Source organism: Prionailurus viverrinus, chromosome D1, assembly GCF_022837055.1.
Source record: "Prionailurus viverrinus isolate Anna chromosome D1, UM_Priviv_1.0, whole genome shotgun sequence".
Taxonomy (NCBI): Eukaryota; Metazoa; Chordata; class Mammalia; order Carnivora; family Felidae; genus Prionailurus; species Prionailurus viverrinus.
This window is the reverse complement of record NC_062570.1, coordinates 89,216,941-89,332,939: the sequence shown is the minus strand read 5'-3', so window position 1 is coordinate 89,332,939 and position 115,999 is coordinate 89,216,941. Positions and strand designations below refer to the sequence as shown.

The window sequence follows — 115,999 nt, the reverse complement described above, 5'->3', positions numbered from 1 at the left end:
CAAAATGGTGTGTGTACTTAAGCATAAACAACGTAAGAGGTGCCCTCAAGCACAAGAACCTTTCAACCTATCAGTCATAGATTGGTTACACGAATGACCCCTATCATTGGCCTGCTGGTAACCACGCTTTTTGCAGTGTGACTTTGCAACGCCTCCCCGTAAGGGGGGAAGATCTATTTCCCATCCTTTAAGTGTGGGCGGCTCTTGTGATCTGTTTGGGCAATAGTATATGGCGGAATGATGGCCAGTTCTGGGCCTAGGCCTCAAGAAGACTTGCGGGCCGCTACCATCACTTGGATCCCTGCTGAGCCTGGATGAGGCAACTGGGGCCATGTGAGGAAGAGCCTCGTCCCATCTTCCCAGCCATCCCAGATGAGGCCGTCAAAGATGCCAGCTGACCTGTTTGTTAACGCCAGACACGTGTGTGAGTACAATCGTGCTCGCCTGAGCTCTTCCCGGGTCGGCAAGAAGCACCCAGTCAAGGAACAGACTCAGGAGAAACGACGAATGTTTGCTATTTTAAGTTCCTGCATTTTGGAGTGGTTTTTAACGCCCCGGTCGCTAACCGCTATAACCAAAAATGTGATCTTCTTAATTACATACAGGTCCATGAAGCCTCTGTTGTTTCATTCATTGTCAGTACTTCGCTTTGAACAGACTGTTCCCTTCCATTGGGATCTCCCTTTTTCATCATTTTGGGAACAAATTCCCTTCGCTTTGCTTTCTGAATCTCATGCCTTCCTCTTTCTCGGTAAGTCCCTTGTTTTGATGGAGTCCATCCTGTGGGAGTTGCCTGAAAATGGGTGAACGGGTTTTGGAGACATGCATATTTGAAACGCCCCTTTCACTTAATTTGTGGTTTATCTAAATTACAGTTCTAGCTGGGGAATATTTCTCTCAGAATTTTGAGGGCACTGTTTCCAGTCTTCTACGGGGCTGTTGAGAAGCCTGATTCTATTCTGCTTCTTAATCCTCTGTATTCTCAATTTCCCCTCTCTAGAAGCTTGCAGAATAATCCCTTTGTCCCAACTGTGATGAATTTTTAAGATGATGTGCTTTAGTGTGGGTCCGTTTTCATCCATTGTGCCGAGCACTTACTTGGTCCTTTGAATCTAGATATTCATGTTTTTCAACTCTGGGAAACCTTGATTTATTCTTGAATGAATTTCTCCTCTTTGGGGCACCTGGGTGGCTCAGTCGGTGCATCCGACTCTTGGTTTTGGCTCAGAGTTTGTGGGTTCGAGCCCCGCATCAGGCTCTGTGCTGCCGGTGCAGAGCCGGCTTGGGATTCTCTTGCTCCCTCTCTCTCTGCCCCTCCCTCGCTTGTGCTCGCTCTCTCTCTCTCAAAATAAATAAATAAAACTTTAAAAAAAAACCCAATTCTTCCTCTTCATTTTCTGTTTTCTCTTTCTACAACTCCTATTATTTGTATATTAGATTTCCTAGAATGGTTCTCTATTTTTATCTTTTCTCCTGTTTCCTTTGCTTTGCCTTTCTCTGTTTTCTGGGATATTTTTTTCAACGTTATTTTCCAAACCTTCTCTTGAGGTTAGTTCTTAATTTGTACTTTTGAGTTTAAATTTAAAGAGCTCCTTTTTTGTAGGCATTCCCTCAGTGTTTCTTTTTACCCTAGCATTGTGTTCTCGAGACACTCTCTACTCTTACCTTAAGGAGGTTATTAATGACGTTTCTTAAAGTTTTCTTCTCTGTGAATTCTCTCTGCTTCTGATGTGCAAGAAGCCATAGGAAGCTAAAAGCCCTATGTGCCTGGCGTGGCTTCAGATGTGCTCTTCAGTGTAGCTTGCTTTGCTGAGCCATTTCCTTGTGGGAACGCTCATGTTGGCATCTGTAGAGTTTTCTCTCAGGCTTATCGGATTCCCCAGGAAGACTGAACTTCTGTCTGATGGATACATGATTGGCTGCTGGCATTCTGGAAGCCAAGCTGGGAGAAAAGGCTGGGGGGGTCTCAACATTCTTTCTATGTGTTTTCGCATCTCAGTGTGGTATTCTAATGTCAACTGGATATGCCTTGTTTCCCCTCAGAGACTCTGCTCTCTTCAGAGAATAGCCTTCCGGTCATCGGTTGGGATTGGGAAAAAATCGTCACTCAGGCCCTTCGAGTGAAGAGGGAGATCTGGGGTCCTAACTGCATTCTTGAATAGACTTTAAACCCATCCTCCTAATTTTAGCCCCATCTTCTCTAGCACATTCCAGAGGTAGCTAATGCTGCCAATTTCTGAGACTTTGTCCGGGGAGAGGAGTTCTGCTTCACAAATCTCGTCTCTTAACTTCCCCACTGCTGGCTTAGGATTCGCCTTCTCCAATTTGCGCAGTTACTGATGACCTATCACTTTCCAGCTTCAAACTGTTTTTCCCTATGGTCTCTTCTTCCATTCTCTTTGATCCCACTGGCTTACTTTGGGATATCTCGTCATTGTCTTTTCAGAGGCCTGCATGAGAGAATGGAGGTGAGTGTGTTCACTAGTCTATCTGGAAATCCAGGAGTAGATCTCAGCTTTTTAAAGAACACTTCACGATATCTTTCGTGTGAGCTATGCGAACCACACACTTACTATAGAAAATTAAACTTTCTCCAAAAGAAGCCCCTCACGTGCTAGAAGTCCACGTGACCGATTTTTATTTTTAGAAACCATCAGATGAGTGTACAGCTTCAGGCACTTCACAACTTTCAACCTCGTGGTTCTCAATTACCCAGACAGCCAGATATCATACCTTTGCCCCCCCCAGATGTCCATTCCCTTTAAATCAGAGACTCCTGAGTCTATTTCCTTTAGCCTTTTAATAGTAGCCTTTTAGTATTTTCCAATAAGTGCTTTCAACTGGACAATATACATATCATGCTTTCCTCGTTACCACTTGTCCATCAATAAATATACAAAAATCAGAGGAAGGATGTGCTGTGAAAAGTCAAAGTAACAATGGTCACTGTACATGCATGAACAATGAGCTAGCCTTTAAAAATGCAACACAAATGGTTTATAAAAGGGCATACCCATTACATGAAGTCATTCTTATTCTTAAGTATACTCGACATTTCTAGAAAAGTCAGAGACTCCTTTCTCCCACTCCTCTGCGGTACCAGCATTGACTAAACATTGGCTATGGAATCAATTCGTGGCATCATGGTCTCAGTGTAAAACTTTGAGAGAGTCTGCTGGAGGAATCCATTCTGCCAGGCTAGGATGTGCAAAATGTGGATGTGAAGGTGTCTTTTGCCCCATTTTATTTTTCACCCAGTGTTAAGAGCAGCTCCCAGGAGACACAACAGATTTACAATTATAGGCAAAATTGCATCTTAAGCTCTCAGCTTAATGGGAGAGATTATCTCTTATTCCACGAACTTCTGGCAATATTGCAGGGGTACTGCAGCCAAGGGACGCAAGCTCTAGACCTATCTATCCAGTTCCTATCTTGAAAACACAGAAGTATATCCAATAAGAAATACAACAATAATAAAAGGAAAAGTCATATTTGATTCTAAAATGAAATAGAAAACAATGACTTAGCCTATTTGTTGGCAATGTCTGGAAAAGGGAAATCATCCCTAGCTGTGAGCCTTTTCACACTATCCATGGCCCCAAAGAGAATCTGGGGACAGGCAAGAGCCTGCTATAGCTCTCCTGAACCGGATCCTGGAGTGGCTAAAGAGCTGGCATGAACCTGTCAGAAGCCTCTGCTCTTGGAAAGCAGGGAGCACTTGGACACTAGTGGCTGTGACAACAGAGTGGCTGTATGTCTATTTCCTTCCTTCCAACTTGAAAATAAAAAGAAAAACAGACAGCTGGATATGGAACTGACCAATTATGTTCACATAGAAGAAGGGACTTTTCAAAGATCATGATTGGGAAGAGGTTATGGGGGTGGATAAGGGAGAACAGAAATTGGAAATGTGCACAAAGTGGGCATCTCTTTTAAAATTAGATACTTCATAATCACTCCATGTAGAAGTCCAGCCCTGACTTATGTGGGAGCTATTTTCTTCTCCTTCCTCTCCCTCTTCCTCCTCCTTCCTCCTCCTCTTCTTCCTCTTCTTTTCTTTTCTTCTTCTTCTTCTTCTTTTCTTTCTCTCTCTCTCTCCCTTTCTGTCTTAGAAACATTGCCAGTTAAACATCAGTTTAGGCAACAGATGACTTTCTACGGAAGCATAAGGTAAGAGGTCCCATTTTATAGGAGTTCTTTATAGATTCAATTGCTTCTATTACAAGTCACGTTTGGAAGTTCCAGGACGAATGGGACCTTCTGAACTTATGAATAAAGACCACCAAGCGAGGGATAAAGCCATTATTCTCTTATTTGGTCAGACACCTGCCTATCTAGTGCTAAGATTCCAATGGTAGGAAGACCTGTAACCTTCTGAGCAACTTCCCAGGCACTTGACTTACCCTGAGTAGCAACTGCATCAGGGGAAGACAACTGGCTTGTTAGAGTATCAACAAATACAGCCATAAAAATACTCAAACAGGATCTACACAGCTCTCTCCCCTCTTCCCCAACCTGTGCCAATCAGCTGGCTACTCTGTTGGACTCTCTTTCATAGCCATTGACTTCTCTTTTAACTACAAGAGATCAAAAGGTACTTCCATATTGGTTTTGGACATCACTTGGGTGTCTATGAAATGGGGTGCCACGAATGGTAGGTCATGCACCATAAGGTCACTTTTCACAGCCTTTTCAGGGCAGAAAAACAATGGCCATTGACACATAAAGGCAGCGGAAGCTTCTCCTTTCCTAATTCTAATGCTAGGACAGGAGAAAGTCTTTGAAGCCTCAGAAATAAAATAGCGCTCTCTTCCTTGATGTTCGTTGAGATTGGGTTGAGTGAACCTGAATGGGGGCTTAGTGGCTCTGAGATGAAGACTTTCAAGGAGGACCTTCTCGCAACTTCCTGATGAGTTTTTGGGAACCAGATCTTGCTGGTTAAAAAAACCGAAGGATCACAGCACAAAGGGTTATGGTGGAGGAAGTACAGATGTTTATTATGAACAGCTTAAACCCTTTATGCCTCTGACAAAGTAACCAAAAAAAAAAAAAAAGAATCATACTGATCAAAGGACCTCCAGGGTTTAATATTTCAAAAACACAGATAAATAGCTTCCTACAGATAAATAGCTTCACCTTTTGGGTATTTCCCCAGAAGCATCTGAAAAATTTCCAGGTCTGTAGAAGGGGATGTGTAACCAGTACATTCTGACCCCCTACCCTGCTGGAAAGAAATTCTCAGGGAACGGGCTGCAGGAGAGGGGATAAGGGCCCATCCAAATTTCCTCCCAGGGACAAATCCCTCTTAGTCCTGTGGGATGTCCCTGGCAGGTGGCTGTTGCCTAGGTGGGGGAGTGGAGGGAAGGCTGGGGATCAGAAAGATGTATTGGCGGCTTTTGTTAGAAGCCATGCATAGCATATCCTAGGGGATGGAGGCTTCTAGGTGGGAACTGGAACAGTTAAATTTTTGTGGCTTATTAATTTGGCCCTCATTTCAGAAAGCAATGCTGTTTTTATAAATTGGACCTGACTTAAAAAAAAAACACAAAAACAAAAAGGAGTAGAAAATTTTATACTAAAAAAAATATCCCCCAATGAAACAATCAGTAGCACATTGCATCTGTGAAGTGTCCCAGCTCCTCGAATTGGTTGTGTCTCCAACGGCCATTTCTTTCCCAGGTGACCACGGTGTAGGCGCTACACCCCAATCTTCATGTCCACATTCTGCAGGTTCCGCGTCTCATCGGCTGTCATATACTGATCGCAGGTCACTGAGGACTCCTTGTTCACCAAGTGCACCATCTCCTGAGACTTGCTGGCCTCTCCGTTGAGTCCACTTGCCTTTCTCTCCTCCACCGCTCCATTACCGTTGTTGATTACCAGCTTTTTCTTCTGCCCACACCTAGTAATTTAAAAAATCACGTGAGAAGGTGCTATGACACACACCACCATCGTTGTTGTCACCACTATCACCATCACGACAATTTTCGACGGTCACAGTAGGTTTCGTCTTACTGACTCTTAACCGTCCCGTGCTTCTCAAAGCGAGTCCCCAAACCAGCAGCAAAAGCGTCCCCTGGGAGCTTGTTAGAAATGCAAATGCTCATCCCGACCCCGGATGCACTGAATCAGAGAACTCCAGGAGTGGGTTTAACATCTGTGGTTTAATAAGCCCGCCAGGGGGTCTGATGCACCCCTGAGTTTGGGAATCCGCGGTCACAGCATTGTTCCCCTTTTGCATTGTTCCCCTATTGCAAGTGAAGAGCTCCTTAGGCTCAGAAAACGCACTGACTTGCCCCAGTTATTCGGCCATAGAAGAATCGCGATTCTGGCCCTTCTGTGACTCCTCTAAGTTCTAATTCTCCTTCCCCCTCCTACGCGATGGCAACATTTGCCTTTTTTTAGGCACTTCAGCAACTTCTGCAGACTTCGATGCACCACAAACATGATGACTACACATCATTCTGATTTGGGTATTCAACCAAGTCCATTACTTCCTCTCCCCGGCGACACTGCTTACCAGGGTTCTTACTGCACGGACTGAGAAAAATGCAACATTTTTCTACAAGGGGAAGGCCGTATTGATTTTCACTGGTTAACACTGGGTAACTTCCCATAACCCTGGACACAGGTTTAACTATATAAGGCAAGCTGTTCACCGTTGCTGTCAGGGTTCTCAGTAACATTACTTAAGATTCGAATGCAAGGAGGTCTTCTATGGAAGAGCATGACCTTGATCGTGTCCCCGGGTCGTGGCGTTGTAGCATTGCCTCCCCCGCCCAGCCTGATGCAATACTTCCTCTTTCCTGTAACAGGATCCCTGCTGCACATCTAGAAGTCAGATTGCTTGACAGAAGCCAAGTTGCAGAGCCTCACAACTACAAGTGGGGCCGGCAAGAGGCGAAATGGGCTAGCATTTATCCGACACCTCCTGAATGACAGGCGGTTTACATGTAATTTCATGAAATCCTCACCACAATCCCGCAATGCAGCTGTTATTCTAGTCACACAGCAGTGGAAACTGAGGTCCAGGGACGTTTAATAACTAGCCTGAGGTCCCATAGCTAGTCAGACAGAGTCAATATTCAAATCTACGCCTTTATGACCAGAAGCCTGGGCTCTGCCCAGCTCTATTCATGCTGCCAACCATCTGGAGATTTGGAAACAGTATGAAGTCGGAATTGTTCACTTTGCCGCTGGATGTTTGGAGTTGTAGAGACAAAGCGTCTATTATTCATGACCATGGGCCATTCCCTCTAGAACTGCCAAGGCCATAAACTTTAATCTCTTATTTGGGGAAATAGAAATTATACCTCCTCAACAGGAGGTAGATCCTGTCTCCTCTGGCATGATGCGTGCTTGATGAGGGGCGGAGGGAGGGTTGCTTGGACTTTGGAGCAAATCTGTGGGGCTGCGCCTTGTGCGGTCCACATAGACAAGGGTAGGGACTTGGTTTTGAGACCTTATTGCTGTGTGACCTGGGACAGCTCATTTAACCTCTCCGAGCCTCAGTTTTCTTAACAGTAACATCGGGCTATTAAGAGTACCAATCTCATAGGATTGTGGAAAGCCCTTGAGACAAAGCCCAGCACTGACACACGAGTCCATTATTGCTATTATTTGTTGCTCTTACTAAATGGGGTGACAAAGCCAAGGCCTTGGATGAGCACTTAGGACAGAATCTGGAACACAGGAAATTTTCGAGAAGCACTGGCCTTCGCTGTTCATATAACCAGAGCCACATGAATTTGGGTCTTGCTTGTTTCTTCTGGCTGCCTCCACCTGGTCACTATATTTACTATGAAGACGGCCCAGAAGGCTGCAGGTGGAACTCTGCTTGCATTATTTTAAATTCTCAAATGGTACCTCAGGTGTTCTTTGGAGGGACGGTGTCTCATTAAACCAAATCCCATTTGCTGACCTAATGGGTGATTTCGAAGTTGAATGAAATATTGTAGGAAAGTGATTAATAATTGCAAAAAAATGGTGCACAGGCAGGAGTTTGGGATTCATAGTATGTAGTCTAAACAAAGCTGATTTTATCTATTTATTTTTTATGTTTATTTGTGTGTGTGTGTGTGTGTGTGTGTGTGTATGAGAGAGAGAGAGAGAGAGAGCGAGAACTGGGGAGGGGCAGAGCAGGGGACATAGACTCCAAAGCAGGCTTTCTACTGGCAGCACAGAGCCTGACGTGGGACTCAAACTCATAAACTGTGAGATCATGACTTGAGCTGAAGTCGGATGCTCAACCGACTGAGCCACCCAGGCGCCACTAAACAAAGCTGATTTTAAAAGTGGGTAACACTGGACCTGGAGGGCGCAGAAATATTGTGCTTGGGTCTGTCCTGCCCCCCATTTCCCTTTGGATTTATGTGTCTCTGTTATCTGGGTTCTTCCAGGAGGACAGGATGCTTCTCATAAATAACTAGTCCAATACCCGGGGCTCTAGGCATCAATAAGTCCTTTTTTTAAAACTTACTACATCACCAGTTTGTCACAAGAGGGTAGAACTCAGAAGCGGCCAATGAGAGAGGTGCACAGGACGAGGTATGGGGAAAGGGCGGGAGAGTCTATGCCTCTCTGAGAGCACCACGCTCTCAAAATCTTCACGGTTCACCAACTCAGAAGCATTAATAAGTACTTTAAAAAGACAAGCTCTAATTTTTTCATTCTTCTTCGTTATTTCAGAAAGAACACTAGAGCTGAGGAGACTTCAGAGGTCACCCGGCCCAACTTCTTCATTATGTAAAACCAGAGATGGAGTCCAAGAAGTCAAGGGTACCGTCCGAGGCTACACGGCTAGTTACGGCAGGAAACAGAGTATCTGCAACTTAGATTTTCTGACTCCAAAGGTCAGAGATCTCTACAGAATCGCATCCCTCTTCATCTTCTTTCTCCTTAAATCTCAGGCATCGATCCGCTGAGCAAACAGTGACCACGAGATACGGAAGGAGCCATACTGGGGCCTTACCAGGAGAGGGTGGGGTGGGAAACCAGGTAGCACACATTTAGGGCATGGAGGAATGTATCCTGAAAGATTACAGGGGAGTAGCTTCACACCTGCTCTTAGGTCTCTTCCACCTGAGAAACCTTAAAGATATTTAGAGATTTGTTTTGCATTGTGTTAGAGCTGTGCCATTCGGTATGGTGGCCACTAGCCACACGTGGCTATTGAAATGCAAAACCAATTAAAAGTAAACAAAGTTAAAAATTCATCTCTTCAGTCAAACTAGCCACACGTCAAGGGCTTAGGAGCCACAAGTGGTTGGTGGTCGTGAGTTAGGGCAGATGTAGAACATTCCCATCACTACTGAAGTTCTAGTGCACAGCTTTGTTACAGAGGACAGGATGAGATTGGATGGACACACACTGCAATGAGCTTGCCCGTAGCTTGAGAGAAGGAAGGCGTTTCTAAACCATGGAGCTTTCTAGAGGGGACCTACTAAGCAGAGGGCAGATGGCTGTTTACAGAAAAGATGATTATTCCCCTGACGCAGACAGCTGGTGAAGGCCTTTTCTGCACAGTCAGTAGACAAACATCCTTGAATCATTTCTGTTTTGTGAGACCTTGTCTCATAAGGTCCTCTCATTTTTTTTTTTTCTCCTCTTCATATACGTCAAATCAATTCTTCAGGGGAAAGACACCTAACTTCTGTTGGGCCCCATCCGCTATCTACCAGCCCAACTGACTCCTAACACAACCGTTTGCTCTTAAGGAAATGGAATGAAGTAGGATTTCCATTGGAAAGCTGAAATTCAAGGAGTCTGGTTACATGAGCAACAGCAAGGAAAGAGGACGTGGAGGTGGGAAAAGCTTGAAATAACAGGACCCCGAAATCGGCATCTTTAGCAGGCGTGACTCACAGATCGCTTCGTCGTGGAGGCCCGCGGTCAACCCTGGCAGGCCAACGTCACGAACTGCTTTTCCGCTTCCATCTTTTAACCAAGATTCATACACCAGTGTCTGGCACACAGTATGTTCTCAATCAGCTGACTCAGATCCAATAAGTCAACACTGCCGCTAAACCTTAAGGTTCTCTGGGACGAGACGGCACCCTTTCCACTTTTAGTCTTTTCTTCCTCGCCAGCACGGAGTCAGAGGAGCTACTCGCAAGATGTCTGCTAAATACATGGAAGCCTGTCACAGGTCTTTACTTTCCACCAAACTTTCTTTGATGAAAATAGGATTCTGGATCTCTCTCAAATGTAACGTTCAAAGCAGAAAGGCCCCAGCCTTTTAAGAGGATTAGGAATGGGCTTGCGGCTTTAGAAACGCAGTGCACATTAAGGGGCCCGTGCAGCCGTGAACCACCCTCTTAGCTGCGTGGCAAATCTGGTTTAGATTATCTAATCAGGACATAGTAATTTACGGCGCCCAAGCAGCTACTTTCCCGGTGAGATACTCGCTGTGCCGGATCCCGAGTGTCCCTGTTTGCCTGTTGCTAGGGTGACTACTGGTCTTGGGACAAGGGGGAGGGCAGCCGTGAGGCCCCTTTTTGCAGCTGACATGATGGGGAGTGACGTATGAGCTAAACAGCCCCTCTGTACGGGCTCCAGCTGCTCTCAGAGACAGCTGAGATGTTTCTCTGAAGAATTTCCCACATGGACGGCATCTGGGGCCAGCGTTTCTATGGCGACATGCGCAAAGCTGTATATGTGTATATGTGAGCAGGAGGGGTACAGTCTAGGCCCTGGAACAAAAGGACTCATTTTCAACAATGGGAAATTCATCTTTAATTGAGCAAAAGTAATCTAAGAGAAAACAAGAAGGCTGAGGGAGAGTATAAAGACTCTTTGTAAGGGCTCCCTCAAGTCACATTATTCAAATTCAGCAAACAAAATCTCTTTCCATTTAGTCAGGAGAGGCTTCTAGGAGGTCTTTCGGATTTCTTTTCCTAGTGTTTGTTCCTTATACAATTGGCTATCATGAGTAATTTTTTTATTATTCTCTCAAAGGTACAGAGAGCAACAGTTATCGACTTTAATACAGCACTTTTATGAACTCGTACCAGGGTAAAGTGACATTATTTGATTTCCTCAGAGAGAGATACTGCATGGGCTGCACATGGCAATAGAATTAGCTGTTTGTTGCCTTACAAAAGCCAACAAGAAACATTCTAGCATTTTCTCCAGATCTTCTCCCCAAGCTAGGGGCATTTTCTGGCCTGTTAGATGATCTAGTGACACAATAAAGGTAGCCCTACTTGGAAATAAGATTCTTATACCGTATAAGAAGCAATCTCAAGGGACATTTACAGAAGGTTTAATGTTCCTCTACATATGCTCAGGGGAAAATAATGCATCTTTAGGGCATTTTGAGCAGGAAATTTAGACTTATAGAATACTATGTACCCTGTCAAAATTCATGTCCTCTGTTGCCAGAATGACTATTTTCATTCATTTCACTTTAGGTGGTGTTACCTCTTGAGCCTGGTCACAGCTAAATCAGGTATATGTATTATTTAAATAACTTCCAGCGTGATAGGCCTTGGTTGAGGCAGGGAGACAGAGGGACCTTTGAGGCTATACAAACGGCCCAGATGCTGTTTGACAGTCTTTATTCAGACTTTTTTAAGGAAAATTCTTCACCATTTCATAGACTGTTGGGGAGCTCTTCCTAAGCAATAACCCAAATCCTTTCAACTATAGTTCCCAGAAAAGAGAAAACGGTATCGTTACAAACAACAACGAACGAAGACAACAAGAAACCCATAGAAATCCGATGCCTATTTTAGGTAAGGGTTCTAGAAGGTTCTGTGGGCTTCAGACAGAGTAAAGAAGATGACCAATTCCTAGATCTTTATACAGCAATTTCTGCAATATGGATGCATTTACTAAATATTGTTTAATTAATCAATGAATGAGTACATACTCCTATGCCTTCCCAGTGAGATATTTTATAACTTTCATCAGATGGAATCTCCAAGGGTTCAACCCTGAAAAATTAAGAACCTCAAAAGATTCCACACTGTTTAAAAGTGATGTTCCAAATAATCACAGTGTCTGTTTTATCTAAAGAATGTGCAAAAGCAGGGCTTCTTGAACTGCACCCAAATCCCTGAAATCTTGTCAAGACACAGATTCTGACACAAGACATCTGGGTGGGGCCCCAGATTCTGCATTTCTAGCAAGATCCCAGAGTGTCGAGGCCACTGGTTCCAGGGGCTACACTCTGAATAGCAAGCACGCAAAGCCCACATTTAAGTGACATCCTTTCAAAGCAAAGGCCCCAAGGTGCATCCCCTTACCTTCTTCGACTATTGACGGCAATGCAGACGGCAAGAATCAAAGCCAAGGCCAGGAGGGAGGCCAAGATGATGAGCCATTCTGGTGAGAGTGAACCAAAAGACACCTGTGAGCTTGGGAAAGACACTTTATAAAAACAAAAATGCACTTTATAAATTGACCTGGTCCAAACAAGAACTACACTCAGCACCACAGGTTGAGTCTGGCCAAACGGCCTCGCCAACTGGCAGATAATACTAGAACAATTCTGCTATAGGCGTCTGCCCAACAGGCCTCTTGTTTTAAACTCTTATCACCAGTCAGAATTTTCAAGTTCCTCCAGAAGAGGCGTGTCTCCAGAAAATCAGAGAATCACCTGCAGAAACTTGTAAAAGCTTTTGGTGCAATATTATTAAGCAGACTAAAGGACATTTATGTTTCCCTTAAAAGGAACATTCTTCTCCTATATAAGAACATCCACCTTACGTTTTATGAAGAAACACAAAAAGGGACCGTGTACTTAGTGGATAGATAAAGGGCACTCCTGCAGAGGTCTGAACTTATGCACATTCAACAGGGCGGGGTGGTGGTCATTAGGCAAAACTCATCCTTCCAAATGTGCATACTTTCGAGCCAACAGTTACACTTCCGGGAATTTACAGCGCCTCAGAATTAGTTACGAAGATGTTCACTGCTGTGTTATTTATATTAGTGAAAGTTGAAAATGACCTAAAATAATAGTAAGGGATCAGTTACATAAATTAGGGTATACTCACTATAGTATGGGCTCTGGTAACAGGAGAAGGATATTTAATGACGTTGGAAACGTAACGGGCAACCAGTTGGGAGTGGTGACTTACTACACAGCATGCATGATGTAATTACATGTTTGTATGGAAATTACATTTTTAAATGATGGGAGGGACGTATATGAAAATGGTAACCATATTTCTGGGTGGTGAGGTAGATAAGAAATGATTTAGATTTTTGTCCTTTGGTGTGAATTTTCTAAAATGTCTCCAGTAATCATGTATTACTTGTGGACCACTAACGTGTTATATACAGGTCTTAAAATCAAGCTTTAATGGGATAAAAACATGACTTGACAACTTGAATCAGTTCCCTTGCCAACTGGGTTGTGTGTCTGTGCAATGAGCTAGAGCTCAAGAACCAAGAAGAGTGCGAAGTCATAGGTCATCCATTTGTCTTTGAGAGTCTTGGTTTTCCTCCCATGTCCAGGGCAGGACTGCCTCTGCCAGACCTCCACCTGGTTAGGTGACTTTGGGGAGGGAGGTGGCGTCAGGAGGTGGGGAGGCCAACAGGAGATACCATTTCTGTTCTTTTCTCTGGTCTTTCCTCTGAGATGCCTCACATTTACCCTCGCTAGAGCAGGGAAGAAAGAATATTGCAAATTGCACGTCCGCCACCCCCACATCTCCAGCAGCCCGCCACGTCTCTCCATTTGCTCCTCTCCCAGCTCAGAGAGAGGGCTCTGGCAAGCCGAGGCAGGGGGATGAAGTGATTCCTACATTCTCCCCTTCCCCTGAGGGAGGCTCAGCTTGGAGGCCTCTGAAGAGGGGAAGGTTAAAAAGAGAATTTACAACCCTAGGAAAACCGTTCCTTCTTTGTAATCCCCCCATCCCCACTCCACCAAATGCTCGGTTTTGAGCCCAAGTCAATCAGATCGAGAATTTGCCTCAAGTGCCTTAAATCTTGATGGTCAGGAGAGCCAGGGGTCCCAGCCTCCTCACCCCGCAATGTGACTCATTTAGACACTTTTCTTCTGTCTGGATCAGTAAAGGCTGTCCCTCGAGAAAAAGCAGTTTGGGGATCGGAAGAATGTTTTTACTCCACTCCACACACATGGCCTTTACATCTCCTCACCGTCTGCAGTGTGAGAGGAAAGTCGCACGCTTCACCCCAAACCCAGAAATTAAGGGGAAACTGGGCGGGGATAGGAAGGACCTGGATACGGCATAAAGTCCATAGAGTCAGTCATTTGGGAAGGAAGCATTAGTAACTAACGTGTCACTTCTTTGGGATAGGCCAGGAACAGGTCTGAATGTTAGCTCATTCAATCTACGGGTCCCAGAGAAAAGAGAGTTTCATTCTTTCCTACCAAGTGCTCTCGTTCACCCTTTAGCTTGCAAAGAATATGCTTTTTTTTTTTTTTTTTTTTTTTTTTTTTTTAGAGAGAGAGAGTGCACATGTGAGTGAGGGAAGGTCAGAGGGAGAGAGAGAAGAGAGAACCTTAGGCTTATGCTGAGCGTGGTGGAGCCCTCGGGGCTCGATCCTACCACCCTGGGATCATGACCTAGCAGAAATCTAGAGTTGGACGCTCGGCTGACTGCGCCACCCAGGTGCCCCAAGAATGTGTTTTAGTCCCTCCCCCCCCCTTTTTTTTTTTGGCTTCACAGATTGAAACTTACCTGGAATTTGAGGTTTCCGCTTAGGACCGGAGGTCGTGTTCGGCCCACCTTCTTGACTTCCACTTGTGTGTCCTGAGAGGAAGAAACAACACCTCTCAACCCACGTTTGGAATGCGTGACCACGAGCTCCTTACAGAGCAGTACACAGGGCCGACCTCTCTACGATCTGCTCACTGCGCAGCTATTTATAGATTCAAGCCATAGACATTTATAAAGTGTTACACGAAAGACATCTCCCCAGAAAAGTTGGTTTGGTTAAGGCTGAGGTCTGGAAGTGTTATTTTCATCAAGAACAGGAGAATTCTCACCAGTGGTGCGGCACAGTGTTTCAGAGCTTGGGCTCCAGGGCAGGGCAGTCCTGGGTTCGAGTCCTGCCTCCACCTCTTGCCAGCAACGTCTGCTGAGCCAAGCTACCCTCTCCAAGTCTCAGTTTTCTCATTCGGAGAATGGGGATGAGAATAAAATCCACTTCACCGTCATTTACAGAGGTTTCAAGAAGGATGCAAAGATGGGAATTGTGTGAAGCAGCTCCGTTCTGATTCAGGACCTTGCTACTCAAAGTGGGGTCCCTGGACCAGCTGCCGAGGTGTCCCATGTGGGAGCTTGCTAGGAATACAGAATCGCAGGCCTCACCCCTACTGAACTCGAATCTTCATCTTAACAAGATCCCTAGAGGATTCATATGCTCCAGAAACTCCGAAGCATATCTAACAATTGCAGTGAGTGTCTTCCTGGACACAAACATAAATATTAAAAAATAAGGGTTTAGGGGATAATGACCCTTTCTGTCTAGAAAAAATTCACCCTAGTAGAGTCCCCGCTATTATGGTATTGGAACATGCCTTTTCAGAAGAATGAATATTTTCTACCACTACAAAACACGACAAGGAAACAAACAAAACAGCTCAAACTGGAAGGGAGTGTCGCAAGACAAAGCATCCACAAGTCCGAACGGGAGGCTCATCAAAATGAGAGAGTCATCATGTTTTAAAGGAAACTTCTAAGACATCTGTGAAGAGACTCACTTGAGTTAATGCTTTGTTTTTTGTTTTTTGGTTTTTTTTTTTTTTTTGCTTGTGTTTTTTATGCCTCCTCCACTGCTTCAGAACAAAATTTGCAAACATCCCACGAAAATGAACTATTTCCCCCTACCAACGGGGAACCCACTGCAAAATTCTAAAAGTCCACCGAGGGAAGACAAAAAAGTAATCAGGGCAGTCTGTTTGGCTAAGCAACGCATGAACATGGCCAGGCTTGAAGTACATGAAGATTTCCAAGGACAGTCAAACTTTAGACTGTGCAGAGTGGACAGTGAAATCTCGATGTTGGTGGTTATTTTAGCGCAGCCCACTCCTGTTTATACAATCTCCTGTTTTTGTTAACCTTGAAATGGAACAAAACAAATTCTGACTAGACTTCTGGCCATTCAGCATACCTCATGTCACTTTGAGAGTGGCCTCTTACTTTACGAACTTGAGAAGGAGTCCAAGGTGCTTTCTCTGGCCGCCTCCCAGAGTCCTTGGTCACTGGCAGGTTTTCACCTGTGCAGGTGACTGGATGTGGGCCATGCACCCTGGAGATCTTTGGGCTTGAAAACCATCTAAGTGGTGCAGACGCTCTCACTGGTCTTTCTCGGACTCACAGCAGCCTTCGCTATTTGAAAAGGAGGCCACTAATGGATCTTAATCTCTTGATTTCGGTTTTCAAAAAAAGCGCTCCCAGCAAGGAAAGATCGGGGTGTGTGTGCAACAAGATGAAACCTCCTACTTGAACAATAGACGACGGCGCAGGAATCAAACAAAAGAGACCGCCCCCGCCCACCTGATTCTCACTTCAAGCAAAAGCCAAAGCAGATGGACGAGATGCAGCAGGCCTCACCTTGCACCCTAGAGGTCTGCAAACCCAGCCGGGGTAGGGCTAGCTAGGAAAGCCAGTTCTGCAAAGAGGGACACTTGACACTGTAATTTGGAGATGAGAGCTAACCTGAGACGTGTGCACAGAGATCATTCAACTGGCCTCAACTGTGAGAAGAACAGTCCAGGACAGAGCTTCTCAAACTTCAGTGCACACCCCGTATGGGGGGAGGTCTGGTTAAAATGCAGACCTTGACGCAGCAGGCCTGGGATGGCTGGGATTCTGCATTTCCAGCCAGCTCCTAGGTTGATGTCCCAGTGGCTGGTCCAAGGACCACACTTGGAGTAACTGGGGCCTCTTAATTTTAGAGAGCATGTGTTTTAATAATAACTCCCTATCATTTCCAAGATTTTGTCACTTTCCTGATACCTCACGTTCTTCACGAGAACTCTGGGAGGTAACTGAGGCAGGTATCCTGGTCCCCTTTTTACTAAGAAGGAAACTTAAAGGAAACGTAAAAAGGCTAATTTGCTAAATGCCCCAACCACGGAACCTAGAGACCTTGGGACTTCTGTCTTTATTTTAGACACATTTCTAATGAACCCCTATATCCTGTGCTCTTACATAAAAGCTTATTACCAAGGCACCATGTAAATACCCGCCTTCATATCTGCTTTAAGTGTGTGAACCTTTAGGCCTGGAGGCAACCGTGGCCCCGACTTAGGCGTGAAGGACAGACCGTGGTTCATATGGATTTACCTGGTTTTCATGGATCACCTGGACTGACGATACCAGGGACACACAACCTCTGAGTGGCCCCACCATTTTCGGTCACAGGTAAACCTGCCTCATGTCAGACTTCTGTTGCCTGGAGTAATATTTCCATGGGTGGGATCTGAGTCACGGCAAATGTGTATCCACTTAATCATACACGCCTGGCCGTAATTATGGTCATTATGGAGTGCTTTCTCCAGAATGGGCTTATAGAGGCATTATGAGACCCCCAGGGCTTGAAAGCTGGCTCCACTGCTCAACTCACCAGTCATGTCAACCCAGCCATGGTACTTGCCCTCTCTGGGTCTTAGTGTCCTTGTCTGTAACACGGGATGATAACAGTACTTACATAAGTCACAGGGTTTGTAGGATGATGAAATATGGTAATATTAGATGAACCACACGAAACTGTGGCTCTTTGGCTGTTGACCTAAAAAAAGGGCAGTTTCCTATGGTCCAACCTAGCACATGTGAAGTGTTTAGAACAACACTTTAGAACAATGTCCCTAGCACACAGTACGTTCTCAGTAAGTGCTAGGGACCCTGTTCTGGGGATTACGCTAACTGCTTTACACATCCTTAAGGTTTCCGATGCAGCAGGTCTGAGGTAGAGCCTGAGCATCTGTCTTTCTAGTAAGTTCCCTGGTGATGCTGATGCCGCAGGGATGGGGACTGCACTTTGAGAACTACGGCGCCGGAGGAGAGTCTTCTGTGTGGAAGGATCAGGAAGAATACAAGTAGGGTCTCAATTTAACATTGCACTACACCAGATTAATAAGAGCGTGGGTTTTGGAGGAAGAACGGTCTGGGCTTGATCCCAGCTTCTCCATATACTGAGGACGCTGCTTAAGGGATTTGAGACTCAATTTCATAACGATTAAAATTGGGATAACCACAATTGTCGCAGGGCATTGTTTTCACGACTAAATGATGAAACCTGTGGAAAGCATTAAGCGTAACCCTCCGCACAGGGTACTGTAGCTAACACCATAATATTTTCATCAGCAGTGTGACTTAATAAGCACTCTCTGTGATAGTGATGCATAAGGAAGTCTGAGAACCGCTCTTCTTGAGACACTGACTCATACTTTATTAAGTAGGCTCAAATGATGATAACAGTAAATTACTCAAGCAGCTCAAACTCACCAGCTGATTCTGATCCATGAGTCGTATGGGACCTCCCACTGGGGTGAACTGGCGAGTCTTGGTCTTCTGTAAGGAGCAATTAGAAAAGGGTCTTTACTGGGTGTTCCCGTTACAGGGAATCTGTTCCAGTAACAGGGGATACGTTCCAGGAACCAGGGAATCTGCCCTTCCTCACTTTTGCGTTGTCGGACAGCCCCTCACCAAGTTCAGGCTTTTAAGAGTCACCAAAAAGCAATGGCAAAGGAGCCTTGAACGGCTTCATTGGTACTAATTACTGTTCATCGCTTGACCCCCTGGTGAGGAGGCTAGAGCTTTGATCAACAGTAAAGAAACTGGGACAGCACAGACCATCCAGGATGACCACGGGAAGTGCGGTTTTGATAGAAATCTAATAACCATAATACTCTAACAAAAATATTATGATGTCTTCTCAGGTCTGAGGTTGGAACTTGATACTGTGTTTTTGAAATGAAGATGATACGCTTTGAATTACACAAACGTGATCACTGGGTGTGGATGTACTCTCTGGCTCAGAACATGAGCCATTTAAAGAGCTTTCTCTGAGGCAGGAAATAGACAATGGTTTTGGTGAGTAAAGGATCTTGGTGTTGAATTATGTAAAGATTCAGAGGGAAAGCTCAACTGCTTATTTAGAGAAAAAAGTCAGAAGACAAATGAAAAAGGAATAAGGAGATAGCTAACCTGTGAAAAATATGGACCTGGTTATTAGAGTATGTTTCAAAAAAACGCAATATTTTTCAAAAATGAAATCTGTAGTTTTCAACACCAAGAGTTAATATAATTCTATCCCCTCAATCATCCATCAGCAAAAGGTTTTAGATTGAAACAAGATTTTGAGTTGCAACAATCTGGATCCACAGGTCAAATCTTGGATTCGGCATATGGGAACCCCTGCTCTTCTCCCTCTTCCCCACACATTTCCAACACTACACTGGAATCTTAAAAAAAAAAAAAAAAAAAAAAAAAAAAAAAAAGCAAAGCAACAACAAAGCAAAAAGAAGACAAACAGCAATAACAAAAGGGACAATGGTTTCATAAAGTGGCTGTAGTCACCCATTATGAAGATTAAGGTAATCTGATCATCACCATGTCTTTGATTTGAGAAGGCAGAAATAGGCGACCTGTAATCTCTTGTATAATTGTACGGAGAAATCAGATTGCTTTGTTTCTTGGTTAGAATACCTGAAAATAGCATTCGCTGAAACGCCAATACGAGCAGCCCCAATGCCACCGCCATCATCATCTCCGCCATCACCACCGCCACCACTACCACAAGTGCAAATGTTTTAGTTCTTAATATTAAGCATAAAGACTGAGAAAAATGTATGGGAAGAAATAAGCTGTATCTGAGTGGTTTGGAAGAAAACCAAGGATGACAGATCACTTACTAATCATTTAATCCATGGAGAACCATGAAAACTCTGTTTGACCACGGAATACAGAAGGACTCAGCGTATGTGAATATCCATTTTGCAGAAAGAGTTTTATTTACTCACAAATAGGCTATTTAGCCCTTCTATGATACCATTGCTGTTAAAACTGCCATGTTAAATTTAAATGCATTCAATTGCCCAACAGGCCTTGTTTTGCCGGGAGAAACCAGGCAGCGCTCTAAGATTCATTTCTCTGGAAGAAAACCGACAGTGCTACTTGGATTATTTTCATAACTGAGGGCAGAACCATGGTGAAAAAAAGAACCAAAGGGTGTAAGGAGCTTTGTCATACCAGTATCCCCAAAGTCAGTATTTTTAAAAACTGTTGTGTTTTTTGTTTTTCCAGAACCTCTATGGTGAGCAGCCCAGAGGAAAGAATCCAAGCAGGTGGTATTCTGAGTCTTCTGTCCCCATATCAGTCAGAGCCTCACAGATACCATCTGTTTCCTATATTGGGTTCTCATAAGATTTATTCTTTTTGAGGGGAAGGAGAGAAAGATCTTGCTATAAATAAATAAATTTATATATTTATTTGTGTGTGTATATGTATATATATATATACATATATATATATGTTTTTTTCAATCACACATATTTAGTATAATTCAATGGTTGAGTGGGAAGGGCACAAGGAGGAACAATTCCAATTCTCGTCTGTTAACCAGAGGTGGTATTTCTAGTTCTCTTTTCTTCAGTGTAAGTTTCTTAATGCAAATGGGGGAACAAAGCGAGGGAGAAGCAGGGGAGACTGTTATTTGAGAAAAGAAGTTTCACGCTCCTTTCGGGTCTGGTCCAACTTAATTGAATAAGTCATCTTTAGTCCTCTCTTTGCCATTACAACAAGAGAAATCGTGCCTATTCATAATTAGTAGATTAACTCATAAAGTTTGAGGTGTGAATCATAAGTAGGTTTGGCTACAAGCCCGTCACCGAAAGCAAAATTTGCCAATCCATCACCAGTAAAGATAATAATTTCAGAGCAAAGACATTAGCATATGGACATTATTCACATGTTGGGTAAACCCTTACTAAACAGGTAGCATATCTTAGTTGAATCAAATGAAATTGCTAATAGTTAACGACTTGGACCTACAACAACATTGATTTTGTGTGGTTCAAATTAGTATATCACGAGATTAGGAGCAAAGAAAGAAATTCTACCATAACAACCAAGTCACAAAAATAAATGGAGGTTACTCTGACAAATAAAAGCATTATTTATCTAACCTAAATCTGACTTTATTTGCATTAGAATCATGACCTGTAATAAAAGCCATTCCCATGTCACAAATCAGCCTAATCACAGCCTACACAGAAAATGTCCCCCGCAGTATTCAAGCACGCGTTGTTTCTCTCTGTAGAAAAATCAAACCAGATAACAAATGGCCAAGTTACCTGAAAAGAAACGATCAACATTAGAGTCGGAATCTCCAGCAATATTAACTTCAGTAACTTCAGGGACCCCCGTCTTAGCAGGGGTCACTGGGATGAGGGTCCTGGGTTCCTTTGTGGCTGGGGACCGAGAAGTATAACTTTCCACTGAAGTAGCTGAGTCTTCAGGAAGATGTCCACTTCTTCTTCCACCTCTGCCATCAGTCCTATCTGTGTGGAGGTGGAATCAATGGTAAACCCACATTTGTGAGGCCGCTACTCAGTGGATGCCTGTCTTCAGAATGGTCAGATGCTACAAAAGCTTTCCATTCGTTATTCACGAGTACGGAGCAAAAGACCGTGTACTTCCTTATACTATCGAAGGGAAGCAATATTTTGCAATTGGCACCACCTGGACATCGATGGAAGAGATTTCGGTGATCCCCGTACCCAGAAGGGGCATGTGTTGCAACACCTGCCCGGATGATCGAAGTTAGGTTTATGCCACTACAACTAACTGTGGCCTTCAAGTCAGTTCAGGGACTAGATCATCTTGAGCTCTTACTCAATTAGACCCACCACGGGGGAAGTGGAAAAAACACATCACTGAACTGAAAAGCAAAATCATGCTGCCCGCAAATGGAGTAGCAAATGCAAGGTTTCAAAGACCCGACGCTTTGATTATTCTTTCCTTTGCCACAAGGGCACTGCTCCTCAGTCGCCAGCACCATGGATTTATGTCCAGATGATGAACGGCAAAATAATGTTATCAATGAAAGGGAAATAGAAAGTGATAGCATTCAGACCTTTACACCGATTGCAAACCATATATGAGCAATATGTTATTTTAAGACCACGCCGCTAATTCCACAGCTTAAGAAGCCTGACCTTTAAGACTAAGAAAGAAATACGGTTTGCACTCAATGTACAGACAGTAGCTTCTAAGAGGTCTACAAAGCAGAAAAGTCAAAGAGCCATCACCAGCCACACCTTCTGATCAGAAGTGACAGCATAGCAGCAGTCAACTGATGTGCCTCCACCAAAGACACTGCAAAGACATCCATAATTTATCGATTTTTATCAAGAGCTGGAGCCAACTGGGCTTTACCATCCTTACTGCTAGATGTTGGAGTAGAAGTCACTGGATGGTCTTTATCTTCTTCCCAGTCTCCATGTGATGTAGAGAAGCTCTGAGTATTACTCTGCTCTGTTTCAAGGAGGGATGAAACCAGCATTAATTTGGAGCCGTGAAACACAACCTCTGTTATCTGCTGACAGGAGGGGTCTAACTATCGCAGTGTCCGATGGGTAGGTGCATAGGAATACTGTAGTTTGTGCACGCCACTCTCTTCTGATTGATAGGAATGTGTAACGGAATTCTGTTTTGTCCCTTAACTGGCTCCTAAGAACTTCTTTTTCAGTGTCATCAACAAAGGCAAAGTGACAAGGTGAAGCCTGAACCAAGACTTTGTCCACCCTGGAACAGCCTGGCCCAAGTCACTCGGGAAAACCAGAGAACATAGAGACAGGGGAAAAGGAATGGTTGAATTCCAGTGCTCTTATAAATGATCAAGAGTACCTAGCTGCGGGTCAAGAAGCACAACTGTAGGGCGATAAATACGACAGCAGCAGGTAGTCTACCTCTAATGACAAAAAAATGAAGAAGTTCTAGAATCTAGAATAACCTGCTCGAGTAACTCGGATCAAATTTACACAAAGAAATACTTCAGTACCTTCTCAAGAATATTAAATTAAAGTTACCATTTTTCATCTATTATTAGGTTTTTGATCTCGCCCGTGAATGAGGATTCTCATCACTGCACTAAAATGCCAGGAAACGCTTGCCTGGGCAAACACAGGACCTTCACTGACATATATCAATTTGAGGTTGAACCATTGCCCATATCTGAAATCACTTGGGACTGTTTTGAGTTGATTTCTTTTGGGTCCTTGTAGGAAAGGTACTGACCTCTGAGTTACAGGTGCAGGCATTCCATAAACCACATCCATAAGCCACGTCCACCACCAAGCACACATCACAACCAGGAGAAAGACATTCACCCAAATCCCAATCCCAGTATCGGAATACAAGACATCAGAGCCATAAAGTGGAAATACAAGACCCTCCGTTGGAGGGGCCCACTCTTAGGCTTATCTCCATCTCCTCTGATACGTAACACTGTGCTACATACGTTCTTGGTGATCAGCACATGCTTGCTGATGTTTTCCTTTGCCTAAAAGGACTCTGTCCATTATGTGTAGCAAGCAGTGAAATGAGTTTCTTAATTCTGGATTTCTTTCATATTCTGTGAAGAAATTGCGAGTGATTTCAGGCTGATCTCTAAGATAGCCTTGTCCGTATAGTGGAAATTCAGTCTCCTGAGGAGTTTAGCATTGCTTCTACCAGATGTTTACCAGTAGGAAGAGGTCCTGGCAAACATTCCTCTTCTGTTCCCAGGCCCTGTCACCTCTGTTAATTGTCAACAACATGCCTTGCCCCTCTTTTGTGGGCTGTGGTGATTTCCCTACTCTCTCTGATTAGCCAGGCCCAAATGATCTTTTCACAGCTATGGAAGCAACCCTACCCCTCTCCTGCCTTGCCTGGAGGAAAGATGGGAACCAAAGGACATGGTTGAAACATAGAGAAACCACCGTGGTCTTGGGTGTCACTGGCATAACTATTTAGAGAAAGAAAATCAACTTGAGCGGAATCCCCCAACCTTTTAATTTTCCTTAAGATAAGGCCGTTGAGTAGGGAAATCACCAAGAATGAAGGAAAAATCAGATTTAAAGAACCCGCCAGGAAAATATCGGCAATGGAGACCCTTTTATCCTCTGGGCTGAGCCAAGCCACATAGCACTAACTGCATCATTGTATCACCAAGCTCTGTATCCAGGCCAGTGTGGGCCAGAGCTGAAGCAGGATCACAGGCCAATAAAGGGGCTGTTATGTCCTTACGAGTCGTCACGGAAAGAGGTCCTGTCCTGTCCAACTCTTCCACCGAATGTGTATTTGGATCTGCAGAAGGTTGAAGTGTTGTACTATGGCTGGAGTCCATATCTGAGGGAATTAAATCGGTGTTATTGCCTGATTTACTAACCCACCTCCTGAGGGTGGTTTAGGGTCTACAGACAAACCATTTTTATATTCAAACCTGGACAAGAAGGAAAAAACGTTCATACTGATTGATGCCTGCAGAACTGGGACAAACGATTGCTTCTTCAAAAGAGAATCGTAAGAAGCAGGTGGCTTTCACTTAAAGACTGAGTGTATGAAAGGTACAATTTTTGTTTGCTTTTGCTGGGTCTGGCAGGGCTCTAAATGAGAACACGATGTGCCTCCCAAGCCTCGCAAAAAGGCAGAAACATAACCCACATGTGACTGGTCCCGTTCCCTACACATTGTCTTCCTTATAGATCCACGTGATCTGGATTGTAGAGAAAAGACAAAACGCACTGGTTCGGACACCATTTTATCACATCTCCCTCACTTGGGTCAAAAGCTTGTTGTTGTTGGGGCGCCTGGGTGGCGCAGTCGGTTAAGCGTCTGACTTCAGCCAGGTCGCGATCTCGCGGTCTGTGAGTTCGAGCCCCGCGTCGGGCTCTGGGCTGATGGCTCGGAGCCTGGAGCCTGTTTCAGATTCTGTGTCTCCCTCTCTCTGCCCCTCTCCCGTTCATGCTCTGTCTCTCTCTGTCCCAAAAATACATAAACGTTGAAAAAAAAAATTAAAAAAAAAAAAAAAAAAAAAAGCTTGTTGTTGTTGTTTTGTTTTTTTCTTACAGCCCTCTTCCCTCTTTTGGTCCTCTTTTGCGCCACAAAGTGAATGGGCATATAACACATAAAATTATCATCCAATACTACCTCCATGAAGGCCACAGGAGGTATTCAGGGGCAAGACAAAAGAAGCACATGTCAGTGAATCATTCTCCCCGTAAACACAAGTATGAGGTGTCCTTGGCACTTAACATGTACAACGTTGAGTGGTACAGAAATGTCACTGACATATTGATATATCCCGTTTCTAGTAACCATCACAAATCAAAGTGCTGCTGAAATGGTAAGTCCTAAGTGAAAGAGTCACCAATCGACCCACAAGCACCATCACTGTTGCTGGCTCTCCGGCTCAAAGTACCCCCGCACTGCTGCATCTGGAGAGATTTGACCACGTTCAGATGACTCCAGTGGGAAACACTGGAATACTGGGCCTTCACATTCACCCTGCGGCCTTTACTACAAGAAAAGAGAATCAAGATCTTTGTAGGACAAGACGTGGCTAACTGTACTATCCCAGGTCTCCAAAAAGAGGAAAGCCAAGCTAACCCAAATTGAAATCCCAAATGGATATTTTCCCAGAAAGAGTCCTGTCTGTTGAAAGTCTCTAGACACACTTGTTCATCGTCTTCCCCTTCTGTAAGTAGCATCGTTCAAGATGTATCGCACCGTTCTATGGTTGAAGCCAATTGTATTGCCCTTTGCATGTCTAACTCAATGGACTTTCTTTCTATTCATCAGTGGATAATTGATTCTGAAGCTGCTTTACTGGCTTGGTTCCCACCGTGGATAGACCAGAGCCTCCAGCTGCCACGTGCATAAATACGTGTGCTGGGTTTGCATGTAGCCTTGACCCACTCAACCCAACGGCCACAACCTAGCCATTCAAACTCATCTTCCTTTATGACAAATGGACCCAGTAACTCTGAGAAACTCATTCCTTGGTTTTCCTTTCTTTATGTTTCTCCTTACATGAGTATCCTTCCTAAAAAACAAAACAAAACAAAACAAAACAAAACAAAACAAAACAAAACAACTTTCCCTGACTTCCTTTCTATGCCTATCCATGTTTTTCCGTCTTTGAAAAACTAAGTCTAATCTACCTTTCTCTGACACTCTCTAGAGAGTCCTCTGGATTTTTTTGTTTATTGTTGGCAACATTCATTTGGCATATATTTGCTTATTGTCTAGTATTGTTAGATATATTTTGGTGATAAATGTTTTCCTTCCCTAGCTAAGTTTTAAGTTCTTTAAGAGCACGGACCCAGGCATCACTGGGTATCTATATTGCATTGCACATCAGCAGAAATGTAATACAATTATAGCTTAAGGGATATCTGATTATTAATATTTGGGTACAGTATAGGATGTTTTAAAGAAATGAAGCCACGGAGACTGTGGAATTCATTTTAGAGATAATTTGGTTCAACTCAATATCAAGAGACATCATCGTCATGTTCTTAGTCCCCATTTCAATAGTTTGTGTTATGTATGCCTTTGGCAGTTTGGATCCAGATAATATATTCCATGCTATGACCAAAAATTCACATTCCTTTATTGAGTCTTCCTGTCTATCTCTCTTTTCAGAATGTTACATCCCTGGGATCAAGATATCTTACTGAATAACTTTTAAAAAATTGAGTAGCTCAACTCATGGTTACGGTAAGGAACATGGAATCTTCAGCTTAGTAATGACTGAGAAAAAAGGGATACCACCTGCAGCCAAGTCCTGCAGATTCTCTCAGGAAAGCTGTCATCTGTTCTGATAAAGAAAGAATTATTTTTGAATACAAAAATTGGGGGCGCCTGGGTGGCTCAGTCGGTTGAGCGTCCGACTTCAGCTCAGGTCGCAATCTCACGGTTCGTGAGTTCGAGCCCCACGTCAGGCTCCGGGCTGATGGCTCGGAGCCTGGAGCCTGCTTCCGATTCTGTGTCTCCCTCTCTCTCTGCCCCTCCCCCATTCATGCTCTGTCTCTCTCTGTCTCAAAAATAAACAAACAATAAAAAAAATAAATAAGTGAATACAAAAATTGGTCAAATAAAATCATAGTCTTCCATTCTTGCAGAACTGCAATTCGTATCTTTTTTACTCTCTCTCTCTCTCTCTCTCATTTCTGTTTTTAACCACTTATAGGTAAATAAAAAATGGTGTTTAAGAAAATAAGGATCCCATCCTGTCTAAAAGTTGCCTACTTGTTAAATTTGTAAACATTTATTGAGAGCCAAGAGTGGTCTAAAGCCTAAGTCACTGGGTACCGTATTTCTCTCTAAATGTGGCAAGAATGAATAAGAAAGTTTTCTGAACTTTTTAGCTACTTTTTTGAAACGAGTACTCACCAATTTTTGACCTCTAAGATTTCTCTACCAAAGACAAGTTACACCTTTGGGTCTACAAGGAAAATAGTCACTGAATTCAATCACTTCACTCTTTTTAGAACACTGCACTTAAAAGGAAATGGAAAACAAATGTTGAGACTGCTCCTTCTTCAGAGAAAATAACCTCCACTCTCACCCTCTTAGGATCTTTGACCCCCTCTGTCTGAATTCTTCAGTCTCAGCCCAGGAATTCCCATTCAGATGAACGTGCATATCACTCCCACATAGAAACCTAACTTTTGAAGCAACTTCAAGTTCCTTAGGAAGTAGACTGTTTTAAAATCAAGGGCACATTTCTAGTTAAATAGCCATTTGGTGGCTTTCAAAAACATAATATATATATATAAAAGCTCAGAGGCTATTACCCATCCATCTTTCTGTTTGATGACCTCGTCCCATTGGATGTGAGATTGGGTCGAAGAAGTAAGTCCAGGAGCTGTCCTCTTGACTCTGCGTTGTCATTCTTTGGTCTGGATGGCTGTCATGGGCCGGGGCTGTTGTGACCATGTAGTTCAAGCAATTGTCAAAGTGTTAGTTGACATTGGGCCAGGGATGCACTGATAATTTTAAAAAGACTTTAGTCTCTAGACAAGACAATGAACTCATCTTCCTGGTATAGAGGGCAAAGAAGTTGTGTAAGCACAGAATGTTTTGGCAGGTATGGGTTTGTTCATGTTCATGTACTCAGCAGTCAGCAGGTGAACTAGACGGCGCAAAATCATTAATGACTCCTGCAGGGAATACAGGATGACTTACAGACGTCAAGCAAAGACGAAGAAGTAGTTCTTGAACCACATGCCCTGTTGCCCCCATCCCCTAAAGGAGGAAGTCTAAGCACATGATGTCATTCCAAGACAACCGCATCCTGGTGAAATGCACATTAGGCTGGTAGGGATTTAGAGAAGGAATCAGGTAACAGCCACCCACAAGATAAACATGAAAGTAAATGCCATTCATCTCAAAAGCATGAATGGAACCCGTTAGAAGCGTTACCTTCTAACAATGGGATCCACAGCACAAGCGACACATAAGAATTCAGCACATGCCACTGCTTCATTCTGAGCCAGCGGAGATATATGGGTAGCGAAGAGTACAACAGTGGCCCCTCAGCAACAACCACATGCCATAGCCAGTCACTGAATCCACAGCTCAGCCAGGTATGCACTCAGAGGCTTTCACACACTGGCATTCCATGTTTCTGCCACACCAAGAATCGTGCATAGGAGCCTGCGGAGTCAAGTTATCTGGCATCACTTAGAGATGACGACACGACTCGAGCCCGATCTCCACGATCCCACAATTCTGGACTAGAGAAGGTGCGTTTTTGGTAAAGCTCAGAAAAAAGCACTGCAAATTCAAAGAGAAAGCTCCAGATAGACATGACAAAAGCGCCAAATGACATCAGACAGGTATTTTCCTCAAACCATCTGGCTCCATTTCTTCCAACACTGGGGTTCGGACCAAGGGCTTTCTGATATGCCCAGTGTTTCAAAAAGCCACGTTGTAGATTCCTTTACAAAACAAAAGGGAGCATTTGATAAGATCAGAGTCTCTGCTCCAATCTCACTCAGGGATGCCCCAAACTGGATCTGAAAGTGATATAAAAAAGGGCATATTCTCTATGTCTCCTTTGTACGCTATATCCACTCCTTCGGTGATTTGTTATGAGCATCTAAGGATTGGCTCTGTGTTGACCACATCATAACTTATGAAAGAATCTTAACATCTTGTGACAATTCCTTCAATGTCTTTCTGTTCCGTGTCCTCAGCGCTCAGCATTTAACCCACAAGGAAACTTCCACCCAAGTTTGCTTACTAAACAACCCATTACCAGCTGTCCCTGTTGTTGAATGAGAGTCTTCTTTTGGATGATTGGGGATATGCCCCATGCCATCCGCTCTCAACCCACTGCTCTTTCCGGGTAGCTGTTTCTTCCATTGTACGACTAGGGATTTCCTGGGCTGTGAGAAGATGTCAGTTGTGAGCCTTTATTGTTCAGTTTCCTTACCAACACACAGCTTTCTACTTTCAGGCCACATACACATGGGAGAAAAGATAGAAAAGGGAAGCAGCAAGGAGTGAGAGAGCTCGTATTCTGAAAGGGGTATTGAATCAATGAGCACTGGGTGTTGTATGGAAGCCAATTTGACAATAAATTATATTAAAAAAAAAGAAATCAACGGTGCAATCCTTCCATTTTTCAGATAGGAAAACTAAGACCCAAAGTAGTCTTGCTCAAAATCCTGTAGCCAGATTTGCACCAGGTCAGGACTAGACCACAGTCCACGAATTCCCAGTATGATTCTTAATTTACTGTTGTCCACAGCCTCACATATCCTTGGAGAGAACCGTGTGTTCAAAGAATTAACCTCTTTGCTGCAGTGATTTTGGAGGGAGGAATATATTATATACCAGCTGATGACAAGATCAGCCTAGGGGGAGGACTTCTCAAATGGTGGTCACATAACTCACGATCACATGCCCTGGAAATGCACCAGGAGCGGATTTGCCAGCACAAAAGATGTTGACAATGACCGGGTGCTGCTGCACCGGCACGTTACGACGTTATGTCTACGTGGCATCTAAGATTGGCCAAAATTGCTTTTTACCAAAAGTAAGTCAATGAAAGAAAACTATTCTAGCCAGTGTTTGGCATTATATAAACAATGTGTGACAGGGTAAAAATGCCAACCTCTCAGTGTTGTAATTGTTCAGTTTTAAAAAGAATAAAATGAATGGAATAAAACGTATCAGGGTGCCAAAGCCACTGTCATTTTCATGTATAGCAACGAATAGCAAATGTTTCATTCCTCAAGAAAATGAGAGTCTATAAACTGGCCAAGCCAAAGTATATTTGGCAACCGGCAAGCCTGGTTGTATTTCATAATTTTAGAAAATGATATGTATGATTTGATAATAAGAAAAACCTTTAAAAAACTAAAACTTGTGTCCTTATTTTACCTTTGTGTTGGCCAAAACATTCCTGGGGTTAACTCGTTATCCAGAGGGAGGAAAAAAGACGCCCCAAGTCTTCGGTTTTACCTCCCACTGACTAAATCACTGCCTCCTGACAAATAATGAAGTTAGGAAAACCATGGAGCGTAATTACAAAAAATGGGAACATCAACCCAAACACAAACCGCCCATTCAAAATGTTTTAGAAAAGAAAGAAAAAGCAAAATGTACGCCTGTGTGCACACATACGGGCACGCACGCACGCGTGCGCGCGCGCGCACACACACACACACGCACACACACACTACTCTAGCACTGTCTTTATAAACATAATGATCCTTTAAATACCCAGTAATCCCTGCTGTTTTCAACATACGGATTAGCAGAGCATAGGATTTCCATCATAAAATACAAAGGTTGACTCTCTTCTAGAAGTTGTAATGTTCTTCGATAAAGCCCCGAGGTCACCAACCAGAATCTCTTTGTGTTTTGCAAGTACTGATAAGAGAATTGCTAGCATGGTTACTGCTTTCCCTTTCCCTCTGTTAGGTTCTGTTCCATCTGGTTTTTCAACTACGCGCCAGTCATGACGTCCCCTCTTCCCTTGGCCCCCCATCACCACCTTTCGACAATGGTCTCATTAATTCCAAACCTCTTAAGTAGCTTTCTGCTTTTTAAGTACAAACTGCCTTCAATTCTAAGATATACTCTGCTCTTCCAAAAGGGGATTGGAATGGAATCCCATTCTGAAGAGACGTCTGCTTCTCATTTCCTTCTTCTATCAGAAGACTCTTGTTAACTCGGCTCGTAATCCTCACACGAAAATAAAATCCGCTGGGAAAAGTAATGAGAGGCAGGCCTGTTGGGCATATTCAGTACAATGGCCAGGACTTAAAACCTATGTCCTAGTGGGTGTCTGAAATGTTTCTTGTGTTGTCTGGAGACATCCCTCAAACTATAGCTTTGCCCTTTGGGTTCTAAGCGGCTGTTTCTTACATTTTTGTGTTCGGAGTATCCAAGGCTAAGAGAATGACACTTGAACCGCAGTTTTCAAGATGCTACAAGCTGTTATCCTGAATTAAAGCTTCTTTTGTTCCAAACATGATAGGCATGGCTCCAAGACAAGAGACAAAAGAAGAGGATATACTTCTTACTTTTTTTTTGTCTTATCCTCCCAGACCAGTAGTGGTACTTGAGATTGTTTTGGAAAACCTGAGATGTTTGCACATAAATAGAAGTAACAGCGCCAAAGCTTACCCCCAAGATACTCTGGGCTTAAAAACAGAAAAAGAGCAGTCACAGACATTCAAATACAGTCTGTATGAGCTACTGACCTTCCCTTCAAGGGTACAAGGGATGCCTTTCTACAGTGGAGTGAGGAACAAAATGTAAAAAAAAAAAAAAGAAAGAAAGAAACCAGATTCATCAAAGATCTTCACAGATGATAAGGATTCCAAAGACCGCTGCACTTGTCAAGCTTTCTTTACAGACCCCTCTGCTCAGCACGGAAAGATACACTGTTCATCACACATTTCCATAAACACACACAAATCACCAAACGGAACCTTTAGGAATCTCTAACACACACACACACACACACACACACACACACACACACACACACACACACACAAAACCTATCTCAGGTACATTACGCACATTTCAAAACCATTTTTAACTTTTTCAACATTTTGGCCTTTCGGGCAACCTGACAAGTCAGCATTTTTCTTCCAGTTTCTAAAACTTGTGTATAGATTTGACGGCTTTTCATGCGCTGTGGCTAAAAGAAATTACTGCACGGAAACAGAAGATGTGGCTAATGTCTAACAAAAGAGTCTTCCCTATTCTGCGAAATGACTTCGCAAACTCATCTAAATCAGGACTGCTGACCACCATCCTCCTTACTTGGGCTCGTAGAATGCTGGGTCTCCTCTTCATCATGACGCTCATGGTGAATGATAGGAGAGTGTGGTTCACGGGTCCAGCTTTCTCCATTAGCAATGGTGCTGCTTCTGTCCACATCTGCCGTGACGATGGTTACATACACTGTGACTTTTTATCAAGCAACCTTTGATGTTCTGTTCTTCCATTAAAATGCATGCTATCTAATAGCGCCTGCCTCAACAGTATCTCTGAGCATCTCTGCTCAATACCGTCGAGCAGCTCCACCAATCTCTCCCAAGAGAAAATCGATGGGCATGAAATTTCTTAATGATTACCTGTTATTCTACTCTAACCACTTTGTCAAGGGCAGCGTCATAAACCATTTTAATGGGTTCATTTGTATAATAAAGCATCTCGAGCCCAGATGGTATGATTGGTTAAGTGGCTCCTAGGTTGAACTGAGTATCCTCGCCAAAGTTAAGAATTTGTGATGAGATATTAACTACATTTCCCACTGTGTCCTGATGATTGACCTTTGCAGCATCACGGACTTTGAGGGGGAAAAAAAGTCCTTAATTAAGTATGCATAACCCATTACCAGTCATCCTCGCAGTTGTCTGAAGTAACACTCCTGGATTCGATTCGCCTGGGCTCCATTGGGTCCGATCCTGGTTCTGTTTTGGGTGGTTAAAAAGCCGTGGTGTGGTTGAAACTGTGATAATGATGATTGAAGCAATTAGGAAAATGTTATTTCTCGAGCCTCCACCACTTGTTCTGTACACGTCTCCCTTCTTTAGTCTATGCAGTGAATCATCTATAGCAGGTCGCATAGATGGTTGAGTGGAAACGGAGGGAAAGCAGACAGTCACTTCAGCTTGATTCAGCCACCCTGTTAAGCAGCTCAGTGTCCTCTGCATTCTGTCATAGAATACGCTCGGGTCAGAACATGAGATTTTCCGGAGAAAGCAGCCAAAGAAGCTGCAGCAGAAGAAAGAACAGTTTTGCAAACACCAGCCCTCCACCGAGGAGACCCAAAAACGTCAGAGCTTTGCCCATCCATGCAGTCCATAACAGCCCTGTGCACTTGAAAGCCCAAGGAATTGGTATCACTGGCAAGTGCATTACATGTAGAGCCTCAGGCTGAAGAGGGAGATGCCTGAAAATTATACCACGATGATCACTTTATTTCATTAGTAGTTCTGGTGGGGAAAGGAACACCGTAAGCAGCCACGGATTTCCCACAGACGATTCTAAGAAAGAACATCTCCCTGTAGCAAGCATAGGATTTAGCTACCCATTTCTGAATAGTTACAAACACCTACGGTATTCTCATCACAGGCAAAGCATTTCATGAGCAAGCCATTCCCAGCCAATGAAGGAAAAACGAGATTTGCACATTCAGTACAAAAGCACCGTAGGTAACCAACCACCATCACAGCAGCTCCCCGGAAAAAGAAAAAAAAAAGGCAAACTTCCACCAGCAGCCTCATACTGTCACCCAAGACGACAGAGCTGGGACAGGGGACGGCACCTGACAGAAGGATCATGACAAAATCGGGATCGCTTGCTTTTGTGAAAATACGACTTGCAAATCCACCCTAACTCCTTCAAACTTAATTTCGATACTCCACTGATACAAAATTCTTTTCAGAACTGTAATGCTATCAGCCCTTACTTCGCAAGTTAAGCACGTCAGGTTTCGGATCATTATCCACATTCCCAAGAAGCATGAAACAAGCGGCAGCTGACACACCCCTACAGTAGAAAGAAGGCCGCCTGCAGAATTGTATGCACAGGTGCCAAGTAGAAAGGAGAACTGAAATTGGAAAATACGCCACAGAGATGAAAAATACCCAGGCAAGTTTTCCCCGGGAGCTTGGTCACACAGTTTATTTTTCTGGTTGATCGGTTTGGGTTACCACCCAAGAAAGCTGAGTTTCTGAAGTATCAAGTCCATATCTTTACTGATGGCCCCACCTGGAAGATGGGCCCACTTCCTGAACCCAGAATACAGTGTAATAGTAAGTAAAGTTCTTGTGGTCTTGGTTATTTGCTTTTCTTTCTGAAGTCATTAAAAAGAGTTGCCTTGTTTTATAGACCAAGCTCTGCAGAGGTGTCCGGGCTAAAGAATACACCACTTACAAGCATCTCGTTCTCTTGAGTATTCTCTATTTCTCTTGAGTATTTGTGGCTTTCAATGCCATACATATACTCAGATGCCTCAGGGCCCAAGCCATTGTTTGGGTCCCTCCCTTCCTGGGTGCTATCCACTTGGGGATAGTACTCTCAGGTTTCAATAGGACAGACAGAACTTCAGTGACCTGGGAGAGTTCATGGCAAAGGTACACCTTCTCTAAGGACAGGTTCAGAATTCTCATCTCTGTTCAGCAATATCTTAGATCATTACAGATATGTCGAGGAAACCCCGTCACCTGGTGGAATATTAGACTGATCGTTGCCCGTTTTTTTCTAAGGATGCTTTTCAGCTCAATTGCCACCTCTGGTCTCAAAAAGTTTTACAACTGTCACAAATGTGGATACTATTATGCAGCGGTTTCACTACTGAAACACAATGGTTTTTAACAGTTGGGCGCCGCTTTGTTAAAGCTCAGCTGACACTTGTCCTTCCCTTCAATGTCTTTCTCTCCTATTGGTGCCCTATTCATTTGTTAAAACCAGATGTGCTCCCTTGATTTCAACCAAGTTTTGATTACCATTCTTGAATGCCGGTTACCAACGTTTAAGCCTTTCTAGGGCCGTCTAAGTCTTCCACTTAGAATTGAATCAATTCTAACTCTAAATAGATAAACCAAAACCGAAAGAACCCAAGGCATTAGGAATTTTAGAAAAGCTATTTGCCCCGTTGCTCTTCCAAATATGTTTGGGCTTCCATTAGAAGAAATCATTTTTCTTCCTTCATAATCTTATCAAGGTATAACTAAAGTGTGATCAGTCACGGGTTTATGCTCATTTTCCACATTAACTATTTTCCAAGATGGACCCTCTTGGGCACCACTCAGGTTAGTCAGTAAGCCTCGCATAAATGGTTCTACCGTAATTGATTATCCTTACTGGTACTGGAGATAAAATCTTCATCATCATCAATGCCTGATCCAGAATAACTGGGGTGTTTGTCTCTTTCATCTTCGTTTTCTTCAGTTGGTTCCCAGCCTGCTGAGATGATATTTGAATCCGTACCTGTTGTGGTGACTTATGTTAGTGGCTGGACTGGATGCCAAACAACCCATTTGACAGAGGAAGAAAATCAGGCACAGAATGTATAATGGAATTCCCAACATTGTAAGAGCAGAGTGAGACATCTAACGTGTGTATCCCCAAATTCTTGCATCCTGGTCTCTGAAGCTAATGCATAGGTTTAAAAACAACCAGCTATGACCTTTACAACTGAATGATCTCTTTAAGGAAGTTATAAGAACACATATGGACATAATCCCACCAAAGACACAAAAGAAAAAAAGGCCAGTAAACACTCCCCCCTCCCTGCTTTCAGATTGTTAACTTATTAATCAAGCATGTGCCATCAAAACTAGGGTGTCAAGAATAGAATGGAAAGGTTTCACACATGCCTCTTTCTTTTTTCCAGCCACCTGCAGAAGAATTTTGGAATCTAAACACTTGTCAATCATTTTTACAATCCCATAGTTGTATTCACGATTTGTTAATTCATTTTTGACCTTGTAGAGTATCACATCACCCTAGCTCTGAATGCAAAGGAAAGCTGAACTACCATTCCCAACAACACTGCAGCATACATAAAAAAAAGAAAAAAAAAAGTGAATCAATTAACAGAGAAATCATGCCTGGCAATTATTATAGTCAACCAAAAGGGTTGACTAAAATGGACTGGAGCCAAGATTTTGAGAAATTCTCATGTTTTCCCTTTGGGATGCATCACAGGAAAGAAGATGGAAACCAAACCCTCTGCCTCCTCTTACTGGTTGCTGTAGAAGATGTCTCGTTACTGAAAAAGGGCTTCGTATATTTTGAATGAGATTCATGCTATCTTTTGGAGCGAACATTTGTGTTTTCTTACAATCAGTGTCTACCCCAAGAATAGTTCCACTGATGGATATTTTCTATATTTTTCTAGTTCTAGCTACACTATTTTATTTTCCCATGGAAAGTCAAGAAGTTTTAATGACTTTTGTCATTTTAGAATATCTTTCAGGGCCAACATTCAGTTCTGTCATCAAGAGAGACCTGATCCCCTTTCTCCGTGCTCTTATTAGCCTCCTCCGGGGCTGTATTAATTCTATAGAGTAGAAAGAAGAAATCTGCTTATGAATGCTATAAAATCAAACACGGATCTCAGAGCTCATGATCCTTCAAAAGTCATCCAAAACATTTGTGAAGCCAGAATGGACTTTAGACTTAGTATCCCTGAGGTCAATGAACTATCAAGAGGTAGTTACGAAATGAGATCTGTCTCAGAGAAAGAGATCTGTCTTTCAAGAACTGTCAAGAGACCTTATGAAATGAGATAATAACAACTCATTACCAGCCATTATCGTTGTTGTGTGAAGATGATTCTCGGACTCTGATGGCTGAAACCACCATGAAAGCCAATCCTGGGCTTCTCGCCTCTTGGTTGCTGTTTTGGAAGTTGTGCCACTAGAACTCATCAAAGCTGTTGTAACCATAATTGAATTGATGGTTGAAAGGTTAATTATCAGTTCCTAAGAAGTAGCCCTGAATACGCTTTTATTCTTTCACTACTCAAGAGAGTCATCTATACGTAATATACATGGCGGCAAGAAACAGAAAAAGCACACAGGAGTTCCACTTATTTTAGAGGCCCATACTGCAGGTCATAGAATGTCAGAAATGGAAAGACCTTAAATATCATCCGGTTAATGATCTTCATCTTAAAGAGGAAAAAACTGTGCTGGACAGACCTTGCCTTGTGTGGTGTCAGAAAGGCCAAATGAGAGGTCTCAAAAAGAGTGTGACAGCGGTCTCTGAATTTTGAAAAACTATAACGTCACAGAGGGGTTAAATTTTTGTCTGTGGTCCCAAAAGGCCAAACGAGGACCTGTGGCAAGAACTGCAGGGGACGACTTTTCTTCCGAATGTTGGATTTAAAAAGGTTACAATCTGAACTATCCAACGATGAACTTCTTCATAAAGTATTGTGTTCCCCACGGTCAGAAAGATCGCTTAGCAGGAAAATTGTGCAGATCAAATGATTAGAAGCGTTGATTGAGTGAAACTGTTGAAGATCCTCTCCAAATCTGAGAGTCTATGATTCCGAAACCAAGCTCTCCAGAGTCTGAGCCCATCATCTTCCACACACTCTATCTTGGCCAACCAATATCATTCTCCATGAACTTAGGGTATGATATTTCTACCAGCAATCCTAGACACGTAACCCCAGCAATCCCCAATGCACAGAAGGATACCACATGAAGACGAAAATGCAAAAAGATGCCTTTCCATCTTTTTCCATTTAGTGCCCAGATCGGCTAGCGATTTTGCCCATGGCCACTTTTTACACCACCATCGTATTTTGCGAAGCAGAATGTGACATTTTGAGTCCATTTGTGAAAGGAACCTTCACAAGAGGATCGATCAGGAAAGACAGGCACAAACAAAGTGAACCAATGATCTCACTAACAAAATCAGAAATAGGAGTCCTGGTTTGAAACTTCCCAAGACTGCTATTTCTGCCACCATAATGTCCACCGGAAGAATATTTCATATTCTTCAGATAAAAAGCTGAAAAACGGCTCAGGCAGAGAGGCTGAAACCATCATTAAATCCCCAAATACAAAAGCAAGGTGATTAGATATCTTTTTTTTTTTTCAGCTATTAAGAAAGCCCAGAAATGGCCCAAGATGAAGAACTGACAAGGAAGACCTTTTCCTTCACAATGTTTGTTCTATGAAGATAAACATTGGCAACATTTAAGAACAGCATACGCTTTATTCTGCACACACCCCCCCCCCAGCATTACCTTAACCACTATGACACGTAATCACAACATAACATCAACACTATTTTCCTTACAGAAGTATTTGTCAAGATAAAAAAAATACGGTTTACTCTATGTGCTATAAGCCAAGCAAGGGTAGAGGACAATTTTTATTGCCTTCCTTCTGCAGAAAGAATGCCCAGTGATTTTGAAATACGGTCATATCATCCATCAGCAAAAGTTAATAAAGGAAGATATGCTCGTAATCTCCCATTGTTATAGACTTGGAATCTCTTCCCACACAAGCTCTCAATTCAGAATACTTTGCAAGGATTTAGACTTAGTCAAACGTCCAGGGAACTGGTTAGAGGCCTAGATTCCGACAGAAAGCAACAGGTTACTTCCTCCACTTTACAGCTGAGGGTTTAGATGTGCACCCCAGTGCACAGGGGTGACAGTTTGCACCCATAAATCAGCATTTCCCTCTGTTATCACTGACTGTGATGATTAGATCGGCAGAAGGTAGGAGTGTGCACTCTGTAATAGACTTCTTTTCAAGAGGATACATTCTGAATGAATCTCCTAACTGAAGCTTCTGAAGGAAAAATACTTCTGATTCGATGTGCATGTGGCCAAAAGGAAAACAAATAGAACATATAAGAGTGTCCACTTGTATCCCCAGATTCACAGGCCCTCTGATCTGTACCAGATCCTGTTCTCCCTAAGGAGGAGATGGAACATCGGTGGGAAATTTCTCCAGGATAATGGGTGTCCTTCTCCTCGACCTGGAAAAACTTGGCATTGAGGGCAATGGAGAAACAGAAGACATAACAGTTTACCTGTTGTTGCAGCTGTTGTGTGATCCTGAGTCTTAGGCTGTGAGTTACCCAACCAGGACCACATCCAATTAGTTTGCTCCTGAACTGCTGCGTGGCTGTTTGAGTGCACAGTTGAAGTAACTGGATCAATTATGAAAATACCATTTAGTGAGATCTTTCCACAAAACCTTTACTCCCAGTTCTACATACATAGAAAGTCGATATCTATTACAGAACGGAGATTACCAAAGAAAGATTAAGGCCTGCTTTTATCTCTCCAGTCTTCTAACGCCTCTTAGAATCTTAGAGCAACATCAGAAATACAAGTTCTTTTTAAAAAAAATTTTTTTTAACGTTTATTTAGTTTTGAGAGAGAGAGAGAGAGAGAGACAAGTGCAAGCAGGGGAGGGGCAGAGAGAGAGAGGGAGACACAGAATCCGAAGCAGGCTCCAGGCTCCGAGCTGTCAGCACAGAGCCCGATGCGGGGCTCGGACCCACGAACCGTGAGATCATGAGCTGAGCCGAAGTCGGACGCTTAACCGACTGAGCCACCCAGGAGCCCCCAGAAATGCAAATTCTGCACGGGTATCAATTCAGTGGTGCTCATTTCTCAAATGGAACCCTCTGAACACAGGCTCAGAGCAAAACCAAGTAGGAACTTAATAACCGGTGAAGGAAAAGAGATGTTATTTTACTTGATGGGGCGACCCAGCCATGAACTGAAGATCTTCGATGCAGCATTTCATAAAGCTGCTTTCGTTCATTTATTTTTGGAGTGTCTTTAGAGATGCTCGTTTGTAATCTCTTGGGTCTATCACTCTATGCGGGTAGCTTCTGATGACAACTGCCATTTCAAAGTTCCGCCCACACTCATTAATTTCAAGTCAAGCTTTATGCTTGAGCAGGAGGAGCTTTGCAAAGGGTGTGTGTTCAAAATGTTGAAATCAGATGAAGCTTTGTTGAGTGTCCATTTATCACTTCCTGTCACTTTTAGTTCTAATTCAGAATGTGTTTCCAGAAAAGAAACAAGACTGCCCAAGTTAGAGAAATTCTGGACTCTATTCAAATTAGAGAAAGGACGATCAGTAATATTGTGCAATTTGAAATCTCCCAGTTGACTCTCAAGTGGGGCTTGAGTCTGGGATGTTTCCCTGCAGGGGCACCTGGGTGGCTCAGTTGGTTGAGCATCTCTTAATTTCGGCTCAGGTCATGATCTCATGGTTTGAGTTGGAGCCCTATGTCGGGCTCTGTGCGGACAGCTCAGAGCCTGGAGCCTGCTTCAGATGCTGTCTCCCTCTCTCTGCCCCTCCCCAGCTCACACTCTGTCTCTCTTTCAGGAATAAATACACATAAAAAAAAGAGAATGTTTCCCTGTAGAAGAACAGCAAAGATCATCAGGATAAACAGCTAAACCACTCGAGATCTTTAAAAGCCATTTCAAGTTATATACCCTTTTGAAAATCTGGTATAAGTTATGACTCCTGTCCTCAAGAAAAAGTGATCCAACAGATACACATTCTCAAAATTTTGTGTAATATTTCAGGTAGCTCTTGGACACCTTATGACCCATCACTGAACCGATGGGAAGTCCATTAATTCCAGGTAAAAAACTTTGACTCTGTATTCAGAAAACGTCAACAACCTGTGCAATATGCTCTGTGCTGCAAAAGACACGTTGGCACAGAGTAGACAGAGTAGGAGCCAATTTCACCAGATAAACCTGAGCATCCCCCTGAAAAATTCTCAGGCACCTCATTCTGCCCTCAGAAACCTTTTTAAATATGGAGATCTTCTGCCACGTTCACCATATAGAAGACCAAGAAGAGACCAACGGGAAGCAAACACACAAGAGCAAGATAGAAATAGGAATACTTCTAATTTCCTGAAAGGAGTCAGAAGCATCAGAGTTTCCAATTTTCCCAACCCAAATAGGCCATGCCAGACCAAAAAAAAAATATTTTTTTTTACATATATATGTACGTATGTATTTCTTTGCCACCCAGAAGACAAGGAAATCGAGTGTTCCAAGGTAAGAGGCTGCTTCCTGAGTTGGTTTAGGTTTCTGGATTCCAGAGAATGCCAGACCGCCAATAGAAAAGAGGCTGACAACATGCCTCCAGGAAGGCTCTTCCAAAAATCACATTTGTAATCAAAAGCCTGATGGAAATCAAAACCTCTCCAGATGGTCGTTCTGGTTGGCTTTCCCTACAGCCACCCACTAAGGACCCTTAAGGAAGGAATGAGCCAGCCAAGCTAAAGACGTGCTTCTCTGTCCTCAGCCCAACCTCCTCTGGACATCTGTCCTCCTGTACCCATTACAGAGGACTTGCTGTCACTCCCTCCCGCCAAGCTCTACCTTTTTGGTCCAACAGTCATGAAGCTTTGGGAATCTCCTCACTGGCCTCAGATAATGGGGTCTATCCAGGAACTTACCACTGGTAACTTTTTCTAACATGGACTGCTTTCAAGTTTTTACCTGATTGTTTTCTTGGATACCCTTCTTTGCACAGATGGATTTATCTGGAGCTTCCACTGGCCTTTTTGGATGCTGTAGCACTTCAGTGACTCTAACCTGAGAGTCATTCTGTTGGATAAATGAATCTTTCTCTTACTGAACTACTAAGAAAAACTTAGCTAAGTGCTCTGAAAAGAGGGAAGAACACTTCTTTTCTCAACCCAAATCCTATGTTTTCGTTAAGTCTCAAAGCATTCCTTCTCCTTGATTTCTGAACAGTAGCTGGGCTCCAAGAAAGTCAGTCCAGCTCTGGGTTCCGAGTAACTGGAGCAGCATTTGGCACAGAGAAGACCTCAAATATTGCTTAATACTTAGCAAATATTGGTTACTAGCTTACTAATCCTTATCTCTCTTCAGTATCACTTTCTTTTTTTTTTTTTATTTATTTTTTGGGGGACAGAGAGAGAGCATGAACGGGGGAGGGGCAGAGAGAGAGGGAGACACAGAATCAGAAACAGGCTCCAGGCTCCGAGCCGTCAGCCCAGAGCCTGACGTGGGGCTCGAACTCACGGACCGCGAGATCGTGACCTGGCTGAAGTCGGACGCTTAACCGACTGCGCCACCCAGGAGCCCCCCTTCAGTATCACTTTCTAATGGTATTCACCACTGGATCCCAAGCATTCGCACAGACTTGGTACATAGTAGGTCCTCAAAATATGTTTTCTGACTAACTAACCTGAGCAGGAAATGTGCAATCCTTTAAACAGTCTGCGGGCCGCCTGGGTGGCTCGGTCGATTGAGCATCCGACTTCCGCTCAGGTCGTGATCTCCCGGTTTGTGGGTTTGAGCTCTGCATCAGGCTCCACACTGTCAGTGTAGAGCCTGCTTGGGGTCCTCTCTCTCCTTCTCTCTGCCCCTCCCCTGGTTGTGCGCTCCCTCTCTCTCTCTCTCTCAAAAATAAATAAACGGTAAAAAAATAAAAATTTAAAGATGTGCTGTGACTGTCCATAAAATGACCCCGTTGCCTTTCCAAAGCACACGTGAAATACTCACTATTTTGCATAGGCTAATAATGGCTTGAGTGTGAATTTCACCTAGTTCCTAAAAGATATATTTTGTCATGATTTTCTTCTTCGGTGGGAAATAGTACCTTAGAGTAGACTTGATTTGCCTCTTGCTGAGACCACTAATTGTTATGTTCGCCGACGTCTGACAAAATCGCGTGCCGGGATGATAGGCACCTTCAGCGGGGTTACTTTACCAAGGCAGGGCGCTCAAGAAGTAGCAAGCAGCCAATAGCACTGCCTGCTTGGTTTGCCGAAGCCCCTCCCAAGAAGGGTCATCCATGGGATGACAGACAATGAGGAGACACAATCCTCAGAGAGCCAGTAATCTGGGAAAGCACGGGCAGGTTGAAAACGTCCGCTTCCTGAAAGGCTGCAAAGGATCTGCAAAGAACAAGCCGACCTCACGCCTATTTGTTCCGCACCCTCAGCCAGCTGCTCACAGGAATTTAAAACACTGTTGAGCAAGTAACCTTACATGAAGTCACCGTGCTCTGAAGGTGGCCCTGGCTTCTGGGGGGCCGAGGCACCGAAAAGGGCCCTATCTTGAGCATTGGCAAAGCAGTGAACTTCTGGCACACTCTTTGGAGACCGGAGTTCCAGCCCTCCAGAGCCATAGACAGGAAGAAAGAAAAAGCCACACCATACTGGGAAAGCTGCCCAAGAGGCAGAGACCCTGTTTCAGTTTGAGTAATCCTCCACAGAAGGAACTCAGCCAATCTGAAAACCTGTTTTAAAACAAACCATAGGGAAAAGGCAAAGAAGGAGATGAGAGGGCGATGCAAACACTTTCCAGTGAAAGTGGGCACAAAGGGCAAAAAAAAAACAAAAACAAAAAAACCCTCAACGAGATCGAACACAATGTTTACATATTTCCACTCTCGCAGTCCTAACGTGGTGAATTACCCACATATCCAAGCAAGTATTAACAGCCTTCCCCTACAGGCTGGGATATACAACTTTTAAGCAGATTTAATTTGATCAGATAACTCCTTCAGATATGCTTCCTTAAACCCAAAACAAAGGGACTGTTTAGTAAATCGCGGGTGATGAAGGTGACTGACTCTCACGCCATCAATAAAACAGCATAAATCAAGTTAAAACACAAAAATGTAAGGTTCAGTTGAGAAAAGCGGATGGACTGGTATGCGTGCATTACGATCCCAGCTGTATGAAAACAATCTTATCCAAAGGTGGATAGGAACAAGAAAGAAACACGTAAAAGTAAAAACAGCTTCCGTGTCATGCTTGAGTTGTCACCACGTCCCTGAGACAAGAGAACAAGAAAAACTCTTCTAAAAAGACTTCCAAAACGGCACTACTTCTCCCCAGGTAAGCAAAACAGAGAAGCAGATGGACAAAAATTATAGGCGGTAGCAGCCGATGCATACAGGGCACTGACAACCGTAATCGCCCACCTCCCCACATGAGGTCACCAACTTCTAGAGACAGGAGACAATCGACACACAAGCGAGTGCCCGTCACTCAGGAAGACCAGAGACGTTTCTGCAAACAAATCGCCATCGGAAAGCACAGTGATTCATTCTCCTTACTGGTGATGGGGGGATTCTCTGGGTTGTCGGACGCCCCGGGACTGTCTTGGTCCTGGGTCGGGTAGGCAGTTGGAAGGTGGGTGTGGAAAATGCTGTAGCCTCCCGAAGTGCTTCTTTCACTGGACGATCCACTGCTCACGTCGTCGTCAGTGGGGTTGCTGGGGTAGATGTCTTCAGGGTTAGTTCTGTATTCACCCGTCTGGGTATAGCGGGTGCCATCACGGTTAACAATGGCTGGGAGAAAGAGAAGGCACTCTCAGAACTTGACAGCCGACATTTTCTGAGTTTAAGCAAGACTGTGGATTATCATGTAAGACAGTGACTTCAAAGCTATTTTTCTTTGTGATGAAGCAAAACAATACTTAACTACCTAGCTAGATGGGTGGGGGGAGTAGGTGATGCACTAAGAAAGTGCACCCTCCCGTGCCCACCCCCGCCTCTTAGAAATGGGGCGGGAGAAAGAGGGTGTGTTTGGACGTGTCCATGTTTGAATCCCAGCTTTGTGTGCCTCTCGACAAAGCTGGTACCGGGCTTCATTTCACTTCTGTCATTTGTAAAATGGGAAAAGTACTACTTTCTGTTATGAGCACTATAAGATGCACTGTATGTAAAGTGCTTAGCATAGTATCCAAAATTTAGCTGGTCTCAAAAAAAAAATGATAATTTCCCCACTGGTCCCTATTCTCCCTTCTCAAGGACATGTAAAATTTGTTGCTATTGATTCCAACTGTTTCTAGAAAGGATTGGAAGCAGGAGCAAAGAGGTTAGTAGTCCCAACAGGGAATATATATTTGCAAATCCATGAAGAATCAATGCCCCCTTCTTTCTAAGGGGCGAATGTTGTCAGTCTTCATGAGCCCCTACTCTGGTTAAGACATCAGCATGCCTCCGGGCGCCCGGTTAAGCGTCCGACTTCAGCCAGGTCACGATCTCGCGGTCCGTGAGTTCGAGCCCCGCGTCAGGCTCTGGGCTGATGGCTCAGAGCCTGGAGCCTGTTTCCGATTCTGTGTCTCCCTCTCTCTCTGCCCCTCCCCCGTTCATGCTCTGTCTCTCTCTGTCCCAAAAATAAATAAAAAAACGTTGAAAAAAAAATTAAAAAAAAAAAAAGACATCAGCATGCCTCAACAGTGACAGAGCCCTTGCCCGTCCTCTGTGACATTCAAACTTGAATTTGAGAAGCACAGAGGCATATAAAGCTCAAAATCTTTGATTTCAACAAGGCAATGCCTAGAATAGACAGGAGGAGAAAATGCAAGAATGATTTCCTTCATTGTTCCCCTGAAAAAGACTGGCTGCCTTTGTCAAGTCTGGCCCACTCACCGCACAAGTGTGCATTTAGCTGAAATTATTTTCTGCTATATTGCACTGGACTAAATATTCCTTTTGCCCACCTATCTGGCTTGCCCAAGTGGAACTATCAGTAAAACATACATTAAAAAATATTCCAAAGTCTCGAACAGCCCGATAATCTCTGCAAATGACGATTTGATCAGAAAATATGACGCAACTCGGATAGGTCTGGACTTTGAAAGGCATTGGTGAGCACCAAGGAAGTGGGACGTTTATTGAACGTGACTATGGGCCAAGCACACATTAGACATATTACCTTTCTTCACTTTCTTTTCAAATCTCACCTGTTGTTCCATTATCCAGATGAGAAGACTGAGGCTCAGAGACAGTAAGTCCTTCCTTTAAGATCACCCAGGTGGTAAGGAACTAGACCGAGCCTGACTGAGACAGCACATCTCACCGTGAGGGCCTCCCTTTCCTTCCCTGAGGCACAGGTCAGGGACAATTTTTTATATAACAGTGCGGGGCTGGATGGGCATGGCCAGGAAGAATTCTCAGCCCTCTGCCACTGCCACCACTGTTCCCTTGTACACTGAGGGGTCTGGTCCTTAGGAGGCAGAAACCAGGCCTCCTCAACATTATGACACTTCCCCAAAAAATGAGGTTCAGAGGCCAGAAGGTCAGGGTTAATAAGTTGACCGCTCTGAAAATTTTGGTTGAGATTTTCTGTTCTCATACAGTGCCAGACGCCTACTTCTTGGGGGTAACCAAGATGAGTTTAGGTGGGTGTGGTATAAATAATGTTGAAACCCCTACCAGGAAATCTATGCCCTTTATAATTATCTTTCATACTACCATTAAACAAAATTTAGGGGGCTGGAATGCCTCTCCCCCTAAGACTTACTAATCCTCTTCTATGAGAAAGAACACAGCTCAGACTCAGAACCTTCAGCAGCTAGAATTTAAGAACGCGACCTAATTTGTCCCACATTTTAAGTATATGTTTAAGGATACCTTCTACTTACGACCAAGAATTGGGTTTTCCATTTTCAGGCATTTTTTTTAAACGAACATAGTTTAAGTAGAAAAGAATGGGCCAATTAAACGCAAAATATCAAGGGAATGATCGTTCTGTGTACACAGAGGCGTCAAAAAGAAAGTGGTTTTCGAATGACTGCAGTTTGAGGAACAATGTGTTGGGGTCAACCAAGTTGTAGTTTCAAGCCACTGCAGGAGAAGGGGAAGGGCCAGTGAATCACAGCCAGTGTCCCTGGCCGAGGGAAACAGCTATTCTGCTCAAATGTGAAACACAGAAAATGCATCTGATCCCTTTCCCAAGAATGGAGAAACTCAATGAAGGTTCGAAGAGATACGTACTTATGGTAATTGGTCCTTCAAAGGCATTGGGCAGGTGTGTGACCGATGTACAATCTTCTCCAGGCGGAGCTGTGGGGTAGCAAAGAAAAAAGGCATGAGAACAGTAAAAACTATGCGCAGAACTGATTTCTGTTGGTTAGTATGGGGTTTTATCAAACATTTTCTGAAATAATTTTCTTTTTTTTTATTATTGAAATATAGATGACATACAATGTTACATTAGTTTTAGGTGTACAACATAGTGATTCAAGAAGTCTACATATTACTCAGCGCTCACCATGACATCTGTCACCTTTCAACGTTACTACAATGTTAGTTGTATTCCCTATACCATACCCTATATCATACTTCCCATCACCATGACTTACTTATTTTAGAACTGGAAGTTTGTACCTCTTAATTCCCCTTCCCCTGTTTCACCCATCCCCACCCATCCCCCACCCTTCTCCCCTCTGGCAACCATCAGTTTGTTCTCTGTATTTACGAGTCCGTTTCTGTTTGCGTGTTCGTTTGGTTTTTAGATTTCGCATATAAGTCAACTAAATAATTTTCTTTTTCTGAAACTTGATTAAGTTTCCTAGGAACTTCCCTGACCTTTGTGATGCATTTTCCATTTTTATTTACCTTCATACATTTTGGGAAGCTTACTTGTTCCTCTTTCCACCCTAACGGATTCATTCATTAAACAAACACATACGTATGTTCTCCATCAAGTGTTGCGGAAGGCTGGGGATATTATGGTAGATAAGATAGACATGTCCTTCTGGAATGAGGCATCGATTAGAAATTACTTCTTAAGTGTGTTATTATAGAAGTAATGTCGGGGGGGGGGTTGCTGGGGTGGCTCAGTTGGGTAAGCATTGATCTCAGCTCAGGTCATGATCTCACAGTTTGTGAGATGGAGTCCCGTGTCGGGCTCCGCACTGACGCACGGAGCCTGCTTAGGATCCTCTCTCTCCCTCCGTCTCTGCCCCTCCCGCACATGCACTTTCTCTCAAAATAAATAAGCATATAAATGAATAAAAGTAATATGGGAACAGTGTAAAAACATTTTTTAATAAAGAAGTGTGAACTATAATAAAATCATATGCGATCCCAATACTCTGCAGAAATGATGGAAACACAGGACAGACCAATATAATCAAATGTTTATCAACGTGACCAGCATGAGAATATATACATTAAAATAAGCACCAAGAATTTACCTGATAGAATCTACTCCTGAAATCATTGTTGCACTATATGCTAATTTGGATGTAAATTTAAAAAAATAAGTCAAAAAAAAGTTTTAAAACAAAAAAAAATATTCCAAAACAAACAAATCTTTAGTGGCTTCTTGATGCACAGATGTGTTGATTAACTTAGCTGGATCCTTAAGTGCCTACTCTGTCTAGACTTCTTCTCAACATATAGCTAATGAGGTAGGTTGTCCACCATTGGTCTAGGTGCCCAGACTATTTCCTGAGACCAGTGTGCTGCCATATCCCACCCGGGCACCCTGGCTTCTTTTTCTTTGTCCTCCATCTTATCTTCTACTTTCCCCTCTTCTTCAGGAATAAAGATTTCTGAATGTACCTTGGATACTCCTAACCACCTAGAGACATTACTAAGTAGCTCTCTGAGAACACTGTGTAAAGCCCACTGAAAATGCCCTGAAAATTCCACCCTGCATACCTAAGCCCTAAAAAAACAAGATCGAAGAATGCCTTAACCAGCTGTTCCATTTATGCCCGAATGCTCTATTTGGTAACTAGACTTTGTATTGAGCTCTAAAAACTCAGAGAACTTTGAACTGGCTGTGCTATTGTAGGAAGTTTGGATCCATTTGTGAATTATAGCTTTTATACTGTGTATGTGTATGTGTGTGTGTGTGTGTGTGTGTGTGTGTGTGTATGTGTGTGCGCACATGCACCTGTGCCCAAAATGGCAGCTTATTTGTTAGGTTGGTTTGTCCCTAGAGTTGTTTCTTAGAAAAGACAAAGAAAGAAAGGGATGGGTGGATGGATGGATGAATGGATGGATGGATGGATGGATGGAGGTAGGAAGACTGCTATCACTAGGAAGGCTGTTATAAATATTTTAAGTGTTCTGCCATAAATTAATGGGTACTCATAACATTGGACAGAAACATAAGTTGAACAAAACAAGGTTTGGTTGCTTCCCAACCCCCAGAAGCATCTTTTCCTACAGGTAAAGGGGATGCCTTTGTATGTTCAACTGGAAAAAAAACAAAACAGGTTTTAGGAAAAGCCATTCTTGTAAAGGCTAAGTAAAAAGATTTCTCAGAAGAGAGTCTCAGAGAAAGTCACCTCCTCAGTAAGGCTGTTCCTCACTGTCCAATGTCAGCCAGCCCTTTACCAATCCCCTACATACACCACCATCACACATTTGCTTGCAGCTCTTCTGGGTTCTTCTCTCTCAGATTATCTTGTTCATTTTACCTGATGGTTGTTCAGGGCACATCTCCCAACCCCTAATCCCTGCTCCATAGAAATATGTAAGTTCTACATGATGTGTAGTGACCTTAGCTATCTTGGGCAGAACATTTATGTGTGATCGGTCAGAAAGGCACTTAATAAATATTTGTTGAATGAACGAAAGAGGAAATACCAAGGTAATTTCTCACAGGCCCATTCTTCCAGGAAACACACCTGAGATGTTAACTCTCCAAATGGACTGCCATTATAAACAGGTCAAGAAATGTTTAGATCAACCCTGAATGGCAATGCCGTAAGAAATATTTTTTAAAAAGTTTTAGGGGCGCCTGGGTGGCGCAGTCGGTTAAGCGTCCGACTTCAGCCAGGTCACGATCTCGCGGTCCGTGAGTTCGAGCCCCGCGTCGGGCTCTGGGCTGATGGCTCAGAGCCTGGAGCCTGTTTCCCATTCTGTGTCTCCCTCTCTCTCTGCCCCTCCCCCGTTCATGCTCTGTCTCTCTCTGTCCCAAAAATAAAAAATAAAAAAAATAAAAATAAATAATAAAAAAAAAAGTTTTAGAAATATCAGTTCATTTATTCATTTTAAACATTACTCATGTGACGGGTTTTTTAAAAAGAGCAAAAAGATGAACACGTTCCTGTCTCTGCTTTTGAGGAATTCACAAGGTCATGGGGGACAATAACAATACTTCTTTAGATTTTTACAGCTTTCAAATAATCTTCCCAAGGATTTCCTCATCTGAAAATCAGGACAGATAGCCAACCTGGGAGATCTTGAAGAGTATCTGCCCTGTCTGTTGTGGTAACGCCACCAGAAACTGGCCGGACCTGTGAGATGTTTCTTTTTTTTAATTTTCAAAAATTTATTTATTTATTTTATTAGAGAGAGAGAGGGAGGGAGGGAGGGACGGAAGCCAGGAGGGAAGGAGGGAGGGAGGTAGCACTCAAGTGGGGGAGGGGGCAGAAAGAGAGAGAGAGAGAGAGAGAGAGAGAGAGAGAGAAGCTTAAACAGGCTCCACGCTCAGCATGGAGCCTGATACGAGGCTCGATCCCATGACTCTGGGATCATGACCACAGCCGAAAGCAAGAGTCAGGCAGTCCACTGACGGAGCCACCCAGGTGCCCCACAGATGCTTCTGGTACTGTCACTTGCTCAAATCCAGAAACAGCCTTGGATTATGACCTCTTAATGACAGGGATGGAACGACGTTCCCCAAATTCAAACACAACAGCACTGCCCTGGGAAGGAACTTCTAGGAGTTGGGTTGTAATAGACCGGGGCACGATGTAAAAAAAACACCAAGACAGTTTTGTAAATCATTAGAGCATTTGTTCAAACGGAGCCTCTTCATGCTCCAGTTCACCTTAACTTTTATAAAGAATATCAAATCTGCCGAGCACACTAGGATGAATGGTGACCCAAATGTGCAATTAATACCTTCACGCTCCCCTGTCAGACAGCAGAGCGTCACTGACAGTTTTTTATTCTGTTTAATGAGCACTGCACTGCTGGGAGAATCAGGCCTGGTGAGCCTTTCCTGAACCCAAGGGGTCGTTAGAAAGACTCTGGGGTGGGCTTCCTGGTGGGCTGCCTCTCTAAACTTTGCCTCCACTGCAGCAAAACAGCCAAGAGAAATGTTAATTATTCCATCCGGCCAATGACTCAGTGCCAGGTAGAAAGACATCCTCCTCAATGCCTGATAGACTCTAGATATCCAGTAAGTACTTGTTGAATGGATGAAAGAGCGAAGAGACAGAGGAATGTAGAATCTTCTCCTAAATCCCTCCTTCAAAAAAGAATGGGGTGTTTTACTGGAGGCAAACTTAAAAAATGGACCAACTCAAGTCAGTTCTCTGGGCTGTTAACACAAAAGTCACCATGCTTGTGCTGGGCCTTCCTGAGAGAGAAGGCAATAAAAATAAAAATCATGCAGCCTTCCCAGGGTCTGCCTTATTTTCATTTGTAACCCACAGGCCACCTTTTACAAAACTGCTGCTGAAACGGTAAGTACACGGAAGCGATCTGCTAAGATTGAGCTGGATTTGGTCCCTGTAGACCAAAAGGGTCTTGTGGGGGATCACATCATTGGGTCTTGACTAGCTGCTGGCAACTCTCCAGCTAAGCTGGATTCAAGGATCTTTCCAATGAGATCCCTGCATAGAACAGAAGGTTATCAAGACCCATAGTCCCCTTAGCCCCTCTTTCATCTGACTCTAAACCAAGACATTTAGACTTTCTCCTGAGATAAACAATCTTCTCCAGCTTCTTTCTTTTGTTTTGTTTTGTTTCATCGCTTCAACAAAATAACCTCCCAAGACAAGAAATATGGCCACTGGTTCTTTCTCACTCGACTTGCCCAGCAGAGTACTGGGTACATATAGTGGATCGATAAATACTCTTTTTCAAATTTAAAGGAAAACTGGGCCACCTGGGTAGCTCATTCGGTGAAGTGTCCCACTCTTGATTTCAGCTCAGGTCATGATCTCGAGGTTTGTGGGATCGAGCCCCACATCGGGCTCTGTGCTGACAGCTTGGAGCTTGCTTGAGATTGTCTGTCTCCCTCTCTCTCTGCCCCTCCCCAACTCGTGCCCTCTCTCTCTCTCAAAATAAATAAACATTTAAAAACAAAACAACAACCAAAAACTTAAAGAAAAACGTATAAAAGCAGCCTATCTACATTAAGTAAATTTGGGTAAGAGAAGAGGAAACCTTCCCCTTAACCTTGACTACTTTGCTACAACCATTTTCGTATGCACACACTCCCTGAACTTCTCCAACTTTTCAGCTGGACTACCGCCTCGCCCGCAAAGAAGAGGAAAGTTGATTAGTACTGTTCACTCCCTTCTCTGAGGATAGGCCCATCCTTACAGGCAAAAATAAGGGCAGGGAGAGAAGTCTCCGTAGTAACTTGTCTAGATGGCTGCAATTCCAGGCAATAAAACAGTGTGAGCTTCTAGCCTTTTGAGTTCAGGTTCTTTCCAGCAAGCGATACTAACTCGTCAAACAGGTGAGACAATGTGGATACGCAACAACACAATCTATGGCATACACTCACTTGACAAGATTCGGTGGGAGAAGAAACAGGCAGGACCCAGAGACTCTGGCGTATGCAGTCCCATGGCAGCCCTGTCCCATGTGACCAACCCCTTCGTCTAAAACACAACGTCTTCCCAAAGCCCTCTGGCAATAAAATAAGCTAGCTAGGCCACATGTGGCTTTGTGTCTATTTCTCCTTTATTTGCACGTGGGTTTTCTCACCATCGTGTCATCAGACGGACGGTGTGGGTTTGAGTGTGGGAACGGGGTATGGGCCACGTACTGTTTAGCCTCATTTGGACTCTCCTCTTTTTGGTTGAACTTCATTCGCACCCTTCGCTCATATACCAGGGAAGAGCAAACACTCTGCGGTCTTCTCCTCTGTGTTTTGAGTGTCCCTCCCACAGGCTTAGGGACCTGCATGTATTTGACATAATTTTACTGGCTTCACACATCCCGTTTCAACTATTCAACCCTGAAACTTTCTCTTTCTCCTAAAGTCTAGACTTCTCCTTCGACTTCCCACTCGGATCCCGACTGGTCATGCCACAGTGGGTGGCCGGAGAGTGAAAGCTACTGACGTAATCTCACAATTATTTCGATGCTTCCACTTGTACTTAAAAATCCATGCAGATTTGATATTCTACTGCCATATATGACATCTGTGTTTGTCTCATGCAAACAACGTCTTCAGTCATCGTATAATAATCTGTATTTGTCTCCGACAGATACTGTCTTTAACCACTGTCCAGCTAATTTAACCCAGCCCTCCTTCCCATCTTTAAGGAGAACCGATATGCCAGGAAGACGTGTTTATCGGGTTTATCTTGTGGTTCCATCTTCCTTTCACACAATCTAAAACCTTCCTAAGGGACAGAAGGCCCAGTCTGAGAAGTAAGTCATCGATCAATGTTTGATTGTCGGCATTCAAAATTTGACATTTACGTTTTTGACCCTTCTCAAAAGATGCTGAAAATACACGATGCATGGGATTTTTGAATTTTGCTGGAGCCTGAATTAGACTTATGAGCATGTTTCTAGGCCAGTGGTTGGAAGGAGGTCCCTTAGACAGGGAGAGGGGCCTGGCCAGCAGCCCAGCGTGCACGTCGTAGCTTGGCGCTCTTATTCTCCAGTTGTCAGGCTCTCAATTGTTGGGAAAGGAAACTCAAGAAGGTCAAAGGCTTACAGTATATCCTCCCAGCTTTCTCTAAGCCCCAACATATAATAAATACCTCTGAGCTAAGCCATTTGGCTCATACACCAACGCTCTCATTAGATTCATGTCACTTCTTTATTCAAAACCCCGCAATGACTTTCCATCACGTGAACCTAGTAAAATCCACATTCTTTATCATGGCCTATAGGGCCCTGTGTGATCTGGCCCCTGTCTACCCCCCTGACTTCATTCCTTGGCATTCTCGCTTCTGCTAGCGGGGCTTTATCCACCCTGGCCACCTTGGCGTCCTCAGAATAAGCCACCATGCTCCCCGACACCTGGCTTTGCACTGGCTGTCCCCACTGCCCCTGGCTTTCCTCCCTGACTCCAGCTGGGGCTCCCCCAAAAGCACCTCCTCACAGGCACCTTCCCTGGCCACCTTCTCAGACCAAAGCTCCCCTAGCACTCTGAAGCTTCCCGCTCTGCTTTCCTTTTTAGAGCACTCGCCACTCTCTCCCATCACTTAAGGTATTTACTATCTCTCTGTTTCCTGTTGGCCTCCCTGCCTAGAAAGTCAGCACCCTGGAGATAGGCATCTTGTCTCTGCTGTGGAGATACTCAGTGAGCATCTGTTATGTGAGGGGAAGCCACATGAACCACCCCCCCCTCCACTTCAGCCAAGACTGAGTTACTGTCAGCTACACTGCCGAAGGCCCGCATGCCCGAAGCAACCCCAAGCTCAGAGACATCCACTCGGAACCAACCTGAAGCATTAAAGCAGTACGTGTCATACTGGGAGGTGTTGGATGTGAGGATGTACACCCCGGTGTTGTTTGCGGCACAGATGGAGTTGGGGTGAATACGGGGGATCACCACGTGGCCTTCTATGAACCCGTACCTGCAAGAGACAAGCAAGAGGTCATCCACCTGCAAGGCGGCGACGGGGGTTTCAGAACACGCCATCACGTGACATCTCACACGCTGCACTGCCTCGTTCAATTCACCCCTGGGGACGGCAGACGTTTCAACAACTGAGTTGTACGAAATCCAAAAGCAACAGCAGAGGGAGAATGGAGGGGATCGACACCGCTGATTTTATTTAGAGCTCTATACAGAGCTTTAAAAAAGAAAGAGGCAGGAAGGAAAAACCTGTTTTCAGATAAAATCTGTGGGCAGCAGCAGCAAGTCCGTTCGAACAGGCGGTGGGAAGCCTGAGTCGCCAAAGAGGGAAGAACGATCACTTTATATGATGTGAGTTCCACTCCGGCTCTCCATCACCTTCCCATTTTCCAGGAAACACATCAAATCACCAGCCCCCAAAGGATGGGACGAGGTGGCTCTTCGCATCAGCCCGCAAATGTCAAAACTGCCTATTTCCCCCACCCCCACCCCTTCCTTCCCCGCCTCACCTTTTCCTGTGATTCCCTTGCTCCAGACTCCATTACTGCAAACACAAAGCCCTGTTTATATGCTAGGAACACAGTACATTTCGCCTCACGAGCATCCCAGGCATAATTTCATTGCCAGTGGAAGTAAATTGACTGTCATTAAAATGGGAGTAATAGTGATTAAGTAAGTAGATAGCGGTGCCTCATTTAGCTCGGGAATTTTCCAGAGGCAGCACAGTCAGAGAAGTGCATAAGGCCCCTCTGCCCCTACCAGGATGTTTCCAGGAGCAGGGGAGCAGGTCAGAGCTGGAGGCCCCTTTGGATACAATAGACAGCACCCGGGCCTCTTGGATCCGCATCGCAGAAGCTGAATACTCACTACAAAATCTGTCCGGAAGGGAAAATGCCTCAAAATGAGATGTGGGCTGAGAAGAGGGTGGCGGCGGGGCGGGGGAGGTAGGACAAAGAGGGTGAAGTTAAATCCAGCAAGTTTCTGAAACTGCAATGCTGGCTAAAACGCGCAGCGTAGATCCTTTTAATCTTTCCTGCCAGAGGCAACAGCACATAGCGCATAGCCCTGCAAGACCCACGGAAATGGCCATGAATTTGAAATGTCTAAGCACATAGAGCTCATTAGGTCTATGTTGCAACTGTAGCGCATGACTAATTCCCCATCTGAAAGGACAGACTGGTTTCTCCAAAGACTCCTGAGCTTGGTGGGCAGAGGGAGAGCAATTAAATGTTAACAAGTTTCCATATATCTGGGAAAGGCTACTAATCAGGGCGGGGCACACAGAAGAGAGCGGCTGCTAAGGTTTTATGGGAGCCTATGAGACTTGCCACCTGTCCTGTGGCAGATATCTGATTCATACCTACCGGAGCGAAATTATGGAAATGTGTTTTGCAACATTTAATACCTGCTCCGGGTGGAAGGATAGGTTTCTTAGGCCCCTTTGGTTTTTCTTTTTCTTTCTTTTTTATTTTTTTTTAAATTTTTTTTTCAACGTTTATTTATTTTTGGGACAGAGAGAGACAGAATATGAACGGGGGAGGGGCAGAGAGAGAGGGAGACACAGAATCAGAAACAGGCTCCAGGCTCTGAGCCATCAGCCCAGAGCCTGACGCGGGGCTCGAACTCCCGGACCTCGAGATCGTGACCTGGCTGAAGTCGGACGCTTAACCGACTGCGCCACCCAGGCGCCCCTCTTTTTTATTTTTAATTAAAAATTTTTGGGGGGTGTTTATTTATTTTTGAGAGAGAGAGAGAGACAGAGCGCGCACAGGGGAGGGGCAGAAAGAGAGGCAGACAGAGGATCCCAAGCAGGTTCTGTTCTGACAGTGCAGAGCCCCATGCGGGGCTCGAACTCACCAACTGTGAGATCATGACCTGAGCCGAGGTCGGATGCTTCACTGACAGAGCCACCCAGGCATCCCTGTTTCTTTCTTCCTTTCTTTCTTTTTCTTTCTTTCTTTCTTTCTTTCTTTCTTTCTTTCTTTCTTTCTTTTTCTTTCTTTCTTTCCTCTCTCTTTCCTTCCTCCCTCCTTTCTTTCTTTCTTTCTTTCTTTCTTTTCTTTCTTCCTTTTCTTTCTTTCTTTTTCTTTCTTTCTTTCCTCTCTTTCCTTCCTCCCTCCCTCCCTTCTTTCTCTTTCTTTCTTTCTTTCTTGTTTTAATTTACAATATTCTTTCTTGTTTTAATTTAATTAACAATATCCTTGGTGAGCCTACTCCCCACCCCACCCCCATCACATTCAGGAGATCTGTGTAATACTGACATTCTAGAATCTGCATTCCCCTTGTAAGTTATTCCTGAGGTGTTGCCACATCATTCCAACTGCCACTTTTATGCATCCCACCGTACATGAGCTGGGATGTTAAAATTTAAATGTGTGTATACTGCCCCAGCAGGTTGCTGTTCACAGGGAGGAAAGAAATGCTCAGCAAATCCATGCACCTTGCTTCGTCCCCCTTGCAGTCCGCCCTTGGGGAGGGTCATCAAATTCTGGCCCTGGGCTCAGGCGAAGAAGCAGGACTGGGATCTGGACTCCTCCCCACGCACACAATGTGGCCCCGGGGCCACTTCTTGAGCCTCGGCACTCCTCCGAGCCTCAGTGGCTTCATCCAGACACTGGAGTAATAGGATCGACCCAGGGTGCAGTCTGAGCATGGAGGGGACGTGGGCGAGTGGGGAGCAGGGCGCCCAACCCCTAAGTGCGCAACAGTTCGCCAGTGGGAGTGGGAAGAACCTCCCTCTTTTCAGCAGATGGGAACAGTTCTGTGTTTCCTAAGTATGTCTTGCCTGTGTTTCACAATCAAAATTCAGCTTCGTAAGTCTACTTTTTTAGGCTACTGGCCTAGCCAGGGCTGTATTTAAACAATTAGCCTGGGGGAACAGAATAAATGGATCTGCTAATTGGCCTTCCTTCATTGCAGCCTACAGCTGGGGTTTGGGAGTCAGCGAACCTTCTTCCTTCCTCCGCTTTCCCATTCTCCCAGACCTCGCTCAGAGCACGCGCAGATGTCTGCGCACATCTGCCCTTTCTGTCAGAGCAGCACTGCTCCGTAGCACTGTCTGCGATAATGGACATGTTCTATCATCTGCGTTGCCCAATAGAGCAGGTGCCAGTCATCCGTCCTAGCTGAGCACTTGAATGTCGACAGAGCCGCCGAAGCACCAGGGTTCAATGTTACTGAATTGCAGTGAGCCCGCCACACGTGGTGAGTGGCTACCTTATCGGTGCAGTTTTGGAGTCAAGACTTTCCTTTTCCTTTTCAACAGGAGAGTCTGGGCTCCCACTCCTAATGTGGGCGTTACCCTGTAGCCAAGGATGCGGACAGGCGTGCTTAACTCACATCTCATGGCTTGGATACAGACGTCTGCAGCTTGACTTTTACTTATTTATTTTTAATTTTTTTAAACATTTATTTATTTTTGAGACAGAGAGAGACAGAGCATGAACAGGGGAGGGGCAGAGAGAGAGGGAGACACAGAATCCGAAACAGGCTCCAGGCTCTGAGCGGTCAGCACAGAGCCCGACGCGGGGCTCGAACTCACGGACTGTGAGATCATGACCTGAGCCAAAGTCGGACGCTTAACCGACCAAGCCACCCAGGTGCCCCTGCAGCTTGACTTTTAAAAAGCAGCCTGTGTTTGTACGTGTGTGTATAATGAGAAAGAGGAAGCGTGTTACCTAATGACATACATTGCAAAAACAGGGGGAAGCTGCCGGCTGGGTGGAGACTTCAGAGCGGTTGTTCAGATTACCCAGAACTCTTCTAGTGAAAACAAACCAGACCAAACCACTTCACCGTGGTTGTCACCGCTGCTAGCTTTCAATGTGTACCACTCGCCACAGGGCCATTGGAAACTCAGAAGCAGAAGGCCACTGCCTGCTGTGACTGTCCTGCAGCAGAAGGGTCCATGGTGCGCGGTGATGTCCCGCACAAGGTCTCTCCGGAGGCCTTCTGGGTCCCTCTGACCACTTCCCAACCACGTGTAATAATCTATCTTAATAATCATCATGCTCTTTCGTTTACAGTCTCAAAGCAGAGCAACACAGAAGAGAAACAAACAAATGGGAGACGGAGAGACACAGAGAGAGAAAGAGAGAAGAGAAAGAGACAGAGAGAGGGAGTTGTTTGGAAAAAACTCTGCTTTGAGCCACGTCTGCAGAGCCAGGACTCCACCAGGCACGTATTTATTTTAAACACTGTTATTTGGTTTACGTTTTCTTGTGGTTCCGACAATGATATTGCACGCTTCTTCAAAGCCGGGAGAGCGCTGTGGAAGCACTTTAGGCAAGAGGATTCCAACCCTTGACCCTTAATGGCCTCCTCCGGGCAACCCCACTATGATTCACAAAGGTGTCTTTAGCCGGCTTTCAATTCCAGTTGTCCTACAGGTTCCAGGTTGAGTTGCCCAAATTAATGGGTGGGGCCGACCCTTCAGACAACCATCCATCAGCCGTCAGGGAGGAGCCTCTGGGTTCTAAGCCCCGCCCCCTCTCGCCTCTCACCTGCAGGTCTCAAACCCGATGCTCAGGGCTGCCTCCATCTCGGTCATGGTGGGCAGGGTGCTGTTGAAAGCCTTGCAGAGGTCAGCAGCCTCCGTCTTCGAGATGCTGTAGCGACCGTTTTTCTCCACGTGGAACACACCCGCGTATCGGCAGGTTATATTCAAATCTGTGGATGAAACAGAAATGTTAGATACTTCTGCATACATTACTGCGAAGGCTAAGAAGTTTGTTTTAGGGTAGATTCGTTAAAAGACTCATTTAAGGGGCTCCTGGGTGGCTCAGTCGGTTAAGCATCCGACTCTTGGTTTTGGCTCAGGTCACGATCTCATGGTTTGTGGCTTTGAACCCCACGTCGGGCTCTGCGCTGAAGGTGTGGAGCCTGCTTGGGGTTCTCTCTCTCTCTCTCTCTCTCTCTCTCTCTCTCTCAAAATAAATAAACTTTTAAAAAAGACTCACTTAAAAAACCTCTACTGGCCAGAGTCTTCCACATTCACATGGCCTTCCGAAGCCCCACACATTCAGCTCAACGCTGAGATCGGACCCAGTAAAGCAGGGTCACTCTACTTTCTCTCCATCAATTGCTTTACAACCAAGTTTTTAAAAAGCACAGGATTTATTTCTGATTATGAAAGTCATATAACTTGTAGAAACCCGACAAAATTCAGGGAAGTAAGGAAGGAAAAGCAAGGCCACCAACTATCGCCAACACTTTAAATATTTTGCTGTATCTTCTTTCAGTTTTCTGAGTGTGTGTGTGTGTGTGTGTGTGTGTGTGTATCTGTGCACTCATGCGGGCGTGTCTACTTATGTACTTACATAGTAAAAATGGTACTAAATATACAGTTTTTGGTTTGATGGTCTTTTTTTCCACTTAATCTCATACTATGAGCATTTCCCCCCCAATCGTGTGGTATTTATTGTTCCCATAACTTAACAACCTCGATGGCTTCTGGTTGTACCCAGAATAAATGCCCTTATGGCTGATAAGACCTACACGAGCTGGCTCCTGTCTCCCTCTCTAACCTTTTGTAGCTCACTCTGCTCCAGCCATAAGGCTTGCCTTCAGTTCCTTTGGAACTGAGCCCTTTGCCACCTTAGAATACTTTTATCTGCCACCCCCTCTGTCTGGAATGTTCTGTCCTTAGATCATGGCATTTTTGGTTTGGCTTCACGTCCCCCCCTCACTTCCCTCGACACTGTCATCCAGCCCACGGTGTCTCCCTCACTCACCCTGCTTTTGTGCCTCCACAGCAACTTGTTTATTTATTTTTGCATTTAATTATTATCCATCCACCCTTCCTGTGATGGAGGCTCCAAAAAAAGCAAGGCCTTTTCCCTGTTTATAGTGTTTCTCTAAGTCTCACAACGGTGTGCCAGAGAGTAGATGTTCAACCAATATTTACTGAATGAATAAATGACTCATTAAAATTTCCTAAGAAACACACTTTCAACATGTTGACAGAGCCAAGATCAGTTGCTGGCTCCCAAGAGTCAGTGGCATTCAAAATAGAGGCCCAATGGCTACCAGCTGCTTAAAGAATTATTTAACCCAAGAGCTTCTGTGCATTTTGCAGACGTGAACCTAAAATCTCAAGAAGGAGTTGAAAAATTATCTGATTCTACCCGATCCTGTGTAACTATCTCAGAAGGCTTCTATCCCCTTAGGAGAAAACTCATTATTTTTCTAGGACTGTTATTATCCCCGGTCTGCACTTCAGTAAACTCCAACGCGGAAAGGTTAAGTCATTGTAGCTGTCCTGGTGAAGCGTACTTCCTTGAGCCTCGAGGGCTGTCCTTTCCTGAGGAAGCTTACCTTCCTCTGGGCCTACTGCATGGTGGCCCGCGTGCCAGGCCAGGCACCACATCGCTAGTCAGGGGCCAGGTGTGGCTTCAGACAACACTGACTTTAACTCAGATGCCATCTCTCACTTGGCCTCCTCCAGAGGTGGTCAGAAGATTCTGCGCGTTCATTCATGAGAAAGTTGAGGCTCAGAGACGTAAGTGGCCCCAGGAAGCAGGCATTTCTGTCTGGAGCCTGTAGCTGACTTCCTGAATCTCAGTTGCTTTGGTCTGCAGTTCTGAGCCAGTAGCCCGGGGTCGGGGTGTGGGGGTGGGGGGGAGGCCTGTTCCTGCAGAGTCCCCCCGCGCCCCCAGAACCTTTGGGGTTCCGTGTTACATTATCTTCCACAGACCCTGAGAGGTGAATTGTATGCATGTCTGTAGTGTTCATAGGCTAGGAAACCGAAGCTCAGGAAATGGAAACACCTTCCCTAAGTCGCCCAGCTATTACACGGTAGGGCTGGAGTCCCAGCTCAGGTCTGTGTCACCCAAACCCACCCTCCAAACTGCTTCGCTGTGTGCCCTGGGATTCCTTCGTGTCACTAGAGCGAATCTGCGCTCTAAGGGGGAGAGGCACGCCTAAACGATGACTACGTAAGGACTAAGATAGGATCAGTGTTACTGAGCTGGATGGACAGGAAGCGCTTTCTCCTTTCTGAGCAGGAAGCAGGTGCTAACCACCGGCGAACAGTGTCTGGAACCATAACATTTCTGTATGAGCTTTCCTGAGCCTGAAAATACTAAAAGAAGAAACAAGAAATGGAGCTTTGAAAAGACATCCGCCGATATCAATTGCTTCTCTCTCTCTCTTTCTCTCTCTCTCTCCCCGTATCATTAGCACGTAGGTGCTGCTTAATAGCATCAGAACTAAGTGGACTGGAGAAATGTGTTTTTGCGTGATTAATTCCTTCCTGGGTCGACTGGTGTCCTTCTGGAGCCACTCACACAATACTTGGCTGATGAGGCAAGACAGAGGAGGGAAATGCACAAGGCCCTTTTGAAATATTGTTTGTTCCCACTGACATTTTCAGCTTTGGGCTTTGTCAGCCAACGTTCACACCGGGGAAGCTGGGGTGACAGCCCTTCCGGCAGCCTACAAAAGTAAAACACAGCCTCCTAACCAACTCCTTGGAGGTGAGGCTCCTGGGGGAGGCTTCAGCAGACGGCAGGAGGGGCGACTGCCTGGCAGCACTTGGCCAGGTGGCCCGTGTCACTCCCGGGTTAAAAATAAACCACCAAGGACGGTGGTTTGGAGCTGAATGGCAGTTTCTGTTGTATTAAAATTAATTCTAGTTTGCCACCTGGCATCCAGAACATGCAAATGCAAAAGGAACTGAGACTTTTGAATAAAATGCCTTGAGTTCCGCATGCGGCTGCCGACCCGACCTTCCAGACAACACACGCATGCGCTGTGTGTGTCCGCACGGCGGAGCGCAGGGGGTGCAGGTGGTTTTGTGCGTCTGTCCTTCCAGCCAAGACGGGAAGAAACAGGTAAATTCAGCCTTCAGTGTTCCTCGACTGGGAGGCGTCCACGGGCCTGCCACACAGCAGGGATCAGCAAAGGGCTGCCGAGAGAAGAAATTCTGTGCAGACTGGAAGTTCCACGGCTTCCATTTACCTTAATCTAACAGACAAGGTCCAGCTGCTAATCCTGATGGATTTTAGCCACCTAGGGATTGCAGAGACGGTGCCCGAAACTTCACTTCAAGCCAACTATCCCCGTGAGGGCTTATAGCTCTTCCCCTCTGGGTCCCTCTTGCCTTAAAGGGACTAAGCTGTCAGGGCTGTGTATCCTTTAATGATTGATGAAGACTTTCCAACAGGCTTCCTTAACACTTATGCAAACCCAAATTATGACTCCAAAGGATACTGATAATACCGACAGCAAGGACAGTAGCAAACATGCATTGTGCACTTAGACATATGCCAGACGCTCCTCTAAACACTTTACGAGCATGAACTCATTTTGTCCTTAAAACAGCCCCACAAGGGGCGCCTGGGTGGCTCCGTCGGTCGAGCGTCCGACTTCTGCTCAGGTCACGATCTCGTGGCTTGTGGGTTCAAGCCCCCGCGTCGGGCTCTGTGCTGACCGCTTGCTCGGAGCCTGGAGCCCGCTTCTGATTCTGTTGTCTCCCTCTCCCTCTGCCCCTCCCCTGCTCACGCTCTGTCTCTCAATAATAAATGAATGTTAAAAAAGATTAAAAAAACAAACAAAAAAACCCCAACCCTACGAGGTAGGTGATATTATTATCCCCACTTTCCAGATACAGAAGCTGAGGTACAGAGAAGGGAGGAAACATGGCCAGGTTCACAGAGCTAGTGATGATGCAGCTGGGATTCAAATCCAACTAGTCTGGTACCGCGCACCTATGGACTTAATCACCAGGCTACTACTCCCTACCCTGATTTAGGTAACTTGTTATGACCTCCCAACTATGACTCCCAGTGCAGAGCTGAGAATATTTCCAAGGTTTAAGTGAAGTTAAGAGCAAGGCTGAGGTGTGAGTAGCACAGGTCACCCGATGGGGCTCCAGCATCGGCGGCAGTGGCATTTAACCCACACCAGAAACACGAACCCCTGCAGAGAAGCAGCCCTTCCCAGATGTGTGTGCATCTCTCCCAAAAAACAGAGACTTCTGTGATTAGGGATCTGTTGTGACTCAAAAGGCTAACGCTGAGTGGCCAATTTTATCTCTCAAACGTTTCCAACTGAAAATAAGTCAAGAATGTTTTCCGTTGAGGCCTCTGGTCTCCAATAAATTTCCTGTGTCATGTAATAAGTAAACTGTCCCAAGTCCCTCCCTCTGAGAGACCCAACGGGCAACGGTTACTGTTCAAGGCCACTTCCAGATTCAGGGAGGAGTCTCTCTGGAGGGAGAAATGCCACCCGGGCCGTCAGAACCCTTGTTACTATAGGAGGGTCAGAGAGGTCATGGAGTCACGGAGAGGGATCTCGTTGCCACAGGGGAAGAGGTAGGAGTGCCCTTCTTGTCTAACATACTCCCTGGCACCAGACTCATATGCGGGTTGGTAGTTCAGCTTATTGAGGACCCTCCCATAGCTGGGTTCAAATCCTGACATGGTCACTGATTCCAGGTTATAAGGCTAGGTAGTTCCTTCTCCTCTCTGACACTCAGTCTTCTCCTCAATGGGTTGAAGATCCCAACCCTTCAGGGTTTGATACGGTGTTTGGACTTCATTAGAATCAACGGTATGGCATGCCTATTAAGGGCTTGTCTACTTCAGCCAATTTAATTCTCGCAAAAATGCTACGAAGGAGGCACTATTGCTAACCCCGTTTTAGAGACAAGGAAACTGAGGCACAAATAGGTTCAATAACTTGTCTCGGTCATCCAGGTGAGAAAGGCAGGGATCCGACCTCTGTGCTATACTGCCAATGAGGCAGGGTTCTGGGATACATCCATTCTTGGCATAAATCCTAGCTGACCCCTAACACCATTAATCTTACCTATATTTTCCACTAAGCCACAGATCAAGGAAAATAGGTCTGTCTAGTAAAATCGGCCCAACGCATGTCAAAACCTTGCCAAATGAAACGGCAAGGCTGGAGACGAATAGCTTCTTGGTTTGCCCCAGTCTCTCCCCAAGTGGTAGAAACATCACCCTGTCTGCTGAGTCGAGCATTGTGTAATGTTTCCCTAGCTTGCTGTCCTCCACACATCCACTTCCTGAGGGGCGAGTGGGAATTGGGGTGGTCACACAGCTGACCAGCGATAGAGCTGAGTGACAAGAGGTTTTCCATCCAGATCCACCAGCTGGTCTTTGGGGGCGGGGGGGAGTGTCTATAAACCTGCGAAATCGTGTGCAAGCCTATGTGTGTACATGTATCTGTGTGTGCAAGTATGTGCGTGCGTGTGCGCATGTGTGCGTGTGTGTGTGTGTGTGTGTGTATGGAGGGTTTTGGGTGGGACAGCATCCCTAGGTTCCATTAGTTTCTCAGAGAAGTCTATATGACATCAACAGGTAAAGAATAACAAGAAACTATTATCTTCAGGGTCTCTTCAGTAATGAGCGATTCCAAGATGCTAGAATTTTGGAACTTCTTTATGACAGTAGGGACTGTATCTCTCCCTCATCACTGTGTCCCCAATACCCAGCACAACACTGCACAGAGTAGGCACATGTTGAACAAATGAATGAATGAATGAATGAATGAGTGGATACTCTGTCCTACCCTCAACACCACTCAGGACAAGGAGACTTGTGAGGTGCAAAAACGAATAGCTCTCAAGTCCATCCCCCACATGACATCTCGAGACTCACCAGCTGGGCCCTGTTGAGAATTCCCTGTTGGACACTTAAAATGTCTTTAACCCGAAGCATCTGCTTCTGAGAACCTTTGCTGTTTTCCCCAGAAGCAAATGTTTCAAGAGACCAACTTTCAGTTTTGGAGCTGGCTTTGTCTAAGTTTTGTCGACAATGGGCATCCTTGTCATAGGGCCAGTTCTGAGGTCAGGTCTCCCAAGAGAGGGTGACGGCCCTTCTGTGTCCCAGGTGAAGGCAACACACAGTCATCCTGTGCCCAGAGACGCTTGGTTCTACAAACCAAAGGCAGAATAGGATTTATTTTCTACTGATTTGGTCCCAGAGTTGGCTATGTGTCTGGGGAAGTTGCTTTTTCTTGAAGTCGGGAATAGGGCCAGTTGCTGGGACCCGATGCCTTGTGCAGTTCCCACGGCCATGCAGAGAACTGCCAGCAGCGGGCCGGCGTGCGAGGTTTTCAGCATTTACACCTCAGAATTCATGTAATTCTCGCCACAATCCTATGTGGTTGGCACCATCATTATCCCCATTTTAGGCAGGAGGTAACTGATTCATAGAGAAGACGCGAGTAACCGGAGCTCATAAGCAGGGGCTTGGTTTCAGACTGGGCGGTCCAGTTGATTACACTGAGGTGTGACTGGCACCCTGTGCAGGGGCCAGATGCTCTGACTACGGGAAGCCACCTGTCTTCTGTGTGGTTTTTAAAGTGCGGAGAGGTGAGCCCTAAAAGAGAGCTCTGGAAAGAGGAATTTGAGCTTATGGAATATTATTATAAGATCAGAGGTCCCTTGATTCAGGGCCCTTGGCTCAAGAACCTGGTTAAGCTTCCGGGGAAGCCCTCCCTAATGGAATGCCCACGCTCTCCCTGGGGAGAAGATTCAGAGGTCTCCATGTTCACTGGATTTCCCCAACAGTGGGCCGGTCACCTCTTTCTGATTCTACCCGTGCTTGCCCCATGAAACCCCTGGGAGCTGAGAATCCAACCCAAGCCATAGCCTCAGGCTTCCCTTGCCTTTTACAGCCTCTGGTCCACCAGGCAGGGCAAATGAAGAGAGGATCTTGGGACTCAGGGTTGGCCCAGGGCTGGGACACCAGACCACAGGCTGTCCTGGTAACATTTTGAGGATGTCTTCTGCCCAGCCCAGAAATCTCAACTGACCAAACGAAAATGCCAGGCCAATCAAGCAGGAGCATGGCCCTGCAGGCCGATGGCGGCCACTTCCACGGAGCTCCTGGGAGTAAGTGGCATGCAAGCCTCCAGGCAGTGGCAGCTGCATTTTCAGAGTGTTTATCGTGAAAGAGCCAGGATTCTGTTTCTGTCCTCTGACTGGCTGAGCTCGTGTCTAAAAAAAAAGATGACACAACTCACAAACCCAACTGAACTGACTCGGATAGAAGCAGGGCTAGAAAAGGCCAATTTTTTTGGAAAGCATTATGGCTCATTGGATCATCTATGTTTAAAGCCAGGTGGGGCAACAGACAGCTTCTCACCAAATTCTCTTGAGACACAAGAGCGAACAAAATCCAGAATGGCTGAGCAGGGTCTCCCAGCCAGCTTTGAGAAAAGCGGGCCCCCGGGGTCCATAGCTGCTAGATTCCTGACTCCTAGTCCAGTGCTCTTACTCCTGAATTGGTTTTATAAGAGGCCTGAGCAAGCTGTTCCCAATGAAGCCACAACCCACTGTCTTAATGGGACACGAAGAAACCATTCTGTTCTTCATTTCTTTGACGGTTTGATGTCTTCAAAGCCCACGAGTTTCCATCCAGGACTCTCCTAGCTGTGAGAGCCCCTGCTGCCACTCAGGCCCGCCAGGCCAGAAAGCTGGCAGGCTTCCTGTTGCCCCCACGTCACTCTCCCCCATCCCCTGACGCCCATGTGATGGGCGCCTGGTGAAAGGATCTATTGTTCAGGATCCATTTCTGAATGAGGCCAAAATCACACTCAGTGGCCGAATCGCCTTTGGCCGCCCAGGGCAGACCATGAGTCTTGGGTGACTCAGTCTCTCCCGGAATTGCCCCGGAGGTGGGTGAGGGTTTAATGAGCAGAGAAAATAGTCATACACCATCATACCCAGAGAATCGCCTCCAGAATGTGTCCTGGGTTGCTTTCAACTGAGCTGTGCACCTCTTGGCACTCAGAAAGGAAACGCACCCCAACTTCCTGGCGCCTGGCTGTACCCCCTGACCTTTCAGCCTCTTGTCCATGGAACATCGAGCCCATCATGGCAGCCAACACTGAACCGACGGGGGCCCATTACATCCGCTCTGTCCGAGGAGAGTCCAAAAGGATCTCTCAGCCACCACCCTGACTGACCCAATGGAGCTCTTGGGTTGTTGCCCCAGACTGAAGAAAGACCCCACCCCTGCCTCCTCGTGGGGTGATGGGAACAGGGGAAGCGGGGGGGTGGGGGTGGGGGGTGGAGGAAGCCTATTTAGGTTCCCACCCAACCCTGGATCCAACAGAGTCTTTCCAGCAAAGGACAATGTGTGCCCCAGGACCATCATCTCACTATACATCTCTGGAAGGTCAAGTGGTTTTTGGTGAGCGAGTCTCCGGGAAGAGAGAAAGAAAGAAACCACAGTGTGTACACCTGCGCGTTGCCATGGCGATCAGGAAACACTCAGGTCTGGCCTTGAAACCTGTGTTTTCTTCTTTTTTGATCGTATCAGTTTAGCAGATTTGACTAGCACAAACCCAGGATGTGGTAAATGAAATGAAAAAGCATCTCAGGGGCCCACATGGGGCTTTTCCTGTTGCCAGTAGGAAAAAAAGGGGGGTCCCGCTTTGGTAACTAGATCGGTTTTTCCTGGTGCAGTGACAATTCCGGCGACATCACCTCATTCTTGTACAGCTTTTGCTCAGGTCTGTCGCCTGTACTTTGAAGAACGGGCTGACCTTATTTAGTCCGAGGGAAGTACTCCAACGAACGCCGAGACAGACTGAGGCTGTCGCTCACAGGTGGCAGCTGCAGTTCAGGGTGGTTAGTCGGTCACTGACATGCTGGAGGGGCCGCCATCTGGGAGAAGGAACTGGTTCTAGCCTCAGTCCTGTTAATTATAAGCCACGTGACCTTGAGCAATTCACTCTAGCCCCCAGCTTCACACCTCACCTTCTTACCTCCCAGGACGAAATAAACAGTTAGGGAATACTTGGTGCTTGTGGGAGGAGAGGGGGAGGAGTGATACGCACACCTGGGAGAGTATTCAACTCTCAGATAGCTTCTCAAAAATCCGATATTAATTAAGACCACATTTGGGCTGCAAGCCCGGCCGAGCACACAGATCAAAGCGCAAGCAAGCCTCCGTAATCTGGCCACGTGGGTGGTTTCCTTCTCCCGTTACGAAGCATTTCCACATCCCAAAGCAGCCCTGCAAGGCCCAGCGGGTAGATACCGTGGACCCATTTTGCAGATGAAGAAACCAAGGAGCAAGAGATCCAGAGACTCAAAGTTCTACAGAGTTTGAATAAAACCCAGACTTCAGCTCAGGTTTCCAAGGTCTCCTCGTCCCCCCCCCCCCCCCCCCCCGTTATCTATGGAGCTGTCCTTTGCATCTTGGGTTGTCATCGAGCAAAGGGGAAAGGTGAGTGCTCGGGGAGTAGGGTGACGGTTTTCAGACCACCCCCTACCACGCTGTTTGAGGCAGAATCACAATATTTAGGACGGGTGACGGCAGAGGTGTCCCAGTGGGAGCTGAAGAGAGGAGGGGCAGACCCTAGGCCCTCGTTCTTGCCCAGCCCCCACCCCACCCCACCAATGGCCCTGTCTCCCCACACCGTGCTTTCTAGGAGGCTCAGTGGAACACTCTGGAAACCAGCGCAGTACAGGCCAGTCATGGCAATGATAACCACTTAGCAGGGCCTGCAACGTGCCAGGGGCTCCAAAGCATTTGGAGCCTTAAGACGGTTAGTCGCTCCTCGTGATAGCTATGGAAACAGAGTCGGGGCGTTAAGTACTTAGCACAGGGCTCACAGCTCACAGGCTGCAGCCCAAGCGAAATGCAAATGTGTAAAAATGCTTTACAAGGGATACAGGCTTAGCGTGATTATTTTTGTATTTCCTCCCTCCGTCTCAAGAACAAAATTACCTTGCAATTTAAAATTCTCCATGAAGACTGTGCCTAGTGCTCCCCTATGGTGAGGAGGCAACAAAGTCTGAATTTCTAATCCTATTCTAGAGGGGCAGGGCTGGGTAACAGGGCACTTGGCAAAATGTATAGAGTCAGACGCTGAGGTGAGACGGTTGTCCTTCAAGATGGAAGCATCCAGATGGAGGGGAACAAGGCCGCCGCTAGGCCCACGGGGTCCAACATTACCACACAAGGCCAGTGTACCTCCAACTTTGATTTTACTTCCTCTGGCCTATCTCTTTTAGCATCTTCTCCAGTGATAAAGGAAAGTCTCTGGAGTTTATAGAGCTGCTACTCTGAGTCAGACACTAGTCCAGGGGCCGTAAGAGATTGCACACACGTGATCCCCCGGAGCACCTTTGAGAGGTCAAGTTATCACCCCCAGTTTGCAGATGAAATAGTGAGGTTCAGAGCACAAATGACCCAACATCCCACCGTGGAAGTGGCAGGGCAGGAGTCAAGCCCGGGGAGTGACACCTGGTCTCCGACGTGAGTCAGTCAAGGCCGTTCGCCAGAGCCACACCTCTCTTCTTGGGGCACAAAGATTGCCACACCAGGGGCTTGAAATGCAAGTGCACTTTGGGGTGTGACTGGGACACTCAAGATCCTACAGCTCCCACTGCGGAGCCTCTGGCTGGCCGACCCGGTAATAGTAACACTAATTTAGCACCTACCATGTGCTGGGGTCTGTGCTAGAAGCTTCACACTGATCGTCCCATTTAACCCCCGCAATAAATATACGCGACGCATGCTATTATTAGCCTCAAACCATATTGCAGATGAGACCGCTGAGGTTCAGAGGGGTTAAGAAACCTGTCCGCGGCCGTACGGGCAGAGGACCAGGTAGCCGGGTCCCTTCTCTCTTAGCGGCCTCACAAATGGCTCTCTCACTGCTTAACTTCAGGAAGTTCCAGGCGAGCTTCAGGATAATACCTCTTGCCAGGGGGTTTGAGCGCCACTGGGTTAATATTTGCCAGCGCCATGCAAATAGAGCTGGGGGATGAGGGCTACTGGCTCCTCCAAGAGGGTTACCAACGGACCACAGAAAAATCGGTCCCGCCCTGGGACTTAGGAAGCCTGTGCCCTAGACAGAGCTGACCATCTCCGGGCCACAGGCAGAGGACAAGCTTGATGGACAGATTGGATTCCTTCCCATGACGGAGGGCGTCTGGTCCAGATAACCCTTAGACTGATATGCTTTAACCTCTTTGCCCCACAGCACCCCCAAGGCACCACTGCAATCCATAGGAGGGACGATGCCAATCATATTCCGATGGGCACCAGGCGCCTTGCAGTCTCCAGTGGCCTCTTTCCCTGTCACTCGAAGAATCTTACCCGAATGCGACTGAGTGGGCATGCAAGTTTTTCCAGGAATAGCCAGGCGTTTGCTGCAATTTATGAGAAAGGAACGGAATCTGTAGGCCGTGGCACTGGGTTGCCAATAGCCCTGTTCTTATAATTCACTTACAACCAATCCTGACCGACGGTGGACTGAGACAGAACAAGAATCATGTGTCCCGATCACCCTCATTCTTCAAGCACATCAGCAGGGAAGAGATGTAGCCAGAAAAGTATTTATCTGCAAACACAAGTCGTGTGAGTGGCTAAGGACGGTTATGATTTCCGCCGGTTTCGAATTCGGAGGCCGCCGAAATCATCGGTTCACATTTTCATAACTCAAACTCTCTCTTTTCTCATTCTCTCTGTCTCTGTCTCTCAGGTGCTGAAGAGAAGAGGGACGTGTAGGTGGCTGTGTGCATGTGCGTGCACACAAGAGGGAGACTCTCTTTCCCAGTCCAAGAAGCCTACTACTATTTATTCTTCAGATGGTTTTAAGAGTAACTCAAATGTTCCAAAGCAGAAGCCCTATGAGAGGAGAGGCTGGACTGTGGGCATATTTTTTAAAAATCTGGGCCAAAAGATTTCCAGGATCGGTACCGTTGCGATTGCCCTGTGAGTTAACGGCTTGTAATTCACATCCCTTCCTGGGCTTTCAATCTGTGAAATCTCAACTGGGATAACAGATGCCAGCCTTGAATGCCAGGCTCCAGAGAACTTATTTCTGACAAGCTTTTAAATCTGACTCAAGCCAGGGGGGTTGGACCAAAATCTTTACCATTTCATGTTCAGCTGTGATGGGCCAAACACAACTTCCTGCTTTTAAGGAACATGGCCCATGCACGGATCCAGGAGGCTTGAAAGCGGAAGAAGTAACAAATGACCCTTCTGGGAAGTTGCCAAAGGTAATAAGACTTGATTTCCCTGAAAATAAATGGCCATCGGACACGGCAGGAGACCAGACCTGGTGAAGGCCTGAGTTCCTTTCACGGTGGACATTTGAGAAGTGCTCTGAAAACATCAGGGTGAGGACAACTGAGCCTCTTCCTATGAAATCCCGGCCTCCCACATCACCATTAGTATCCCCAGGCCACGGTGCAAGGTGTCCTTTCAAAACACCTTCTAGAAGAGACAAGCGTTATGTACCAGATAGGACGCCTGGGAGCTAGGGAGACATAAAAGGTTCCTCCTATCAAAGAGCTTACCTTCTAGAGTGGGGAGGCAGACACTATACAGGTAAATGATTAATATAGCCACAAGGCAATTTCAGGTACAAAGAGAGGTTCATAGGCAACGAAAAGGGGTTCTATGATAGAGAATGACGGGGGCTGCTTTGTCAGGAAGTCTGTGCCATCTGATGCTTTTCTGTAAACTTATGGACATATTTTACTCATTTGTTATGGGGCTTTCGGTGTGACCAGATACCCAGCAAAAGGAAATTGTCCCCCTTCCTCACCCAGATGAAATTCGTCCTTGGAATTCGTCTTCGCCTCCAGGATCCCCAGGATTTGGGCTTAGTCAGGTAGACAAGGGAACCTTGGAAGGCAAAGACGTTGGCAACCGAATGGTCTGGTTTCTGGGATAAGAGCTCTGTTGGGGTACAGAGCTGCTGGAAGTGGACTGCACCTGTCCCTCCCGGGGCCTGGCCTCAACTTCATGGAGGCGAATCAAACGAAATGATGGTGCGGCCCGTCCCGGTGCAGCTGTGAGACGCCTACCCACGAGCCGTCTGATGCTGCTGAGACCTCCTGGCCGGCCGGCATCTTGGGCATCCCTCCCTGTACAGTTCCTGGGAACTCGTGCTGGGGCACCTTACCCCGCGGTCCTGTACCATGGCATGGTGGCCATGCTCAAAGCCTTTCACCTCAGAAAGGCCTGGCTCCAAGAGCCAGCGTGGGCTCTTGAGGAATGTTAGGCCCGCCATGTTTTCTTAACCTGTAAACCTCCGTTTCTTCGCTAGTAGAATGAAGGCAGTGCCTACCTCATGGGGGGGCTTTTAAAGATTAAATGAAGAAAAGTCTCTGAGACGCTTAGCAAAGAAGCTGGCGCCGAGCCAAGGACCCGGTACTTGGTCAACGTGAGCCAGTCATCGCAAAGATTAAAGTGTATTTAAGACAGCGCAAATATGAAGGGCCGTGTACTCTGACTGAATTCTTGATTAACTGGCCAGCCGCCCACCGTGTCCTTGGTAACAGCCACTCAAGCCCTCCACTTAATCAGGAGCCAGAAGCCTAATTATCCAGAGATGTAGCTCTCACTCTACATAATTGCGTGCTGTCTGATAGATCGTCTATTTGTAAAACATCACCCGAGGAAGAAGCCTGCCTCGAGTGATACAAAGTGGGTTCCACTGGGATGACACCTGTTCATCTTCATATCCCCAGTGTCTGACATATAGTATGGTGTCCAATAAAAGTTTCTTTGGTTTAAGGGGAGAAGCATTAGTCCAAGAGTCCCGTGACCTGGGGCCTAGAGCCAGGCTTCTTCCCGACAAGCTGTCCGTCTCCTTGGAGAAGTCACTTTATCTCCCTGGGCTTCAGTTTCTGCATCAGACCAGGGAGAAGCTGGGCTTGGTGGCCTCTAGATCCCCAGCTGACCCAAACCCCTGTCTCGAGGAGGAGAAGTCTACGCTTCTTTCTGACTTGCTCCCCCAAGCACCTCCCAGGAACGTCAGCGGCTCCCTCTTGCCTGCACGACTGTGGCATCGTGCTCTGGAATCCAGGCAGCGGTGGTGTGACAAATACGGCAGGCAGGGTGCACGGCCAGCAGAAAGAGACAATAGACACAACAAGAGAGTGTTGCCGGCATCCCGCTCTCAGATTACGCCAAATAAACGCCTTCCAGCACACAGAGATTAGAACCTGACCCATCGAAGCTGGAGGGAAAGAATGGTTTCAATTAAGGGAAACACGGCAGAATTACTGATTTCCTTAGAGACGCTCCTCCTAAATTACTACAAACAGCCCCAGTGCTCCCTACAGTGAATTTCAGCATCACGGGCCAAGTCAAACCATTCTTCAGTTGTGAGACAATCCTCAAGTGAGACACTGCTCTCGGCCGCCTCCACCTGCACTAGTAGGAAGTGAGACGCCCGGCCCGCAACCGACTCCCCCATCTTCTGTGGTCTTGGAGGTCCCCCTGCCCCTACCAAGAGGGAAGGGGGAGCAGTTCCCATCACCCCCTTTCCCGAAGATAACTCCCGGCAATTCTAAACTGTTTCCAGGCCCTTGATTTGCAAGGAGCCAGAAAAATCCAGACTCTCAGGAGAAGGAGATGCTTTGAATTTTCAAGACCTCTGCTTCTGGGGATGGAAGAACAGGATTAACGCCCTATAAAGCTGAATGGAAGCTTGCGGTGTGATGTTAAAAGGAAGAGGGGAGCCCCGAATTGAATTCCAGCCCCACCACATGAGAGCTGAGCCATCTTTTGGCAAGTTCCTTCACTTTTATGAGCCTCAGTTTCTCAGCCTGTAAAATGGCTCTGATGAAATTCAATCATTTATTCGGTGGATACCGGCTGTGTATGTACCTCAAAGAGGAGTTTATGGGAGTTAGATCATAAATATACATGAGGCGGCAGCATTGGGTTTGTTTCCTAATAGGTGCTTAGTAAATGTCAAGCTTATTCCTTCTCCCACAGGGAGATAAATCTTGAACGACTGGCCTTAGCTCTCCCTGATACCAGGGCATCCCCAGGTTCTCATTTCTGTTGTCTTTACACCATGAAAAACCATTTGTGCTCTGACAGTCTTCTGTTTCAGCCTGGACAACAGTCCACGGCCACACTCTCTTGAAATTAAAAGCAAAAATTAGAATCCAACAAAAGCGCCAACACTCCCGTTAAAAGGTGCAAAATCCTTAGTCACTTTTGACGTGTGGCTGGGAGTGGCCAGATTTTCCCTTCTTTGGAACCTAGCAGAATTAAGCAGGTAAAGGCAATTAATGGTCTTTTTGGAGATGAGAGAATTGACCCCCCCCCCCCCCTCCAGTGACTGATGGCTGGGCCCTTTATGCACTCAGAAGCTAGCCCCTCATCCACGACCAGGAAATTCCAAGCTTGGGCTTCTGGGGAGGAAGTAGGCTCTGGGAAACTCCAAAATTTCCAGAAAGAGAAGGAAGCTACCGCATTAAACTGTCCCTTAGGGCCCTTCCATACCGTGAGGCTGGAGAACAGCGCTGTAAAGAAACACTTCTACCTGAGAGGGAGGAAAATACCATCTCCTCCGCCGGCCCCACCACCAACTCCCAGGACCAAAGGCAGGAAGAGGCTGGTCCTGCTGAGACAAGCAGCCCAGGAGACCGACCGTCATTTGGCAAGACAAGACAGGACCTGCGGTGCATTTCCCCATTTGCTTTCACCAGCCACCACGCTGGCCAAGGTTCCCGGAACATCCCAGGCTTCTCTATCTGGTTGGCAGCAATCGTTCCAGTAAGCACATGCTGGTGTCAGCATCTGGGGTGCCCTCCTCACCAAATTCAATCTTAGTCCATTGGCTAATGTCTTGCCCAGAAATGGAATGAAAGGCAGTGGGAAGCATTTCTCAGGTGCAGCAGAAAGGAAGTCAGAGCTGAATGGGGGAGAGGTCCCGGGTCTAATAATCACAATGATCACAATGATTACTGATGAATGCTTCCTCCATGCCAGTCATTCTGTCAAGGGCTTCATGCAAATGATCCCATTCGTCCTTAACACCACTGGACAAGTAGGTATTATTACTCTAATTTAGGGATGAGAAACTTGAGGCTTAGGGACGTTATGTAAATGGCTTAAGGCCACATAATTGATGAATGGTAGGATTCCAACCGAGGCCTAACTCTAGCACCCACACTGCCTTCTGAGTTTCCGGACACCAGACTCAAATTCCCCTTGTACGTCCCTGACAGCCTGCGCTTGCCCTGGGCACTGAACCGTATCAAAGCCAGCCCTTTAGAGGCAGGTAGGAAACCTGGCTTTAAGAGACACCGTTCCCTACTGGCTTATTGGAAGAGAGGCCGGTTTCTGAAAGCCTTCCAGAGGGTATGGGAAACTCCTTTGGAGAAGAAACCCAATTAATTCTCCAGTTTCTAACAAAGCAAACAATGCAGAAGTGATTGTTGACTTTTGCCTTCCAAACAACTAAAGAACAGGAAGCCCAAAGAGATAATAGGGTACATTTCCTGTTTCCTGAGAAACAGTCCTAAAGGAACACTGGGGCTTATATGGGGACACTTGTTTGAAAAGAAGAGAGAGCTGCCCCAAATATGTCCCAGAGGGAGCCATGGGAGGTCCCTCCTTGTGCCCCCAGCAAGAAGAGTGTAGAGGACCCAGGGCATGCTTCCCCCAAACCTTGCCTCATTTTTCCTCTACCGAAACAGAAAATATTTCCTCCTTGTCTTTCACATCCGTCTTGAGTGGTCAGACATTGCACCTCTTCAGCTTCCCTTTGGTGCCCTTGCAGAAAGTCATGGGAGACGCTGTTTCTTAGATGATGCCAACTAATAAGGAGGGGAGGTGGGAATTGGGTGGTGTGCACCATGAAGAAGGAGAGAATGAGAAATGTGGCTTGCTTGCTGACCCTCCTTTGCTTTTAAGCGCTTGTCTCTTATTCTGATAGAAAGATGATTCAATAGATGATAGATAGATAGATAGATAGATAAAGTGACAGATACATAAATGGATAGATAGATACACAGATAGGTAGGTAGGTAAATAGGTAGATAGATACATAGATAGATACAAAGATAATAGGTAGGTATATAGATGATAGATAGATAGACAGACAGACACAGACAGACAGACAGATAAAGTGCTGTTGGTTGAATTTAGAGATCACAGCCTGAATCCACGATGGTAAACTACAATCCCACAGAACCACCCCAACACTGAAGTGGACACAGGCCTTCAGGAAAGAGAATTCCAGTCTCAGCTTCATTCATTCAACAGGGTTTCATTCAGCGCCTGTGTGCTGAGCCCTTGGACCTGGGCATTGAGTAAGGTAGGCCAGGTCACTGTCCCAGAGGAGGTGATGGCTCATAGAAGAAGACAGATATTAAACACGTCAACAGCACAGCACAAAAAAATGTCATAACAGAAGTACAAGGTGCTGAGTAATTAGTCCAATGGGAAGCCTTTCTTCCCCAAGGCCTTTGCTGTCCCCAAGGGATGTCTCTCTAAGGAAATGCCATTTTAGCTGAGAACTGAAGGTAGGTTGGGAACTAGCCAGCCAGTCAAATGCACGGCAAGCCTCATGGTCAGAAACTTCACCCTCGGAATAAACCACAAATCATTCTGGTTTAATAGAATCCGTTTCCTCCAGCTCTTTCGTCATTAGATACCCCAAACAAGCAGACCCCTCCTCGAGGTCTGCATTAAACATCTCTTGGGCTTCTCTTTCCTGGATGCAGTCATCATAAATCCTTTAATGATATTTAGGTGAAAACAAACAGACAAACAAACAAACAAAATCCCAAAGTTTCTCCCCACATACCACTTACTAGATTCATGAGCTAGCTGCATGGAGGCAGGGTACTGTCCCAGAAAACCCTCCCGTTCATCTTTGGGCTTATTAAAATGTTAAGATGTTAGACCCTTGAACTTCAGACTCAAAGAAATTATCAGGAAGGTGCTTTCCTGCTTATGAAAGAGCGATTATTAATATAAAATTAAAAAGTCAATTCCAGATTCCTCGAAAGGAAGTCAGTCAGGTCCACTGGAAGCCAACACAGTGCAGTGACACGGACATCATCTTCGGGACTGGAAAACTAGGGTTCAAATCCCAAAGCTGCATTAATTAACTGTATGACCTTAAGAAAGTCATTACACTTGTCGTCTATCCAGGAGGGTAATAATGCTAACCATGAAGTTAATGTAAGGGCTGGATTATATAATGGAGCTGAAGACCCTTCATACACATTAAAACACTCTAGTTATAGAAACGAGAAGCTAGCTATCTCCCTTGGGGATGATCATCTCATAATTTACAGGAAGAGATATTCATTCAAGGTCATAGTAATTCTTTCTAAATGGATCACTGCAGATGCGTGGTCCTCATGCATGATGCAGCTCCAGCAGTGATGAGATAGGTTGCAGTAATGAGTTTCTAATAATAAAGGGCTCAAGCGCACAAACGGTTGACTGTTTCTCGTAAGTTACGACAGATTTAAGGTTATTCCCTGATACGCTTTTTGTGGGGAGAGAAAACAGGATAAAATCCCAGCTCTTTATGATTGAGTATAAGCCACAAAGTCTCAAAATGCAGTGTGTCCCCCACGTGAACTCTATCCATTAGGCGTGTCTTCTCACGAAAAGATGGAGGGTGTGTCTTAGGAACACAAGAACTTAGCTTTCTTTTTTTTTTCCTTTACTGTAGATACAGTCTCTGACCACAACTCTACTAGGTGGGTGGACGCCCTCCGGGGCCTTACTCATTGTTAACAGACATTGTTATTAATGCAACAAAGTTCTCCTAATCGAATCTTGGTTTTGATCAAAATCCCAAACTCGTGCTTCAGGGGGTGTGAGGCCCCAACTCCCAGCTCCAGTGGGCGAATCATGACTGGTCTAAGCGAAGCAGGGTGGTCAGAGTTCTCCTGGCCAGTGCCTGGTTCTGTCTCAGCATTCCATGGAATGTGACCCCATTCTTCCAATGGAAAGGAAAGGGAAGTGAGGACTTCTGGAAAAGCCATTCCTCCAACTTTGGGGGAGAGACATTCGTGAATAGGCATTCCTCCTCCTGCTGCTAGGTACTGTTATTTTTCTCACAGGATGCTTGGAACTTTGGCAGTCCGTTTCAGACTATGAAGAGGGCTAACTTGCAGGCAGACAATGGGCATGGCAGAGTGGGAAGTTGGAAGAAAACCGGGTCTTTGATAACATCACCGAGCTCCTAAAATCATCCGGCCTCCATATTTCTGTTGTGCAAGATAACATTTTACGAGGGTTTCTGTTTCATTGTTCTGTTACGGAGCTATTCGGCTGGCTCGCACCGATACGGGTATACCAAGACACGTGTGACAGACAGCAGTTACACGGGGGACACATCATCTCCAAGTAGTTCCCAGCAACAAAGGAGATAAAGGAGTCCCGGGCCTTTCAGCCAGGTGTTGGACATCTGCGCCCAGGCTTCTTGCCTGTTCCCGCTGCCTGGACCCAACAGAGGCACCCGTGTGGCTGCTGGGAGCCATCCTGCAAACGACCTCCTGTGCTCACACGAACCAGACCCCGGGCCCCAGCTCCGATCAACAAGGTGCTCAAAAACAAGGCAGAACAAAACAAAAACAAACAAACAAAAAAACCCCTGAGAAACTTGCAGTAAAATCAGTGAGGTCTGACCCTAAACCAAGGCTTAACATTCAAGATTCCTAAGTAAATTATGAATTTTTTTCCCGTGGCTTAAAATAACTCCGGCATCATATGACATTTTTTGGTTCCCAGAGTTTGGGTTACTTTGCTCCCCCAACACATACTTCTAAAGGTCTCATTCATTAAGATCATCATCATCATCATCATCATCATCATCGAAGTCTCACTCAGCTTGGAGAGTGCCATGATTCTCTTTTTACCACTGTCCATTTCAGGACAGACATGATAAACCAGTCGCTTTCAGAATTTTGAGGAGTAGAACTTCCTTTCCTTGCTCTCTTACTCAGTGAGCCAAGTGTGAGACAGCCAGAGGAGGGGCTTCCTTGGCTGGGGTGGCTGAAGGGGTTTTGGACCCAGCCACCAGGCTGCTTCGTGGTCCTGAGCACGGTTGGGGTTGAGAAGCTCAACAAACAGGGCCTCCAAGGAACTGGGGACATCCTGTGAGCAGAGTTACTGCTATTCATACTACTGGGCTTCAGAGATCTCCCTTGATGTTCCAGATCAGAGGAGGCCTCCCTGTGACATGCTCTCAGCGACCCCATGCTTCTCTAGCACAGCATTCGCCACAACTGCCATTCAATGCGGGAAAACCCACTTGTTTGCTCTCCGTCTTCCGAAACAGACTGTAAGTTCCGTGAGAGTAGAAACCGTGTCTCCCTTGTTTAAAACTGTATCCCCAGTGCCTGGTGGAGCGCTTGGCACATAGTATGGTTCAATAAACATGTGTCGAGGGAACAAATGAATCGTTTGAAAACCACTGATTATTGACTCAGCTCACAGAATTGCTCAGAGAGGCTGGGCGAAAGCCAGGCCAGGTTGCACTGGGCTTTCTGGTTTCCAAGTGCTCATTAAGTCAAAAAGGATTAAGATCAACACCAAATATGGGTATACAAGGTATGGCACAGGAAACCAGGTCCAAGAACAATAAAGGCTCCGGTGGAGTGTAAACACCTACACTATGTTCCATTGTGTTAAAAAACCCAATACCCTTTCCGCTTCCTCTCTGTGTCCTGCTAGTCTGCTTGCCCTGGTTAGCCAGCGTCCTCTTGTCTAGTGCCTTTCCTCTATCATGTCAAAGTACGAAATGGAAAGGGTACTAGGCTGAGAATCAGAAGGCCAGGGATTTGATTCTAACTAGTTACATGACCTTGGGCAAGTCACTTGCAGAATCTTTGAGACGTCTCTCCCTCATCTGTCCAATAAATGAATGGGCCACATAATGTCCAGCATCCTTTCCCATTTTGACACGCCATCATCCTTGGCTTTTTGTCACTAGCGCAGGATAACGTAGGGTCCTTTCTCCCTTTCTCCTCGTCTCCCTCTTTGGATCCGTGTTTTGTTGCTGCTACGGGGGCCCAGGCCAGCTGACACTTTCTAAGCCCTAGCAAAGCATCTGAAAACCCTCCTACCCCTGCCTCTGGTACTTTTACCGAGTTATCCTAGCAGGAGCATTGTGATTCAACTTAACAGGACACCGCCAGGCAGGTCTCCTGCCAGTTTGACTGCCTCTGCAGGCCTCAGAAAATGGCACAACCGAGAAGCCTGAGCACATACCACGTCCTCCTAGATAAGCCCTGCCCAGGAGGGGACAGCAGCTCTGAAGAGATTGGTGAACATTCCAAAGAATACAATTTCAATGATTGGGGTCAACCAGCAACGGGAGACAGAGATAGAGGCGAAAGTTACCTCCGGTAATAATAGGACCTTGTAGTTCTATATCACGTGCTCCTGCCTACCAGCACAAAACACTTTCACACCAGCAGGCAAAGGTGGAGAGGACCAGGGGAGGCAGAGGGATTATTATCCCCCCGGTGGTTCACACAGTGTAGTGAAGCATTAGACAGATAAAGCCAGTAGCCCAAGGTCACACAATTAGGCTTTGACATGGTGGGAATTAGAGCAGAGTGTCCTAATCTCACCCGGGGGCTATTTCTAGGTGACTCTTGGTGGAGCCTTTTGTTTATACCTTGGTTCTATCTCATGGTACCTGCCCAGGCAGTAAGCTTGCTTTCTCCCTTGGGCATGAGTAGTGGGAAACTTGAGTGGCCCAGGGTGGGCTTGCCCGCCCGGAGTTCAGAATCCAGCCTTCTTGACTTGGATCTTACAAGCAGGACCCAGAGGGGCCAGTCTGTGGAATGCTGTTGCTGTTTGCATTTGGGAGGCACAGAAGAGGCACAGAAGAGCCCCAAGTGGCAGCTGAGAATGCAGAGGCTCCAGGGCTGATAAAAGTTGTAATTAACGTGTGCCTACAACCCTTTGATCTTCAAAGCCTTTACTCACATTAGCTAGTTATTCCTCCTATCACCCCCATGGGTGAGGCACCATTTTTGTCTTCTCAGTTTGCAGATGGAGAAGCTGATGTGGAGAAGGGGCCTTTTGCCAAGGAGTCTGGCTCTGGTTCAAATAGAGGAGATTCCTGGCTCTCAGCATCTAACTTCACTTGGGGTGACGGGAAAGCAGTGCAAATGAATCTTGAGAGAAGGCGCAAGTCACTCAACTCTTCTGGGTAAGAGACTGCATTTATACTCTTCTGGAAGGAGGTGGAGTCTACAGAAAGACTTGCTGACTAGACTTGAGTGGGTAAAGTCCCAGTTACATGCAACCATCAGAATGGAAAACTAGAAAAGCCTGCTGCTCGACTGTAATGTTATCCCTGTGAGACAGGGGTTGAGCCTTCCATAACGTGCCTGTGGCAGACATCACTAATGGATCACAGCACCATCTGAGGCTGAGTCAAGCTTTAGCTCTTGAGCACAGCCCTCCAGGTAGCCTCTAATAACCAATGGGAAATGGTATGTGAGCTGAAATCTATTTGCTGTTGGTACTGTAGGGCTTGCTTAGGATTCTCTTCACTTGCCACTCTCCAACACAGCCAAAGCTGCTGAAGTTTTATCCCAAGTAGTGCTGGGACTGCCCCACTTCTGAACTCTGTCTAGCGGCCTCTGAAGAGGGCGTCGTGAGAACTTCCCGGGGGCAGAATTGGATCTTGCAGATGGTGCCACTGACACTTGATCACCTGGAAGCTGTCCAGCGTCAGCCCTCGGTGTTCCTCAGCTTGGCCTCTCTTATTCTGGCAGGCTGAGCCCTCTCCTGACCCCGTCAAGCCAGATGCATTTGCCCTCACTTGAAACTTTCAGCTCAAGCTTTGCACTTCAGTGGGTTGCCTATTCCCTCCTCTCTCTCTGTCCATTTGCTTTCACACACTCATCCACTTCCTCATCAAATCCCACTTCTTCCACGAAGCCTACACATTCACCACTCACAGACAGTCATCTTCTAGCGCTTGAAGATACATCGTCTTGTAGAGTTCTTTCATCTGTTTGGCTTTTCTCCCTCAAAACTGTAATAAGCTCTGTGAGGACAGAAACTAGATCTTCCACCCCCCTCACTTCTTTTCATGGCGCCAATGACACCACATGTTTTAGTGGATTGATTTAGCGAGTTTATCACCATTTTACAACTGGGGACACAGGCAAACCGTAAGGCAAGTGGTGCCCACAGTCCCGTGACTAAGAGGGAGAAACGCCAAACCTCCACTGGCTGCGTGCGGTTGTCACTTCTCCTAGAATGGTGCCTATGGGATTGGCTATGGCATCTTGGCCACAGATGACCAAGCAATAATTGAGGGCACTGCGTATGACAAGAGATCGGAACCCATCTGGCATTTTATTTCAGCTTCTGGTGGGCGGATTCCAGATGGATGTGAAATGGACACACCCAGGATGGATGTGATCTCAGTAAGGACTTTAAGTGACTGACAGAAGGTCAGAGCCCTGACAGGGCATTTAGTCTCTGACCCACTTTGGCAAGCTCCTAAGTAGTGCCATCTTTAGGACTTCCTTTTTTCCTTTTCTTCACTACTTCTTCCTTCCTTCCTCCCTTCTCCCTCCCTCTTTTCTCCTTCCTTCCTTCCTTCCTTCCTTCCTTCCTTCCTTCCTTCCTTCCTTTTTTTTCTTTTCCTAAGCAAAAAGGGCTTCTCTGGCTTTATGAAAAAGAAATAAACATTGTAGCAGGAATCTGGAAAGTTATCAGTAGAAGCAGCAACTTGCCATCTCAAAAGTCTGCCTTGCCCCGTGCCTTGTGTGTGTATGTATGTATATGTTTGCGTGGAGGTGTGTGTGTGTGTGTGTGTGTGTGTGTGTGTGTATTATGTTTGTTTGCTCTTTTTTTTAAGACCCCCATTGCCACCCTAGTTATTTTCCATAGGCTACTGTAGCTCACCCTCTACGCATTGCTTTGGCTGAACATTATGGTTTGTTTTGCACCAACACGTTATAGCATTCCCTTGAGGAAGGCTGAGAAATCCAAGTTACTCATGGAACTTAGAGAGTGAAGGACATAATCTTTCCTCTTCTTCATGAGTTAGATTTTCTGGTCACTTGACACAATGGTTTGTTTTGTTTTGTTTTGTTCTGTTTTGTTTTGTTTTTTAACTACAGTTTAAGGTAAAGGGTATTGCATTCAGATCCTGCAGGTAATCCCAGGACTGGCTTTCTGTATCTTTAGCTGTGTGACTAAGACATGTTCCTAACTTCTCTGGCCCAAGCTTCTTCATGTGCCCATTCCCAAGTGACTGAGAGGAACCAGTGGAATCCTCTGAACAAGGCACCTTGTTCCCGAGAGCCACGCTTGCCCCCTGAGGTTCAGAGTGTCACTGGATGAATAGACTTGTTGCTGGCATGGATTAATAATTCACTTCTGACATTTAATACAAACCAGGCATCACTTCTTTTAATTTTTTTTTTTTTTGGCACTGCATTATAGTCGTGTTATTCTTTCCATTAAGTTTTATGAGGCTTAGGTGTTCGTGGCCCACGGAGAGGTGGATTTATAGATCATGAGGCCTGCAAAGGACTTTATAGATCAACTCGAAGCCAGCCCTCTCATTTTAGGCATGGAAAATTAAAGGCAAACAGGGGTGAAATGATTTGTTCAGCAAACTGGAACGTAATAATATAATAGCCATTTTTATTTTCGAGGCACCTCTATGCACCAGACACTTAGCTCTAGAAACCACATGCTAAACATTGTTCTAGACACTTAACATGTGCACTGCCTGAGCTCACGCCACCCTAAAGTGGCAAAGGGGGGAATCAACCTGAGGTCTGCCTCTCTTCACAGCTCTTACGCCTTCTACACGGGACCCCTCCAAAGCCAAACTCCGTTTCCACTGCACCACAGTAAACCTCTGGTCTGGCCCAAGCGGTCTTTGGAATGGAAGGCTTTTCAACCACTGAAAGAAACAACTCCCTCTTTTTTCTTTTAACAGAGTGGCCAAAAGCCAACATCTTTTCCCTAAGTGTCACCGAGAACACGATTTTGAGGCTTGGGGTTTTTCATACTTGAGACCAGATTTGGAAGGGAGGGCGGGAGCATAGCAGCAGACGGATGTATAGGAAGTCAAGATCCCTGTCCTACTGTACAAAACCTAATGAGCTGGGAACCTCCCCTGCCTGGCCTGACATATCGGACTTCAAGAAAGATGCCCTCAAATGAGGGAGAATGCAGAGAAAAACAATTTCAAGGAGGTTTGAGGATCACTACAAGGGACACTAGAAAAAGTCAAACGAAAAGTTTTCTATAGACCAGAAAGAAAACAAAAAAGGATGAAAAAGAATTAGTCGCAACCTATACAAATCACTGAAGGTAAATGAGAAAGATTACTTTGCCAAATCTAGAAATTTCATTCATTCAGTCAGTCATCGAATATATATATATATATATATTTTTTTTTTTTTTTTTGAGAGAGAGAGAGAGAAAGCATGAGCAGGGGAGGTACAGAGTTGGCGACGGGCAGAGGATCCAAAGTGGGCTCCAAGCTGACAGCAGAGAGCTCGATGCGAGGCTCAAAGTAATGAACCACGAGATCACGACCTGAGCCAAAGTCGGACGCTCAACCGACTGAGCCACCCAGGTGCCCCAGCCATTGAACATTTACTGAGCATCTACATTAACTGCAGAACCGACAGCTGGGGACAACAGCAATACAAAAATGTATATAATGTACATAAAGCATGAGCTTTTCCGTAACGAGCTTATATGCTCAGCAGTGAAAGACAACAGATGCCCATACACAGCTCAGAGGCATCCCTCACACTTCTTTCTTTTAGATGGAGATAACGCTAGTGGGGTTTTTGTGAATTATCATGGAGGAACAAGACAACAGAGAAGAGTAAAAGTCACTCTGGGAAGTCTGGAGGGATGTACCTGCCCTCCAAGGCTGACGCTAGGAAGACAACTTGTCCTCGACAGAAGATCCACTCAAAGATGAACTTCTGGACAAAAGACTTCTATGGCAGTGCCGATTCCCTCTTCAAGTCTGGTCTACCTCTGTGCCAACAGCACTCTTGTAGGTACCCGAACCTGTGCCTTCCCTTTGCAGGAAAACGTGACCGTGCGACAAGCCGGTGGCTGTGGGCCTGACTCAGTGACATCCACCGGTCCCCTGCAGGCTGTAAGATAGTGTACAGCTCTTCTGGACTCTGCTTCTCGAACCTCACGCTCAGCAATGCCAGTATTTGTGACTGGCAGATGGCAGTTCCTCGTTTATTACTTTTGGAGTGTGTGAAGAAACCACCTGGGCAGAAACCACCTTCTAGATCGGACGCAGGAGACCAGGTACTGGTCACATGGAAGTGTTGGTTTCTCCCGGGCATCTCAAGTTGCACAATGATGGACACTGGGGAAGACGCTTTACTGTCATCACCCCGATGGCTCAGCAGGTGCTCTCTGAGAGAGGAGGTGGAAAAAGATGCTACCCAGATCCACGACTGGTGTCATGGGAGGCATTGCAGACCTGCTCAAGTGACATTCAAACAAGTAAGGAATCTGATGAACCTCTGAGCTCAGGCCGAACGCACAGGTCCCGTCTTACAGACCGCGTCGGATGTCCCCGGGGGGCTTTGCCTCCAGCTTTCTTTGGGTGGCTTGTTTCTCAGGCGAAGCACCCAGAGGAAACCCTGCCCCTCTCCCCCACCTCCCCATGCAAGGGTCACCTGCTGGGACACACAGAAGCTAGGCCATTTTTAGGTGTAGGCTAGGGCTGGGAGGGAGGGCTGCGTCTACTTCTAGTTCTCGCTTCTTGCTTTATGCCAGGGTGAGTGCAGCCTGATTCCTGATTCCTCTCTGAGCTGCCTCCCTCCCTCATCAATTCTAGCTGGTAGAGAGAAGGCCCCGGGCCAAGGACCCTTGCACTGAGGGCAAACACGTTGCTGTTATTTGACTGACTCCTTTTCCAGCTTTGTCCCTTCGGGAGCCAAAGTCCTAGATGGTGGAGAAGCACCAAGAAGCAACCTTTGCCTTTCATCCAGGGGACACGTAATGAAGTGATAATGAACAAATAACTCAACCCACCATCCCTGTCAATCCTATCCCCTCCCTAACTCCCCACTGTATAGAGGAGAGAAGAACTTCTATGCAGGAATTGGAATGAATGAGTCGCTCAGAGTATGAATGGGGAGAACTTTCCATGGCCACTTCTTCGTATTTGCAATTGCAGCCCCTTCTTCTGATATCATGTATACAAAGGGGAGGGCAAAGCTAGCTGTGTGGACGCTGTGGCCCAACCCACACCTGACTCCCGAATGGAATTTATGAAAACAACCAGAGCACTACCAGTTATCGCCATCCGGGTTTCTGGGGGCCCTGACATTTTCATGTACTAAGAGATGCGCAGTAATGCCGTGACTGAGAGCTTGGGCCCAGTAGCCAGACCCCCTACGTTCGAATCTGAGCTCCATCACTTACCAGCTCTGTAGCCTTGGACAAGTTACTCAAATTCCCTATGGCTTAAAGGAGGGATAATACCAGCATTACTTCATAAGGTTGGCGTATGAATTAAACAAGGTGAGTATATAGGAAACAGAAGGTCCCGGTGCGGGCACAACCTAGCGCTCAGTTCGTATTTACTATTGTTACTAATTGTGGTGATCGTTATCTCAGAACTATACAACGCACTGCAAAGAAGCCAGTGCAGAAGGTACAAGAGCTCTCTCTAACTGTCAAGAAAGGTTGTGGGGAAGAAAGACGAACTTAGAGGCACCTCCAGAGGACCCTGGCAATGACACCAGAGCAAATGGGAATAGTCTCTCCCGGCTGGAGTTTTGCAGTTAACCTATACTCTCAAAAGCTGCAGATTCGAGGAAGAGTTTTGGGGCCTGAGTTTTGCAAATCACCTCCTCGGTGACTCAGCCCTCCCCACCCACCTAGGACCTGTCTGCCCACACTTGCACTTAGGAGGGCCACTTGCCTCGGGTGGACACACCCAGGCAGCCAGTGCACAGCACTCGGGAAGGTCTGGCTTCGGGATGTTCTTTTCCCCCATGACACCCTCCCCTCGTTCCTCGCTTGCCTCCCCCGTGTCTGAGTCTCACTGGGCAGACGATCCCTGGGTAGGCAGGACCTGTCCCAGGTGTGGGCAACTCCAGACTTGGCGAGCTCTATGGCGAGGAGGCACGGTTTGCTATTTCCAGTGTGGCTTTCCCATCAGACATCGGGCTTCCCCATCAGAAGGCTTGCCCCTTCAGGGGCTGCAGGAGACCCACAGAGAAGGCAAGAATCTTCTGTGAAGCTCTTCAGCTTCTCTCCCAGCCGCCACCACCTTCACCTTCCAGAAGCAGGGGGGTCAGGAGGGTGCTCAAGGAATCCAACCTCGGAGCAGCATCTCCAAAATAACCGGACCTCCAAGTGGGCTGCTGCTGGGGAGTGTTTTATTTTGAGGCTTAAATTTAGGGGTTGGAGTCATCATCTGCCTGGCTCCCACTCCCTTCTTGGCCCAAGAAGCTAGTAACCCTGTCCTCAGACAGACGTACCCAGCCACAGCAAGCAGCCACCAAAACCACAAACAGACGGGTGATCTCCCTGTTTGGGGCAGACCAAATAAGAACCCCGTGGTGGGCAGCTGACCGGCCAATCGCCCTTCTCCGCCCTGCCCTGAGCAAAACAGCCATCTCCACTGTTACCATAAACACACAGATGTATTTGCATCCTATGCATGCTGTCCAGCATGCTTCTGTACACAAGACAAAGTTATTTCTATATCTGGATATTCATTTCAGTTCAACAGTTACCAGTAGCTAGGACCAACCCTCGGATCTGGGACCACCAAAAAAAAAAAAAAAAAAAAAAGAAAGAAAAGAGAAAGAAAGAAAGAAAGAAAGAAAGAAAGAAAGAAAGAAAGAATGTTATACAATCCCTGATGTCAGAGGGCTCCCACAGTGCTGAAGAGGACAGATAATAGAAGATATGATGGTTTTGGGTTTTCCCCTTTTTTAGAAGTGCGGCCCCAAAAGATAAAAAGGCCTCCCTGCATGGTTTTATGGTGGGGTTTTAAGGCTAATTAACTGGGGCCCTATGAGGACCAGATACCACATAGTCAGAGGTGAGGTTACTGGAATGGCCGCCATCTTATGATACCAGATTCTCAATGTGGGGTGGCTTTACCCACCACCACCCCCAATTTGGCAAAGCCTGGAGGCATTTTTGGTTGTCACAACTCCGGGAGGGCAGGTGCACTACCAGAATCCAGTATGTGGAAGCCAGAGATACATGGTCGCTCGTTAGCTAGGAAACCATATAATATTACATACACCGTGAGCTAGCTAGTCAGGGGTGAGGAACTGTGGCCTTCTGACAATGGGCCCCCCCAGTGCCCAAACAACCTGGTGCACCGAGGAGGCACGGGGTAAACGTTTGTTGAATACACTGGTCTAGTTGACTAACATATTAGAGAGCGGGTAAATTAACAGCAGGGTAACAGAAATACACACACCTTTTTCATTCTGTTTTTTTCACGTATTCAAATCCTATCTTGTCCCTATTGCCACTTCCTCTCCTCCATGGATTCCTCCAGTCTCCTTTGCTCAGCTCAGCATTTCTGTCTCAGCTCAGAAATGCTGTTAGCCTCACAGTCTAAAATGGCCCGGCTATCGATCAGTGCTACATGCTTTATCTGTAGCACCCCAAGGTTCTTGGCTCTAAGTGCCAACCTCAGACACGCAATTCCTCTGTAGTACCCAGCACAGTGTGGGACCCGCAGAAGACACCTGATAAATTCTTAAGGACTGACCAGCAATATTCACATTACGTGTAGACACATGGGCTCCGACACATACATACTTAGAAGCACACCCACAATGGATGCATGCCCACGTCTAGCAAGCAAGGGTCAAATACATAGCTCATCTTGGTACTTCACATATTGGAGAGATCGAGAAGTGGAGAGCAGAGGAATATTAAATATTTCTCTCCAAAGCACACATTTTCGGAAACAGACATCAATGTAATCAAGCACTCGATTAAGGAGTTGTAAGGATGTGAATTCATTTATGTAAGATGCTTGCGAAGTTTTTGACTTCTAATCACATGAAGCTATACATTTATTGGTAGAAAAGTATATAGACACTTCGTCAAAATATATACCATGCGTCGACTGGTAGAACATTTGCACATTGGAAATCCTGACTGTCCTAGAAAATTTGGCATGCACCATCACTTTATCCACGCCAAGCCAGATTCCACAACCACAGACTAGGAAACACCCCTTCCTAACTCTGCCGGATGGGTCTGGCTTCCCAAACCCTTGATGGCCAGCTTTTGGGGAGTACACTTAAAAAAAATTTTTTTAACGTTTATTTATTATTGAAAGACAGAGTCAGAGCATGAGCAGGGGAGGGGCAGAGAGAGAGGGAGACACAGAATCCGAAGCAGGCTCCAGGCTCCGAGATATCAGCACAGAGCCCGATGCAGGGCTTGAACCCACAAACCACGAGATCATGACCTGAGCCGAAGTCAGACGCTTAACCGACTGAGCCACCCAGGTGCCCCTGGGGGAGCACATTTTTTAAAGAAAATATCTCAACTTGCTCAGCGGGTGAAAAGTGGGGTTTGAATTTAAGGTAGGAGGCACTAGTCTACCCTGATGATTCTAAAGAACACTAGTGTGCTTCCCATTCAAGCAGGGACACAAAGGAAATTGACTCATCTGCTTCTCACTGTGCAATCCCCCAGAATTTCTTTCTGAAGAAAAAAGATCCCCTTTGAGAAACATGCTTTGTCTGTCAGCATCTGCCACCTGCTTCATCTCTTCTTTCACAAGAGTCACTTCCTTTTTAGACTCTGGGTGGAGTTGGCTGAACAGAGGTGCTGGGGAAACACAGCTCAGCCCTAGCTGAGCCCCAGGCCCAGCCCAGCCTCAGCCCCAGCCGGGCCCTCAGCCCCAGCACAGCCCAGCCCCAGCCCCAGCCCAGCCTCAGCCCCAGCCCAGCCCTCAGCCTCAGGACAGCCCCAACCCCAGCCCAGACCAAGCCCAGCCCGGACTCAGCCCCAGCACAGCCCAGCCCCAGCCCTAGCCCTAGCCCCAGCCCCAGACCAGCCTCAGCCCCAGCCCTAGCCCCAGCCCCAGCCCCAGCCCAGCCTCAGCCCCAGCCCAGCCCTCAGCCTCAGCACAGCCCCAACCCCAGCCCAGACCCAGCCCAGCCCCGGACTCAGCCCCAGCACAGCCCAGCCCCAGCCCCAGCCCAGCCTCAGCCCCAGCCCAGCCCTCAGCCTCAGCACAGCCCCAACCCCAGCCCAGACCAAGCCCAGCCCCGGACTCAGCCCCAGCACAGCCCAGCCCCAGCCCCAGCCCTAGCCCCAGCCCCAGCCCAGCCCCAGCCCCAGCCCAGCCCCAGCCAGGACCTAGTGATGGGGAGATACAGCACCAGCCCACCTCCACTCTGTCAGGGAACCCCAGCTTGGAACTAACAGCCTGGACACTGCAGACTGATCTCAAATCCCCCCACCTGGGAGACTGCTCCACTCTGCCTTTCAGTTCAAGATCCTTGACTTTTGTAGAAACCCATGTCAGCCTGCCACCCGGGTCCTCAAGACTTTCCCTCTCTGGGGCACGTACAGTCTGCTAAACAAACACTGAAGGTTTCCAGTGAGCATGTGAGGAGGGGCTTTCTGGGTCAACACATCCAAAATGCTGGCAGAGTTGGGGTGAGGGCTTCCGCAGGCAGGCCCTCTTTCTTCATTTTCAGGCAGAGGACATTGCCCTAACTTGTCTCTTAGACAAGGAACAGCCTCTCCCTTTTTTCCAAGCCTGCAAATGAGAGCATGTCTAGAAGGGCAGCTGGACGCTGATAAGGGAATTGACTTATTTTAGCAACAAATAACTAGGTTGGCATCTCTTGACAGCTGTGGCCAAGCCTAGGGAGAGACAGTCCAGGATAGGGCAGGGTAGAGCAGCCGGGAGTCCACATTCTGCCAGGCGGAGCGAGAAAGCCATTCACACCAGGCTTCACGTTAGCTGGTCACAAGGGATGGGGAGGATATGGGAACGACATACGCATGCAATTTCCAAAGCAGTGAATCAAAGGGGTGTTAGCATTGGAGTCCAACACGGGGTGGGGGGGTGTTAGACAATGGGAAATCCCAGCTCCACCATTTACTAGCTGTGTGTCCTTGGGCAAGTCATAACACCTCCCTGAGTCTCAGTTTCTTGATCTAGAAAATGGGGTTAACTAAACATATTTAGCACGTCATGAGGCTTCCATAGAATAATCTATTCAAACCCTCTGGCGGAATGCCTAGCACAAAGCCAGTGCTCAGTAAATGCATTTCCTGGGATTTAGAACCCTACTTTGCAATAGGAGCGTCAGGCTTTTACAACAGGGGTGCTCTTACCTCTGAGGGATTTAGCCATCCTCCAAGGAGGCCCTAGAGGCCCTAGGACAGTACAGAGCCTCTTCCTCGAGAAGCACTTTTGTTTTGTGGTAAGAAATATATACCATTATTCTTTATCTTAAGCTCAAACCGTGTATATTATAGAGGAAAATAAAAAATTGTAGTGAATGTGGAAGGTAGCATTTAGGGTGTGAAACCAGTGTTAGGCTCACCCCGGGGACAGAGGTGGAGTCCTTGGTGATGGGGGTATTTCAGAGCCCCGTGGATGGAAGATGTCCAGCCCTAAGTCTGCTGCGAGACAGAAAGTCACTCCTCCCTCCTATTCAGGGTCTGCTTCCTCCATGGGAAAAAGAAGGGTTTTTCTAAATGGTCCTTGGAGTCCCCATTGGTGAGTCTATGACAATGAGTCAAGAAATACTTGTTGAATGAATGGAAGGGGATCTGTCATAACTTAAGAATTTCATGCTGCCCATGCTGCTTCTGCGTGGGGCAATTTGGAAGAAAATGGAACCATTTCTTACTGGCCGCCAGCCTCACACACACCTACTTGGCATGGCGCCTTGGCAGGAAATGAGATGTCCAATGTGTATCTGGGGAATAACTGAATTAATTGATGCTAACCTCAGTAGTGATGGATTTCTTGCTTCTCCACCTGGGAAAACACAGCCAAAGCCCTAACTCCCAGGAAGAGGGGTCTCTAATACTCCCAGGGAGCAGAAGGGCACTTATCACCCCCAAGAGCTCTCTGATGTACCCCTCTTTCTCAACACCAGGGGCACAATTCCCCAGCAGTGACCTCTGGCCCACAGGGGAAAAGAGACACGAGACGTGGGAGGGCTCATCCCACTTGTCCTCTACCCAGGGCCACCTTCTACTTCCTGCATATGACACCTAATTCACAGTGTCCTCCAACTTAATTTCTTGTCCAGTGTTGCTTAAGTTCATCTGGCCATTTCTCTACTTTTTGCTTCCAGATATGAAGGATGGACCCTTTCTTCCTCCCCAAACCCTGCTCCTTTCCAAAGTTTCCTCATTGTCTTCTGGAGGTCCCCCACCCCCAACTGGGATCCTGGGGCAAAAGTACTGCCTCTCCTCCCCCTCCTCTGCCTCCTTCCCCTCTCTGCCTGCCCCGCCAAGCTGCTGTGAAGTCGCATCTCCCTTCCAAGTCTCAGTTCCTTCCAAACAACGTTACAAGCACATGAAAGCCAAGGCCCAGGCAGTTACTGCCACTGGCACTTTTTTGTGCTTCCTCCAAAGGACGCTTCCCAAAAGGAGCATGAAAACGTGGGGCAGGAGTGAACCCTCTGGTCTCTGGGTCAGGATGGTGTCAAATATTTGGGGATGCGACCCTTAAGAAGAATCAGGGAGGCAGGTTGGAAGGAGTCAGGAGTCAGAATCCTCAGAAACAAAGCAGAAGACATCACCAGAAGGTAATGTACAAATAAAGTTCCCTGGACGTCTCAGAGAAGGCCAGGGCTCTTCCTGCACTCCAGGTTTTCTCTTCTCTGGCGTCCCAAGTGTTTTTGCCTTTCAGTGACTTGTTGGAGCTCAGGTCGCCTTGGAAGCCTCCGATGGCCTCGGGTCCACCTCAACCCTCCATCCCCAGACTCTTTCCAAGTATGCCCGTGCCATACATACAGTCTAACGTACTCCCACTAAACACAGACTAATGGGCCTGGGTTCACATGCGCACCAATCCTTCTGGCTGTGTGAGACCTGGCAAGTTACTTAACCTCTCTGAGTCTCGGTTTGTTTCCCTCCTGAAGCCGGGCTAGTAACAGGACGCTTCTCGCTGGGCCACCGTGAGGGCAAAATAAGGCAACACTTGTAAACATTGAGCACAGTGCCCGGCACAGTGAAAGCGTGCGGTAAAATGCTGGCTCGTGCTGTCATTTCTTCTATTATTATGACTATTATCATTATTGTTCTTTGTGTTTCAGGAATCTGAATCTTTGATCCCCACTTATTCCCAGTCTGCAGGATCCAGGTAAGACTGTATCTTTACTTTCTTGGTACCCCCCAGAGCTGGGTTTAATAAATACTTGCCGAGCAGAATTAACCATAGGCTGAGCTGTCTTAATGACCCAGCTGGCACTTCTTAAAAGAAGAATTAATTTTGCTAGCAATAAGCAAATCAGCCATGTAATTATCTGTACACATATGGACAAAGGGAAGGAACGCTTGGAGTTCGGTCTCACCAGACTACCTCACATGCCGACACCCACTCCACAGCCACTGAAAGATACAGCCCCTGTTTGGATGGGGGTATCGGCAGCCCCAGGTCCAGGGTCCCTAACACGACCCTGATGCCCAGGCTTCCCCCGCCCCCTTCCCTGCTCTGAGGCTGCCAGGCTGGGAATATGAGCCACCTTACTGTCTGGATTTCCCCTAACTGATTGGCAGGAGCAGGAGGTTTGAGTAGCTGGTTCAGTCATTGCTTTTCCACCTCACACTCCCTGCCCCAGGCTGGCACCTCGTGGAAACCCAGAACCTCACAGAGCTGGTTCAAGTTCCCACAAGCGCTAGTCAGTGACTGGAGCCAACTGTAAGAGCTTTGGAACCCAGGCGGGGTGGGGAGCCGCAGGGCGCCGGCACCCCTTTCTGGAAGGCTCATTGCCACCAGCTCTCACACCAACACCTCTGTGGCCACCTGGTCAGTAGCCCCGGCCCCTGCCCCGCCTAGCTCTGCCCTGCCCGGGGACAGCTCAGCCAGGCTTCCAGCGCCCTTGGGCACAGGAGCCCGTTGGTCCAGACACCGGCAGCGCGCACCCTGGAGTACAGTTACTTTCTGCCTTGTGCTCCTCCGGCACCCGCGACCTCACCCAAAACTGCGCGCCGGCAGCCGGCCCGGCCAACTTTCTTCGCTCTTTCTCTTTTCCTTTCAACAAAACGGTGCTTCGCACCAACCCACACTCCGAGAGCTTAGCGCAAATCCTCGCCCCGCTCTCCTTCCAAGTCCACGCCGCTGGCCGCCCGCTGGCCTCCCGTCCCCGGGGGCCCACTCAGCCAGGTGGCTGCAGGGTCCGTCCCGGCCGCCGGGGCCACTCCCTCCCGCTGCCCCCGAGGGACTCACCGATCTGCGCCAGGCTCAACTGCGAGAGGCACAGTCCCCAGGCTAGGCGCCACCAAAACTTGTCCATGGTGAGAGCGAACCGAGGGGGCGAGCGCGGGGCGCCGGGGGTGGGGTCCGGTGCGCTGGGCGGGGGCCGGCGGAGCACGGGGCGAGCTGGGCGGCCGGAGCCTATCGGGGGCTGGGGTCCGGCTGGGCAATGAGGGCGCCTGGGAAGTTGGGTGCAGTTTTTATTCAAGGGCTGAAAGAGTGACCTAAGAGGGAGGGAGGGAGCGAGGGCAGGACACACCCAAGCGAGGGGGCTGTGACTAAGCAGCCCGCAGAGGTTTAAAGACGCAGCAGCCCTCCCCTGCGCTGGCCCTTCCGCCCCCGCCCCGCGCCCCGAGCCGCGCAGAGACCGTAAACGCGGGCGGCCTTAACGGGCGCCGCGGGGGCCCCGGGGGTGCCCGTGAGCCCCGGGAAGCACCGGTTTCCTCTCCCGGCCCGCTGGAAGGGCGGCCTCTGGACGGGCCAGGGGATGGCCCGTCCTGAAACCTTAGCCCGGTTGGGTTGAGCCTCCGACCCCTCCTCTCCGCTAGGTTTCTCTGTGAATGGGGCTGGAGAGTGATCTCTAGGATTTCACCGGCAGCTGGATATTCTGGGACAGGAGATGGGATGGGGGCGAGGTCCGGCACTGGGTAGTGGCGCTCCCCAGCTCACGGTGGCAAGGAGGGGTGGGGAGCTTGTGATTCTTCCCAGGGGAAGAGGACGAGCGCACTCTTGTTCCCCTGAAAGAGAAGCGGAGTTTTCCTTCTTACCAGGGCGGCTCGGAGAGCGCTAAGGATGGCCAGCCAGGGGGCTGCTGTTTCCCTCCTCCAACCCATGTGTCATCTTCCAGTCCCAGGCTGGCACCTGGACCCATCCACTCATTCATCCATCCAGTCACCTGTATTTATTCATCCTCCCAAACATCGTTCCACCTGCCCATTCATCTTCTACCCATCTTTGCTCACATCCTACAGGGCTGTTGCATCTTTCCCACCCCTTTCCATCCACTTGTCCAACGGCACATCCTTTCTTCTAGCCATCCATCTCCCACTTACTCTTCCAGCGACCCTTCCATACAACTTCTCCTCCACCTTCCCATACACTTTTCCACACCTCTTCATAACCCTACATCCATCCATCTGTATACTGTCCTCCTCTCCAGCCAGCCAGCCAGCCAGCCACATTTGTTCTTCAGTGTATCTATCCAGTGCCCATCATCCACATCTCCATTCGCCATTTTATCCACCCTCTCATCCACCAAATACCCACCCACTCTCTCTTGCTCCTATTTATATCCCTAGCTAAGCAAACATTAATCCACTTGCCCCTATCTGTCCTCCCCAATACATCTCAGAAAAGGGAGGAAGATGGTCCCCGGAGGGATTTCGAGTTAGAAAAATCATACTTTGAGGGGCGCCTGGGTGGCTCAGTTGGTTGAGCGTCGGACTTCGGCTCAGGTCATGATCTCACAGTTCGTGGGTTCAAGCCCCGCGTCGGGCTCTGTGCTGACAGCTCACAGCCTGGAGCCTGCTTCGGATTCTGTGTCTCCCTCTCTTTCTCTGCCCCTCCCCCACTCATGCTCTATCTCTCTCTGTGTCAAAAATAAATAAAACATTTAAAAAATTAAAAACAAAGAAAAATCATACTTTGCATTATAATCTCATATCTACCTGTAACATCCAGTGATTTGACAGTTGACAAGCAAAAGCAGTGTTTATTGTTAATGTGGACCACTGAAAGTGTATCTGAATGGGCTTCTCGCCTGGTGGGGTACATAGAAAATGGTAATGGCTGTCAGGGACCGTGGGACTGAATTCTCGCCAGGCTAGCATTCCCGAGCCAAAGGAATTCCCTTTTGATTTTGTTACTTATTCAAAGAAATTGAAAAATTGAGAGAAAGTGCATGCAGCTTTCCTTATTCATCAAGCACGTAGCGAGCGCTCAAGAGTATCAAGATTCTGCCCTATGTATCTTCAGGGGCCTCACACTCTGGCGGGGAATCAGACTCACAAGCCGGCTGTCACCACACAATAAGAAATGTGCTGTGAAATATGTGTGACAATATCCACGGCAGAAGATCGCTATGGATAGCCATCATGCTATCCATCTGAGAGAAGAGAGCCCGCAGAGCACTGCACCCTTTCCTGGGGAACACCAGACCAGGGGGCCTTCCCAAGGGAGGTGATATTTGAGGTCTTGAAGGAGGAGGAGGGATTCTTCAGAAGAAAGGGCAAGGGCACAAGACATCCAGCAACAGCATTACTCTGTGGTAATTAACTGCGAGGATTTAGGAACCAGGACGCCTGGTCTCGTACATTGCGTTGTGCAACCTTAAGCAAGTAAATTAGCCTCTAGGCCTCGGTTTTTCTCACATCTAACATGGGGTTAATATCAGTGTCCTTTCCGTAGGATTGGTGAGCAGTAAATGACTCAAAAGTCCTGCATATATTAAGCACTATATGTATATATATATATATGCATATAGTAAGCTCCGTAAATGTGTTTGCTATCATGACTGAAAGCAAAATTGTGACTAAGCAGGGAAAAGTGAAAGCACATGACTTGCTCAGGCAATGTCATAGAGCGGCTTGCATGTTCGATTAGATGAAGATATCGAGGGAGGACAGCAAGAAGGGAGGCCAGAGAGGTAAACAGGACCCCCCCCCCCCCCCCCCCGCCAGCTCAGGTCATAGACTACGCCCGGAAGTTTGAACTTGACCCCTAGGAAATAGTGAGCCATAGAACTTTCATTATCATTGTTGTTCTTGCTGCTGTTATTGTTGTTGTTATTATTATTGTGCTAAAATACACATGTCCTAACATTTACCACTGCAGCCACGCAGTGGCCCTCAGCACATTCACAGAATTGTGTGGCTATCACCACCGTCTTGGTTAGCTTGGGCTGCCAGAACTGAGCATCACAGGCTGGATGACTTACGCAGCAGAGATTTATTTGTCACAGTTCAGGAGGCTGGGAAGTCCCACATCAGGGCGCCAGCATGGCTGGGTTCTGCTGAGAACAGTCTTCTGGGTTTGCAGAGGGCTGTCCTCTATCCTTACATGAAGGGGGGGAGAGAGACAGAGACAGAGAAGGAGGCAGACAGATAGGGAGGGAGAGAGATGGAGAGAGAGGAAAGGAGAGAGAGGGAGGAAAGGAGAGGGAGAGGGAGGGAGGAGGAGAGAGGGAGAGAGGCAGGGAGAGGGAGAGAGAAACAGAGACAGAGACTGAGATGGGGTGGGGGAGGGACCAAGCTTGCTGGTGGGTCCTTCTTATCAAGGCACTAATCCCTTTCATAAGGGCTCCACCCTCCTGACCTAATTACCTCCCAAAGTCCCCACCCCCAAATACCATCACACTGGGGGTTAAGAGTCCAAAATATGAATTTGGGGGAGACAAACCCGCAGCCAATAACAAAGGCTTTCCAGTTCAGTGTAAGGGTTCGAGTTGGGGAGAGCCTGCTTGAGTGTAGGCTGCTCCTCCTGCATTCTCAGGGACCTGCTCCCCAGCCACCAGTGGTCAGTTTCAAGATTCAGGGGGGAGGAGGGCGGGGGAGGGCGGGGGAGGGTGCCAGCTGGAAAGAGAACGATGCCTCTGACCCCTATCGGAAAAGCAGGCGCTTTGAAAAATGCTGCCCGTAGTGGCAGAGTTGTCTGTCCCCAAGAGGCACCGCCTTCCTGAAACACATGGGGGCAGGCTGCTCCCCCCCCCCCCAAGAAGATCTTCAGACTTTAATCACCTGAGAAGCCAGGCCTAGTGAGTTCCCTGGAAAGGGCACTGGCCCGGGAGTGACCTCGCAGATCTCCCATTACTTCCAGGGCCTTGTTGCAAGAGGGGAGTGAAATGGGATGGTATTCACTGCAAGGATGTGTTTACATTGTCTTACCGCGTTTCATAGAACTTGCAGGTTCCTGGAGACCCTCAGAGACAGACACAGAGATCAAAGCAAAGGCTTAAGCGGGGGCTGTGCCTCCCCCCACCCTGACCCCATTCCAAGCGCAAAAGTTCCAAGCTTATCAGTTTGATAACCTTAGAGGACTGTGGGAGGCTTCATTTCCACAAAGGGTTTTACTTTGAAAAAGTTATATAAAAACCGCTCAACGGGGGCCATCTCCGACGAAGCCTGGTTCCCTGCTGCATATGTGCAAGTTGTTAACAATCGGCAGATGAAGCCCAGAGTGGGAAGGTGCCTCACAAAGGTTAGGGGGCCATGCAAATTCTTCCAGGAGGAAATATTTTGCCTGCCTGCTTCCCGACAGTTTAGTGAGGGACTGACTGAGGTTGTTTGCCCCATGCCACAAGTGAGTCATTTCAAACTGACCTGACAATTCACTGAGTCAGGGCCAACCTTTGGGAATTCCTGGATCACCTCTTTGCGCTAACCCTCTCACCGTCTTTCCACCCCACACTCCCCGCCCCCCGCCCCCTCCCCCCTACACTGGCCATACCACGCTCTCACAAAGACATTCCCATGCTCTTTTTTGAGACTGTATAACGCTTAGGTCCTCAAAGTTCCTGATTTTGGATGTTCAGTATCTGTTGTGTGTTGCACCAATTGCCTTTCTAAGTGAAACCAGGGGATGTGGGAAACTGGAAGAGAGAGCTTGAATTGATCTGACTTAACATGAGGTTACACTGCTAGGTCAGGGTCCAGGACACGACTGGCAGCCTTGGACCAAGGAAGCCCAGGTCTGAGCAGTGGCTCACCCCCTTATCAGCCCGGTGAGTTCACTTGGGTCACTTAACCTCTGGGAGTTTGGGTTATTTCATCTACCACATGAGGTTCATAAGTTCTTTCTCACAGTCTGTTGTGAATAGTAAGTGAAAGAAGGCGTCAGGACTCTTTACTGGGGGGCCGGCCTCCTGGTAGGGCTCAGCTATCCACCAACCGCGAAGCTACCTGAGGACAGGGCCATGTCTGTCTTAGATGCTGTCATTACGAGACTCTCAGTTCCTGACTATTCCCTGTCTCTGACATATATACCTTTCCCAATAAAGAATGGCTTGTTCTTTTTCCTCCCGAGACACTTTACAGGGTGACTTTGGGAATTACAGGAGCCAATAGATAGCAGCATTTGGACAAGCTGACGCCTTCTAGACAAATGCAAGCCGCGGCGTCCGATCTGGGTGACCGTTTTCAGACCTGGTGGAATTTGAGCGTGGTTCACTCTAGCAGACTAGGATTCGTATGTTTATTTTTCCTGAATTTGGGGGCCTGCTGGCTTCTGACTAGTAAAAAATCTTGTTCTTCCTAAGCAACGAAAAAGTCAAATCTAAACCAAATGTGAGCAGGAGTGTGTGGAGCAAGGCGGGGAGGTGGGACTGAATCATGGGATTTGAGGATTATAAACACAGCAGGCCACCAGACGCTTTTAAAGGGACAACATTGAATTCCTACATGGGGCTGCTTACCACAGAAGGAGCGATCTGGCAGAGTAAATCAAACACCATTCCAGTTCAACTTCAACTAAAAAAAAAAAAAAATTCCATCTTTAGTTCATTCTCAATGAGTAAATTCTACACATGCAAATGAACAGTGGTGAAAAAGCCCTTGTGAAATAATTATTAGTGAAGGCTAAATAAACTGGTAATTTGGAAAGCAATCTTCATGACAAATAAATGGCATCGAATGACTAATTAGTCTCGAGCTAACCAAGTATGATTACAGTGCTGAGCTTTGAGCATTACCAAGGCTTTCAAAGGACGGTAAATAAAATAGCCAGTGTGGCCAGCGCGCCCTAGAAATGCCAAGGGGACCGGATGCCTCTTGATTCCGGATACATCCATGTCAGTTGCAGCTGTGATGCAGAGCTTTGAAAGTTAAAGCAGTATGCCGATAGGTCAAAGCCCACAGTTCAATGGTAGTTAATTTAGAAATGTGAATTTTTGAAGGTGAAATTTGAATTAATGGTGTGTGGCTTTATGCGGAAGGCTAGCTGAGGGGAAGTGAGAGACTGACGTGAGAGAAGTAAGACAGTCTCTACTGTATATGTTATTATTATTTAAGAGAAATGCAATTGTATTCCTTTTAAGTTCATAGAGCACCTAAAATCTTTATTCATTTTCTTTCCGTTTCATACGAATTGGTAGCTAACCGTCTACTGGAAGGCTGGAAGGGAATGGCATTGATGAACATCTAAGCATGATTCGTGCTGGCCGTATTCATAGTTGGCGTATAAACGGTGACTAATGTCCCTGGGTTGCCTGAAAATTGTTCCCTTTGTTCCTTCACTATGTGACTGCTGTGTGCTGGGCACAATTTAAACATTCTTCGTTCTGTCATAACTCATTCTCATCACTCCTCTGCTGCTGCTATCGCCACCAATGCCACCAATGCCATTGTCACCGCCACCAATGCCATTGTCACTGCTACCATCACCACCACCGCCAGACCCCCCGCCATCATCACCACAATTACCACCATGGTCACTACCACCAGCACTTAGTACGTATGCCAAAGTTATTTAATTACCGCAACAACCCTATGAAAAGTTCACTCCTCCTTTACAGATGAGGTAACTGAGGCTTGGAAAGGTTGGGTGACTTGTCCCAAGCCTCTTTATTTTACTTGAGGGAGATCTTTCTTGCCATTACAAGATGCAGGGACAGAAAATCTCGACCGCTTTCTGATTCTGGATCTAGCAACAATGCAAGCCAACTGGAGTTTGAACTCGTTTTCACTGAGTTTTATTCCAATAAATGTCCTTTTAGACGGAAGATGCCTTTAGAAACTGTTGTTAGAGTAGGGGTGGTGGAGGGAAGGTTGCTAAGGTGGAGGGTAGAGACTACTCATTCTTACTCAGGACTTCGGGCTCTAATCTCAGGTCCTGTGATTCTGCATTCCATGTTTTTTCACTACTTAACCTCACCTACAAACCCTCCCCCTTAGCATCCAATTATACCCAAAGAATGCAATGATTTCTCCTGCACTGTTACTGAAACCAGACATCCCTGAAGGTTTGCCCACAGTTGTGTGGCACTCCAAATGAGTGGCAGGCCTTCCCAGGCCTTCTCCAGAACTCTCCTTTCTGCCTGAACACGCCTCATAGACTATTTCAAAAGCAAAACCCTTCAGCTGGCAAATGGTAACAGCTGCTTCTCTTCAAAACACCCAGCGGGTAAAACTTCTGGGCTCCAATGCACAGGCCTAACACTCTAGCCAAGTCTGGATGGGTCTCGGTGTTAACTCCTGCAGAAAAGGTTATAGGTAGTGAACTTGGATGTGAGGCCAGGCCAAAACCCGTTTTATTGCTGGGTACTGTTTCTCAGCCACAGTAGACTGTGACTGTAGAGGACGTTGTGTGGGTGAGAAAGAAACTTGTACTTCATTGGGGGAGGTTGTGGTGAGGGAAGGGGAAGGAGAGTGTGTGAGTGGTGGAGGGAGGACAAAAGGGCACAGACATGAGCCCACCATGATAGGAAGGGAGATGAAAGTCTTCTAGCCATCAGCCAGGAATTTAATGGACATCTCCAGTACGTATTACATGGATTCAGCACCAAGGGAAAACCAAAGGGGAACTAGACCCACCCTCTCTCCCCAAAATGATTATGGTCTAGATCAGGGTTGGCCAATCACTTGTTTGCATCAAGTACTACTCTAATTACTGGGAATACAGCAGAAAGAGAGAGAGAGAGAGAGAGAGAGAGACCAGTATTTTGTTATTACTGAGGACGTTGGGGGAGGGTGCAGGGTAAATTTAATAAGGTAGAAGGCAAAGTCTGTCTGAAGAGGCCACATTTGAGCCGCGTATAAAACATTAGAGAAGCACTTCCGAAAAAGGAGGCAGAGCAAACGTAAAGGTTTGAGATGAGAATATTCTTGGTATGTTTGAAGAACAGAAAAGGCCAGTGGGGCCGGAGCTGAGTGAGTGAGCGAGAAAGTGAAGGAGGGTCAGCTTTAGCTCTTGGGTGGCCTTGCAGGCCACAGTAGGAAGTCAGGATTTTGTGCTGATTTCAGAAGGGTTTGGGTGGGTTTTCCTTGACTCTCCGGCTCTGGTGAACTAGTAGTGACTGCTTAGGTCACTGTGATGAGAAAGATTCAGAAGCCTTACAGCTCAGTGGGGAAGAGTTCAGTGATGGCTTAAGAATATATAGAATAGATGAGGCGATGGTAACACTCGTGATCAATATTTACCATCTCTGAGAAGGATGGAATATTAAGTTGCATTAGTCAGGTTAGATCCCAGGTTATGCTGCAGTGGCCACATCACTAAAATCTCAGTGGATTAAGGCGATCGTCCAAGTGACTTCTTGTCATGCTAAGTCTACTGTAGGTCCAGGCAATTCTTCAAAGCGGCTGTCTTCCATGCGGTAGCCCAGTGATTCTGCGTGGTTTGATTTTATGGCACCTGCATTTTAACAGAACGGCTGCATCAGGGAAACAGAACAGTAAAGGATCTCTTACCAGTGACTAAATGCTTTGGCTCAGAAATAATTCATGCCGTTTCTGCTTACACCCCATTGGCTAAAACTAGTCACGTGATCCCATCTAATTGTAAGCGAGCTGAGAGAGGGTGATTCTCCCATGTGCCTATATGTGGAGGAGAATCTAAGTAAGCAGTAAAAATCTAACATGTAAGTTCACTTTAAAGAAAGTCTAATCACCCTCCGATGCATTTTTGTAATGAACTGGCTGAGGAGTAGTAAATAAAAAAGGACTTCAGAAAGGGGTGACATTGACCAGGTATATTCCCAAAAAGCTCTATAGATAAGGGTACCTGAGTGATCTTGATAGATGGTCTTGTTAGAAAGTCACCCTCCAGCTCCATTGTACCCTCTCCAAACCTGCTAAATCCTTTTCTTTTCCTGGTCCAACCCCATCCACCAGTTTGCAATAGGGTCTTCGCACTTGTCTGGCTCGTTTAACTTATTACTTTGGATGCAATATCATATTTGCTATGTAACCTTGGACAATTTACTCAACCTCTTAGAGCTTAAGTTGCTCATTTAATGCTGTATATTATTATTGTGAAAATTAAAGTACACCGTGTAACAATGCATCTATTTAGCTTAACATAGGTTTTGGAATAGAGCAGGTCCAAAAAATTGAAGTTACCGTTATTTTTTTTTAAAAGAAAGCCTTTATTATTTTTTTGTTAACAAAAAGTACAGAAAAAAGTAGTTCCAGAGTTTGTTCGGTGGCTCAATGATAGTGTGATAGACATAAAATCTGTTCATCTTCCTGTACCACTGTTAACATGCCAGCTTCCATTCCCAATGCACTTTGCCTCATGTCACAAAATAGTTACCGAAGATCCCGGCATTAAATCCTCATTTGACGGTGTCCAAAGCTGAAGAAAGGAGGTAGGCAAGAAGAAAAGGATCTTTCATCATATGGTTCTCTCCTTTCATCAAAGAGAAAAATTATCCTCAAAAGCTCATCATCCCCCAGCCAACCTCCTCATGTCTCAAGTTCTACCAGATGTAGTTACGATTATACCTTTCCTTTAAATTCTGTCCTTTCTTGGCTTTATAGGTACTGCCCTAGCCCATTTTTCATTCTATCTTTCAGATGGCTTTCTCTTTCCATGTTTTGTGGCCTAATTTTAGCTAGTGACAAATTAACTCAGCAATATATATATATATATATATATATATATATATATATATATATATATAAAATGGCTCAAATACATAGAGGTTTATTTTTGAGTCCTCTAATACTTACGAGGGTTTCTGGATAGGGAAGATGTTGGGGACGATGGAAGATTCATGTTAACGGAGGCTCTGCACTTCTCAACGCTGCTGGGGCCATTCCCATTCAATCAGTGGAAGGAAAAGGAGCATGTAGGAGCACTGTCTGGTGGTGGTAGTGGTGGGGTGGTTATAAGCCAGGCCTGGTATGGGACCATCACTTCCATCCATGTCCCATTGAATGGGTTCTAGCCATCCCTGGGCAATGGAGTCCAACCGTGAGTCCAGTGGAAAGGGGGTGAAAGTGGAGGTGAATCCATCCCTGGCTCTTCTGATGAATCCCTTCCTGCATTCCTTCTCCTGATTTAGACCTCCTCAAGGAGATGTCCAGGTTTTTATGTTTCATCACTTTTCCCCTAGGCTTACTTCGCCTACGATGCCACAACCATGAGAAAGGAGACTGGCTTCACTCATTGAGCATTCCTACACCTTCCAAGTGTCCTGTTCACTTTTCTTCTTGTTTTCCACTTGAATACTGGGTTCGTCCAATTGAAAACATCGGGAGAAGGTTTGGGGCAAGAGGAAAGAGAATGGACTGCCAGCATGGGTTTGATTCCAAGACCAGCCATCTGGGAACTTGAACACAGTTTATAGGCGGGAAATGGCCCATGTAGTCCTGGATTATAAACCGGTGGCTTTCTTTGCCAACTCACTGGAACCTTGGGAGCCCAGTTTTAATACTATTTATAACCTGCTCTGAGATCATGTTCCCAAATACTAATTGCAAAAGATTTTAATATAAAGGTGCTCTTCAATCACAGACTTTTCATAAACAAATACATTTGGGAAACACTAGGTTAAAAGAGGTGAACAGGTGTCCCTACTCTAAGCACCCTTCCTTGGTTTTTTTTCACGCATCAACCATTTCTTTTTTTTTTTTTTTTTTTTTAATTTTTTTTTTTTTCCAACGTTTTTATTTATTTTTGGGACAGAGAGAGACAGAGCACGAACGGGGGAGGGGCAGAGAGAGAGGGAGACACAGAATCGGAAACAGGCTCCAGGCTCTGAGCCATCAGCCCAGAGCCCGACGCGGGGCTCGAACTCCCAGACCGTGAGATCGTGACCTGGCTGAAGTCGGACGCTTAACCGACTGCGCCACCCAGGCGCCCCACGCATCAACCATTTCTTAAGTGTTTGGTAGCATCAGACACCATGCGAGGCTCTGTGGATGGGTTCTCAGCACACTCATATGGTCCCTATTCTCCAGCGATATAAAATATAGCACCAAGATGCACTGTAAGTTTCCAAGAGGGGGCCATAGTACACAGTTTTCCCCAATACTATTTGACCACAGACACCTCTCTTTTTTTAAAAAAAGGAGTATGATAAATTCCCACATGCCCATCACCCGGTTTCAACAATTACCAACTCATGGCCCATTCTACCTATCTGCACCTCCTACTTCCTTCCTCACCACCTGATTATTTTGAAACAAATACCAGACATCGTATCTTTTTATCGGTAGATTGCTCATTATGTGTCTCTATTTTTTTCAACGTTTATTTATTTTGGGGACAGAGACAGAGCATGAACAGGGGAGGGGCAGAGAGAGAGGGAGACACAGAATCGGAAACAGGCTCCAGGCTCTGAGCCATCAGCCCAGAGCCTAACGCGGGGCTCGAACTCCCGGACCGCGAGATCGTGACCTGGCTGAAGTCGGACGCTTAACCGACTGCGCCACCCAGGCGCCCTCATTATGTGTCTCTAAAAGATAAGGGCTCTTTGAAATAACATAAACCACAATACTGTCATTACATTATTGGTGATTTTGAATTTTCTCCACTAGTGGTTTATATATATTAAAATATATGTCTATATTTTATAATATATATTATAAAATTTTAATATATATATAAACCACTAATGGAGAAAATTCAAAATCAGCAATAATGATATATATATATAACACATACATATGTAATATATATATATTCACACTTTTGAATCAAATAATCTTATTTTATTTAAAAAAAATTTTTTTAACGTTTTATTTATTTTTGAGACAGGGAGAGACAGAGCATGAACAGGGGAGGGTCAGAGAGAGGGAGACACAGAATCTGAAACAGGCTCCAGGCTCTGAGCTGTCAGCACAGAGCCCGATGCGGGGCTCGAACTCACAGACCATGAGATCATGACCTGAGCCGAAGTCGGCCGCTTAACCGACTGAACCACCCAGGCGCCCCCAAATAATCTTATTTTAAAAATATATTAAGATGCAATAAACATAAATGGGTATTCAGGTGCATGTGCACACACGTGCACGCACACACACATACATGCTGAGTAGCTGTGACATCATCTCCAAGGAAACACCCTGGTCCTGAGGGCAGTCTCCACCACACACTGGGTGGACCCGTTCTGCCTGCAGTAGAATTAGAAAGGAAGTCCCGCCCACCCTCACGTACCCCAGTCCTGTGGGAAATGGGACTGAGGGGGATCTGGCCTGGTCTTACAGGTGCTGTAAGTGGCTCTGTCAGGTGGCCTCTGAAAAGTGATGTGGGGGAGGATGACAAAATCTGGGCAGCAGGAGGCAGGGCCACCATACGACATCATCCAGAGAAGTTTCGATCAGTCCCCCCTTCTGCCACGCAGCTGAGGCTCCATGTCTAGCCTCAGAACTGTTGAAGTCTTCTTGGTCACTTTAGCCTCTGGGTCAGTATCTAGAAGACCATTCCTCACCAGCGAGTTTGGCCCAGTGACCAAAGATGTAAGCAAAGGCATGGAAACTCTGAGCCCTCCGGAAAAGCCAGAGGGAAACCCCAGAACGAGAGGATGTACCTAAGACATATTTGGCTTTCATCCCAATTGTACCTAAGCTGGCCTTCTCAGAGCAGTCCCCTTTCCCAGCCCAGATGGGGCTACACCAGCGATGGCATGTTCCAGCCATGGCTTGCCTTGTTCAAGGATGGAGAACTGTATTTATTCTGGCCCAGGCTTGTGGGGCAGAGGGACCCCCCAAGACGGAGGTCATGTTTCTCCAGAGATAAGTCAACCAACAATGGCACTTCTGTTGCCTCATCGTGCGGAGAAATAGCCCCACGTCCAGTGGCCGATGGCTGCTCCCCTTAAGGTTGTGTTCAGAGTTACCAGTGCTGTGAGGGGGTGCGGGGGGTGATGTGGGCGGGATGCAGAGGGGTGATGGGAATTCTATCAGTTTCTCAGATGCTTTTGGTCTCAGCCCCTATTCTCTCTACTTTCCTTTTTTTTTTTTTTAAAGTTTATTTATTTTGAGAGTGAGAGAGGGCACAAGTAAGGGAAGGGCAGAGAGAGAGCTCTGTTAGCGCAAAGCCGGATGTGGGGCTAGATTCCACAAACTGCAAGATCATGAGCTGAGCTGAAACCAAGAGTCAGTCGCTCGACCAACTGATCCAGCCAGGCACCCCCTCCACCTTCTTTAACTTTATGTTTTCCTCCTGTTGTGTCTCTTTTCTCTTCCTCCCTGCCCTCCTCACAAGGCTCAGCCTCCCCAGCTTCCCCTCATCCCTGTCTCTCGACTGGCTTCCCCTCCCGCCAGCCACAAATATTCTCTTCCTTACAACTTTGCGCTCTCTCCCCTCACGTTGGTCTGCCCATCTGCCACCCCCTCTAGCCGGGGTTTGTCCCTCTTTCGTCCCCACCCACGGAGTGTCAGTCCCTAGTGGCCTGACTTAGACCTCTCATGTTTCCATTCTCATCACACGCAATCTGGAAACTCACCCTCAGAGCAGAAGGAGGGCTCTGGGGTGCAGCCCCCAGGACATCTTTGTTTCACACCCCTTTCTCTTCCTCTAACGAAGCAGTGACAGGCTTCTCTGGTCCCTTATTTGAGAGAAAGACAGAATGACAAGAAGCTATTGCATGGGATGGGCGTAGAGGGCACAGGGCATGTTTTGCTGTCTCAGTGGTTACAGAGCCCCATATCTACAGAGAACGAGGGAAGTACCAGTTATGTTATCAGGAGAAGGGCTTATTCAGGACCTCTCACAGAACTCTGTGTTTTTGGAATGGCTACAGTCACTTACAGATAGAAAATCTGAGGATCAGAGAGGTTAGGTGGTTTGCCCACAGTCACACAGCAACGGAGCCATCGATGGAGCCTGGCCTCATGTCAAAGCCCTTGTTCATTCTATTGTACAGAGGGTTGCCATGGACTGCTTTTTCCTGTCTTAACCATCTGAGAAGGTCTCTCCCCATCATCTAGCACCTCAGCATTTGTTTCTCTCTCTACTAATTTGCATCTCATTTCCTCTAGAAAAGTTTATGGTGTACTCCTCTTCGCTTCCCCGCCTGTCCCGGCCCGCACACTTCTCTGCCCACGTCTTGGTGACGTCACCAGCACCGCGGGAAAATTCCAGAGAACCTCCCCACTCTGTGGAGCTTCGGGATTCAAGCTGTCTGGAGGCAGGGCCAAACTTTCCTACCCTTGTGAGATGCTTGTAGAAACCTGCACTCGTGACCTCAGGGTCTGCTTCAAGGTAAAGGGGACCTAGGGCAGGAGAGGAGGAGAATCCAGATACAGTCTTCTCAAGGTCAGAGAGATATCTGCAGGTTGATGGAGGCCGAGCCACACATTAAGCTCCCGCCAGTATGCCCAGTAACCCCTCTCCCCACCAGCGAGCTAGCTGATATGCAAACACATGCTTCTACCTACAGTGTCCCATGCAGATCTGTTCTGTGTTTCTTGACATGGTAGGGCCTCTACAGTGTTGAAAATACTAAAAAGAAGAAGAAGAAGAAGGAAGTAGGAAGAAGAAAGAAAGAAGAAAGAAGAGGGAGAAATCAACCTAGACTCCACTCACTATTAAAAGTTATTTGGCGGGGCGCCTGGGTGGCGCAGTCGGTTAAGCGTCCGACTTCAGCCAGGTCACGATCTCGCGGTCCGTGAGTTCGAGCCCCGCGTCAGGCTCTGGGCTGATGGCTCGGAGCCTGGAGCCTGTTTCCGATTCTGTGTCTCCCTCTCTCTCGGCCCCTCCCCCGTTCATGCTCTGTCTCTCTCTATCCCAAAAATAAATAAATGTTGAAAAAGTTATTTGGCTCTTGCCTATTTTCCTTTCAGTTTTGGATCATGGATGGCCAGGTTGAGTTTTTTTCTAACTATTGCCATGATGGTGGATGCAACGTTTTCCCTCCTGCTTTTCCCTCCTGCTTTGCTCCCTTACCGTTTATTCTGTCATGCTCATTTTTCAACGTAACTTCCAGAATTACTGTTTTAAAATTATGTCCAGGGACGCCTGGGTGGCTCCGTCGGTTAAGCGTCTGGCTCTTGATTTCGGCTCAGGTCGCAATCTCCCAGTTCATGAGTTTGAGCTCCATGTCGGAGCCAGCTTGGGATTCTCTCTCTCTCTCCCTCTCTCTCTGCCCCTCCCCTGGTCTCTCTTTCAAAAATAAATAAACTTTAAAAAAAAAAAGGCAAATAAAATGATGTCCAGCATTTCATTGACTGGATACAGTGTAACATATTAAAATATTTCCTTGCTGATATACATTTCAGTTGCTTCCTCTGGTCACAATTATATAGAACATTTTAGTGGAAATGTTTATGCACGTCATGTTTTGCTTTCCTTGAATTATTGTCTCAAAAAGTCATCAGAAATGAAAATGGTTGGGATAGTTTGATCGCAATATGGAGTTAGTATGAAGTGTGGAGTCCCCGTAGGGTTAAAAACACAGGTTTGGCACTTGCTAGCTGTGTAACCTTGGACCAACTGTCTTTCTAAGTCTCAATTTCCTCCGAAGTGAAAGAAGGCAAATAGAGTCCCTAATCCGTGTGGTCGCAGTGAGGACCGAATTAAACAAAATACCGTAGATTCCGTACATTTGGGCTGTTACTAGGACGCATCCCATGGCTGCTGTTACTATCCTCGCACTCACGCTGTTTTTCTGTTCCTTTAGACTAAGCTGACTCAACCCCATGTGGCTGAAAGTGAAAATGTTTCTAGAGGCAAACTCAAACCGGTTTGCCCCATAACCCGACGGGTCAAATTACTTCAGCTATTCTTGCTTTACTGATACCTCTCATTGTGCCCCTTGCTCCCTTCACAAATGTGTCCGTCCTGAGTCTGAGACTTTGGTCGAATCTCAGCCCTAACTTGATCTCTTCCAAGGCTCTTCCAAAGCCTTTTTCGGACCCTGGTCCCAGATGCCGCAGGTATGTTAAAACGACCCCTTCCCCGTCCTGCAGGACGTATAATTCTATGGGAGCAGGAGACTAGTAGAGGTGATGTGAGCTTTTGTATTGAGTTAACTACTTGTTAATTTTGTGTTTGGGGTCAAGGTGTAGGGGTCCAATGAATGGTGCCTTTTGCCTTCCTTCCTGAGTTCAGAATCAAAGAGGAAGTACACTCAGGAGTCAGGTAGACGGAGGTGAGGATAACGGCTTTATTCGCAGGAGCAGCTGAAGAAAAGAATAAGGCCTCACTAGGCAGCCACATAAATGAGCGTGAAGCATTTCCCCCCCTCAAAATAGCCTTCAGGCTTCTGGCACTTGCCAGGGAGCTGATGGGCCTAGAAGGGACCCCGCTGCAGGCAGGTGCATCTGAAAGTGACGGAGGGGGAGGAGTCCCATGGAGACCATTTGGTCTTTTTCCAAACTCACTGTCAGAAAAGAGAGTGCAAAGGATGGTCAGAGAGGCCAGGGGTGTTTTTAGCTGCAGTTTCTCGGCATGGAAATGTCAGGCCAGGGAACAGTAGGTTTCTTTTTGGACCCAATATGTGATCCCATACTGGCCCGTGGCACATGATGATGACAGGTCCAGTCTTACCGTTTGGACCTCTCACGGCTACAGTTACACCCACTCTTTCTCTTCTCCTCTCTTCGCCTTCCCCATGACCCCCCAGAATAGTCTTTATCCCTAGGACAGTGTTGACCCACAGCTGGCACCCCCGAGATAGGGGTGGAGCTCTGACCTTGACGGCTCTTTACATTTTTTTTTTAATGTTTATTTATTTGTTTTGAGAGACAGAGAGTGCAAGCAGGGGAGGGGCAGACAGAGAGAGAGACTCCCAAGCAGGCTCCACGCCATTGACACAGAGCCCGACTTGGGGCTCAAACCCACGAACCGTGAGACTACGACCTGAGCCTATACCAAGAGTCAGACACTTAACCGACTGAGCCATCCACGTGCCCCTGGCATTGATGGCTCTTGAATCATGTTGTCACATTGCTTTTCTGTCAATTTATAATTCCATCCATCACGTAATAGGATTACGTCAGTAACAACAACAGCAGCAACAAAAACTCCCAAACAAAAAGCAAAAATCCCAGTTCAAATTGGCTCAGGCAATACGGATTTTTTATTTCCCATCACAAGAAGGTGGTGTTAGCAATGTTACTCAGTGATATCGAATTCAGGTTCTTTCTCTTTTTCTGCTCTGCCTGCTGCCCCTTGACTTCCTCCTAAGACTGGTCCTGCTCGTGGTCCCCTGGTACCTAGGCATCCCATCCAGGAATTACCTCATCCAGAAAAAGAAAAGGGACCATGCCGTCTTTGTTTTATGTTTTAAATGAGGAGCTCTTCCCTAAAATACCCCTCACACTGCACCGGCCCTTACTAAACCAATCTCTACGCGAGAGGACGAAGCCCCCATTATTGTCTTAGCCCTGTTCATAGCTAGAGAGGGTGGACACACTGAGAAACCCGGGGCTCTGACACAAGGGAAAGGGGACAACAGATGTCAGGTGGGCAGCCAGCTATGTCTCCTGCGCATCACTAGGCATCTGTTTCAGTGGTTGGGATTTTAAAGAACCAGTCTCCTTCTATTTCTGTGTTCTCATGTCTGAACCTCAATTTCCTCCTCTGCCTTCTGCACCTTGCAAGGCTGCTGTGATGATTGAAACGGCGTGTGTGACTTTAGAGAGTGCTGTGTAAACCTGGCATGCGACTAGCATGGTGAGCGGAACGTGAATCTCCTACCATCCCTGGGGTGCAACTCCTTCCCGACTTCAACTGTTGTTTGCAAAGCTGGGATCTCGTCCTTGCGAGCCTGGAGAGTGGAAACATCTCATCATGGTGGTAAGCGTTCCTCTTTGACCTCCAAACATAATGGAAAAAGAAAAGTAAATAACAAACTGAAGCAGATTGAACCAACAAACATGAAAAGATGCTCAATGCCACTCATCATTAGGGAAACGCAAATTAAAAACTCCAGTGAAATGTCACCTCACACCCATTAGGATGGCTACTATCTCAAACGCCAGCAAGGGTGTGGAGACGCTCTAATCCTTGTACCCTGGGGGTGGGAAGGTGAAACGGTGCAGCCATTATGGAAAACGGTATGGTGGTTCCTCCAGAAATTCAAAATGGAATTGCCACATGAGCTAGCAATCCCACTTGTGGGTGTCTAGACCAAAGAATTGAAAGCAGAATTTTGAAGAGAGATTTGCGCACCCGCGTTCATAGCGGCATCATTTACAAGAGCTAAAAGGCGGAAGCAACACACATTTTCATGGACAAATAAATGAAGGCGCACAATGTAGCATCATTCCGTCCTCAAAAGAAAGGAAAGCTGACACATGCTACAACATGAATGAACCTGGAGGACATCATGCTAAGCGAAATAAGCTAGTCACAGGAAGACAAGCACTGTAATATTCCACCTAGGTGAGGTATCTAGACTCGTCAAATTCATAGAAACAGAAAGGACAATGGTGGTTGGTAGGGTAGGAGAAATGGGGGGTTGTTCAGTGGGTAAGAATTTCAGTTTTGCAAGAAAGAAAACTTCTAGAGATCAGTTGCACGTCAACGTGTACGCGTTTAATGCCCCTGTACGACATATACTTAGAAATGGTTGAGATGGCAAAATTTGTGTTATGCATTTTTTTTACCACAATAAAATTTTTCTATTTAAAAACATTTTTTAAATGTTTATTTATTTTTGAGAGAGAGAGAGAGAGAGCATGAGCAGGGGAGGGACAGAGAGAGGGAGACACAGAATGTGAAGCGGGTTCCAGGCTCCGAGCTGTCAGCACAGAGCTCAATGCGGGGCTCAAACCCATGAACCACAAGAATATGACCTGAACCAAAGTCAGACGCTTAACCGACCGAGCCACCCGGATGCCCCAATAAAAAATGAAAAAAGAAATTGTTTTAAATATAATTTATTGTCAAATTGATTTCCATACAACACCCAGTGCTCATGCCGACAAATGCCCTCCTCTGGGTTGGTAATATGCAGGGCTGGATAGTACATAGAGATATAAGCACTTACCCGCACCTTTTAAACAGTTGATGGGACTTCAAATGGCCTTATTTTTTGTGGATGGCGGTTTGGTAATATCTACCGCAGTTAAAGGCAGAGGAGGGAGGAGAGTGGGAGGGATATTATCAAGGAGGAGGTTCATGGGGCCTGAATGAAGGAGCATCATGTAACTGGACCCCAAGAGTAGGAGCTGAGTCTGCCTCCAGAGACCGCCCAGCCTCTGCCCAGCAAGGACCATCTGCAGCCAACCTTAGGAAGCTGGACAAACCACCCCTCGCCAGTTGAGTGAACATTGAACCTTTCTGGTAGTGAAGGCCTCTATTAGCTGTCTTCCTCCTGGCCACCGGTAAAGGCCTCCTTCCGGTTCCTTTCTGGTCATCTTGGTGGAACTGCCATCTGCCTATGCCCAGAGATTTCGCTAAGGCCTCTCTCCGCCATCCGTGTTAGGCAAGGTTGGCGAACCAGCAAAAAAAAACCCCAATATTTTAGTGGCTTAACACAGTAGAGCTTTCTTTCTTTCTTTTTTTTTTATACAAGGTTCAATGAGGATGTTTTCGGCTGATCAGCAATCCCGTGCCATTCTCCTCCAAGCTGTGACTCAGGGATCCGGGTTTCTTCCATCTGATGGCTTTGCCGTGCCCTAAGCCCTCGTCAGAGTCTTCTCCTGGAGCGGGAGCTCTGCGTTCGGCCAGATGGCAAGCTAAGAGAGAACAGGGAAATTGCATGGGCTGTTTTAGGATCCAGGCTTGGAAGTGGCATCCATCAGTGCCACCCGCGTCCTACTGGCAAGACACGGTCACACTGCAGCACTTGGATGCAACAAGTCCGCAGATGGTCTCTATGGGTCTTGTGTGGCCGAAAAGGAAACAAGCTGGTTGGCGCATACATACCAATGTGTCTGTCATAGTACCTTATGAAGACAACCCCTCTTATAACAACCTAGAACACTTAAGCCCACTGAAACAGAGGGAGAGCCTGCACACCCGAAGGAAGGCTGGCGATAGATGAAACATCCCTTCGCTGTTCCCAGCATCCCCGTACTGGGTTGGGCTAATAAAGAGCCATTTCAAGATACTCGCAGCCCATTCCCAGCTGACACTTTTAATCATAAAAAAAGTGAAGATGTCATTTCTACTCGAGCAAAACCTATTTTCCTCTTCTTCCACCTACAGGAATTTCATTACCGAGACCGCATTTCCCAACAGGTACAGAGGGCCTGTCAAATCATGAGAGACTCTTAAGGACTGAGAACAGACTGAGGGTTGATGGGGGGCGTGGGGGAGAGGAGAGAGTGGGTGATGGGCATGGAGGAGGGCACTTGTCGGGATGAGCACTGGGTGTTGTATGGAAACCAATTTGACAGTAAATTATATTCAACAACGACAACAACAACAACAACAACAACATACTGCAGTGACTGGAGGAACTGAAAAACAGATCATCTACACCTGCTTGGCCCTTTCCAAGGAGGGATTCCTGCCAGCCCTGCCTGTTCAAATTCTACCCGTCCACTGGGGGCACACCTATCTCAGGACCTAAGATTCCTTTCCTTACTACTCAGCCCATAGAGATCCTAACCCTTTCTGCCTTACAAAACACTGATTATTTTTGTTACTATCATTTGAGATTTGGTTGTCATTTGTATTGAACTCCACATCTTCGTGCGACAATTATCAACTAAGCATACCGGGTTCCGGACTAAAGGATTCAGAGATAATAAAAGGAAAACAGCCTTCCTGGAATCTGCAGCCCAGTGAAGAAGGCAAATGAACTTTCTGTAAATCTGAGTGTTCTGGAGCTTGCAGGCAAATACAAAACGTCTTGGAGATTCAGATGGAAGAGCCGTCTTCCTGAATGTGAGTGAGGATGCATTGGTGCATTTGAATTCGGACTCTGAAGAGTGCAAAAGACCCTAACAAGCAGAGTCTGGGGAGTGCGTTCCAGGGGAAGACAAGAATGGGCAAAGTCACCAAGGTGTTGGAAAATTTCAGAACAGGCAGGTTATTCTGTATGGCTGGAGATAAAGCTGCAAAGGTGAGAATCAGTTAGGATTCTTTGATTTGCAAGTAATCAAAGTATGTCTCAAACAGGCGTAGGTAGTAAGAAACTATATTTCATAGCTGGAGGTCCAGAGAGGCAGGGGAACTCCAAGAGCCGTTTGATCAGGGCTCCGTGTCTGTTTCTCTGTTCTTCTCTTGGGTCTGCTTTGCTCTGTGTTCACGCTGCCCTCATGGTGGCCATCCTCATGGTTGCAAGATGGCTGCCAGCAACATCCAGGGCATAGGTTGTTCATGTTGAAAGACAGAAAGAAAAAAAAAATTGTTTGGCCTGAGCAAACCTCTTCTCAGATCTCATTGATGTAAAATGGCTTAGGACTGCCCATTCCTGAACCAGTCAGTGACAAGAGAACTACCATGAATGGAATAAAAATAATTGCTTGAGCCAAGTGCAAGGTAGGAGGAAGTCAGCCACGATGGTTCCCCCAGTAGGCTTGGGCCAGACTGAAAAGTCGAGAATCTTGGCCTCAAAAATCTGTGTGCATAATAAAAGGCATGGGAGCTATTGAATGTTTTTCTGCAGGGGAATAAACAGAACTGAGTTCAAGGTGAAATTATTTAGATGTTTCTATCAGAAATAATAAAACAGGAGAGCAGATGTGGAAGAGTAGGTGTTCACTGCC

General features: G+C 46.4%; 1 protein-coding gene and 1 long non-coding RNA gene across 19 annotated transcripts; one reads left to right on the top strand and one right to left on the bottom strand.

Moving 5' to 3' along the window:
* Positions 1 to 4,970: 4,970 nt before the first annotated feature.
* On the bottom strand, positions 4,971 to 94,739 carry CD44 (CD44 molecule (Indian blood group)). Of its 18 annotated transcripts, XM_047824105.1 has the most exons (19): positions 78,436 to 78,444; positions 69,797 to 69,798; positions 58,760 to 58,925; positions 54,122 to 54,255; positions 46,730 to 46,798; positions 44,063 to 44,296; positions 39,012 to 39,131; positions 35,313 to 35,438; positions 32,839 to 32,952; positions 32,262 to 32,378; positions 27,767 to 27,895; positions 24,213 to 24,314; positions 22,362 to 22,460; positions 21,278 to 21,484; positions 19,632 to 19,715; positions 18,429 to 18,494; positions 14,655 to 14,726; positions 12,249 to 12,327; positions 4,971 to 5,902 (listed from the first exon to the last, which is right to left on the bottom strand). In XM_047824105.1, the coding sequence occupies exons 3-19, from the start codon at positions 58,804 to 58,806 to the stop codon at positions 5,698 to 5,700; spliced, it is 2,004 nt and encodes a 667-aa protein (XP_047680061.1). In that variant the 5' UTR covers positions 58,807 to 58,925; positions 69,797 to 69,798; positions 78,436 to 78,444; the 3' UTR covers positions 4,971 to 5,697. The 18 variants fall into 18 exon arrangements, with proteins under 18 accessions (XP_047680061.1, XP_047680056.1, XP_047680057.1 ...); XM_047824100.1 differs by lacking the exons at positions 69,797 to 69,798; positions 78,436 to 78,444 and adding an exon at positions 94,428 to 94,739; XM_047824101.1 differs by lacking the exons at positions 69,797 to 69,798; positions 78,436 to 78,444 and adding an exon at positions 94,428 to 94,739 and having other exon boundaries at positions 22,371 to 22,460.
* LOC125147108 (uncharacterized) lies at positions 92,500 to 109,038 on the top strand. The gene is made up of 3 exons (XR_007145011.1): positions 92,500 to 92,784; positions 93,295 to 93,341; positions 108,374 to 109,038. It is a non-coding gene; the product is annotated as an uncharacterized LOC125147108 (long non-coding RNA).
* The last annotated feature ends 6,961 nt before the right edge of the window (positions 109,039 to 115,999 follow it).

Bases quoted from the DNA above. Each gene is read 5' to 3' on its own strand.
- CD44 (XM_047824100.1), bottom strand. From the start codon at position 94,494: ATGGACAAGTTTTGGTGGCGCCTAGCCTGGGGACTGTGCCTCTCGCAG. The intron at 27,896-32,261 runs GTAAGGAGGATG...TGGTCACAACAG, and splicing joins CCAGCATTCTACGAGCCCAA to CCCCGGCCCATGACAGCCAT. The intron at 24,315-27,766 runs GTAATAGCCTCT...TAATTCCCTCAG, and splicing joins TCAAACAGAAAGATGGATGG to ATATGGACTCCAGCCATAGT.